This window comes from Nelumbo lutea, chromosome 5 (genome assembly GCF_056320005.1).
Source record: "Nelumbo lutea isolate HS-2025 chromosome 5, American lotus-T2T, whole genome shotgun sequence".
Taxonomy (NCBI): Eukaryota; Viridiplantae; Streptophyta; class Magnoliopsida; order Proteales; family Nelumbonaceae; genus Nelumbo; species Nelumbo lutea.
The window spans coordinates 77,458,450-77,602,628 of NC_142688.1; the positions used below are offsets into that span (position 1 = coordinate 77,458,450).

General features: G+C 35.7%; 3 protein-coding genes and 1 long non-coding RNA gene across 8 annotated transcripts; all 4 read left to right on the forward strand.

The window, feature by feature from the left end:
- Nucleotides 1-33,613: 33,613 nt before the first annotated feature.
- LOC148852995 (Peroxidase superfamily protein) lies at nt 33,614-37,702 on the forward strand. Of its 2 annotated transcripts, XM_088945056.1 has the most exons (5): nt 33,614-33,817; nt 33,972-34,147; nt 34,273-34,461; nt 34,598-34,760; nt 37,147-37,702. In XM_088945056.1, exons 1-5 carry the CDS (start codon nt 33,784-33,786, stop codon nt 37,542-37,544), a joined length of 960 nt encoding a protein of 319 aa, XP_088801182.1. In that variant the 5' UTR covers nt 33,614-33,783; the 3' UTR covers nt 37,545-37,702. The 2 variants fall into 2 exon arrangements, with proteins under 2 accessions (XP_088801182.1, XP_088801181.1); XM_088945055.1 differs by lacking the exon at nt 33,614-33,817 and having other exon boundaries at nt 33,865-34,147.
- A 12,323-nt stretch (nt 37,703-50,025) lies between these two features.
- On the forward strand, nt 50,026-65,542 carry LOC148852996 (uncharacterized). 2 transcript variants are annotated; one of them, XR_016099313.1, is made up of 4 exons: nt 50,026-50,406; nt 50,516-50,704; nt 51,676-51,838; nt 64,535-65,542. It is a non-coding gene; the product is annotated as an uncharacterized LOC148852996 (long non-coding RNA). The 2 variants fall into 2 exon arrangements; XR_016099312.1 differs by lacking the exon at nt 64,535-65,542 and adding an exon at nt 61,993-62,447.
- Nucleotides 65,543-66,416: 874 nt separating this feature from the next.
- LOC148852997 (Got1/Sft2-like vescicle transport protein family) lies at nt 66,417-97,936 on the forward strand. Of its 2 annotated transcripts, XM_088945057.1 has the most exons (6): nt 66,417-67,308; nt 70,070-70,123; nt 81,931-82,004; nt 82,806-82,923; nt 83,019-83,077; nt 97,503-97,936. In XM_088945057.1, the coding sequence occupies exons 1-6, from the start codon at nt 67,174-67,176 to the stop codon at nt 97,579-97,581; spliced, it is 519 nt and encodes a 172-aa protein (XP_088801183.1). In that variant the 5' UTR covers nt 66,417-67,173; the 3' UTR covers nt 97,582-97,936. The 2 variants fall into 2 exon arrangements, with proteins under 2 accessions (XP_088801183.1, XP_088801184.1); XM_088945058.1 differs by lacking the exon at nt 70,070-70,123 and having other exon boundaries at nt 66,990-67,308.
- A 10,646-nt stretch (nt 97,937-108,582) lies between these two features.
- Nucleotides 108,583-132,247, forward strand: LOC148852998 (P-loop containing nucleoside triphosphate hydrolases superfamily protein). 2 transcript variants are annotated; one of them, XM_088947515.1, is made up of 10 exons: nt 108,583-109,326; nt 112,236-112,298; nt 112,454-112,531; nt 112,760-112,980; nt 124,454-124,526; nt 124,619-124,903; nt 126,104-126,154; nt 126,848-126,991; nt 129,142-129,192; nt 132,047-132,247. In XM_088947515.1, exons 1-10 carry the CDS (start codon nt 109,126-109,128, stop codon nt 132,116-132,118), a joined length of 1,239 nt encoding a protein of 412 aa, XP_088803641.1. In that variant the 5' UTR covers nt 108,583-109,125; the 3' UTR covers nt 132,119-132,247. The 2 variants fall into 2 exon arrangements, with proteins under 2 accessions (XP_088803641.1, XP_088803642.1); XM_088947516.1 differs by lacking the exon at nt 126,104-126,154.
- Nucleotides 132,248-144,179: the final 11,932 nt, after the last annotated feature.

Consider the following 144,179-nt stretch of genomic DNA (forward strand, 5'->3'; position numbering starts at 1 on the left):
TTAGTGTATATATGTATAATAATTACTTTATAATTTTTATTTTTATTATTTTTTGGAAAAACTAAATATTAAATCATTTGTTTTAGTTGTCATAATTATAATTTTCAATCTTTATTGATTTTGTTAGAAAGTTTTATTTATTTAGTATTTTTATATAAAAAGTAACTTATATTTTTATTCAAATAACAATTGTGTTTTCAGTTTTAACGTATAATTTATATGTAAAATAAAACATATAAATTATTTAAGGTAAATAAAATCAATTATTTTTATAGTTTTCAATTTTAAATCTTAAATGTCATATTTGAATTTTTATTATTATAACTTTATTTTAGTTTTTACAATTACAATTTTTTACTTTTAATAAAGTTCAAAAATAGTCCAAAAGTGGTCAATATACAAATTTGTCAAACCAAGTACCAATACGCTTCCATATTAGTACATATCAAACTGTAACCACCAATACGACACAATATGATCCAATATGAAGGCATATCATGCTATACACACGACTTGTGGGATGCAAACGGGTCGGATTGGATTCAAATAAGAGTATATTTGAATCTAACCCGAGACACTATAGATCCAATCTAACTCATAAATATTGTTTCGAATTTGAATCCAGTCAGAATGTCAAATATCTAAATCTGATTCGATCTGATCTCATTTTTAAAAATAATAAATTATTAAAAGGAAAAGAAAATATAACAGTTTAAGTAAAGAAAAACAAAAAGTACAAGTATTTTTTCAACTATTTTCATCATATATATACATGTTTTTATAAAAAATAAATAATATAAAAATTTACAAAAATGCAATATAAATAAATAACGCTATATATATATATATATATATATATATATATATATATATATATATATATATATATTTGTAGGGGGTGATAGGGGTGATATATATTCGGATATGATAGGGGTGATCCGAATATGATTTTCTAACTGAATCTGATTATGTAATTAATCCAACCCAAAATTCCAAAATGGGGGGATCTTTGAATTTAACAAAATAGAATAAGACTTTGGATTGGATCAGATCATGATATGATCCATTTGCACCCATAATGGATACAAATACCATATGCCTTGTATCAGGTGTAGGTAGGGTAAGGCTTGGTTGGGGAATGGTCTCTTTGAAAGATAGAGAGAGCCTAGTTAGTGTTAGGGATGGGGAATCTGGAAGTGAGGTGTGCTTGAGTACTGGGTGTTGGGTATCAAATGCCGAATGCTGAGTGAATCCTAATACAAGGAGGATCTCTATTTATGGAGGAATACCTGAGATCCTAAAAGGTAGGAGATAAAGGTACTTATGTTGTATCAAGAAAGGAAATGTTGGATTTGTTGTCAATCATTAAGGGTGCAACTTGCGTTTTGCCACGTGTCTCATGAGGATTTTCCCGAGGATCGACCTTCCTTCTCCTCAAGATCTCTCATTACTCACGTGTGCTACTACCTCTTGCGCAGTTTATTTTAATTGGCGTGGCGTTTAATGATGTCACCGCTTCGTGGGTGGTGTCTTGTTAACCCTACGTGGCGTTTTGCCACATCTTTTGATGGTGTAGGTTCCACATGGCTTTGGGCACGCACGGGCCTTGCCATGGGCTCAGCCCAGGCTTCTCTCGGTTTGGGTCGCAAGGGGGCTCATAAGCCGTGGGTTTACCACATGATTTAGCGGTCGTGAATTTATCGCACACTCGAATAGGTGTGGAGCCATTTGATGGGTTTAGTCATGATTTCATTTGGTTTGGGCACAAAGTGGGCTCGGTGGACCACTGGTTTATCGTGGTTTTGCGATACGCGTTGTGAGTTCATCGCAAAACTTGTGATGTATTGCATTTTACCGCAGCAGGAAGGTTGACTGTGGGTTGCTCACATGTAACCTTGTGATGTTAGTTTCGGTGTTTGGTGTTCTCTGAGGGTCTGAGCGATCACTGTATAACTACATCAGGTGTATCATATCAATACTTTAATCATTGTATTTACCAAAAAAGATTAATGATATGTACTAATAACCTGCTCATGGGCTAGGCCAAGCTAGGCTTAAGCCAGATTTTGCTCTTTATTAACATAACACGTCTAGGCCCAAGCTTGAGCTTAACCCAACCATCGAGACTAGATCTTGAGCCCAAGCCTAGCCCACATATAATGTCTAAAACCTAGGCCAAGCTAGAGCCCGACCTAGAAATTGGTCAAATTTTTATATTTTACTTAAAAATAAAATTGATTCATTTATAATAAACTACCTCAAAATCCAAAAATACTTAAAGATGTCACTATGGCTTGAGAAAAGAGAAGAACAAATAAAAATATAAAATATATTTTTTTGTTATATAAAATATTATGGCGCCAAGCTTTTTTTAGAAAGTCCAAGTCTGGCCCCAAAAAGGTTGGGCCTAAGGTGCCTAGGGCCTAAAATTCATGTCCAAGAAAAAAAAATGGCTAGGTTGGGCCAACCCATCAAGCTACTTGGCCCATAAATAGGTTTATATACCAAGGTTCAAAGTATCGAAACACAAGATGAATGAATAAGGCAATTTTAAGAGACATATTGGATATGTAAAAAAATCAAGATATGCATGGATGCACTAGTAAAATCAAATAAATTATATATATATATATATATATATATATATATATGTATATATACATTAACAACAAAAGATATAAGTTTTATATAATTATAAATGAGTACTTAAACATAAAATACCATACTTAAAGGGTTTGTATAAATTGTGAGATATCATGATGCAATTGACAACCATTGAAGAATAATGGAAGAACTAAAATTTATATTTGTATATCTTAATTTTCATAAATCAATATAATTTGTGTTAATATTTATTAGTATATAATTTTTAATAATCAATCTTAATATATATTGCCAATAAAATCCTTAATAATAAAAATGCATGTGCCTATGACAAGCAAGCATAGCATGGCTTAATGGTGCATTTGTGGTTGTTACACACTAATAACTAGGGAATGCTCTTATCTGTGCCTTTTATAGCTAGTATAAAGCTTTAAGCAAGGCTTAAAATTTTGACATGGTACGTAGGGTGTATTACATCGTATCTTTAAAGGTTTGATATGGGGTGCAGTGTGAAATAGGTGGTATATAACATTTTTCCACCATATTGTACCTGTATCACTGGTGTATCGAGTGTATGATGGTGTATTGGGAGCATATTGGTCATATTGATAGCATATCAATCAATACAATATGAAAGATAGAAGCATAAAAAAAGGCCTTCTTTCACCCCAAACAACTTTAAAATTCCAAACTACATTCCTAGGGTGCTAGATGTGTTGAAAAGAAAAAACATAAGAAACAAGTGCAAATCATTAAGGATTTTGAAGATTTTTCAAGTTTTGGAAAATATTGCAAAAACTGACAAGGTTTTCATTTTTTTCTCATAATATCTTATGATTTCTCTTCTTCTTCTTCTTCTTCTCCTTCTTTTTTCTTTTTTTGCTTGAATGCTTGAAAATGTTTAAATCTATGATGTTCTACATTTCTTGTATTGAAAACCACAAGTTTGTGTGTGTATATGTGTTTTGAGCAAGCTCTCTGGAAATTTTATGAAGAATTTTGAGAAAAAAATTGAAAATGTGTTTTTTTATCTACGTATAAAGACCTAATATGTTTTAGATCTATAGATGGTCTATAAATCAATAGAGAAATTGGAATTTCTTGTATAATATTTTTTGGGAAAATTCTAGAATAGTACCTCATACTTTAGGGGTTGTCGCAAGTTAGTACTTGAACTTCAAAGCGTGCCACTGCAGTACCTAAACTCCTGAAAACTATCACATGCGATTGATAAAATTCTATAATTCCAAAATTACCCATTTGAAGAATTCATTGTTCATTGTCTTCTTCCTTGTGACAAAATCAGAACAACAATGAACAGTCCCAAATCTAGTGAAAAATACTTGGAACAAACCATTCATTCATCCCACTCCCCTTGCTTGCTAGCTATTGTTACTAATCTCTACTGTCTCCAATTTCAGACACATTGGCTTTTGTGTTACTCAACGATTGCAAGTGGCACCACTTTGTACATGCCAATAAGTTATTTACTTGTAAATTTGCATGTTAGATTTGGAAATATTTTTGAAAATATCCTCAATCATTTAGGTCCCCCTCCTGGGCAATGAAGAAATGGCGAAAGAAATTGTCCAAACTGAAACAGTTGGTAAAGGTCAAAAACTCCTTTAAGACCTCTCCAATCAAAAAGGAAAGTCCTTTTCCTTTGAAATCAAATAAAAGTAGGAGAGCAATATAGAGGGGAAAAATGGAGCAGAGAGGACAAAAAGGAAGAATTAAGAGGGTGGAAACAATGAAGATGAGGGTGTCAAAGAAGCCATTGATTCCCAAGACCTTAATGCCAAAGACGGGGAAGAATCCGATGAAATTGGTGAAGACGAAGAGGCTAAGTTAGGTTAAGACTCCTGATGGTTGAAAGAAGGTCTCGATGCCTAGGACAAAGGCTTCCATCTCCACATCTAGTAAGTCTTCGAGGCCTGCTCCCAAGAAAGCTTGGAAATCCTAAAGTTGTATATCCTTTATTTTGATTCCTTTGTTGTAAATGGTTTAAGTGGTGGAATTGAAATTCATATTTTATTAGGAAATGGTGATATGGTTGGTTATTCAACCAATGCAACTTCTTTTTGAAAGTGATAATGCATTTTCTGAACCAAATATTAAGAAGGAGGTTGTTCTTGTAGTTCACTTTTTGAATCATGGTATACTCTAATATGAAGTTCAAATAAACCCAAAAAATAGGGTCCCTTTAAAACAGATACACATGCAAAAATGAGAAACCAATACTTGTAAATTTGACTATTAGATTTGTAATCAGATGCTAGAAGAACCTGTTCCACCCGAATTTCAAAAGCAATATACATCTCACTCTCTTCTCTTGATTTTTGTAGTGAGTTTTGGGTCATAAAACTTTCTGCATCTTTTCTTCTTTTTCATTTTTCATGAATTTCAAGAGGGTGTTGTAAAGAAAATTAGATGACATTTAAAGTGTGTGTGTGTCATTTCACATGCCACTTACCGTTTGTTAACGATTTTTGACTAAATTGGCAGTTTTCGGGAGTTTAGATATTGCAGTGGCATGTTTTGAAGTTCGAGTACTAACTTGTGACAACCCCTAAAGTACAAAGTACTAATATAGAATTTTCCATTTTAATATTTTGTTTTTGTAATTTTTGGAATTAAATAATAAATTTTAATAATTTATATTTTCTTAGTAATTTTCCCATAAAGATATATGAATGATCTTTGACATCCATAGAACAATTGAAATTTCTTCTTCAATAATTATCTTTTTTGAATATATTGTATAATGTTTATTTAATTTTTGATTTTTTATATTTTTGGAATTAAAAAATAGATAATAATTATTTAAGTAAGAAATCATTCTTAATTATATTTTCACTTAAAAGTTGTGCTAATGAACTTTTTATGATTGGATAGGATAGTTGGACTTTTCCATCCCTTAAAACTTAACAGTTATAATATATAAATTTTAGTTAAGTATAGGGATTTTTAATGGAGTTATAATTGACTATGATTTATTTCTTTGTAAAACCCATTAAAATATATAAATTTAATGTATGCCTTAAATTTAGTACTATTGATGTATATATGATTTATTGAAGTATGTGTTTTCATGCATATCTTAACTTTTCTCCAATGTACATGCATATCCAAAGTGTATCCTAATATGTGTCTTAAAATTGCCTTTCCATTACACTTGGTATTTGTCAATACTTTGAGCCTTTGTGATGGGTTGTCGAAGCCCTCAAAATTAATTCTAGTCCCACCTTACTATAAACTTGTAGTAATAGTGGTAGCAGGTCGAATCCCATAGGGAGCCAATAATTAATTTCTCAGTTGAATGCGCAATATAAAGAGTGAGAAATTTGAATAATTAAAATTCTAAAATAACAAAAGAGCAATTAACAACTAACAAGGAAAATTCAGTCTTACCAAATTCTGATCCAAGGGTTCGGATTGAGTCAATTGGTCATCGATCATAGGTAAACTTCAGCAGTCTTGCAATTCAAGTATTTAACCTTAGGATTTATTAGGATAGCCATAATAAACCTCGTGCTTTATTATTAACCGACTGGGTACGATAGCGTTCCATTTCAATTAATGATAGCAATAACCTTTGTGAAAACAGTTAAACCAAAATAACAATAATTGAGATAGATGTAATTATCGAATCTTGTTCCGTTGATTCCCCTTAGGTTAAAACATACTCATACAATGGTCAAAGGCTATCACGAACAATTGACCCATGTAGGATAATAACCTAATTGCTACTTGTACCACTATTCGTGACAATTACAGATCATCGAATCATAGATAGCAGTAGAAAGAGTAATACTAATTAATTTGTCAGACCAATCAATATTAACTTCCATAAAAACAATATGCACAAGAATCAACAAATACTTGAATTAAAAGCAAGAACTAAAATTAAACACATAACCTCACGATGACACAATTGAATCAGAAATCCCCCTTGAATCAGAAAAGAAAAGCTCAACCGCTCATGGTCACCATCACCTTCTTGCTTGGCTTCCCAGATGGATGGACTGATCTTCTGAATTGATTTCTTGATTTCTTCTGAATTGATTGAGTGTTGGAAGCTAGTCCCCCCCCCCTCCCCTCCCCTCCCTTTATATAGCTTTGTTTTTCAACTCCCATTAGGAGATTATCCTCAAAATTAGAAAGTCCTAATTAGATCTAATCCTATCCTATCCTATCTAGTAATCTTAATCTCTTATCTTCCTAGGATTACAATTGGAATTTAAATCTGATAGGACTCTTCATTCTTGAATTCGAGTTGGGCTTCTTTAATAACTTGGGCCGCTACAAGGCTTTCTTGTGAAATGGGCTTCAGCTGCGAACTGGGCTTTATTGCGAATTTGCTCCGATTTCAGGCCCAATTTTGACATTGATGCAGACCGAATCTATCTAAACCCAAAATATGAGAGTTGTGGAGTTCTCCCTTCTCTTTTCAATACATCTTGAATCATCTGAATCAGAATCCGGAGTAGAGAGTTATGCCCCGATTGCTGAACAGTGCCGAAACTATGCAAAATCATCCGATTAGCCTTGTTTTCCTCCAGTTGCCTTCTTGCTTCCCCTGAATCGAAATACAAGAGTAATGAGTCCAATTAAGTGCTGATTTACTGTAAAAGAAAGAATAACTAGGGATAAAAATATGATATTTTTTTTATTCACATCACTTTGCTTTAAGGTGTATTTAATGGTATTCTTTAAATCCGAATTTGAATTTTAATATTAGTTAAATATATTAAATGTAGCATTAAATATAAGAGTTATTGAAAGAGTGAAAGTAATTATTAGTAGGGATGTCAATGGTATTTGAAAATCTGATTTCGAATTTGAGATTCGATATAATCGAATCAAATTCAGATAATTCAAATATTTAATCGGTCAAATATGCATAATCTATTCATATCGAATAGCTTATTGGATTAGAATTCGAATATGACATGATTCGATTCGATAAATATCTGAATTTAACCAATTATTTAAATCATATATATAATATATAAAATATTTAAATGTTTTATATAATTTATATATAATAATTAAGTTATAAAAAAATATTTATTTTATATATTTATTAATTACCTTGGTCTAATTCAAATAAAATTGAATATTCAAATATTTAATCGAATTCAAATATTGGATTTTTTTAATTAGATTCAAATTTGGATATTGCATGGTCATAATCCAATTCGATCCCTTTACACCGCATATATATGTAGGTGCTCTCTATGTGAAGGAAATGGAATGTACTCCCAGAGCAACCATTTCCTATTAATAGATGGATAAATCTATTAAACTAGCCTTACTGTTTAGCATAATGACACGCAGTACCCCTACATTTTCTGACAATTGTCAGTGCTGCTAACTGCTAACGCAAGGAAATGAAATATCAAATTTGCCATCTTCTTTCTCTTCCCCAGAAGCTTGCACCGGTGATGCCTTCTTTTCCGGAGGCTTCCAGTTTCACTGTCAGGCGAGGCAATCGAAGGGTAGCAAGGCCAGCAGGTCTGTTTCATTTTCACTGAGACCGGTGTCGGTACCGGCAGCAGCAGCGGCAACTTAGAAGATTTTTTTTTTTCAAGTTGCAGATCTGAAGAACAAATTCTATAGTTGCAGAGAGGAAGAGATTTTTTATTTATTTATTTATTTATTTTTTCGAGTAGAAAACTTAGAAGCTCTTTTTGATTTCATTTTTTTTACTTTCAAAATTAAAACCAACTGATGAAGAAACCCTGATTTCTGTTGGTTTTGCCGCTGGAATCTCTCAAGAAATGTCTATAACCGCTGCGGAGGTTCATAAAATGGCAGCGGCACTATTTCTGGAGAAAGCCGAAACGTGGGTGAAACCAACGTTTGGCCTTTACTGTCTGCCACGAAAATCACCTGTATCACCATCGGTCGGAGCACCTCCTCCCCGCAATGCAGAGTGTTCATACAACTTGGTGAACCTAGGTTTGGACAAGAACATGAGCGTCACTACTGCCCACTCTGAGACAGGTTGGCCGTCAAAAGGGGACGAAGTGAGTTTGGTAACTAGAAAGCCAAAGGACGCAAGTTCTTCTTTTTTCTGGGTTTTGACTTTCTCCCCTCGCTGCTGCAACTTGCAACAGTGGCAGTGGCAAGGTGTCTGTGTTGAAATCTCCTGTTATCGGATCTGAAATGGGGTTGCAGCAGCTGCAGTGGCAGCGGCAAGGGTGGCTGTGGTGACATCTCCGGTTGTTGGATCTGAAACAGGGGTTGCAGCAGCGGCAGTGCAATCTCCGGTTGTCGAATCTGAAACAGGGAATGAGGAGGAGAGAGAGAGAGAGAAGGGGACGAAGAGAGAAAGAGAGGCAGTGCAATCACATTCCATTCGATGGTGGTGTCGAGCAGCCCATGGCAGCGCCGAATCCAGCTCAGGAGAACATTGCGGGAGAGGTCTCCCTTGACCTCTGGAGTTTCGATGATGTTCCGGCCGCTTCTGCCGCCATGGTCTCAACAGCTATGTAATGCTGTGCCTCCTCGTACCTACATCAAAACGGCGGATGGCTACTGGAACTCAGATCTGAGTATTTCTCAGATTTCGGATCTGGGTTTCTTCTGGGATCTGGGCTTGCCAAATCTGAGAGATACTCAGATCTGGGTTCCTTCCGGGATAGAGACGATGATAGTGGTGGCCATGGTGGCGGAGAAACAGGGAGTGGAACGGTTCCAGAGTGGTTCACTGTAGCTGCCGCCGGGGAGAGGGATGGTGAAGAAGAAGGGAGAGGGACAAAGGGCAAAATTGGGTATATAATTATATAAATATTGTTAGATATATGTAATTATTAGATAATTAGGTATATATAGTTATCTAATTATATAAATATAATAGTTATAATAAATATTGTTAATAACTAGATATCGAACCGTTCGAACTTTTTTACTGTTTTTTAAATTTTTATTAATTTTTTATTTTTGTTAAATATATATAATTATATAAATATTATTAGATAGTTAGATATATAATTATCTAATTATATAAATATATAATAGTTATTGTAAATATTATTAATAACTAGATATCGAATCGTTCGAACGGTTTTGACTATTTCTTATTTTTTTATTTTTTTAAATTTTTTATTTTTTTGTCAGAACGGGCCGACCGTTTGACCTAGTAACCGGACCCCTGACTGGTTTGGTCTTCGGGCCAATTTTAAAAACCATGATGTTATGTTCAATCGTCTAGTTCTAATAGATGGCCCATTCTAACAACAAAAATTAAAAAAAATAAATAAATGGCCAAAAGCCATTGAACGGGTCAACGTGTTGACGGTTCGACCACTTGGGTCAATGGGTCATTGACCGATTCAAGGGTTTTTGGCAGGAACCGGGATTAGGGTAAAATGAAACTGGTTGTCTGGTCGATTCCCAATTAAAAAAATAAAAAAATGGATGACCTGTTTTGATAACAAAAATTACAAGGAAAAAAATGAGTGTGTGACTCATATGACCTGAAAACGGAAATGTTATGGCCACCGGTTTTTGGGTCACGGTTCGACTGTTTGGTTCAAATGGATGGCCCATTCTAACAATAAAAATTAAAAAAATAAAAAAATGACCAAAAACCATTGAACATGTAAATGGTTTGACTGCTTGGGTCAATGTATCGTTGACCGATTCAACAATTTTTAACCAGGAACCGAGATTTGGATAAAATGGAACCGATTGCCTGAATGGTTCCCAATTAAAAAAAAAAAATAGCCAAAAACCATTAAATAGATCAATGGATTGATGGTTCGATCACTCGAGTCAATGAATCATTAACTGATTCAATGATTTTAGGCCAAGAACGAGATCAATGGATTAATGGGTCCATGGTTCCATTCCAACCCCTTTCCTAAGGGCCCTCCGCTAGCTATTAGAATTATTAAAGAATGAAGCAACTATAGAGGTTATAGGGAGTAATTATAGGAGTTATTAGAGAAATAAGGAATGATATTAAATAATATTAAATATTTGAATGTATTGGTCAATACATACATAGTATTGATCTATATTGGGCATGTATCAATCGATACAAACCCGAAACGACCCAAAATGGGCTCGTGTCGGTCTGATACAAATGAAAAGAAACGAAACCAAAGGTTTCATAGCTTTCCATGTGTTGAACCTTCATTGGAATGATATGTTATGGAATTTAAAACCTTGCTATATACTAAAAAACACATATATCATGCACGCTATCTTTTTTATCTACTGAAATGTAATTTGTTGATATGTTGAAAGGAATCTACCCTTTTAGTTTAAAAAATATTTTTTAATTATTGTAACGTTTAGTTTATCCATTGAAAAGGACAAATTGCTTAACGTGTTTTGCACATTGCAAAATACACCCTAGGGGTTAGGGGTGAAGGGTGGCTCAACCCAAGCCTGGACTAATCTAGCCAACAATTTTACATGGGCTAGGCTTAGGCCCAAGACTTTGGTCTTTTTTTACTTTTTGAGCTATGCTTGAACCTAGTCCTTAGGTAACCCAAATTCAATTTGACTTTATCCCAGCCCGAGCCTAGCCAATTATACATATGTATACATACATATATAGATATATATTTCAATACATATATACATACATATTTGCATACTACAAAATGTATGTCAAATTTTAGAGGGAGCTCATTAACCAAACTAAGCTCAGCCTAGACCCAAGCCCAAGCCGAATACATTAAATTTCAATGAAGTCTAGCCCCGAATTAGAAAGAACAACCTTGACCTTTAACTTAGTTTTGCCTTAAGCCCAATTCTTAGGGATGGGCTTGGGCTTACCAAAACCTAGCCCAACTCACCTGACTTGCACCCTTACCTAAATTTCAAGCCATAATGGCATTTACACCCCTTCCATTAGGTTGACATTTGAAACTTAATAAAATATGATGATCTCATGCTCTTCAAAATTTTAAAATATCTACTTTGCCCCCAAATGACAAGGTTATATTATTTAATGACCAAAATACCCCATAAAAGGATTAGTTTCCATCCATTTAGAAATTTGGCTTTGTAAATAGAGGGAGACATTATGTAGTTGATTGAGGGCTCAAATTAACCATCCTTGCAACGATTTTTACTTTGAACTCCCAAGCAAATTGCATTATTAGCTTTACATTCTAGATTCCAAAGGCAAGAGGAGTTTTACATTCTAGCGGCTTTACGAATCCCATCCTCTTTGCAAAATATGTTGAAGCAAAGTTCAAAATATCGATAGCGTATTGGACGATATCAGTACTGTTTTTTTTTTCATTTTTTTTTTACTTTTTTCAAAACCGGTTCAGGGGGGCCAGTTTAACGCTTACACCCACTATAAGGGCGTGTCGGATAAGTCCTAAAATGATACATATCGGCCGATACGTGTCGATACTTTGAACCTTGGTTGAAACAATCATCCTCTATTTATAATGGATGTTCCTACATTAGGTACAAAAAATAAACGATGCTATTATGGTAAGAAAGTTACAATAAAAGGTTCTGAATCAAGTGAAAACCTTGAAGGATTGTATTTCTTTTGTTTAGAAAAACAAGTGCATTCAAGAATCGGTTTTATGTTCTTCTTACATTTTACTCTTACATTTTATTCAATTATTTTGTAGGAAAATATTCTTGTAATTAATCCCATCATAGCTTAATTTAATTTTGGTTCTTTTTGTGTTTTCTTGGTTTATTTGTCTTCATTTAGTGTTGATTCTTAATTTCTATGCATATTTACTTCATGATTCAAGTTTTATATATATCATAGATCTTTACATTAATAAAGGCATTACTAAATAGGACCCCCAAAAGATAGTGTCTTTGCAAATTGAAAAGTAACATGAATGATCATTAACTTGAATATATGGGCAATTAACAATGACAATACAATATAATGCTACCTTAGGAGCAAGGATTAAAGTATAGAGATGATGCACTCAATATGGGGCATATTGTATCTATATCCATGTTTGTTGGCACAGGATACGCTAAAACTCTATGCATGCCAGTCGTGTGTATTAACACGATACATCACTGTATTGGTGGGTATAGCTTGATACTTATCGATAAGGAAGCGTATTGAACCCTAATTTGACAACATATTCAAACTTGTATTTAAAATTTAATTTTCCCCCAAAATTTAATAACAACTAAAAATTATAAAGTTAATTAATTTATTTATCTTGAATGATTTATATGTTTTATTTTACATATAAATTATATGTTAAAAACGAAAACATTTTTATTACTTGAAAAACTAGAGTTATTATTTATATATAAATACTAAATAAAAAAAATTTCCCAAAAAATTTAATAAAAATTGTAAATTATAGTTATAAAAAGTGAACTAAATAATTTAAGAGTTAATTTTCCCCAAATTAAAAAAAACTAAAATTTATAAAAATAATTTATTTTATCTACCTTAAATGATTTATATGTTTTATTTTAAAATTATATGCAAAATAAACAATTATACATTAAGAATAAAAATATATTTCTTATTTAAAAATATAGGTTATTTATATGAAATACTAAATAAACAAATTTCCCAAAAAGTTATAAAAATTGAAAATTATAATTATAAAAACTGAAATAGATTGGTAATTATTGTATGATATGTACATCTTCCAAAGTCTCTGATATTGTTGATTGTAATGTTTCTCTTTATATAATCTATTAAAATGTGCAATTCTCATGTATTTATACCTCATTCATAGTTAACTAACCTTTAGATTTAGTGTTATTAACATATTTATGTGATTTGTGTAGGAACATGTTGATCACCACAACCATAATAAAGCTGAAGGTGCTAAACCAATACCACTTACACCCGTAATGAGTTCACAACTTGGCACAAACTTGCGATGAGCTTCGATCCTACACAGACTTGTGATGAGTTCAAAGCCTATATGAGCTTGCGATAAGCTCAAGATCACCACGAACCTACAACAGACCCAAAATTGCAACACTGTTTTGAAGTCATCAAGGATCTGTGATGAAATCAGAGTCATCGCGAATCTACGATGAGCTCACAGCCATCGCAGATCAACAACAAAGGAAGAAACATGATGACTGACCAATGTCACTTGTGATAGGACAACTAGTAGGGCTAAGAGAGACACGTAAGATTAGTATTGACATCACCCATGCCACGTCAGCTTTGGAGACTTGCAAAAAGAAGTAGCAATGTAGCATATGTGTATTCTGAGAATCCTCAGACGAAAGGAAACCTCATCCTAGAGAGATCTCATAAGACACGTAGTAAAACCCCAACAATGTCCTCCTGATGACTGACACCAAATCAAAGATTCAAAGTAGGAATCAAACTCTTTCAGCTCCTTCCTTTCAGGACCTTAGTATCTCTCCCTATAAAATGAGGCCTGACTCATAATGAGAACAACATTCTATCAATTAGAGCCTTTAGCCTACCCTTTGCCCTTTGCCTTCCTTCGTCTTTCTAAGAGACCCCCGTATGTAGCCTTACCACACCACCTACAATTTGTATGCCTTTCCCTAGTGTATGTAAGCATTTTCATATCTTTCGTTCATATCCATGCATTTCCAAAGTGTATCCGTATCCATATCCGAGCTGTCTGATACGATATTCAATATTGATACTTTAATCATTGCTTAGTATCCATATGAATAGATGGACAAATTGATAGGAGATTAGATGCGCCTTTTGATCCAAAAGTTGTAGTTAAATTTGAAAGAACGTTAATCTTGGAATTGTTTAGAAAATCATATAATAATAAAAGCAATTCTAATGCTTGATTAGAATACACCTTAATAGGATAACATAGAAAATGGGGGAGGCCATCACAAAAAAAAAGGAAGGAGACCATCCAAAGCAATCTTGTGGCTTAATTTAGTAGTATTTTGTGTTTTGGGCTCTTACTAAAGACAAAATTATGCACACTGGGCTGGGATACTAATTACGACTAAAACACACCACCATTTAGTACAAATGGGCTCCATAGTGGTTATGGATGTATTCATCTGTGATAGGTAACCCAGTCCGATTGTGTATGCAACCAATTTGGGCTCCAATTTGAGAAGAGTGCAAATACAAATATATACTCACTTTAAAATTTTAATTATAATAAAAGGTTAATTACTTAAATATACCCTACGATTTGGTCAAAATACTTAAATATACGTTTTATATACCACATGGTTTGCAAAATTAATTTAGATATACCTTGTAAGATGGCCCTATATACCACAAATAGTGTGAATCATGTGCCCTAAACTCAATGTTGTCATAATCTTACACTATTCATCTCTTTTTCTATATATAGTTTAGATGAATAATCTAGAAAAATCTTTGTCAAGATGGTGTATTATATAAATAATTTAAGGCATGCTTACCTCAAGTGGGGTTCTCCTCATCTCTTCAATGAGGGCCCCCCTCTTAACACTAGAATTGGGGATGGTCAGACCTATGCTACCATTGTTGGAAAACGTAAACAGAAAAGCAAATAGAGAGACAATGTATGTGTTTGGTTCCGTTTGCATTTTTTCATTCAACATTTGTACTTTATTTATTTATAAAACCGAGAAAGATAATAATTACAACCGTTTATGACAACTAGGTGCCACTAGACACCACATCAGCATAACAGTGAAAAAACGCCTAACCGTTTGGGAAAAGCTTTAAAAAATAACTTTCCCAAATGGTAGATGTGCACAGAAACCAAAGTCACCTTTTGCTATTCTCGATACATACAGAAGAGCATGAGAGGGGAATTGCACGTGGCACCGATGTGGCAACGTTTATTGAATAAACGCCCACTGTTCCAAACACCCTCAATTCTAGAAAAGAAGTTAAAAAACAGGGTAAAAGACCTAAACATCCCTTGGTTTTCCATGTAAATACTTAATCTTCCCCTCATTTTTTAAAATTGGACTATAGCAGTCCTTATTAGCTGATGTCATCAGACAAAAATCCTTTAATAACAACTGAAATCCAAGAAATAGTGATATCTGAATGGATAGGAAGATGCAATAGCTAAATATATAATAGCTATTCTCTATAGATTAAATATGAGGAAAAAAAAGGCTACTATTTTACGATTTTTGTTTCTTGTAGAATTGGTGTTGTTAGGCAGGATTCGTCAACATTTTTTATCTAGCTCATTTCAGGTACACCTTAGAAATTATATTTTGTTGGGTTCCTTGTATACATATGTTAAAGTCTAAACAAATAGATAACTGTAGTTTGTTTAGACAATTGTCAAATCGTTAAATTAGTTAAGGTCAAGTTGTTAGATTAGTTAAATAGTCAAAACTATTTAACTGTTTTGTAACTCATCACAAATGGAAGGACGTCACCTCATCGCAAGAACCCCACCTTATCGCAGCCTGTATTTTTTGTCTATATATACCTTTTGTCTCAAATCAATAAACACGTATTTTTTCTCTCATTTCGAATCTTCTTTTTCACATGGTAACAGAGCCCTAGGCGATAAAACCCTAGTTTCCCATTTCTTGACCATCAATCTTCTTTTTGTCCTCCTCTTTCTTGTTCGTAGTTAACCTACGATTTTCTCTATCTTCGTTCTCTTTCTTGGTTTTTTGATTTGTGGCCAAAATGACTACAAAATTGAACTATGACAGTGACATCAATTCTTCCATAGATCCGTCGTCACCATATTTCCTTCATCCATGAGATAACCCAGGTGCAGTACAGGTATTGTTTTTGCTAAATGGAGAAAATTATCTGACTTAGAGACGTGCATTGACCAACACTCTTAGTCCCAAAAATAAGATCGAATTCGTGGACAAAATGATAAGTAAGTTAGACCTCACCAGATTGACGAAATTGAGAGCTTGGTCAAAATGCAACTACATGGTGGTCTCGTGGTTGTTTAATGCCCTGCCATGAGAACTACACCAAAGTGTTGCCTACATTGAAACCGCACGAGAAATTTGGGTGGACCTGGAGTAGAGATTTTCTTAGGAAAATGCTCCACAAAATTTTCATTTGAAGAACAAATTGGCCATTTTGCGCCAAGAAAACCTCTCAATCGCATTATACTACACCAAGATGAAGGGGATTTGGGATGAACTCTCTGTTTATACCCCAATCTCAGTTTGCGCTAACTGTGGAGCAACGGATCTCATTGTAGAAAAGGAAAAAGAAAAGGTTTATTAGTTTTTGATGGGCCTCAGAGATCGTTTTAATATTATATGATCAAATATTCTGAGCATGGAACCATTACCAACTGTCACCAAGGTCTATGCATTGATTGCCCAAGAAGAGAACCATCAGTTTTTCTCCACTTCTTGCCCTCCAACCTCTGAAGCTATTGCTTTCTTTTCTTCTGGTTCAAAGAATTCATCCACAAGACAGAAAGAAAGGTCAAAGTTTTGCTGTGACCATTGCAAGAAACAGGGTCATAGCAAGGATCAGTGTTACCTCCAGGATGGAAAAAAGGAAAATAAAAAACAAATAGAACCAACAACGAATAGAACATCAAACACATTGCGAATTAAACATCCTTTATCTCCATTGGTAATGGCGCTTCCCTTGTTCCTAGACTGTCACTTAAACAATACCACTAGCTCATCACCTTCTTAGGTGCGAGTAAGTAGGAAACCTCAACCTCCAATTTCGCTAGTAAGTCTTTGGATCCCTACTTAATCTTGAACGTCGAACACTGGCTACTAGACAGTGGTTTCTCGGATCACATGGCTCTGACTACAAACATTTCTGATCAGAACCACTCTAGAATGATTGGAAGGGTAATTCACCTACATGATGGCACAAAATTAATCATTGAGTCACATGGCTCTATAAACATAACACCTGAGATTCAATTGAATGATGTTTTGTTCATCCCTGGCTTTAAGTGCAACTTACTATCAATCAGCAAGATTACTTCACAACTGAATTGTGTCTCAATACTTTTTTTTTAAACTTCTGTGTAATATAGGACCTGAACTTCAAGAAAGTGATCGAAATTGACAAGATGCGTGACAGTCTTTATCACTTTATACCAGTCACACAATCAACGGCCTTACACTCCTCAGGTTCAAATCCTGATGCCTCTTCCAACCTTTGGCACTCAATATTGGGACATGCGTAACGACTGGCCTTGATTCCTGCAATACAACTATTGGAACATATTGATGAACAATGTTGTGACACTTGCTTAAAGGCTAAACAACCTCATTTATAATTTCCTATTAGTACTACTAAGTTTAATAATTATTTTGAGATAATACATGTAGACATTTGGGGTAGTTATCGAATCCTTCCTTGTCAGGTTCTAGATACTTTCTCACCATTGTAGACGATCATTCTCCTGCTATTTGGGTTTATTTGATGAACTGAAAATTTGGTGCATACATGTATTTAGCTATGTTTTGCAATATTGTTCAAACACAATTCCAATCTCATGCGAAGTGTATATGGACAAACAATGGACAAGAATTCTGTTCAGGGCTTATGCAATATTTTTTTAATGAGCATGGCATTCTCCATCAAGCCAATCTCCTTATACGATTATGGGGAGAATGCATTCTTACTACCGCCTACATGATCAATTACCTCCCTACTTCAGTCTTGAAGGGTAAGACACCATATGAATTGTTGTATCACTGGGCACCTACCTATGATCACTTCCGAACATTTGGCTACATCTATTATACTAGCACACTTCAGCAGGGTAGAGACAAATTTGCTCCACATGTTCAAAAATGTGTGTTCCTTGGTTACCCTGATGGACAAAAGGGATATTGTATATATAGTTTGGAAGAAAACAAATTGCTTGTCTGGTGAGACATTCACTTCTTTGAAGATTAGTTTCCATATCGGAATTCTACCACTAATGACACACAAAGCCCGATTATACCATTGCCAGCATCTAATGATGTTACATCCAAACTGCTATAGTCCAATGATCATCCACCTATAGATAATCATGATACAAATCAGTCTACCATTGATCATCCATCTGAAATGCCAACTGGGGACAACATTTCTATTGATATTCCCTCTCGCCCTAGGAGGGAGCACCGGCCTCCAACACATTTATCTGTCTATGATTGTCCAACAATCCATGCTTTGAAGGTTCATTTAGTCACTCCTTACCCACCTAAGGTCACCAACAGCATTCCCAACCTAAAACCCACCACATATCAAGAAGCATATAACTCTGATCATTGGAGAAGAACAATGGCGGTCGAGTTAGTAGTCCTTGAAGCCAATCAAACCTGGACACTGACTAACCTACCTAGCAACAAATCAACAGTGATTTGTAAATGGGTCTTCAAAGTAAAGACCCATCTAGTTGCAAGGTGCATCTAGTTGCAAAGGGATACATGGTGGCAACAACAAGTGAGCAGGTTTGGCTTAAACAGTTGTTCTTAGATCTTGGACTTGATTATTCACAACCCATGCAACATTTTTGCGATAACAAGGCAACACTGCACATTATGGCAAATCCAGTTTTTCATGAACGGACCAAGCATATCAAAATAGATTGCCACTTTATAAGGGAACTCATTCAATCACAGTCCATTACTACAACTTATATTTCTTCTAAGGGACAACCTGCAGACATACTCACCAAAGCTCTTGGTCGCGATCAATTCCACTTCAGTTTACCCAAGTTGGGCATCCATCCACCTCCTGCTCTAACTTGAAGGGGGCGTGTTAAAGTTTAAACAAATAGACATATGTAGTTTGTTTAGACAACTGTCAAATTGTTAAATTAGTTAAGGTCAAGTTGTTAGTGTTAGACAGTGTATGCCCTTAGCTCCAATCAGAATGATGTACCTTATGACATTTAATGTAAATGAATAAAGTACATATTTGATTCATGTTATTATGTGTGTTTCTGTGTAATACCCTTAAACTGGACACATATGAGACTCGTGTTAGTTTAGAATCTTCACAACCATTGGATAGATCTGGGGAGATTTATCTTGCCAAGGCTGACACTGATGTGTCACCAAGTTGGTTGGGGTAGCTTGTCTTAGCTGCCAGGGTGAGACCTGAGGTACATGCACTGTGAGTTTTCTTGAAACCCTGAACCGGACTAGAATTCCAGTATTGCCCTGAACCTTAGAGATAGATGGGCAAAACTGGAATGTTACACCTGACCCCTAGACTCGATTATGATACTGCACTAGGTGTCAGATTGGGCTATCTTTAATATGCCAATCAGTGAGATCCTTAGAGGGGTCAAAACCTGGGTATGTTGGGACAGTCCAAGAATTCATTTGAGTGGGTGTTCATAGTGACAGGATCATTCCCTTTGTCGGACAAAGTGAATGATCGGGGATGCACTCTCGATGATGGAAACCAAAACTGTCGGCAGTTGATTTCAATCGTTCAAATTTGTTTTGTAAAATATATTTATATAGAGATATGCATATATATATATATATATTATGGTTTCAAAATATTTGCGAAATGTTTTAATTTTCGGGATCCATGTGAGTAGAGAGTGCAACATTGTACATTGCAGCCGAGGGAGAGGTCCTCTCTTGTCGGGCAATGTTTGATCATTATGGGCTGAGAGGTTAAGTGTAAGACCATTGAGGGTAATACCTGATGGGCTAATCTTGCATCTGCCCACAGCCCTTGGGTTTTTATAAGGTGGCTTGACCCAGGGACCATTTAGTGTAAATGTTGGGCCCATTAAGAGCCCATGGTGATGGACTTAGGGGTTTATTATCAACTATAGTGAATTCGACCAGGCCTTGTAACAGAGGTTGGGCTGAACCCATGTGGCTGATGTGTAGATCAATGTTTGGGTCTCACGCCATACAAGGATACCCAATTGGGTAGTAGTTTGGAGGATAAGTGAGCATATGGACTTAATGGGCCTAAAACCCAATTCAAATTGGTTTAATATGATTAATTAAAGAGAGGCAGTTCTGAGATATAGATGAGTAGATAGGATAAGGGATTGTCTCTATCCACTCAGAGAGTCTAGATCCAAATAGAATTTTGGATTAGAAAACTCCTAATTAGATTAGGAGGGTTGATCTTTATCTGCAGATAAGATAAGGGATTATCCTTATCTTTTAAAGAAAGTATAAATCCAAATACAAGATTTGGATTAGGAAACTCCTAATGGGATTAGGAGAACCTCTCTTTAAGGCTATAAATAGAGAAGGGCGAACCCCAATTCATCCTTCAAGATTACTGATTCAAGAGAGAAGACAACTGCAGTTGGACTGACACCATCTTCTGCTCTTGCCTTCTCCTATTCTTGATATCAGTTTTTGGAAGAAAAACTGATCTAAAGTCATGCCCACTCACCCTCCATTAGATTCTTGGTGAAGAATCAGGTTTTTGCTGAAGAACCACCCTATTGATTCTGCTCCACCCTACGCTGTGCCATCTTCAGTGGGAGCAATCTTTGGTGATCTCCTTGGGTGTGAACACCTTCATTGGGAGTTACTATTACTTTGTATCAGGTATATCCCTTTTCCACCTTTTGGTTTCAAATCTGGTCTGGTTTAGGGTTCAAGATTGATCATTGAAAATGCAGTTTTCTAAAATAGGGAATGTGATTCCCACATGGGAGACAAAGAAATTTTTGAAATTTCGCCCAACCTACCTACAGGGTTCGGCCATCCATATGATGGATCTCTCATCCCTTCAGTTAGATTAGTTAAATGGTCAGAACTGTTTAACTATTTTGTAATTCATTGCAAATGGAAGGATGTCACCTCATCACAAGAACCCCACCTTATCACAACCTGTATTTTTTGTCTATATATACCTTTTGTCTCAAATCAATACACACATGTATTTTTTCTCTCATTTCGAATCTCCTTTTTCACAACATACGACAATGAATTTCTAAACCAGCACTCGGTGTTTGATTAAGGCTATGTTTGATTTGAAGGAATATGGAGGGAAAGGATAGGAAAGGTAAGGAAGCCTTTACAAACCTTGTACAAGTTTTTCTATCTTTCCCTTCTTTTCCCTACTTTTTCCTTCAAACCAAACATAGCCTAATAGTTCCTCATCAATATTATATAGTAGCTATTCATCTATGCTAAGGCCATGATGATGCATAACAGAAGAAATTGGAATCCCAGGAGAGGCAACGACCTACCAAAATTTTAGATGAATTCAAAAATCTTGAAAATCCTTTAAAGTTTGGATTTATGTGAGAATATATTCTCCAAAGACCTTAAATCCATTTGGAGTGGGCCCCATTCACTATCTTGTAATGAATAATGGGTACGGTATCTCTCTATTATCTTGCTTGAATGTGTTATTCAAATGGCTGGATTCCGCTATTTTAAAAATTTAAAGATTTAGCAAGGGTAAAAGGGACTTTCTAGTGATTCCATTAGACATAATCTTGGCAGGAGGGATTTAGTCCAATTTGAAAAGAGAGGAAATGTTTCATTATTTACCTAAAATATTAGGTGAACTGGTGAGGTTTAAGTCTTTTATACTAAAAAATAACAATGATACTACTATTTGTTTTGATGAACCATCACCTAAAACAGGTTTTCTCGTCTTTAAAATATGATTTTCAAAACCGAATTGGATCAGAAAACCATGGAACTTGTTAGGTAATTAGTTCCGTTTCACCTTAACACCACCTTTTGGCAAAAAAACTGATGATTTTGGTCAATGACCTGCTGAACCAGGTGATCAAAGTGTTGATCTGGACAATAGTTTTTTGCTGTTTTTTTTGTTAGATTTGTCGATCTGGATGTTGGACCATTTGACCCAAGAATCAGTTCCTATCTGATCCGGTTTTAAAAACTTACTTTGAAATTTTAGCCACATGAACCATAGATTATAGATGAACCAATGAACAGTTCATTTGGACTTTTTCATAGAATTAGGGCCCCACTTGAAGTCTTATATATATATATATATATATAGGATAGGGGTACTGTCTCCGTACAGGAAATGGAATCTACTTGTGCGAGTAGATTCCTACATGAGAGTAACCCATTTCCTATATAATTAGAAGTAGAAATTTGCTGAATAAAAAAATATATAAAAGAAAAGAGTGTTTCTTCAAGAGAAGGAAGAGAGAAAGAGAAGAAGAGAAGAAAAGGTTTTGAGAAGTAAGAGAGCATTATTCTGGCTGCCCCCTCACTTATTATTTATAATAAAAAATATAACAGTTTGAATAGGATTCAAAAACATAATAAGATTTGGATTCACATAACTATTGTGGTTCCCACTACCTATATAAATCCTAACATAACACAACTATTCTAAAATAATCACAAAAATCATCCAAATTCCCAACTTGCATAGATCATGCTCAAGTTTGTTCTTTGCAACTCCTTTAGTGAGAACATACGAAAAATGTGACTTTGAAGAGACATAAGACAAGAAATCTTCTTTGGTGGTTACCCTCTCCCTTATGAAGTGCTTATCAACTTCAATGTGTTTTGTTCTGTCATGTTGGATTGGATTATGGGCAATGTTGATTGCAGCTTGATTATCACTGTACAACATCATAGGCTCCTCTGCTTTACCTCAATCTCACTCAATATAGATCTCACCCAAAATAGTTTTGAGACACCATGGGCATGGATCTATACTCAACCTCTGCACTTGACCTAGCCATAACCGATTGCTTCTTGTTTTTCCAAGAGATCAAGTTTTCACCCACGAAAGTGCATACTCCTAATGTAGATCTCCTGTCATCTAAACACCCTGCCCAGTCTGCATCTGTATAGGATTCTAGTTTCAAATTTTCATGGTTTGAAAAAAGAATGCCTCTACTGGGGTGCTTTTTCAGGTATGTAAGTATTCTCTCAATAGCTTCCCAGTGCTGAACCCGAGGTGCATGCATATACTGACTCACAACATTGACGGCATAGGTAATATATAGTTGTGTCATACACAAATACAATAGTCAGCCTACCATTCTTTAATATCTCCCCACATCTTTTACCAACTCTCCATCCATGACATTAATTCTATGGTTTAGATCAATAAGAGTGTCAGCTGGTTTGGTTCCTAACTTCCTAGTTTCCCATAGTAGGTCAAGAACATACTTTTTTTTCCTGAGAAATGAAAATCCCATGTTTGGATCTTGCAACCTTAATCCCCAAGAAGTATTTGAGCTCACCAAGATTTTTGATCTCAAATACTTGTTGTAATAGCCATTTGAGAGCATCGATCTCTTCTAGATCATTTTCTGTAACCACTATATCATCCACATATACAATCAGAATTGACACTAGAGTGTCTCTCCTCTTCACAAAAAAGGTGTGATTAGACTAGGTTTGTGTGTACCCAAAATGGATAAGTGCCCCTCTAAAACCATAGAATGATTTTTTGTTTGCACACATTTCCTCTACCAATATTTTCATAAAAGCCTACTGCAATGTCCATATATACCTCCTCCTACAAATCACCATTGAGGAATGCATTTTTAACATCAAGCTGAAATAGAGGCCATGAATTGATTGTTTCTAGTGATAACAGAATACGAACTAAACTCATCTTAGCTACTAGTGCAAAAGTTTTTAGATAATCAATGCCATATGTCTGAGTATACCCTTTTGCTACCAACATTGCCTTGTACCTCTCTATTTTGCTATCAACCCTATACTTCACAATGAACACCTATCTACATCCGACTGTTTCCTTGTCTAGAGGAAGATCAATTATTTTCCAAGTTTGGTTTTTAACCAAGGCTTCCATTTCTTGTTGCATGGTTGTTTTTCACTCAGGTTTGGAAAGAGCCTCAGTAACATTCCTAGGCATAGACACAAAATCCAAGGAAGAAATAAAAGCTCAATAAGAGGGTGATAAGGCACTATAAGAAAGATGGTGTGAAATGCAATGGGCTATACATTTTCTCTGCCCTGGGTTGGCTTGGAATTTTCTTACCACACTCACTGCCTGAGAAATGTCAAGATGAGTGCACAGCATGGCATATATGATGCTCCCTATGGCTAAGGCATAGGGAATGTCCTTCATGCCCTCAATCTCCTCAGGAGTCTTGGGAGACATTCCCTTGAAGAGAGTGACTTCATGTCTAAAATGAACATTTCCCTTCTTAAAGTTCTCCATGCTGTATTTCTTGACTATTTTGTCAATATAAACCGATTGAGATAATCTTATTATCCTCTTCGATCTATCTCTATAGAGTCGAAGCCCCAGTATATAGAAAGCTTCTCTAAGATCTTTCATGGAGAATTGTTGTGAAAGCCATACTTTCACTGTACTCAACATTCCTACGTCATTCCCAATGAGCAGAATGTCATCTACATATAGAACCAAGAACGTAACCTTATCCCCACTGGATTTCCTATAAACATAGGGTTCATCCGGATTCTACTCAAAGTCAAACCTTTTGATAGTAGAGTCAAACCGGATGTTCCAAACCTTGCGGTTGCTGCATATAAATATCTTCAATAAGATCTCCATTCAAGAATGCAGTTTTGATATCCATTTGCCAAATCTCATAGTCATGATATGCTGTTACAGTTAGCAGGATCCTAATGGACTTAAGTATGACCACCAGCGATGCTATACTACATTATATCATTTCAAATTCTGATGTGTCAAAAGTTTCACTCAGAAAATTTAATATTTCATTTTTTCAATTTAGAATATAAAATTTCTGATTGTCATAATTATTTTTCTACCTTCTATTCATATATTCATGTAATGTTGGCATACAGGGACCCAATAAGCACAATAAATCATGAAACTGCAACTGCGCATAGTTGGAAATAAATTAACTGAACTGAATCTGGGTAGATAGCAACTTTTGCAAAGAACAAAACGTAGCATTTATAAAATTTTAGCATAAAAAATCTGTAAGTGTGTGATCAGATACATGAAAGCCAAACAAAACTAGTAGTTTTGAACATTATTTTCAACAATGGAGAGCAAGAGACACAAGAAAACTACTGCAGCATGGTAGACAATACTCATGCACATTTATTTTAATGTGACATGAAAGCCAAGTGTTATGTGCAGGTCTAGCATTTTGACATGTAACTCACTATACTTTTTATTTTGCATGATTCACTCACATTATCCCCTGCCCTTGATTTCCCATTGTTATTAGTTTAGCTTTACTCTTGATTCTTCAATTTCAAAACTTGTACCATGATCAACAGTAGTCTTCTTGTCTTGTCTTTATCTTTCTTCAGAGCCCTAGTATAGGCTTATATAAGAGAAGTCCTAGTCTAGTGTGTCATGAGGATAGGGACAAGCTGTATATATATAAGAGGGTTTAGAGTCTCCATATCTGAGCAGAGATCTACCAGCAATTACGAAGTTTAATTCAATCATGATCGGGTTGATTCTGGATTAGAAGATCTCAGATTAGACTCATCAAATGATGGAGGGAGGCTTGAATTTAGGCCAGTTATATACACGATCAGGTACCTATGAACTGATTCAGCTGGGGTTTAGTTTAGGCTCCAGTACTGTGTCTCCTTGTATTTAATGTGTCTACTACATGAATGCATATCTTTTTTTTTTCTTTGGTAATACATGAATTAATGCATGTCTTGGTTTACCTAATTATTGAATTTAATTTGGAACAAGAGTGTTCTGCATTGTATGTGTACTGATTTGAGTTGTTGTTTTTTCTTTATTTTAACACTAGCAACAACAGTGTAGTTTTAGGGAGTACATATATTCCATATGGGGGCTCACATCAATCGATTTATGGAGAAGAAAAAGATGTAATCGTCATATTTAGAAGGGACGAGGACTTCTCTGTCAACTTCTTTTTCCTTATTTCACTGCTTTCAAGGACTACTACTAGCTCAGTGACTGAACCTCTATGTGTTATTTTTAACCGTTCCTATAGGCCAAAGGGGTCCTAAAGCTTGTGTCGGGATTGGGTTTAACTAGCTTAGATTGGGATTTGGGAGTATTGAAATTCAAAGAAAATGTAAAATGTGAAGAGGGATGGAATAGAATAAAAGGTGGGCAAGGGATAAATGGAGATAGGTATTAATCCAGTCACAAACATGTGTTATTTTTTTTGTATACTGATTAGGGTGAATCCTGAATTTATAATTTTTTTATTGTTGTTGAGAAATCTAGTAACAAAATTTGAACCTGGAAGAAGAAGTGCATCATCTTACCTTGGAAATTTCAGGATACCAAGTTATCCACTTCATTAATTGGAATATTGTTTGCAAACCTAGAGATGATGATGGATTTACTATAGGATATCTGAGGAGAAAATACCACACCCCCCAAAGAAACAGTAAAGAAAAAAGAGAATAAATTTCCCATAGAAATGACTTAAGAAACCTTTAAAATTTATGGCATTCAGTAATTTGTAGCAAGTAGGAAATGTATCCAGATGGTGAGACTCACTCTTTGCATATATCACATGATTCACATCTTTTTGCTTGGGTTATATGTAGTCTTCTCCTTGACATTGCCATTTTTTCCAGCACACCCCTGGGTCAGAGAAGGGGGAGATGCCTCAGAGCTCCCTGTGGATATATCAGTGCTATCTAATATGCAGCAGTTTGTGAAGTACAGCCCGTTGAAGCAGTTTGCACTAAGGGTAAGAAGTGATTTTCTTGGTTGGAAACTTGGAGCCCGTTGTCTCAAGGACCAAATTTCTTCACCATCGCTTCCACTTAAAGAGCTCAATTAATTCTTATGTCTGCATTTATTTCATCTTGCAGGCCTTGGCTAGCACACTTGATGAAGAGGAGCCTGCTTATCTTAAAGATCAATTTGATGCAATTGATGTGGACAAAATGGCTCTATTAGTCTTGAAGAAATGAGACAGGCATGTTTTCTTTCATATTCTAGAAACTTGATTAGCAGGAATTCAGCTCCTTTTGTTTGTCATAACGTTTTCTGTATATATGCAGGTCCTTGCAAAAGATCTTCCTTGGAGACTGAAGCAGCCACAGGAAACCTTCTCTTCTATGATTACATGAAAAATGGACATTGTATTTTTTTTTAATCTTTTTTATTTGAACAATTGGGCATTGTATTTGAACAATTTATTTTGGATATTATAATAATTAATTGTGAATAAATTTTGTTTTAAATTGCATTTTTCTACATGTTTAAGTTTTATGTATAATTGTTATGGAAATAGGACCTTACTTTCCAGGCAGCTAGCATCAACATGAAGGCGAGCTTTTCTATGTTGGGATACCTTGTCTTGGCGGCGTAGAGAACCTTGTTGGCATAATATACAAGGCACTGTACTTTATCTATCTCTATCAAAAGGATTGAACTTATCACTTCGTTACTAAGAGGTACAATTTGAGCTTGCCCCTACCTATGGCCTAATCAGTAGACGTGGCGAGCTGAGGTATTGCTTTAGTTCATCAAAGGTGAGCTGGCAATCCTTGGTCCACTCAAAGGCTTCTATTTAGACATAAACCGGTGGTCTCATGTATAGGATAGCCTGGATCTTTTCAAGGTTTGTCTCTATGCCTCGCTGACTTACGATGTAGCCCAGGAATTTGCCAGAGGTTGCACCGAAAGTGCACTTGTTTGGGTTTAACTTCAAGTTATGTTTTCGCAAAACACCAAACACAAAGTTTAAATCAGAAATCAATTCTTTTGAAAAAAACATTTCTACAACCATGTCATTGACATAACATTCGACTTTATTGTTAATCAAATAAAAAAAACACAATTCACTAAACATTGGTAGGTCACCCCAGCATTTTTTAAACCGAATGGCATGACCTTGTAGTAGTACAGGCTAGTTTCGGTGGTGCAAGTAGTCTCCTCTCGGTCTTTAGGGTCCATCAAAATTTGGTTGTAGCCTGAGTAGGCATCCATAAAACAGAGTTGTTTATATCTCGAGGTCACGTCCACCAGGCGATTTATGCTAGGCAGGGGGAAGTTGTTTTTTGGGTAGACTCTATTTAGCTCTATAAAATCTATACACATCTGCCACTTTCCGTTTGCTTTCTTTACAAGAATAGGGTTTGCCACTTAGCTCGAGTATTGGCTTTCTCTATGAAGTCCGCTGCTAACAGCTTCCCCATTTCCTCGTTCACTATGTTCCACCTTTCCGAGTCAAGGTTTCTCTTCCTCTATTGGACTAGTCTAATTGTAGGGTCCACATTAAGCTTATGAGTTATTAAATTGGGGTCTATACCAGGAATTTTAGTGGTTGACCAGGCGAAAACATCTAAATTATTTAATAGGAAGCTTACCAGTTCTAATCGCAAGGGCTCTTTCAAGTGAGATCCTATCTGGAGCTCTTTCTCGAGTTTAGGTTCAGAGACCTGTATTGCGATTGTTTCCTCGATCGGGTGGGCTCTCTCCTCTGCATTTTCTAGTGGCGGATCTAAGTCAATGTCAATTGCCTTCTTGCCTTGGGCTTTTAATGAAGCTACATAACATTTTTGAGACTCTAGTTGGTTGTCCCATAACACCCCTACTCCTGTGTCTATCGGGAATTTTAACACTCGGTGGTAAGTGGAGACCACAGCCCATAGTGTGTGTAGAATCGACCGCCCTAAAATTTCATTGTAAGGTAATGAAGTAGTAACCACTAGGAAATCATGTTCAAAACACATCATATGGGGGGGGGGGGGGGCGAGCCCGCCAGTTAACCGATGGAGAGGTTCTTTGTAATACTGGTTCGATTTCAAAAATAGGCCCACGGTTTGAAATGTGAGCACCCCTACTAAGGGAGGGGTTCTTTGTAATGTGCCCATATAATTATTGATAAGATTCGATTTGAATCCACATATAAATGAAACAAATTAACTGGAACTACCATATATCCAATTAGATTTGATCCTTTACCTTCATCTCTTTCTTCCACCTAAGATAGTAGTGACTACACTATTATGTCTATCATATATCCCACTTTCTTTCTTAAGAATCCATGGCCCTTATCTGCAATTTATAGGTTTGATATAATCCAATCAAAGTTGTATTCCAATTGAATAAACTATAATACTTTTTTTGAAAAGATGAAACACATGGAGTTTAATTATTTTTGTACATGATACACTTTCTTAATTAGTTTTCCTCTCAAAAAATAATGATATGTAGTAGAGTACTTGTTAAGATTCATATGTATAGCAGGATTGGTTTGTTAAAGTAGGTTTTTGGCATAATGCTGTTTCTTCGAAAAGTGGCACCACGTCTGAAATCCATTTTTTGGGAAACGCCTGATGTTTGGTTAGCTGTCTTTATAAAAAGTATTTTCTCGGACATCTTGAAAATCAGGAAATGTGTAGTGTAAGAAAATGCCCTTTTTGATGTTTTCTCATTTTTTCTACTGTTGCTAGCAATAGTATGCTAACACGGCACTGGAAAATGCCTATGCAACAGAAACAACAATTTTACCAAATAGAAAACTCAAAAGAAAAAAAAAAAAAACAAAACAAAACAAAATGGCAATGCTTATGCAACACTGTCTTCTGAGAAAATGCATCATCTCCGAAAATGACATTGATTCCAAACACCACCGAAGTTTATAGGGGAAGAAGCCAAAATGACATTAGTTCCAAACACCGCCAAAATTTCTCTGGCAACATCTTGAAAATCGGGAAAGGTATAGTCTAAGAAAATGCCAATATTCTTCTTATTCACACGTAGCAATATTTTTTAAGCCAGGATAGAATTAAATAGTATGGTGTGTTAGGAGTAGGATGATGACCATCTAATAATGCAATATGCATGCTTATAAATAAACCTGCCCACATTGCAGAAACAGGAGAGAGAGAGAGGCCCTACCACCATCACTTGCATTGCATACCCACTGACTTTGTTGGCTCCTTTGTCCCTGATAATGACCGGGCAGCTAGGGGTGTCAATTGGACTGGATTTGATCAAATCCGACCCAGTTCACTGTGAGTCCATTATAAATGGACCAGGTCCAATCCAATCCAATGAATGTTTTGGACCAATTTGGACCGGTCCAATTCAATGTCTGGACCATCTAGTCTGTTTAAATTCATTTTGATTTAGATTGGTTTCAACCCAAATCCGGTCTATTGACACATATATTCTTATCTTATATCAATAGACACGATATTGGCTTAATCCAACTCAATCCAATATAAATTTGTTATGGATGGATCAAGTCCAATCCAATCTAATAAGTATTTTGGACCGGATTGATTCAATCTAATATGTCTTATTCGTCCGTCCAATTCGTCTAAATTAATTTTAGACTGGACGGGCTCCAATCCAAAACCGATCCATTGACACCCTTACAGGCAACTGCAGTTATTGTGCCATATACTAAGCATGAAACTTTCAATGCAGCAGAGGGTAATTCGCCCACTCAAGCACCACCCAACATGCAGCAGGAGGGTCGCCTTTCTCCCGAGCCTTGATGTCATCAGACGAACAAAAATGGCCTTATCCAACGACCCAAGATATACTGTGATGGATAGCACTTAGCAGGATAGGACATTTGATGAGGTCGTTTTCACTAACATATATAGTGGCCCAGTCGTCAGGCCAATTGAGTAGGGCTGTTTCTATTACTCTCGTTCATGGGATGTTCCTCTCAAAAAGAAGAGAAGTCATAGGCTCATAGTGATGATCCACTTCGGTCAACTTTCAATTATTATATTAAATTGGACAAAGCTGTTCTCTGAATATTGGATAATGTAATGGAAGCCAGAGAATCTTCAAGGTGGTGAATGAAGCAAATGAGTTCATCAATCTCTCTCTCCCTCTGATAAATATGATGATACAACGATCAATTAATTAGACGCGTTGGTTGCACTTACAAAGACGTGTGATAAATTTACACGCAAAAGCAACTTTTCTTGAAGAATAAGGCTGCCCCCTCGTCCCCCACTTCACAGAAAGATAGAAATGATGATGAAATTGGGAGAGCTCGTTGGAGATGCAAATCCATTTCAGTGCCGCCCCACTTCGATCCATTTCACTCTTGCCTGGTGGAAGTCGCCTAGCTAGCCATTTTGGGTTCATAAACCCGCCGGCCGGCTGACTTTTCTCGGAGAACTAACTACAAGGCTCCATCTCATCCCGGCAACATACTAAAAAGTAAAAACCCAATTATTCCTTCCCTAGGCATTGCCTTTTTTACTTTTACTTTTCTCTTCCCACCTCGCCTTCCTCTTCTTTGGTGATGTTTCATTGTCTAAGACGCACCAAATTATTTTAATTTGGTGGGTAAAAGCTATTTTGGTTTGGAGATTGCTAGAGAGCTGTAAATGAAATTGAATTTACTGTATTTGGTTCCATTTATATTTATTGAATAAATATTTATAGTTTATATGTTTATAAAATTGAGAAACATAATAATTACAATCGTGTAAGACAACTAAGTATCAATAAGTGCCATTAAATTTTATATCAGCGTAATTGTGAAAAAATGTCTGACTGTTTGTGGAAACTTTAAAAAATAATTTTTACAAACGGTTGATATGTACAAATCTGAAGTCAACTTTTATCATTCTCGATGCGTATGAAAGAATAAGAAAGAGAAACTGATGAAGTGGCACCTATGTAACAGCATTTATTAAATAAACGCCTACAAAACCAAACACCCTGTATATATTGGTTTTGGTTTTAAACTTTGTGTCGTGATTTTAATTGGATCAAAACCAATTTTTGCTATGGATTGAATTTGTGACCATAATATGTTGCACAAAACCTAGAAGCAATTTATTCGAATGACATAAAGAAATGGAAGCGAAAACAGAGATACTAAGAAATCAGAAAAGAGAAAAAACAAAATACAAGTTTATATGGCTTGGCCTTTCATCCAACTGAAATAGAGAGTGCAAGGTTAGACACACAAAACCCTAATCTCCAAAACATCCACTTCAAGCTCATCCATTCTCACTGTTTTGTTTGCACCCGATGCAATGAGAAACATATTTTGAGAATACCTTAGGCATTACATGTTTGGACCTATAAACAAAAAACGGGCCTGGTCCATTGTCAACCCAAGCTCAAACCCACCACGGACCTCAATGAAATTTTGCTTTCTAATTCTTCCCCATAGATGACAAGTTGGGTCATGGAGTAGTCTGCAAAAAAGGATTCAAGGCACAACTCAATAGAACAGATTAATGTAATTAATAATATATAAAGATCTCTTATTTTGTGATTTATGTTTAAAATGTTAAATTTCATATATATATATATATATATATACAACATATATGATAATTTTGGTTAAAAAACTTGCTTTATCAACATATAATAAACAGCCTACTATTTACTGTCAATTTGTAAGATTATATTATCAAAAGTAAAGTTCCAAATTGTTATACTATTGGTAATTATAGATTTCAAGTATAATCCAGATAATAATATCTGGATTAGGAACATCTCCTGTTAATAATATCAGAACCAATCATATTATCATCCGGAAATATTTCTAATACACAGCAGGGATGTGCTGTGGGGCGTTGTGGGGCAGAGATGTGAACTCTCCAGTCTAATCAGGTCAGATTTGATTATCTCAATTAATAATAATTGGTTTGATTGTGGATCTATTTATAAAACTGATTAATAATTGGTTTTTGTCAATGGGCCTTCTAGACTGCAGGTAGCCAATACTCCACTCTGATCACTAACTAGTGGAGTAGATACTTAGAATCAAATGATATATCACACTAATTTGAAAAAAAAAAAAAAGAAAGTGGAAAAATAATAGTTTTTTAACCTTGAACTTTACTCTGATGGAGGGGTAGCCACAGAATACTTTATTGGAAATTCAGAAAAACCCAAAATGGGGGAGTAAATAAAATAAATAATTAAGTTAAAAAAATCTTATTCATTAAACAGAAAAGGCCTTATAAATGCCAAAACAAACATAATAAATTAATTAACTTTAATTTATTCTAATATTAATATTCCATCCTCCTTAGGGTTTGAGAGTGGTAGCCAGTTGAGCAACAAATGAAAATGAAGAAACATTCTGGGCGGCAGGTCAAACTTAAAATTGTGCTCCACTCCACATATATATTGGATGGTCTGAAATTATTAGAACACAATCCCACCAATTGGTCTGTAAAAGAATGAGGTCCTGTCGTCCATAGTGGACAGCCTCGCCACTGTAAATGGATTTCAAATAAAGAAAGAAATAAACAAAGCACATTTCAGTCAAGTACTGCTACGAGACAACATATATACATGTAAACAAAGTTGTAAACAATCGGTTAAGTGTTGATATATTGTTTAGGTGGAGAAAATGATGAACCACTAAGTGAACTTTTCATGCTTTCATGAACAATTAATTCTCTTTTCTCGCTTGCTTTGGGAGGATGGTGGAAAGAGAATTGAAGCTTCTGGACCAAGGTGGAGTCATACCCCATTTATAAATACATATGTTGCATGCCTTCTCTCCACTCTTCATTCTGTAGTTAACTCTTCCCTCTCTAGCTACTCTTCTTCCCTTCAAATTTGGCCAAAATGGTTATTCCCCAATTCATTGGCGCTTTTTTTATTGTAGAACTGATAATTACTGGAAGCATCATTGGTGTAGATGGCCTAAGTATGGACTACTATCTTATGAGTTGCCCATTTGCTGAAACCATAGTCAAGAACACAGTGAACAGAAATCTGCAATCGAATCCTGCTCTTGCTGCTGGACTTCTCCGGATGCATTTCCATGATTGCTTTATAGAGGTAATGAATCAGAATCATCCCATCTCTCTCTCTCTGTCTCTAACCTCTCCTCACGAAAGAAGAAGGGAGGAAATAAACCCATCTCTCTTATTCTGGGGCTTGTTGGGTTTTCTTGCTATTTACAGGGATGTGATGCATCAATCCTCATTGATTCTACGAAAGATAACAAAGCAGAAAAGGACTCCCCAGCGAATTTGAGCTTGCGTGGCTATGAGGTAATTGATGAAGCAAAGGAGGAAATCGAGAATCAATGCCCAGGAGTTGTTTCTTGTGCTGATATTATTGCAATGGCTGCCAGGGATGCAGTTCTCTGGGTAAGAATTAATCTCTCTTTCTCTCTCTAGATCTCTTTCTAATGGGTATCATGTATTAGAGAGATTCTAGTGATGAAATTAATATTTCTTTTGTTTTTGTAATGATCCTTAATTAATTACATGGTATACGCTTCAGGCTGGGGGTCCCCTATATGACATTCCTAAAGGAAGAAAGGATGGACGAAGGTCTAAAATAGAGGACACATTTAACCTGCCTCCACCCTTCTTCAATAGCACGCAGCTTATCAAGATGTTCGGACAACATGGTTTTAGTGTTCAAGAAATGGTGGTTTTATCTGGTATTAATGCTTCTTCCTCTTATGCATGCTTTATATCATAAATTATGGGATAAAAACTCATAATATACCCACTGTTGACTTGATCATCAACAACCTGCTAACTTGCCCGGTTGAACCGTTTGTCCCATTTGACCCGGTCAGTGGTCCATATAGGAACTTTTATTTATTATTTTCAGCCCATTTCCCTCTAACGCATACCATTTTATGGGAAAATTCCTGATTAGTACCCTGTACTTTGGGCCTAATGTCACTTTGGTCACCAGATTTTAAAATGCAACTGAACTTTCAAAGTGTGTCAATCCAATACCTATCGTTAACCGGATGTTAATCAGCTGTTAAATGCCTCTGACAAAGACACAAATGCCCTTCAAGTGTGTCCAATTTTCTTTATCAACTATTCAAACATTGACAAAAATTTAATAGTCCTAAATCTTTATCTCTTTTATTCAAGAAGGTTGGGGTCCATAATGCCCACAGAGGCGTGCCCCCAACTTTCTTGAATAAAAGAAACAAGAATTTGGGATTGTTAATTTTTTGTCAGCGTTTGAATGGTTGATAAAGAAAATTAAATAACACTCAAAGGGCATTTGTGTCTTTTTCAAATGCCACTTAATGGCTGCTTAATAGCTGGTTTAATGGTAGGTATTGGATTAACATGTTTTAAAAATTTGGGTACTGAATTATCGCATTTTAAAGCTCAGAGACTAAAGTAGCACTGGGTCCAAAGTACAAGGTACTAATCGTGAGTTTTCCCTAATTTTGTTCAATAGGATGAATGTATGGTATTATAAGCATATCCATTTTTTTCTATCTTTATATATTTATTATCTATTAATGACATCACAAGTTGACCCATTTTAACTGGATTAAAAAGCAAGGTTTTTAAAACTAATCCGGATAACAAACCATTCAGAGGTCCCGTTTTTGGGTCAAACGGTCCGATCATTCGAATCAAACGGACAACCCATTCTGACAAAAAAATGCCAAAAACCGTTGGACGGTTCGAATGCCCAGGTCAGTGGTTTGCTGATCAAATCAATAGTTTTTGGCCAAACGACAGTTCTGGGGTAAAACAGAACCGGTTAAGTGACCTGTTACTGGTTTTTTGGTCCAACCATCTAGTCCGATCTAGTTTTGAAAACCAACGTTTTAAGACTCTACCCCCAATCGGATGGTCAAAAAGTGAAAAGTAGAAACTGGTGACTTTTTTGGGTCCCGGTTAAATGACAGTTTTGGTAGGTTGGACAGACAAACCACCAGGTTAACTGGTAAAACCGGGACCCATAGAGCATTCCGGTTTTTAATCTGATATGAATCTTAAAACACTAATGTTTTGTCTCTCAGACTCAGTTTGAAAAGAGTATAATTATAAATATGTACGTATAATTGCATACAAAATCATATAAAGTAGAAGGCTTTACACTACAGATTTATATTCGTACTCCTTTCGAACTGAGCGTTAGTTAATAAGTTTTCAAAGATATTGTGTGCTCATTAATAACTGAAGCTGAAATTGTGTAAAACTCTATGCAGCATTCAATATATTATTATTGTTATTATTATTATTATTATTTAATTATTTTATCAACTAAGAAATAAATTGATGAGAAAGATGAATTGTCATGTTATCAAACGGCCCCTAATATATAACTGAAAGTTTTCTGTTGTCTTTGGTATCATTTTATTTTCTTCATGAAATGTTTTGGGGTTGATCATCAATAAAAATTGATGAGAAAGATGAATTGTCATGTTACATAAGGGAGTCACTTCAATAGGAAAAATGCATGTTGGGAGTTGGGAGTGATCATTGCTATTTAGAGTTGAAACATCAATAGAAATTTGATGATTCAACTAACAACAACAATTTATATTTATGATTGATATTGGCGGATGGGCACATATGGCAAGGCCTGGGATGGCGCAATGTGGCATCAGCTGGATGCAATCCTGGCCGCCCACTGCCAACCACCTTCAACCACTCCCAAGGTAAGGTCAAGTATAAATAGGGTGCCCTTCTCTTGGTAAATCCATCTTATTCACTCTTGCTCTCTTGTTCACTAGCTCTCAAGTGATCTCGTCTGAGCCCTCACCTCAGACCTCATCCAACCCCTCTCATATACTTGACTAACTTGACCGTTGGAGTTTTCGCCCCTGGGATAACACCTAAGGCCTCTGATATGTGATATCTTACTCTCAAATTGGACACATCGGCTTCGGCTAAGGAAGCGGCTTTACCTTATTGCCCTCGACCCCATCCTTGACAGCAACAATGGTCAACCCAAAACATTTTTAATACCAGTTTTTATTGATCAACCCCAACCGTTTGATGAAGAAACCAAACACAACTTTAATTACCAGCTAGGCTTACTGTTTGTCTTCTCTCTAGGGGGACACACGCTGGGAACAGCAAGATGTTCATCCTTCAAGAGCAGATTGAGAAAATTTGATGCAACCAATGATGTGGATCCTACTCTTGATCAGAACCTCGCAAAGGCAATGTCCCAAACATGCAATGCCGGGGATGACGCAGAATTTCCTTTTGACTCTTCCAAAAACGCATTTGATAATTTATATTTCAATGCACTGCAGAGGAAAGCAGGAGTTCTCACCTCCGACCAGACCTTGTTCACAAACCCCAAAACCAGGGGCATTGTCAACGCTTATGCCATGAACCAAGCAATGTTTTTCTTTGATTTTTCTCAAGCAATGGTTAAGATGGGTTTGCTTGATGCTAAAGAAGGTGATAAAGGAGAAGTACGAGAAAACTGTCGCAGAATCAAATGATTCTCCATGGGTGGAAAGCTCAAATTTTATATGTATTGTGCCATATACACCTTAATTAATAAGTGTATTCTTGGTCAATTGCAATCCTTCATGTGTATTAGCTCTTAATACATGTATATTTCTATCAAATAAACATACGGTTTCTTCCTTGATAGTGATATTATTTGCTTCTATTACATCTATGAGGGCGTTTTTTTTTCAGATTTTGAGAGGGGGGGAATTGGTCAATGGGAGCTCATTGACCAAGAATCCCATGTTCTTTTTTCAGATTTATGTGGGGACCGGGAAAAGTTTATTTTCTTGGTATCACTTGAATGGGACAAAAATGCTCTTTTTAATAATAGGTTTTTATGGCTAAAATGGCCATTGCCTTTTTTACATGAGAAATAAAAGAACATGGGTAAATGCACTTACTTGGGTAAGTGTTTGAAGGGATGAGAGATTCATTATATGGATAGCCGAACCCAGTAAGTAGGTTGGGCGAAATTTCAAAAATTTCTCTCTCCCATTTGGGAATCACATTCCTTGTTTTAGAAAATCTGTCTTTTTAATGATCAATCTTGAACCTAAATCGAACCAGATCTAAAACAAAAAAATAGGAGAGGGATATACCTGATATGGAGTAGCAATAACTCCTAACGAAGGTGTTCACGCCCAAGGAAAACACCAAAGACTGCTCCCACTGAATATGACACAGTGTAGGGTGAAGTAGAATCAGCAGGTGGTTTTTCCCAAGAACCGAATCCTTTAGCAAGAATTCAATGGAGGCGATGTGAGCACGACTTCAGATCAATTTTTCTTCAAAAACTGATATCAAGAACCCTTATTGATCGCTCCTACAGTGGAGAACGAACTGGCAATGGCGGCAGTAGGAGGAGGGCGCAAGAGCAGAAGATGACGCAGTTTTACTATTGTTGTCTTCTCTCTTTCTGTGATTTGAGATCAGATTTAGTTGATGTGTCTGGAGGTTCACCCCCCTCCTCCTTTTATAGCTTTAAAAAGAGTTCATAATCTCATTAGGGGTTTCCTAATCCAAATCATTATTTGGATATGGACTCTCTTTAAGAGGTAAGGATAAGCCTTTATCTTATTTGCAGATTAGATCAGCCCCCCCAATCTTATTAGGAGCTTCCAGATCCAAATCTTTATTTAGATTTGGACTCTCTAAGTGGATAGGGATAACTCCCTATCCCATCTGCTGATCTAAATCTCAGAACTGCTCATCTTTAAATAATTTAATTATACCAGTTCGAATTGGGCTTTAGGCCCATTAAATCTATGTGCTCATTCGGCCTCTAAACTGATGCCTAGTTGGGCTTCCTTATATGGCGTGGGACCCAAACATTGATCTACACATCAGCCACATGGGTTCAGCCTAGCCTCTGTTACAAGGCCTAAGCCGAATTCACTGTTATGGACAGTGGTCCCTGGGCCAAGCCACCTTATAAAAACCCAGGGGCTGTGGGCAGATGCAAGATTAGCCCATCAGGTATTATCCTCAATGGTCTTACACTTAACCTCTCAGTCCATAATGATCAAACACTGCTCGACAAGAGAGGACTTCTCCCTCGGTTGCAAGGAACAGTATTGCAGTCTCTACTCACATGGATCCCGGGAATTAAAACATTTTGCAAACATTTTGAAACCATTATATATATATATGTATGTATGTATGTATATCCGCATATAAATATATTTTGCAAAACAAATTTCAACGATTGAAATCAACTACTGGTAGTTTTGGTTTCCATCAGAAAGAGTGCGTTCCCGATCATTACCTTTGTCTGACAAAGGGGCTGATCCTGTCACTATGATCACCCACTCAGATGAATTCTTCAACTGTCCCAACATACACAGGTTTTGACCCCCTCTAAGGATCTCACTGATTGGCATATCAAAGACAGCCCAATTCGACACCTAGTGCAGTATCATAATCGAGTCTAGGGGTTAGGTGTAGCATTCTAATTTTGCCCACTAATCACCAAGGTTCAGGGCAATACTGGAATTCTGGTTCAGTTCAGGGTTTCAAGTAACCTACACTACATGTACCTCGGGTCTCACCCTGGTAGCTGAGACAGACTACCACAACCAACTTGGTGGCACATCAGTGTCAATCTTAGCAAGATAAATCTCCCCAGATCTATCCAACGACTATGAACATTCTAAAGTAACACGAGTCTCATATGTGTCTAGTTTAAGGGTATTACACAGAAACACACCACAATAACAAGAATCAAATATGTACTTTATTCATTTACATTAGCTAGATAAGTAACTTACCAAAAAGCGAACAGGGCCTATGTGTGTTCTAGTTCTAACTGGCCCAATTATCATCATTATCACCTAGGCATTGTCCAAGTTATGCCATACTTATCGATGGCTCTTGGGCATCCAATCTTTATGAGATTCATTGTACACTTACATCCTATTTTCAAGATCTCTTTTCCTCCTCTTTCCTATTGTTACAAGAGTTTGAAGGCCTAATACCCTCCATTTCAGATGTTGAGAATGAAATTATTCTATATATGTTGCCCACACTTAATTGATTGATGAAATTAGAGAGGCAGTATACAATATTGGTGCTTTTAAAATCCCTGGTCAAGATAGGGTTCAGCCAGTGGTTTACCAGTAATGCTGGCCTATTATTGGTTTTGAACCCCCATCCATCAGGTTCAACATTTGTTCCTTCATCCTTTAGATATTGTGCAGATTAGTCAAACTTATATATGTTTGATTCCTAAATCTGCATCGTCCTTTGAACCTTCGGATTTTAGACTCATTGGTTTGTGTAATGTCTTCTATAAAATCCTTGCAAAGATACAATGCAAGAAAATTGATTTTTAAATTGTTGCTAGAAGTCCCTAAACTGTCGCTATATACTTTACCGATAATTGGCAAACTGCCACTAAAAGATCTGTCGCTAGACATTCCAGCGGCAGTTTTCTCGGCTGCAGGTATGAGATTTAAATTGCTGTTTTTAGCAGCAGTCATGACTGCCATCATATAATTTAAAGTTCTAGTAAAATTATTTTTAGCGGCAGCTGTGACTGCCGTTAAAACTGAATCGGCTGCTGCATTAAAAGTTAATATTTTTCTCCAAAAATTTATTTTAATTAATTTTATCATTTTTCAATCCTAATTAATGCTACTTGTCAAGTTTAAGACCAATTTAAGCCGTACATCTCAAGATAACCCAGTATAGTTTTTCAGAATAGTGATGTTTCCTCTTGGTAGAGCCCCAAAAGCTTAACGTACTCTTTGAGGGGGGGTGGTGACTCTGGGGGCTTTGCTGCCACGATCCACTGAGATTCAACCCTCTGTCACATCGATTCGTCCCTCCCCCCACATTTCGCATCCCACAACGATTTGTCCCTCCCCCCAGTAATGAGTTTTCAAAAGAAGTCCCTCCCCCATGCATCGTGGTGTGCCAAGAACAAAGTCCCTCCCTCTCCTTTTCAACATAACACACGCTTGTGAAAGTCCAACTCATTAGAACAACCTTCCATATCCCATGGCTCCACACCCACCATATCCCCATAGAGGTTATTGATGCTACCCTCCCACTCGGTCGACTGCACAAGGCTGCCATGGTGCGAGTCGGTGTGAAAATCTAACTCATCTGAATAGCCTTACCTCCCCTCCTTTTCAACATAACACCCTTGGGGAAATCTAACTCATCAGAACAAACTTATATATATATATATATATATATATATATATATATATATATATATATATTGAAATTAATAATAATTTAATATATTACAAAATTAATAATGAAATAATATAATAAAAGTGTAAATTATGATTTTATAGATAATTAAATTCAATAAATAATTAATATTTTTATATATTATTTAAGTATTTAAATAACTAAATACTTTAAATAATAAAATATTTAATATAACTAGATTTTAAATAGTTAAAATAAAGAAATTATGTAATAAACTTTAAAAAAATAAAAAGAAGAAAAATAATTATGACATAATATTGAAACTAATAATAATTTAATATTTTTAAATAATATTGTAAATAACTATTTCACTTCTATCAAGTATTAATTCGAGAAAATAACTTTCAAAAAACTTAATATTTATTAATAATAATTTTAAACTCTTAATTTGTATTTATTATATAGTTATATATACTAAAATTAATATTTATTATATTTTAGTAATTATTTATTATTTTTTGTGATAAATGTATTTTCAATGATTATGTATAAATTTATTTTCTTTTGTTCTTTAATAGAAAACTTTCAATAATTATTGGAGATTAAAATACTATTAATTATTGAAAATTTTAAATTCAATTTATTATATTTATTGTATTTTTGTTATAACTTATTGATTAATATTTATTAGAGATTAAAATATTATTTGAGATTACACCTATTTATTGACTAAGTTAATATATTTTTAGTACTTATTGTATTTTTGTAATTATTGTAATTATTGTATTTTTTCCATTATCAATATATTTTCAATAATTTTGTGTACTTTTGCTATAAATTTTCAATAATTATTGGAGATTAAACTATTGTTATTTATCAGAGATGAGACTATTAATTTAGATGAAATTATGAGTGTTCATGAGTTGGTTCGGTTCGGTTGTAGGCTATTTGGCCAACCAATTTGACATGGTCGGGTTGGTGAGTTGGTCAACTGAAACCAATTAACCTTTTGTGAAAATGACCCACTCAAGTTGTACCAGTTTGGGTTGATTTTTTGGTTTGGTCAGTCAGTTCAAAAGATTTAAACTTAAAAATTTAATTAAATTTTAAAAATTACAATGCAATTATTAAAAATAAATTTAAAAATTAGATTTATGATATAAAACATTTTAAAATAAGAAATATGGGAAATTTCCCACTTTTGCATATTAAAAATATAAAATATTATATATATATATATATATATATATATATATATATATATATATATATATATATATAGTATACCCAGTTAGGTCATTCAATTTTGGTCGGTTTACAAATGGCCAAAGTGAAACTGATCTAATTTTGTTGAATTGGGAAATTTTTTAACCAAAGCCGACCTAAAATACTAAAAAACCAACCAACTCGGGTCAAGTTGATCGGATTAGCCGGTTTCATCAGTTTGATGATTAAACCTAACTGAAATTAATTATTGTTATTTTTTATTATAAGAAATTTATTAAAAGTAATATATAAAATATGAATAATTATTAATTATTTAAAAAGTTGAAAATATAAAACAATTGTATACTCTTATGTGTTTCTATTAGGGTCATTTACTAGAACACACCTTATAGTTTTACATATTTACTTAAACCTATTTTATAGTTTTCATTTTACTAAAACATATATATTTTACAACTTATTTACTTAATCAACCTTTCATTAAGGAGTGTTTTTTTTTTTTTGCCATTAGGCCCATGATTTTTTATTTCAGAAATACCCTTGACACTTTTTTTGTACAAAAAACAAAATTGACCAAATATAGTCAATAGAGTGGTTGTCTGTGTCTTATTAAGGGCAAAAATGGTATTTTTATTTTTATTTTCTTTTTATTAAATTTATTTAAATGAACATTAGGGTCAACACTGTCATTTTCCACTATCATCTAATGGAAGATTGATTAAATACATTGCAAATTATAAGTGGTATTTTAGTAAAGTGCTAAGTATAGGGTAAATTTTAGTAAATCCATGAAACTATAAGGGGTATTTTAGTAAATGACCCTTTTTATTGTTTAGTTTTCACTTAATATATCCCATGCATCGCACGGGTCCCTACAATTATATTATATATAAAATAGTTAATATATGTTGTTGTTGCTGAGGTGGTGCCAGTCCCACCGACTGACTTACCGAATGCAACCTTAGTTTTACCCATAAGATGTCCCACCGAATAAAAGAGGTTGAGGTGAAGACCATTTCTCACCTCTTGCATTCACAAAACCAACCAATATTTACAATGGATTGAAAAGTAGTTCCAATCCTAGCTTTCCATTTTGGCAACTGATCAAATGGTGTAAAATTTTTAAAAATACCTATTATACCCTTCGTTGCTACTATAAATAGGGGTGACCCATATTTTTGTAAAATCATCACATAAGCTCATTTCTCTATACTTCGAGTATATAGAGTGTTGGATGTTGGGGATTGTAGGGCTTGTAGTGAGGTTCTATTGTATTTTCTCATGTTTTCATACTGAAGAAGAATCTCTAAGTTGCTGCTTATGGACGTAAACAATTTGGTTGAACAATGTTAAATCTGGTTCTCTCTCACTTTTTTTCTTTTTGGTTGTTTGTTATTTCATTTTCTTTCCTTTGTGCACCTACTGATTATATTATCTACTACGCCACTCCCAATATATGTTACTATATTATATTATATAATACAGTATAGTTCTAGGTTTCAAAAAAATAATAAATAAATAAATTTCCAAGTATTCAAGTAAGAACGATCACATGCAACCCCCCCCCCCCCACCAAGACTTATGGTAAGCATCATTTATGTACTTGGGCCCCTTTATTGAGGTTCAAATGTGTAGGTGGTCTAGGGTTACAATCTATTGAGTTGAGAAATAAGGCACTTATAACAAAACTTAGCTGGAGATTTCTCATTTCACCGAATGCGCTGTGGGATAAGATATTAAAGGTGAATTATTTAAATGGTGATGATAATTTTTGGGCCCCCAATTTGAAATCTTCTCTTTTAGCTATTTGGTCTAGTACAGTGAAGCCAAACTCTTCTCTCTTATAGTGCTTAATGAATTCTCAATGATTATTGGTCGGTAGATTTTTTCTATGACCCATGATGCAGTCTAAATATCTTCTTAAATACAACCAAAAAAACGGGTTAAGCATGTTGAGATAAAAATAGGCAACCACGAGCATCGGAGAAAAATGACTTGAGAAATCTCTACAAATGACGCAAATTTAAGAAACATCAAAAAGGTCGAATAAATGCCTCTAACAGAGATGAAGCCAGCAAGTGTGTCTCCCTACCAAATGAGTTTGGATCAACTACGTAAAACCCTCAATGGGTATAGAGAAAACAGGTACCATGGCACCCAATCCATATCAATATTGAAAGCGTGAAAGTGAGAGAGGCCAAGATTGCCTCCTGTTACAAAATTCTCCTTAACGCTCTACTGTCCAAACATTCAAGGAATGGGCCCCACAAAAAGCCAAAAGTGCACAAAAGAAGTTGTAACTTATAACTGTAGGGACGTAAAATATGCAAAAAAAAAAAAAAAAAAAACATCCATCCATGTTATAGAAACCGAAACAGTTGGAGCATGAACGTCATCAGAGAGAACTTGAAGACGGCCGGAAAAATGCTTGCCAAGAACAACAACATTGTTGCAAAACAAATGGATACCCATGTAGACCCCAAAGGCACACCACACACAAATTCAACCAAGGCCCGATAGAAATAAGAAAAGAAACAGAGGGAAAATGAAGATTATAATGAATAGAACCAAAGATCCCAACTCTACTCCATAGGCTTGGATCAAATTCAACCAAGGCCCGACAGAAATAAGAAAAGGAGCAGAGGGGAAATGAAGATTAGAATGAATAGAACCAAAGATCCCAACTCTACTCCATAGGCCTGGATCAAAACCGCCGTCTCTCCAATTTGTCCAAATAACTTCTCCAACAAACACCGATATGAAGAGAAATAAATGAAAACTCACATCCATAGGTGTGAGAAAGAAACCCTCGTGCAAAGTGTGAGAGAGAAAAACCCACATCCATAAATGTGAGAGAGAAACCCTCCCGTAGAGAGAGACCCTCACGCAGAGAGAAACCCTTACCCTGAATGAGGGTAATCAAATCAAATGTGGATATGTTGGATGATAGTTTACCTACATGTATCACATCTATGGTAATCAAATCAAATTGCCAAAACGCCCAAGAGTAATTTATTGATTTAATGGATATCCTAACCTAGAATCTATCTCCCTTGGGTCATTCTACTACAACCTTTGGAATGAAATTCCTCCAATCCACTCAAGTGTCTAGTTCAACCTGCTCTTTCATATTTGATGCTCTGTTATGGATTTGAGACTATCCTTCCAATTTGTCATACAACAAAAGAAGATTTTTTACATTTATTTGTTTATGAAAGAGGCAGTTTAGGCCAAGTTTGGTTTGCTGTTCCAGGCTTCATTCTTTTAATTCTTGCTCGTTCTGGGCAAGAATGGGCAAGAATGGATAACATCAAAGTATTTGATTACAAAATTCTTATCATGAGTCTCATTCTTTTCATAATGAAAAATCAACCCACAGCACAAAAATTGAGGTATAGTAATATTTTCTCATTCTACCCATTTTTATCCATTCTTGTTCATTTTAGAGTTTCATCTTGGATAAGAATGAGAAAGAATCATAGTTAAACCAAACATAGCCTTAGTGGACTTATTATCTTTTTGGTGGCCATATATCCACAATGTCCCAAAGTTGTTATTTAAAGGGTTGTGTATATATAAGGTACATTTGGGCCAATTCTATCATAGCTTCTATTGTTTCAGCTAGCAAAGTGTGTGACTCTCCTTCTTCCTTACATTCCACTGCACTATTGTGAGTTTCTTGATACATTGGCTTCTGGTCAGGGATCAAATTGGCAATTTCATCTACGTTCATGCCTATCCACTCCCCCTCTTTGTTCTCCAACTGAAATGGAGCTCACTAGCCTTTCTTTGTGGCCTTAAATTTGCTAAGGAACTCAATCTCTCTTCTTCTATTATCTTAGGTGACACATTATGCATTGTCAAGTACTTGTTAGTAGATCACTTCACCTCCATGGCGGCTTTGCACCGTGTTAGCCAATTTAAAGATTTTACTTGCTGCCCACCTTCCTTCTTGTTAGTTTCTTATGTCCATAGGAATGCAAGTTGTGCTGCACATACTATAGCAAAGTATGGCTTATCTCGTTGTTTACATACTTGGTTAGGGGTTCCAAATTTCCCTACCCCCTATATTGTAAGGGACTCTCATTTTTCCTTATCAAAGCTGCATGGATTAATTATCCTTCAAACATTTTCTAAAAAAATAATATAATGAATTAATTGGACACAACATTGTAACAATATTGTATAGAATACTATGATCACAATGCTCATGATGGATAAGATTTTGATATATCATTAAATGCTATATGACATTGAATCCATTGACTAGTAAGGAAAAGCCAAAGAAAATAAAAATGGAATAAGCTTTGTGATTGATGATTATTCATGTTCTTAAATGCATATTTTGTATCTCTTGATTCTACAGAAATGTTTTTTTCTTCAGGTTAACTATCTATCTATTTTCTCCTTTTTTGAATATTTCTTATTTTTATTTTGTCTTAAAATATAAGAATGAATAATTGTCGATTTTGATGGGAGAAGTAGGTACACATTTAAGAGAGTGAGAAAGAGGTAATAGTACTGTAATATAATACAATCAAATATTAACAAATCAAATCTAAATAGGTTGATGTTAAACAATAAAAACATAATACAAGTTAATAAAAATATTATTCTAAAAAATTATTAATTTAAAATCCACTAATAAGCTTCCACTTAAAAATATTAACTATTAATAAAACTTAGTAAAAATTAAAACACATTTATGTTATAATAGTTAATAAAAAATAAGAAATCGGTATTCTTAAAATGTTAATTTAAAACATTTCAATTGCACTTAAAAGTTAAACTTAATAAATACTATTAAAAATTAAATATTTAAATACAATAAAAAGTATTAATTGATAGACTTAATAATATTATGACTTAAAACCCATTGGGCATAATAAACATGGGTTTGGTATACTCCACATGCCGACAAAAAAAAGATATATTGCACATAAAACATGTGTTCTAATATTGCATTTTGTTTTGTTTATTCTTTTTACTTCCATTAGATAACATTGTATTAGTGCATTTTAAATTAATTACTATTATTATTAAAATTAATACTTTTTATGAGTTGGGAGTGAACATACTACATAAGATATTTATATAAAATAGAGGGCCCATTAAAAATGATATAAAAAAAAATGGGAAGCCCAATGCATGTGGCTACTGCCAATGTGGGATCTGGGTAGGAATTAATGAATGCAACCTTACCTTGCAAATACATAGAGAATCTTTAAGGAACTATTCAACCTAAAAGCATAAGCTGTGAGGTTATTTTTTGGCATGCCCCCTTACATGAAAAGCCTATTGGGCTTGAAGTGTGAACAAGTACAAGCTCACCCATACCTTGTGCTAAAATTTAATTAATTATAATGGGGCAATAGGGATTGGACACTAGACTACTTAGTCAAACAGGCTCTAGATACCATCTCAAGGAACCAATTAACCTAAAATCTTAAGTTAATTGTTAGGTGATGTCCTAGGATAAAGTTTTGTCCTTTTGCCTTTACAGCCCAAGTGGAATGTCTTAAGAACTTGTACTAAGTATGGACACTTTGCCCAAACTCTTTCAATGACTCAAGTGGAGGCAATGTTCTGCCACAACAAAAAATGGCTAATAACCAAGATAAGGTATGTAGAGAGATTAAGATAGAGTCATGTGCTAAGTGGGCAATATGTACACAATAGCTCAAGTGTACTTCTCATTACTTTGTATTCTATTTATAGACTCTTTTATGACCATTGAGTTTGCTCTAATAGGTAGGAATTACCCAGAAATCTCTCTAATTAGTTGTGATTAGCCTCCACTAGGATGAGACACTTGTCCCTACTTGTTTAGAATTTTTTTTTTCAACAAATAATTGCTATAGTGGGCCGAATTCAAAAAGAATAAGCCAAAACAAATTTTAGTCTTGTAAGAAAACAACAACAACAATTGAAAAAGGGTATTGATAGTGTGTGCATACTAGTCCACATAGAGAAAATACTCCGTCGATCGTGTGGTTATTTCTGATTGACCTACGGATAATCCTACACATCAAGGATGAAATCGAGGACCACAGGCCACTCGACCCAACAGATTTGTAGTAGCATTTCTTTGTTTTCAACATAGTAAGCTTAATTTAGAGTTTGGAGGCATTTTTTCAATCACAATTTGGTTAAAGGTTTAGTTTGTTGTTTCAATCACATCCTTGGTTAAGCCAATACGAGTCGATACAGATTGCTACAAACGGCTGTTAATACTATTTCTAACTTTTCATTATTAACCCCTATATTTATTTCCTATCTCTCTCTAATAATTCCCATATTCATGATAACTTATCAATTTTAAATTTATCTTACTTCTAATATTTCTTATTAATTCTTAAACAACCCTTATAATTACTCCCTCTCTCAATAACTCCTATATTAAAGGCAACATTTTAAAATCATATTTTTCTTATTATTAATTAATTCCTACATTTAAGGTGACATTCAAATTTGAATCAACTTTCATAACCATTAATTACTATAGCTAATAATTTTTGGTATAAAAATTGCAATAGGAAGGTTTAAACCTTAGTCATTGGTTTGTAATGGCAACAAGGAATTAAGTACACCATTATACCATTCTCCCCCAATTGCTTGTCATAATCATATGCACATTTTATTCATAGTAATTAAACATTTAATTATTGGTGGATGTTTGTCAATATATGATAAAATTAATTATTAAAATTTATAGAATAATAGCTATTAGCACAAATTATATTGGTTTTTATTTTATTTTATTTTTGAAAGTTAAGGTATATGCATATACATTTTAATCTTCCATCATTTTCCAATGGTTACTGATTTTGTCCCTATGTATAACTTTATATAAACCATTAAAGTATGTTTTTTATTTGTATCTTGATTTTTGCCTATATCCATATATGTGTAAAATGTATCTCGATACATCTCTTAAAATTATCTATCTAATATATCTTAAATTTCCAATAATTTGAACCTTACTTAAAATTAATTAATGAAATCTCTTAACTTTTCTCTAATTCTTAAAATGTTATTTTTTCCGTACTTAAGTTTTACAATAAATCATTCCACTTAAATTGATTTAATTTCATGGACAATGAAAATATTATATGTATTGACCCTCCAACTTGGCATTTCTTTAGGGAATTCAGCTTTGGGTACTTGATTGCCCCACAAAATAGTGATGTAACCGCAGCCAATTGGGATTAAGAAGCGTTGGCACTAAGAACAAGATCTTGGGATGAGTACCAAAAGTATACTGCTCATTGGATGATCTATAGACTCTGAAAGATGAGGCACCTTCATCCATTAATGTGGTTTGTGGTTATGGGGGGATATAAATAAATAAATAAGCAAGTTAATTATATTACAGACAAATATTGATACGTGACAGCCTAGAAGTAATTAATCACAGCCATAAATCGTGTATTTGAGACTCATATTATAAACCAAATATTGTTTATGTAAAGGAAAGGATGAACCACTTTTCATTCTCTTTTCTGACATTTGCTTTCTTTCTGGGGTTGAATTGCAATCTTACTGCACTTATAAATTCAACTTGCCTTCTTCTTCTTCATTCTGTGGTAATCGTTTCTCCCCTAAACAGTAGATACTACTCTGTGCTCTTTAGGACCCAGAACTGCATCCAAGCCTTCTTTCAATTCTTCTTTCTGAACTGTTAGAAAATAATCTGGGTTTCTTTCGTTGATCACTAGAATCAATCACCTCTAAATTAAACTTTGCAAAGATGGTTTTCTCCCAATTTTTTGGTGTCTTTTTCATGATGGGGTTTATGATAAGTGGTAACAAATATGCTGTAGATGGTCTCAGAATGGATTACTACGCTAAGAGTTGCCCATTTGCCGAAACAATAGTGAGGAACACAGTGAATGGAGCTCTGCAAGAAAATCCTGCTCTTGCAGCCGGCCTTCTCAGATTACACTTCCATGTTTTGTAGAGGTAATGAATGTGCTCTCTCTCTCTCTCTCTCTCTCTGTAGATCTCTGTGTGTGTAAATACTTGGGAAAATTAAACTTTTCTATCTTGGACTTTGCTTTGGACATCATAGGGATGTGATGCATCAATCCTTATTGATTCTACGAAGAATAACAAAGCAGAAAAGGACTCCCCTATAAATTTGAGCTTGCGTGGATTTGAGATCATTGACAAAGTGAAGGAGGAAGTCGAGAATCAATGCCCAGGAGTTGTTTCATGTGCCGATATCGTAGCAATGGCTGCTAGGGATGCTGTTCTTTGGGTGAGAATTGAAAATTACTATCATAATTTAATTAATTAATTAATTATTCCTTCCTATGCGTGTTACTTTCAGATATATAAGGGGCTGTTTGGCATCGTTGTCGTTTCCTGGAGCAACGGTGTCACATCAGTGTCACACTGGAAAAAACAGTATTCCAGGAAACAAGCATTTGTTTAGAACCATTTTTCCATAAAAAACAGTGCTCCAAGCCACTCTCAGAAATTGGGAAGTCATGGCTTGGAGCAACACCAAATTTGGTATATGTTTGGCATCAATTTTGCTGATGTGTGGCTTGGAGCACCATTTTCTCAGAAAAGGGTGCCTTTTTTTTGTTTGGAATCATTGCTGCCAGGTAGGACATTTCTGGAGCAACAACAAATTTTTCTGTTGGGTACCAATGCTCCAGGAAACGTTTTCTGCACTTTTACCCATTATCTACTGCCACATCACTGCCCTGTTGGCAACAATGAGCTACAGCTCTAAGAAACGCCAAAGTTGGTGTTGCTCCAAGCCATGCCTTCCCGATTTCCAAGGCGTGGTTTGGAGCACTGTTTTCTATAGAAAAACAGTTCCAAACAGACGGTTGTTTCTTGGAGCGCTATTTTTTCGTACATGGCACTGATGTGACGCCATTTTCTGGAGCAACAACAACGGTTTCAAATAGACGCCGGTGTTTCCTGGAGCTGCAGCTCATTGCTGCCAACAGGACAGTGATGTGGCACTGGATAACGAGTATCAGTGCTGAAAATGTTTTCTGGAGCAATAGTAGCAAACAGAAAAAGTTATTGTTGCTCTAGGAAACGTTCTACCTGACAACAACGATTCTAAACAAAAATAAAGGCACACATCAGCAGCACCGTTGCAACTGCAGCATCTATGTCAAACATATACTAAATTAATCTCTCTTTTCCAAAAACACCACCTTAATTAGTGACACTTGTTTATTTTCAAATGATGGTTTGTAACTTCAGGCAGGAGGTCCTTTGTATGACACTTCCAAAGGAAGAAAAGACGGGAGAAAGTCCAAAATAGAAGAGGCAATCAACATCCCCCCAGCCGAATTCAATAGCTCCCAGCTTATCAAGACCTTTGGAGAACATGGTCTCAGTGTTAAAGAAATGGTGGCTTTATCTGGTATTGCTTTTACAAAGATTCATTAGATTTTATTATTAGCTAGAGGCTCAGTCTATTTGCAGTGCAGATTTCATTGGTGAAGGAGTAATGGGCTGAGTGCAAATCTTGGTTTAATTTTGTTTTAGTATTATTTTATTTTAAGGTTATCAATGGATCGGATCTACCTAACACAAACCAAACCAACTAATGTTGGTTCGTAGTTCTATGGTTTTGTTCCAATTAACAATTGGGTCAGGACTCTAGTTATTACTATTCCGAATCAATTATATAGCTACTAACGGGGACCCATGCAATGCATGGGTTTTGTTAGCCGAAAGCTAAACAATAGAAACACATAAGAGTATACAATTGTTTTATATTTTAATTTTTTAAATAATTAATAATTATTAATATTTTATATACTACTTTTAATAAATTTTTGCAATTTAAAAATAACAATAATTAATTTTAGGTAGAGATGTTCATAAAACAGATGAAACCGATCAACCCGATCCAACTCGACTTGACCAAGTTGGACCAGTTTTGGTTTGCCATTTGTAAATTGGCCAAAACCAAACTAACCTGACCATAGATATATATTCATATTTTTGTATTTTAAATATCTTTTTTTATATGGGAAAGTGAAAAAATTCCCATATTCCTTAGCCTAAAATATTTTATATCATAAATTTAATTTAATTTAAAATTTTAATAATACCATTATAGTTTTTCAAATTTAAATTTAATTTCTATGTCTAAATCTTATGGACCCAAACTGATACAACCTGAGTTGGGTGGTTTTCACTAATTGTCAACCAATTTCCAGTGATCAACTCCCCAACCTAACTAGGTTAATTTGGCTGCCAAACATCATACAACTGAACCGAACCAACCCGCAAACACTTCTAATTTCATCTAAGTTAATAGTCTAATCTCTAAAAAATGCCAATAAGTCAATCTCCAATAATTATTGAAAATTTATAGTGAAAATACACAACTATTAAAAATAAATTTATAATGATAAAACAATAAATATCTAATAAAAATATAATAAATAAAATAATTACAAAACTATAATAAATACTAAAAATATATTAAATTAGTCAATAAATAGTGTAATCTCAAATAACAGTTTAGTCTCTAATAAATGTTAATCAATAAATTATAACAAAAGTACATAATTACTAAAAATAAATTTGAAATAAAAATACAATAAGTATATAAATTAAATTTAGAAATTTAAATAGTCGTAGTTTAATCTCCAATAATTATTAAATTTTTTTTGTTAAATAATAAAACAAAAATAGATTTATGCATAATTATTGAAAATAAATTTATCACAAAAAACAATAATTAATTTCATAAAATACAATAAATATTAATTTTAGTATACAGAAAAATATAATAAATATTTATTATGATTTTCAAATTATTATTAATAAATATTAATTTTTTGAACGTTATTTTCTAAAATTATTAATTGATATAAGTGAAATTAGTTTACAATATCATTTAGTTATTTAAATAATATAATTATTTAAAATTTTAAAGTATTAATAATTTATTAAATTTCATAGTCCATAAAATTATAATTTATACTATTATTACATAATTTCGTTATTTTAACTATTTAAAATTTAGTTATGTTAAATATTTAAATGTTTAAATAATATTTAAATTTTTTTGTCATTTGAATTATCTTTATTTTAAAGTTATGACATAATGTTAATTATTATGTTATATGATTATTTATCTATTCTTTATATTTTTTATTTAAGATATTTAGTTATTGAAATATTTAAATAATATTTTATTTTTTATGTTAAATTTATATCATTTAAATAACATTTAAATTGAATAATCCATAAAATTATAATTTATATTATGAGTACATTATTTCGTGATGAATTTTATACAAATATAATTTATTAATAATATGAATATTATTAAATCTATTATAATTGTTTTTATGTTTTTATAATTATTTAAAATTATTATATAATTTTGTTATAATATTTAAATAATTATTAAATTTTTTAATTTGTTTTTATGTTTTTATAATTATTTAAAATTATTATATAATTTTGTTATAATATTTAAATAATTATTAAATTTTTTAATTCAAACTTTGTTTAGATAGATATAAATAAAAAGTGGGGGAGAGGATAAATAGGCATTAAAGATAATTTAGGAGATAAATAAGAATTATAGATAATTTAGGAGAAAGTGGGGGATAGTTGTGCCACTTGGCTAGATATTAGAAAAGCAAATCCCTCTTTCTTTATTTGTTGATTGTCAGAGATAAGTTAGCCTATGTTGTTTCCTTATTTGTTTAATAGGCAATTATGTGGTTAAAAAAATAAAAATTTATTCAAAAAAAGGAAATTCGTAAGGGGGTTTGGAGCTAGGAGAGGCTTGGTGTCGTGGACAACCTTGATTTATATATAGATAGATAGATTAATATATAAAGACCACTTGGTTTTGTTTCTCATTTTTGTTATATTTTATTTCCAAAAGGGGAATTTTTATAGATAATATATAAGATAATTTAGGTAAAAATATTTGTTTTATCAACACATGAATAGTTTATTATTTTACTATCATGATTATTAAAAATAAAACATTAAGTTGTTGTTATTACTATAGGGAATTATATGTATCAATTATAATTAGGTCTAATTGGGTCAAACCCACTTGTTTCGATTGAATGGTTCTAGGTCTAACATATGTAGATGACTAATAATTGGTTTAGGACTAGTATACACCTTGTCTTGAGCCAAACCCGACCCATTGATAGCTCTACTTTAATATATTTTGTGAGTTAAATTTGGAATGAGTAAAAAGTGGAAGTACTACGATATGAGAGTAAATCTATATTTCTTTTAAAAGTGTGAATGAGAGTGTAAAACTTTTGTTTAACTAAGATACCCTAATTTTTGAATTTGGGTCCCTATCTAGTTATAAAGACAAAAATGTAATTTTGAGCAAACACTTCTCTCCTCATTCAAATTTCTCTCGTTAAATTTTATATTCAAGGTATTAACTCTCATTAACAACCATGGCATCCTATTGTTGACTAGAATGCCCTTATTTTTTAATTTGATCCCTCTCTGATTATGAGAGCATAAAATGTAATTTGAACTACTACATTTCTCCTCATTCAATCTACTCTCATGAAGTCTTATATTTAGGGTACTAACTCTCATTCTTTCATTGAATCCTATATTTAAGCTATTAGTTATACAAAAATAAATAAATTTTATCAATTAGATCTACATCCAATACTATCATAATTAAATAAAAAACTTTTAAAATAGAAATAATCGGTCATATCTCTAATGTGTTATATATATATATATATATATATATATATATATATATATATATATATATATATATATATATATATACACGCACACACACTAGTAATTAAGAATGTGCATTGCACGTGAGAACATTTTCCTCATATTAATTACTTCAATTTTAGATACATTATAGTTAAGATAGAAATTGAAAATTAATAAAAATAACAATATGATTAAATTTAAGCTTAAATTCTTGTAGTAAATGTGCATGTGCATTACAGTGGAAATTTTAAATTACAATTATTATTATTATTATTATTATTATTATTATTATTATTATTATTATTATTATTATTATTATTATTATTATTATTATTATTATTATTATTATTATTGTTGTTGTTGCTGTTGTTGTTGTTGTTGTTGTTGTTGTTGTTGTTGTTGTTGTTGTTGTTGTTGTTATTATTATTATTATTATTAAATTTTGTATTCTATTTTTTCATTTTTAGTGTTCTATTTTTTAAAATATTTATTATTCAATTATGACAACATGAGTTTCATTGAAATGTTAGATCATTGACATATATATTTTATTTACATTTTGTAAATATTTTTTACTCATCACACTTAATTTTTCTTTGACATATTTAACATATAATTTTTTATATACTCTTTTAATTACTTATACTTTTTTATTTATTAAATATTTATTATTTAACTATCTTATCATCGATTAATCCATTTGACCCAAACCACTAAACCACCACCCCAAAAGGAAAATAGTTTTGGTTTCTAGGTTGACATTAAATTTTGTATTACATTTTCATCATTAATAAAATTATTTGTTAAGTATATTAATTATTTTTGTTCAATATAATAATTTATAATATTAGATATGTATCCAATATTTTATTTTTTATAAATATATAACAATAGATATGTGCCCAAAATTTTCACTTTTTTTTATTTTTTTTGATTCTTCATATTTTCTATTTTTAAAAATTTTATTATTTGACTATGACATCATTTCATTTTTAGGTTGATTTTAAATTTGGCATTCCATTTTCATAATTAATAAAAAATACTTCTTACATTTCATAATTATTTTTGTTTTGTATAATGAATATACAATATTAGAGATATGTTTTAATTTCTCTAATGAAAATAACATATAATATAATGAATATACTTATTTTTGTTTCATACAATATACTATGACATCATTTCATTTTTATATTTTTTTGCATTTTATATAATTTTGAATTTTATTATTTTAATTGCAGCAACATGGATTGGCCCATTTGACCCAAAATGATTTAATTTCTTAATACTACCTAGGTGAAAACACTATTTTTTCCAGGTAGATTTTAAAAGTACAAGTTTTTATATTATTGGAATTATTAATTTATTATGTATGGATTTGATTAATAGAGTTTAATGATGAGAAGAAACACTTAAATATATGATTCAATAAAGGTGAATGTAAGTTAATACCTTAAATGTTGGATTTAATGGGAGAAAATTGAATACATTAAATGTCTTAAAATTACCACTTTTCAATTCATTTAATATTGATAACCAATTACCCTATTTGCCCCCATTTTTTATTAATAAATTTAAATATGGAAGGTAAATTTTGTCCTTAGAAAACTCCTAAAATATTCTTGAGGCTATTTGAGCTTTTTAAAGTTGTGTGTGTAAGTGTGTGTAAGTGTGACAAAGAATAATTAATTCGATTGATAAAAGAAATGAAATACAAATTTAAAACTAATCCAAAATTGATGATTCTTTTTATTTGGTGGCAAGTCAACAATTCCACCTTTTGGGTCAAACGTGTTAACCTTGATGTCATAATTAAGTAATAATAATAATTATTATTATTATTATTTAAAAAAGATGAAAACACATGAAATTATAAAAAACACAAAAATTTGTTGAAAATATTTAATCACATCTCTAATATCATATATTCATCACATTAAACTAAAATAAGTGTGACAAATAAGATATATATATATATATATATATATATATATATATATATATATATATATATATATATATATATCATCATCATCATCATAAAGGATTGTCACATGCAACATACGTGCACAATTACTAGTGAAAGAAAAAGAATGATTGAATATTGGGAGGAGTAACAACCAAATTGATGTGATCCCCACTTTATATGAGAGAAAATGAAAGTATAATGGGGGTTGTACAAATTTTACAAAGCCATAAATGACTGCAAATGAGACAAAATGCAAATTCTCCATCAAGTAAGTGTTGTAAATCATAGTTACAAACAAATACATGGAAATCTGAACCGGTGCAATTTATCCATCAAATTCGGATTTATGCTGCTACAAATGGAGCCTTGGGTTTGTCAAGGACAAAATTGAATGTTGTAGATTCACCATTCATCTTCTTGGTTGTATAGGAGGACACACTAGGAGTGGCAGGCTATCGTACATTCAAAAAAAGGTTGAGCAACTTCAACTCTACCTGTGATGTAGATCCTACCCTTGATCCAAACCTTGCAAAAGATATGTCCAAAACATGCAGTGCTGGAGACAATGCAAAATTTCCCTTGGATTTCACCAAAAATACATTTGACAATGTGTACTACAATGCATTACAACAGAAAAAGGGGGTACTTACCTCTGACGAAACCTTGTTTACGAGCTCTAGAACCAGGGGAATCGTGAAGGGTTATGCGATAAACCAAGCAATGTTTTTCTATGATTTCTCTAAAGCAATGGTGAAAATGGGTATGCTTGATGTTAAAGAAGATAATGAAGGAGAGGTGCGAAAAAATTGTCGTAAAATCAATTGATTGGAAAGGAGTTCTTTTTACTAGTTATATCTAATTAAATATTATATTATTGGTTAAAGCTTGCATGTTGGTCATGTATGTATGGGTATACCACTATATAGGGTTGTTAATATTTGACGTGATTAAGGGTGTTCATCAAAAACCAAAAACTCTGAAAACTGAACCAAATAAAAAATTTTGGTTAACTAAACCAGTTAATATATATGTCATAAATAGATATATATGCATTATATATATAATATATTATTTATTGTTTATAATATAATATGTTATATGTGTTTCTAGTATTTATATATTTATTTATAATATTAATTATAAATATAAAAAAACCAAAAAACTTAATAACCAACCGGTCAAAAACTAAACTAATCAATTGGTTAACCAGTTGGTTTTGGTTTGATTTTAGTTCATACAGTTTGGAAAATAGGCCCATGGTTCAATTAACCAAATAGTGAGTATCAACAAACACAACACGTAAGCACAACATGAAAGTTAGTGGGTTTGAGTTTACCTTAATTTGGTTGAAATACTATTCAATAGGTTAATTGTATCAATTCCGTGTTAATTTGGGTTATACATGTTATTTAGTATAGAATTAAATAGATTGATCATGTTAATTTGGGTTAGCGGGTCATATCATGTTACAAGTATAATAAATATGTTATATTCGTGTTTGAAATTTTGACACATTAATTAATCGTGACGTTTTCATGTTTACCTATCCAAATATCCCAGCTTGACACGACATATGAACACAAATTGCTATCCTTACCTCTATGTCATAATGGTTATGTCTTATGAATATTGAGGCTCTAGATCAAGTTGTGGTGCATTTCTTTGAAGGTGTGTATGTACTTGAATACATATGCAGAGTATATATTATCTCTATTAAAATGGTGTACGTTATAACAAGGAAACAACTTGGGATGGTTCCCATGATCATAGGTTGACCTTAGCTAAAAATCCTAGGTAAGCACGGCTTTGGTTTTATCATCATCATCATCTATCATAAGATTGTCAATGCAGTACTAGCAGATCTAGGACGTTTGATCAGTAGGGCAGGCATTATCATAACAGCTTAGGTCCCATTTGGCATGCCTTTTTGTGCGGGCTATCAACTTTTTAGAATCTCGGTAGTTCGCTTTTTAGTCTTTCTCTCTGTTTGGTCGGGGGAAGATCTTTTCATTGAAAGACTGCACCCAAAAAGATGTGAGAAGCACGATTTGAGTTTATTTTGAGAAAGACACGCCTCCAACCAAACGATCTTTAGGCTACCAAGATCGTTATGTAAAAGCTCACTATGGCCCCATTTGGCACATCTTTTCACAAAGACTATCAACCTTTTAGAAGCCTAACAACCCGCGTTTTGGTCTTTTCTCGTTTAGTTGAGAAAAGATCTAGCCGCCAAAAGCCGCAACCTCGAAAAGATGCGAGAAGCCTGTTTCGGGTTTGTGAAGATCCAAGTGGAGCTTTTTGTCTTTTTTTTCAACTTGTCTTCACGTGGAAAGATGTGCCTTAACCAAATGGTCTTCAAGCAGCTAAGATCTTGATGCAAAAGCTTACATCGTCTTTTGATTGTTAGAGCTTCCAGAAGATTTTTCAAGAAAGACTTGCCAAACAACCCTATATATGTCTTTTGGCTATTAGATCTTCTAGAAGATCTTTAAAAAAAGACTTGCCAAACGGCACCTTAGTCAATAATATTTGAGTAACTAAAACAAAAAAAAATTGTGATTAAAATATTTTTAATGTAAAGAGAAACTCAAGTTTAAATTAAATGGGCCTTGGCCAAGCCCAATTCTACAAAATATTTTATCCCATTTAGGATGTTAACACATGGCACAAAAATTTTATGTGCCTACAGGCACATACCTCTTTCTTGCCACTGGATCATAACAATAATAACCCTTTTGATTTTATTCATGTCTCAAGAATATGCATTTTACTATCTTGTAATCAAATTTCGATCTAAGGGGATCAAGGATATGGACAAACAAATACAACCAAAGACAAGTAAAGGTAGAGGTGGTCATGGTTCAGGCTAGGTTTAGCACCCAAGATAAAGGCTTTAGTCTAGGCTCAAGCCTGGCCCAACCCACACCCTAGGCCTAAATTACAAACCTGGGCCTAGGCTAAGCTTTCAAGCTTTCCAAGCCTAATGAAAAGAAAATACATAGCACAAGCCTAAACTATTGAGTGTTGACTCATGTGTTTACCATTTAGTTTTGTCCAGTCCCGCAACTCAAGAATAGGAATCAAGGCATTGCCTTCATCTATAAAAGGTCTTGCTTAGGAGGACAACTCTCATACTTGAGTTGACTCATGTGTAGGCACGTGTTGACTCATTTGTTTACATGTGCCAATTCATGAATATTTATATAAAATAATAATGTTTAATATAAAATAAAATATATTTGCATATATATTAAATATATAATATTAAGTGTATAATTTATTATATATTATGCATAATATAAAATGTAATATATTTAAGAATATTTTATATTATATTATGGGTTGAGCCAGGCTTGAAGTGTTAGGCTCAAGCCCAACCTAGAACTTTCAGGCTTAATGTGGCTTAGGTTGCGTCGAGCTTTCACACAAAAATTTGGGCATGGGCCCAAAAATTTACGAGCTAGGCTAGGCCAAGAATGTTCACCCTTACGTAAAGGGCTAGTAAAGAGATCATCATTAGGGTATAGGAAATTGAAAGCAGTCTTGAAAGCCAAAACACAAGAAAGAATATAGTTTATGAGAAATATAGCAATACAAGCAACATTCCATCAAAATTGGATAGGAACATGAGAGATAAACACTATGGCACAAGAAACTTAAAGTATATGTTGGCTCTTTCTCTTTGCCACCCCATTTTGCTGAGGGATGAATCATAACTACTCTGATGAATGAATCCATGATCTAACAAATATGTAGCAATGTTACTTTATTGTATTTAGAAAATTAAGTACCATCTAATGAAATTGCTTAACAAGGATAGAAACTTCATCTTAAGAATGCACAAAATATAAGCATGAATAATGGTAGAAGTTATCAACAAAATGTAAGAAATATCTATAGCCACTTATATAAGGAATATGACAAGGCCCCGCCAATTAATATGCATGATATCAAGGGAAAAGTACTTCTTTCATTTAAAGTAAGTATTACTACAATGCTTTGGAAACTAATACCCTCCACACTAAAGACTTGACACACTAACAAACTTAAACAAATATACAAACAATACTCCTAAAGAAGAAAAAGAAACATGATGCAATCTTCATTCCAAGTTTATAGACTCAAATAACACATTACTATTATGAAACTAACTCTAATAGACTGTAGCAATAGGCTCAAATAGGTAGAATCTATCTCTCTCATGGCTACTGCCAATTATCTTCCTTGAACACTTAGGAACATAAAGAACAAAGCAAGAGTAAGCCATCTAAAATCCTAATTTCTCATTTTCTAAACACAGGAGCAAGGAACCTATTAGCAATAGCGATTTTATCCCCACTTAAAAGCAATTTATGATGGTAATGAAACAAAGTAGAGATACTAATCATATGATCAAAATCTCCCAAGTCTATGATCCATGGTATGTTAGAAATACCTATAACTAAAGCTAAGTTTGTAATAGCTCTTATACTAGAGTGGGTAGATGTGCTAGGAGGATGAGGCATAGAAGAAGTTGGTTGTATTGTTTAATTTCTGCTTTGGCTGCATTGAGTTTATCCTAAGAAGGCGGTATAGGAGTGGGAGCATCACTAGAAGTGGCAATAGTGTTTTTAGTGATCCCCATCCTCTAAGGAGTGGATGCAATTTCCAACATGTATCACATGTATGTTTAAGCTTCATGGTCACATGCCACCTCCCCTTTCTCTCGCCTACATTTCCTCCTTTTTCCTATTGACATCTATATTGCTAGTTTGGTTGGAACTTAAATGATCTATGCATTGACTTTATGTATTTTGATGATAATGAATTCAATGAGAATACTAATGGTGTGACTAAGTATGCAACTATCTTATGAAAAGGTTCTACCTAAATTGAATTAAAGCTATAAGGCTTACAAAGATGAAGAGGTGGAAGTTTTGTTGAGTTGGTTGCTTGAGCTTAATGACTTCATCACCATCAACTCTTTCCAACCGAGGAAGCTCCAGCAAATCAAGCATGATAAGGCTACCAAAAATCTCAAAGTATTGGAATTTCTTTAATTGGTCATTTGCCACAACAACTCATTAGGGAGGAAGACTACATCAAGCTATGAAAATTTGTATCAATCTATAGAAAATTGATGTAATCAATTTTTTTATGCACTCTTTTAATGCTCAAGAAGACTGAACTTGGGTTAGGCAACCTTAGAATCCAAGTGGCTAGAATAGGTTTCGTTCCTAGGCTTTCTTGGACTTAAAAAGAATTTTACAATTTTAAAAATCATTTTGAAAGCTAATGGATTCCAAACCTTTGGATTGAAATTTCCAAAGTCTCTAAGTGTTGGACTATCTGATAAGCAAAGATTGCCTAGGCTCTATAGTATAATCAACTAACTATTATATCCAAACCATGACTTGCCAAGACTATGAGACATAGTTGACTACCCCAAAAGGCATAGTCGATTACCTATGATAGTCGTGACATAATTATGCCCTATCTAAGAGTCATAGTTGACTATCTAAAAATTCATAATTGATTAACCCAGACAAATCAAGTACAAAATTGGTATTAATCAACTGACATGGGGAACCAATTGACTAGGATAGAAAAAATGATTCCTCCCTTCATGAAGTATACAACTAACAATTTTGATAGTGAACTACTTTGGAAAAAATTTAACCATTTAAAGGCTCTAACGGCTATTGTCATCTTTAGAAAGCCTTCTATCAAGATGGAGCAATTTTGAATCATTACCAAGAATAGCCATTTGATGGTACAGATTACTTAGAATGGCCACAATCTGCAAAGATGCCATTGGAGTTCATGGAAAATTGGGCTATGTCACCAATGAAGGGAAGAAACCTGAGACTAACTACTCCTAATGGGTACAAGAAAACTACATGGTGATGACTTGGTTATGCAATTTCATGTTACCCCATATAAGTAAAAACTTTCTATGGGCTAACACAATTTCATGCAATTTCATGTAACAGAAACTTATTCACAAAGTGAGAATGTTGCTAAAGCCTATCAATTGAGAAACCAGGTGATTGCTACTAGGTAGGGAGAGAAGTTTATTGAAAAATTATTTTTTAGCCCTCAAAACCTTATAGAAGGAGATAGATTATTTGAAGATTGTGGTTTAAGAAAGTATCAAATATGCAACAACTTATCAGAAACTGGTAGAGAAGAATAGGGTATTTGAGTTTCTTGTAGGACTTAATCGTAAATATGACATCATACGATAGCATATTCTTTCTCAAGACAGTAAAACTCTCTCTTAGGCATATCCCTTGACCAATATTTCCACCATATTTGCCTCATATCGCCTCTGCTTTGGCAAAAATAGAGTTTCCACAATTAATGGATCACATGTTCCCATTATTGAAAAATGGTTGGTTTGTCAAGATAACAAATACCATCTTTAGAAGGTGAACTAGTAAAGGATGTTGGAAGGTATCAAAGATTGGTGGGCCGGTTGCTATACTTATGTATGACACAATCATATATCTTTTATGCAGTGAGTGTTGTGAGTCAATACATGCATGCCCAACGAGTTTAGCATTGGGAGGCCATTGACAAGATACTTTCCTATTTGAAGGCACACCCAAGTAGAGACATACTGTTTGTTGACCATAAACATGTGAAGTTAGAAGTTGACATAGCTGTTGATTGGACAAGGTGCCTAGATGGCAGGAGTTTACATTCTTATTAGTGGTAATCTAGTTTAATGGAAGAGTAAGAAACAATCACTTATAGCAAGGTTAAGTGTAGAAGATGAAAACAAAGCCATGACATTTTAGAGCTCTTCTAGGTCCGATCCCTATTAAGGAAGATTGGAATTGAAGTCGAAGAACCTATGATGCTATACTATGACAATCAAGCAACAATTAACATTGCCCATAACCCTGTTTAGCATGATAGGACAAAGCATATAGAAGTGGATAAACACTTTATAAGGGAAAGGTGACATTCGGAGAAATGTATTTGTCATATGCTGCATTTGATTTATAGTTTGTTGATGTTCTTATAAAAGGTGTTGCAAGAACAAGCTAGAGCATGATATGTGCAAGTTGGGAATGTGTGACATCTATTCCCAACTTGAGGGGGAGTGTTGAGTTTTGGGTTGATAACATTTGTTTTTATTTACAAAGCACAATTAGAGAGTTATTAGGCCCAAGGAAGGGCATACTTGTCTTTGTATTTAGTTTTATTTATGAGTATGTAAGCTAATGAAAGGGGTGACCAAACCTAATTTTTGGCTTCTTCCCATTCTCTTCAACTTCTTGCCTCTATTCTTCTCTACAAAAACCTTCTTTTTCTTTTTTTTTGTTCTTTATCTTTTTCATAGATTTTATATTAAAATGGAATTTTTGCACTTTTTTACTATGTTTAACATCGATTCTCACAATATTCTAGTAGTTTGATCTTCGCTTTTAGGTAACTCCATCTTCAGCATCGGGGCACTTTTGGACTAATTCTTTGGGCATGCTGACCACCTAGGGAGTTGTATTTGTAGGCTTCGTAGCAGGTATATCCTAACTATTGGAAATCAATTTGGCGTAGTGTTGTAAATCGATCCTTAAGGAAAAGTGGTTTCTCATGAGAGATTTGCTCTCTCTTTTAATTTCAAGAATTTTTTAAATTCACCTTTGCCACCATCAATGTTTGACCTTTATGTCTTTCTCTTATTCTATTCTTCCGTATTCACATTGAGAATACACTCCTTGAAACATCTTCTTCTTCTAGTTACTAACAAATAAGCCCATGCAATGCATAAGATTCAATAGAAAATTAGTTAGGTTTAAAGTTGGAAAATTTGAGTTTTAATATCAATTTGGATTCTAGGTAGGGCGCATATTTAAGGTTGACACTTAACTTTCTCTAATCTATCAAATTTATACTCTTACTTTTTTAGAGAGTGCCAAAAGGGGAAAGGAGTTAAGAGAGATTTAAGAAGGGAGGATTTTAATGAGGTAGGGGAGATGCTACATAAAAATTGACTATTAAGAGAGAGAGGAGGGGGAGAATTTTAAGACTAATCTTATTGGAGAAAAGTAATGATTGATTTTATTAGTGACCATATGACCAAGCCTTTCTATTTTTACTACTTATATTTTAATAGTTTAATTTAAAAATAAATTACCACATGCCTTAGAAATGGGAGAAGAGGGAGGTGTGATTAAACTATATGGTAAGAAAGGACCCTAGGCCTCCCCTCTTTCTTCTTGCTAATATAGGTCTAGATTTGTTTGAAGCTGAAATCATAAGTTATAAAGCCAAAAGACCAAAAGACTCATTCATTTAAAGGACTAAAAGACCTAAAATCAAGTTATAAATTTCTATCAAGTTGGTGTAAATTTTATAGCCAAGAGTTTGGTGTAATGATTTTGAAACTATACCAAGTTGTGGTCACATATTCTTTTATACGGTCTAGTTAATACCATAAAAATGTGTAAGAAGTAAAAATAAAAGAACGGGAGAGAGACTGAGGTAGAAGGAGGGATTGATCGAGAAAGAGAATGAGAGAGATTGAGGGAGAACGATAGGTAGAGAAACACAAAAAGAGAATGTGAGACATTAATAGAGAGAATGTAAATATAGAAACTAAAAACCATTTTTATTTATTTTCATATGACATAGTCATTGAGCAAAGAGAGACAACTAAGAGAGAGAGAGAGAGAGAGAGAGAGAGAGGAGAGAAACTAAAAACCCTTTTTACTATTTTCAAATCACACAACATTAAAGGAAAAATTCGGTATAAGATTTTTGTTGTGCCTAACATAGATTAAGAGTCTCATGTTGGCAACAACCACATAAGCCTCTAATGATATGGCAGGGGTTTATAATTTAAGCATGTGTAATTTAACAATAGATATGACATTAATCATACAAGCGTGCAAAATAGGATTCATGTAGCCAACCCCATATAATTGGGAGAAGGCTTGGATGATGAGGATATTAATACTAATATTATAATATTATTAATTAATAATTACTAAATAATTATAAAATAAGTGAAATGTAATATTTAAAAGTAATTTAATATTTTAATATCATAATAGTATTATTAATATTAACATAAGGATTAACAATTAATACTAATAATAATAATATTATTATAAAAATATTATTAGTGAATACTATTAAAAATAGTAATATTATTATTAATTACTAACAATTATAAAATAAGTCAAACACAAAACTTAAAATTAATATGTATTAAATAATTGAAAAATTACAAATAAGGCACTTAAATTAATTAATAAAAATAATAAATTTTTATATGAGCCCTTTCCAAATGTTTTTTTTTTTTGCCTTTTGAGAAGATTTCTCAAAAATTTACATTATAGAAGGGTGAAAAAGACCATCTCTCAAAAGCTCAGCAGATCTTTCACAAAAATAAAATAAAAAAAAGAAACCGTTGAGCTTTTAAAAGATCCTTTTAGAAAGACTTGTCAAACAAAACCAAAGTAAAAATTGAAGCAAAAGTGTACCAGAATTTGCATTGTTCTTATTTACACTCTTTTGCATATATTAATACAAATGAAATTGCACTACAAACAAACAAATTAGAAATAGGAGGTTGCCTTGCGTCGGTTCATTTGTCCGCCCCACCACGGGCCGCCCCACAGTATATCCCCGCCGTGTATTAGTAATATGTCATTCATCATCGGGAGATGATCCCAATACACGGCGGGGATGTGATCTCGCCTTGGCCTTGCTACAGATCTGGACTCGCTTAAAACGTACGTTATTCATCACCAAAAAAAACAAATAAAACGTACGTTATTCGTCATCCAAGTTCCAACAACCCATCCGCGACGGAGCTAGGCCCCAATTCGTATTTAGCACTACCAGACAGGTAGACGCTAACATCTCCAATAGGAAATAACATTTGCACCACTCCGCTTGGAGAATTTTCATCTTCTTCTGTACATTGTTTTCAAGAAACTCCAGAGATTCCCGACGGACGAAGAAGCTCCATTGCGACAGATCTACTTACTATTTCCCTCTAAAAGCAAGAATTCCAATTGGGTTCTGCGTAATTGTCGTCGTGAATGGAGAAAATGAACCAAGCACTGGAGAAGGTGAAGATTCTGGTGGGAATGGAGGTGGACGAGGAAGAAGTTGCACAAACCAACTCCTCTTTATTGGACGACTTCAATCGTGAGTGCACATTATCGACTAAGCAGGTTCCTACATTTCCCCCTCTTCTTCTTCAAGTCCTTAGTTTAGCTTTACTTGATCAAATTACTGGTTTCTTGTTAAACTTCTAGGTCTCCTTCAATTTCAGTCTATTTCCTTGTATTAAGAGCTTATGATTTCCTTTTATTTTTATTTAAATTCATGAGATTGGATTTGATAATTATATAATCCTCTGTGTTTTGGTGTATATCTCATGCTGATTTGTCACATTGATATTCACTGATTTCTCGGAAAACTTTTAACTGTAGGGTATGATATCAGAGACTCAGCATAGGTATTCTTTTAGATCTGGTTTCTTATTCATTCCGCTCCTATGGAGTAACAGAGGTTGCATGTAGGCCGGGCTGGAATGTGCTTGAGACCATCCTGGAATTGATGTATCTACTTCCTAGCCTGTTATAATTTGTTTTGGGACAAAACAGAAAAAGAATAAATCCCCTTCCTTTCCAACGTCCAAGCAACTTGTGGTGGGAGGATCGGCCCTTTTAGTGAAAATATCAAAAGGTCAAAGCTTGTGCGTTTATTCACTGGGCATACAGTTGCATGTCAAGTTTTAGCCTTCTAGGCCTAATTTAACCTGAGCCTAAGGTGCTCCATGGTTCTAGAGCAAAGTTGCAATGAACTTGCACACATATTCAAGCTGTCTACTACTGTTGATAAGATGGCTGAAAGTAATAATCTTTTGTTGTCTTATTTTAAGCAACATCATTTCTGCATAAATACAAACATTACTTTAGTTGTCCACATCAAGGCACATAGAGGGTCTTGTGGCCTATTTTCATGATTTCTTCACTAAACCAGAATTATCACTAAGAAAGGTGAATAAAAAAAGGATTGAATTGTCAAACTCTGAAGAGATGGGACTCATGGGAGATTGAAAATATTATAAATAATAGGATAACATTGAACATGCTATTTACTTTGAGGATAGAACCATAGCAGTTTGTTCAAGCAAAATTCTACTTAATGGGAACAGAATTTGATGTACTATAATCCTGTTGAATGGGCCGATTTGTGTTTAGTTTATTTTCTTTTAAATTAAGAAGTTGTTGGGCCTTGGGCCCATTAGTTTTAATTTTCAAAAGAGTTGTAACTATTTAGTTTGAGTTGTTGCCCTACTAAGGGCATCTTTGTAATATCTCATATTTAAGTTAAATATAAATAGAATGAGGGGCTGGTGGCTAGGGTTCTGATACACAGTCCTAGTTGACCTTCTTCTCCTTTTCTTCCTCTTCCTCTTCCTATTGCTGAAATCTACAACTTTCCCCTCTTCCTTTCACAAGAAGCTTGACCTAATCAGCAGATAGTGGTTTCTACTAATCCTAGAGGAGAAACTTGAGTTACAAGAATTAGTAGGAGTTCATTTCCTCATTCCACCACTCTTTGATGTTATGGGTTTAACTTTGGTGTTCTCAAAACCAAAAAGGTATTCAACCTCCCCCATGGTCTCATTTTAAATCATAATGGGACAATGGTTTGAAATGGGTTTAGGGAGTGCTTATACAGGATAGGCTAGACCAGTGGTTTTCCCAATCCAAAAAGGAAGTGAATCTATCCAGCTTGAAGCAAGAAGGGGGCACTTGGATATTAGACCATGTAAATTTGGCTAGGAGCATGGGGATATCTTTTAGAGCATAATATCATTGATGACAGTGTTGAAGTCTCTGATGCTAGTAGATATGACCTGATTAAGATAGTTGGATTTACAAGATAATCTAACAATATTAACCCCAGCAGAGGCCCTACCCATAGTCGGCCCTCTAGTAGACTATTTACATTTTTATTACAATTAATACGTATTTGAGTTACTTATCTAAAAATAAATAAATAAAATCTCCTTCCTATATGGGAAATCACCTCATTCGTCATAACCCATTGAAATCCATCATCTACCCTTTCAATTTCACCAAAATTGAAAATTTTCCAATGAGTTTTTCCTTGTAGAAAATCACTTTGTTCTTCTACAAAGTGATAATTCCTCTAAAAGCATCCTATGATGGGGTCATGATCCAACTAATATTCCTAGAGGACCAAAGGATTCTAACCCACTACAGCCTTCTTACATTCCAACTGGTGATCTTCATTCTACCTTCTTAGCTAAAGCTCGGTAGTTCCCAGTTCCCACCTCTGATTACATTCTAGTTGACTTAATACTAGAAATAAGACAAAGCGTACTTGTTTTATAACTATGGCTCTTACTAAAATATCTCTTAATACAATTAGCTTGTAATCTAACTAGGAAAGCTATTAATCTCAAATAATCATATAGTAGTTACTGAAAAATCATTAAAATAACTGTACCATCCATGCTGATTAAAAAAATACCTTACTATCCATAAGTACATAAAAACTAGGAAAGTTCCACATTTGTCTCATTTCTTCTTCATTATGCCCCAATAATGTCTGAATTTGTGGAAGGGCCATTCAGTTCAATTTCTGCCCCCATTTCCTTGACCCATAGACTGGTAAAGGGTTTTCTGTCGCAAACTTAGAAATTGTTTCATCTTCACCTGTTTTGTGAAAAAACAGTTCATCTTTGTTTATAAATTATGTTAAGATTGTTTATTGAGTAAGAAGTACATTTGAACAATTATAGCAGAATGGTTTCACCTTTATTTTGGTTCCCCAGTATTTCTGGAGCAGAATTTATTAATCTGTAGGAGATGTGCTTCTTACAACTTTAGGATTTCATTGTTATAGTCTTTTGACCTGACTCCTTTTTTAATATCTCTTCATTTCATTAATCAGAGATTATATGGTTTTGTGACATGCTTGGTTGCTGGTATAGTTTGTACATTCCTGGTGAGTTCCTTACTGCATTTAACTTTCCATTGTCCTTTTCTTTCCTTCTTAATCTTCTGTTTGTTTTAGTCAATATATGCAAGAACCATTTTTTGGGTTATAAAGTAGTTAACTATTTTGAAGATGATATATACAATTTATGGTAGGTTTTAAGATACTAGCTAGCAGTTGAAGAAAAGAAGTGAAGAATGTAGGAAACAAAAGGAGAAAATTGGGGAATGTGTTCATGACCCCTATGTCACTCTCTTAATTCATTAAGTGTAAGCAGACATAAGTGCCCTTGATTCCATGCAACTTACATGGACATGGGTCCAACACAACACATCTGATAACACTCCTTAAGTTGGTTCACAGATGTCAAACATGTGGCGTTGATAAGAATATTAGAGAACTGAAACGTCCCTACAGCTTTGGTCAACATTATCGGTGAACTGATAATTTGTGATTTGTCTTCATGAATGGTAAACCAATATCTTTGGAAGCAACTTTTTCTCAAATAAAATGTCTGTGAACTTTGCCTTGATATGCTTGCGTTAGTAATGTTGCACTGATTTGTGAGAAATGCTGATTGTAGCCTTGTTATTACAATAAAGATCCATTGGACCCTGTACTAGACATCCAAGCCCTTGAATTAGTGTTCTTAGTGAAAGTGCTTGCATGTTCCATAAGCAATTCTCCTCTGTTCTGGTTCAGCATTTAATCTAGCAACTACGGACTGCTTTTTACTCCAAATAACAAAGATCCCACCTACAAAAGTGCAATACCTAAACATAGATCATTAGTCAATAATTGGTCTTGTTCAGTCATCATTTATGTAAGATTCAGTACCCATATGTGAGAAACATAATAGTGAAAGATGATTCTGAGACAATAGTGGGTTGGCTGAGAATGATAGTCAAACAACATGGCAGTACTGGAATACTTTGAGAGGAATCAAGCATGTAGCAAGTGAGAGGGTCCTGGATGGGTACCTAGATCAGTAAACCAAATGGCTGATGCACAGAAAAACAAGGAACAAGTAGGGAGCAAATGTATTTCGGGGGGGGGGTGAGGTATCTAGTCCACCCATCCCAAGACCCCAGATAGCTGGGACCAACATTTGGTAGTGGCCTTTTCTCTTTATTGATAGAATGACAGGTGAAAGTTGGCTCTAAAGAGGAAGCAATTACTTGTACGTAAATCATTGTAAATACTAAACTTTTTACTTTTTACCATTAACAAAGAAAAAATAAAAGAGGAATTCGTATGACCATTCCTACAGAATAGGTGAAGTATTAAGATAACAGTGTTTGACTCATTACGGCCAGATGTGTAGAACAAGACGAGTGAATAAACTGACTGACAGCACCAATAGCATGGAAAATATCTAGTCTTGTAAATTACAAGTAAGTCAGCCTGCTAACGAACCTTTGAGATGTATGAATATATACAATTGGCTCATGACCTTTATCATCTAACTTCAAGTATGACTCCACAAATATCGTTGCAAGTTACTTTCTTGTCTATTTGAGAAGATTTGGACTGTACTTGCATTGTAATATGAACACTTTTTCCTTTAGCTTCATAACTCTATGCCAAGAAAAGATTGGAAGAGAAGTTCTAGATGAATTGCAAGCACTTATGGTGGTAGGAGTTCTAAGCAGGATGTTGAATAGAGGGGTGGAAGCTGGCTTGAATGGACAGTTCAAGATTGAAAGGGAAGGTTTAACTATCACACATCTCCAATATGTATGTGACACTTTGATCTTCCTGGATTGTTTGGTAGATCAAGTTTTGAAGTTGAGAGCCATTCTTAAATGTTCTGAATTGCTTGCTGGGCAGAAAATAAATTTGGATAAGAGTGTGATGATTGGAGTAGGGGATATTGCTCAATCTTTTTAGAGGAATGTGCAGGTGCTCATACTTGGGACTTCCAATTGGGGCAAACACTTCCGCTCCATCAAAATGGCACCTGGTGCTAGATAGAATTGATCAAATATTGGTTGGTTGGAATGGGAAATATTTATCACTTGGAGTCAGAAATACTCTCTCAAAAGTGTTATTTATAATCTGCTGATTCATTACTTATCTTTGCTCAAAATTCAGGCTTTGGTAGCTGCAATGAACTCTGCTGGCAGTTCCTTCAGTTCGGAGAACTTTGTTAGATTGTTAAATTTTCTCATACTAATAGAGAGGCCCTGATCTAGGTTGTTTGTTTCCTTGAAAATCTAAGGACATTGAAATCCCCTCCAAGACACCAAGGCCCCTCCCACAATCCTCTAGCTGTACTCAACTCCTCCCAGAACTGCACCCTTTCTCTGTAATAGTTAGGACCATAAACATTGGTCATCACCCACTCCTTCCTATCACTAGCTCTTTTGAATTTTGTTGAGACTGAGTAGTTCCCTATGGGTTCCTCCGGGCATTCCAGATCCTCATTTTTATAGATAGTGAGAATTCCCCGTGAAGTTCCCCAGGAAGGTGCAAAAGCCCAACTTAAGCCTTTGATTCCCCAAATACTCCTAATCCACCTTCTATCTAATTCTAATGATTTGGTTTCCTGAATTAAGAAAACATCTGGCTTCTCTTTCCTTAGTACACTTCTTATTACTTTTCTTTTTTTGCACTTCCTGTTAGAATTGACAGTCCAGGGGTTCAAGTCCTTTTACATTGTTTTATTTAGAGATGTTTTGTCTATTTTATTTAAGTTTAAGTAGGGTGTCCCATACATAATGAGGGGCAAAAGAGTCTTTGTACTTAAAGTAGAAGTTCAGGACTGTTATCAGTCTTGAACCCTAATGGATTTCAGGTTCGAAAATAAGAAGGTAAAGAGAAGAGAGGAGGAAGAGGGAGGAGAAGCAGTAGAACACAGTTGAAAGGAGGAGCAGAAGCTTAATGTTCTGCTGCCGCTACTTTAATTAATATTTATAGGTTATGCTCATTACATGGAAAGGACAAATCTGCCCTTAGTCTTTACATAACAAAATAGAGCAAAATAAGACTGAAATAAATAGCAACTGAAACAACTAAATGACCAACGGCTAACCCTAGGAAGACTAGAACACCTTCTACCCTACGAACACAGTGGGACCATAGCTGTGGGGCCCACATCAGTGTTCTCTACACTCCCCCTCAAGTTGGGAATAAATGTTTATCTTTCCCAACTTGGATAGATCCGCCTCTAGCTTCTTCTGTGGTACAACTTTGGTGAGGATATCTGCCAACTACATGTTGGAGGTGATGTACGGGAGACACACTTCTTGTGATGAGACCCTCTCTCGTACAAAGTGTCGATCAACTTCAATATGTTTAGTTTTGTCATGCTGTACCGGGTTGTGTGCTATATTAATAGCCGCTTGATTATCACAATACAACATCAAGGGCTTCTCATACTCAATACCCAACTCCTCAAGTAGTGATCTCAGCCAAAGAATTTCAGCCACTCCGTTAGCCATTGACCTGTACTCAGCTTCAGCACTAGATCGGGAGACAACACTCTATTTCTTACTCCTCCAAGAGATTAGGTTACCTCCCACAATAGCACAATATCCAGAGGTAGACCTTCTGTCATCAACACTCCCGGCCCAATTGGCATCCGTATAGACCTCCACCTTCATGTGGTCATTGTTCCTGAACAGTATACCTCTACCCGGGCATCTCTTCAAGTATGCTAGTATTCTTTCTGTTGCTAGAAGGTGTGTGGTTCTAGGAGAATGCATGTATTGACTGACAACACTAATTGCATAACTGATATCTGGCCAAGTGAGGCATAGATATAGGAGCTTTCCCACTAACCGCTGGAACATAACCTTGTCTTCAAGCAGCTCCCCACTCTCTGCACTAATCCTGTGGTTCTGTTTAATGGGTGTATCCGCAGGTTTGACACCCAGCTTTCCAATTTTCGCCAACAGATCTAGAACATATTTCCTCTGACAGACAAAGATCCCCTGTTTAGATCTAGCAACCTCAATACCCAAAAAATACTGTAGTGTACCCAGATCTTTCACCTCAAAATGTTGATGAAGGAGCTGTTTGAGGGACTCAATCTCATGGCTATCATTTCCTATCACCACAATATCATCAACATATACTGCAAGTAGTGTCAGAGGGGACTCCACCCTCTTGATGAACAGTGCATGATCTGACTGGCCTGTACATAACCGAACTTCCCAAGGGCTAGTCTGAATCTGTTGAACCAAGCTCTAGGTGACTGCTTCAAACCATACAATGCCTTATTGAGCCGGCAGGCCTTCTTACCTGCCTCTGTATCATAGAATCCAGGAGGCAACTGCATGTAAATCTCTTCCTACAAGTCCCCATTCAGGAAGGCATTTTTGACATCCATTTAGTACAAAGGCCAAGTGTGGCTTGCTGCAAGAGATAATAGAACCCGAATGGTGGTCATCTTGGCTACCGGGGCAAATGTCTCCAAGTAATCTATACCATAAGTTTGAGTGAACCCTTTTGCAACTAGCCGAGCTTTGTACCTCTCAATGGAACCATCTGCATTGTGCTTCATAGTAAATACCCATCTGCATCCAACTGGTTTCTTTCCTTTGGGCAAGTCAACTAGCTCCCAGGTATTATTTTTCAACAGAGCATCCATTTCAACTTGCATTGCACCTCTCCACTCTGGGACTGATAGGGCTTCTTGCAATGTTCTTGGAATAGGGACATTAGCAACGGAAGTGAGATGGGACCTATAGGAGGGAGATAGGCGATCATAGGACAAAAACTAGGAGATGCAGTGGGCTATAGATGTGGTGCAATGCCGTTTTCTTTTACGGATGTCAATGGGAAGGTCAAGGTCATCTGCAGGGGGTGAGGTAGCAACAATGGAAGGAGTCTTTGTGGGCCCTGGGACTGTAATATCTGGACTTGGAGCCACAGAAGAGGTTGGAGCTGGCCGGGACTGCTGATGACCAGGATCAACTTGCCTACATCGCCTGTGATAGACTCTCAACTCCCGATCCCCCTGACCACCCTTTCTACTGCAGCCCTCATCACCCAATGGAATAGGTAAAGGAACAACCCCAAAAGTATTAACCCTGCCCTCACTGCACTCCCCCTGAAGAAAAGGACCCAAATCTCCACGCTCACTACTCTCCCCCTAAGGAGAGACTCGAGAATAGTAGGGTGTCTCCTCAAAGAAAGTGACATCCATGGATACAAACTTCTTCCCTGAGACAGAATCATAGCAGCAATAACCCTTTTGAGTTTGTGCATAACCAAGAAAGATGCATTTGGAGGCCTTGGGTTCGAACTTGGAGTGATGGGGAACGAGAAGCTGAACAAAACAAGTACAACCAAATGTTTTGAGGGGAAGAGTAAACAACTCCTCATTGGGGTATAGAAGTGGAAAAGGAGGTTTCATATCAAGAACCTGGGAAGGAACCCGATTAATAAGATATACCGCCGTAAGGATAGCATCACCCCAGAAGCGAATAGGGACATTGGAGGTAAACATAATATTTCTAGCCACCTCCAAGATGTGCCTATTCTTCCTTTCTACAACCCCATTCTACTGAGGTGTATGAGGGAAAGTGCCACCTCCAAGAAGGTACGATGCCAATGGCTTAACAAAGTATTCATTTGCATTATCAGATCTAAGAACTTTGATCCTGGCATCAAACTGGGTTAGGATCATTTGGTGGAAGTTTTGGGTCAAGGCAGGAACATCATCTCGTGAACGCATAAGATAAACCCAAGAAAACCAGGTGTGGTCATCAACAAATAACAAAAAAATATCTGTACCCACCCATAGAAGGAATGGGATATGGCCCCCAAACATCAGTATGCACAATATCAAAAGAACTATTACTCCTTTTATTACTCAATGAATAAGAGTTTCTACAATGTTTAGCAAACTCACAACTTTCACATTTCAACTGAGACGACTCAATAGACTCAAACAAAGTAGGAAATAGACTCTTTAAGGACCGAAAAGACAAATGATCCAATCGGTTATGCCAAAGCATAACCGGACTCACAACCTGAGAAACAAGTAACTTCTTATCCACTGACTCTTCCCGACGAGAACTCTCCTCGAGCAGATAGATCCCATTCGTCTCACGGCCAGTCCCAATCACCTTCTTTGTCTTCGAGTCCTGAAAAACACATCGGTCAGGGAAGAAAGTTACTGAGCAGTTCATATGTTTGGTAATACTACTAACGGAAAGAAGGTTAGTATCAAGTTTAGGAACATGCAAGACAGAAGACAAGGAGATAGTATCTGACAGTTTGATGTCACCCTTGCTAGAAATAGGGACAAGAGAGCCATCAGTAATAGATACTTTATCCCTACCAGAAGATAAGTGATAAGTAGTAAACAATGAGGGCAAGCTAGTCATATGTCGGATGCACCTGAATCTATTACCCAACAGGGTTCAGTAGTACCTAGAGCGGAGGCATGGTAGGCTGAGGCTCGAGTACCTGAATGTGCAAAGGCCGATGTGGCAGGGGCTGATGATGACTGCGGTGATTGAGCTAAACTGCCAACTTCCTTTTCCAACTGTATTAGAGCAGCCCGAACTGCAACTATGGTCTCTAAGGGTGTGCCTCTTGTACCAGACAAGGATGTTGAATCAGTAGTCACAACCACATGATCATTACCCTTTTTGTTTCTCAACTTTGCCAGGACCAAATGTGGATGCAGCTTCCAACATGTTTCTTTTGTGTGTTTAGGTTTCTTACAATGCTCACACACCACATCCTTTTATCTTCCTTCTTTTTGTCCCTCTCTGAATCACCCCCTATTTTGGTTTTGATAGCTACCAAGGCAGGTGTAAGCGGCTGAGGTTGCATCATGACTTTCCTCCTGGTCTCTTCACTATGCACTAAGGAGTATGCCTGAGAGAGGGTCACACTATCTCTGGTCAAAATCTGCTACCTCACAATATCATATTCTGAATTCAGTCCTGCCAGAAACTCAAACACTCTGTCTCGATGTGCTTTCTATGGGTCTGAGCATCTTTTGGACTCTCCCACTCAAGAGTCTCTAAGTGATCAATCTCATGCCACAGGGACTTCAAGGTAGAGAAGTAGACCGAAACCGGTTTCTCTCCTTGTTTAAGGGTATTCACCTCACATTTCAATTCGTATGCTCTGGCAACATTAAGGGGTTGGGAGTAAGTTTCTTTCATCACATCCCATATCTCCTTGGCTGTCTTTGCCCATAAGTAATTTCGGTTGATGTCTGCATAGAATTACACAGCCATGTCATAACCAAGTAGTTTTCTTGGACCCACTTGGTATACATAGGGTCTCCCTTGGAAGGTTCTGTCACATCTCCCAAGAGATACCCTACTTTGCCCCTTCCCCCAATAGCCATCATAGCTGATTGGGCCCATTCCAAATAGTTTGATCCATCAAATCTTACGGTTGTAATCTGAAAACCTGTCTCATAACCATCACCATAACTGCTGTTCCCAAAATTAGGGTTACTACAGTCAAAACAGCACTTGGACTATCAACCACAATCACAAAATGAGTATAGAACCAATCTGTACTCACAGTAGATGTGCCTGAAACAGGTATAAAACTGATCTGAAACCAAAAACTACACACAACAGCAACAGTCCGAACTGTTTCCACCCCCCCTTAGAAGAGTTCGAAAACCCCAAAGAAAACTGAAAAACAGTTTGAAGAACAATCTGATATGTTGAAGCCGAATTGGGGTTTTAATCAGTCCTAAAAGCAAATTCTCAGCCGTACACTCCAGACAGTACCGTATGGATAAGGCTTGTAGTAGGGTTAATATGAAACCCTAAAACTGATCAATGTTGAGGAGATAACTATTCGGGTTTGCCGCAGTATTAGATCACAAGGTTCAGTCCAGTATTAGGGTTTGCCGCAAGGTTAAGACAAAACCCTAGAGAATAGAAAGATAAAACCCTAGAGTGGTTCGGCCGCCCTTGCTAGATAGGTCCAACCTATCTTCTCTGATATTACTTCTCTCAGAAAATAAAAAACTTACAATAGGATGTTGTTCTCTGCCTTCCAAGGTTACCCGAACCCTAGCCTTCTCTGATTCTTCCTGATCACCAACACGCTGCAACTGTGGCAATTCTTCAAACAGCTGCTAAACCCTCTGGAGAGAAGTAGAACCAGTCAACGAACTCTATTTTCTCAGCTTCCAGCCTTAGATGGTTCTCATGTGGTCGGCTGGACTAGACTCACATGAGAAACCCTAGCTCTGATACCAAGTAGAAGTTCAGGACTGTTATCAGTCTTGAACCCTAATGGATTTCAGGTTCGAAAATAAGAAGAAAGGTAAAGAGAAGAGAGGAGGGAGAGGGAGGAGAAGCAATAGAACACAAGAGTTGAAAGGAGGAGCAGAAGCTTAATGTTCTGCCGCCGCCACTTTAATTAATATTTATAGGTTATGCTCATTACATGGAAAGGACAGATCTGCCCTTAGTCTTTACATTACAAAATAGAGCAAAATAAGACTGAAATAAATAGCAACTGAAACAACTAAATGACCAACGGCTAACCCTAGGAAGACTAGAACACCTTCTACCCTACGAACACAATGGGACCGTAGCTGTGGGGCCCACATCAGTGTTCTCTACACTTAAAGGATTACAAACCTATGAATATAGTTCTGGTCAGTTGAGAGAAGCAAGTGAAATCTCTCTAGCTATGGCCAGTCTTTCCCATCTCTTCTCTCTTTCCTTCTCTCCTCTTCTTCTCCCCTTCTTCTTTCTCCTTTTCTCTTTCGCTCTAGGGCAGAAATCAGATCTGGTCAAACTGATAACATGGTATTAGAGCATAGTTATCAAGGCAGTGCCTAGGCAACAAGGCACCCTTGGGGGCTCACCTTGCCTAATCGCCAAGCAGTTTTGTATAGTGATAGTGTGTAATAAAAAACTTTTATATTCATAATTTTTGAGGTTATACTTATAAAATAGACATTTTCTAAACTAAAATATTGATTTTGTGTGTTTATATTACTAATTTCTTTTTATTATTTTCTTATTGTTACGGTTTAATCAACACAAACATTGCTAAATGCTGTATTGAACCATCAAAGACTTCAAAACCTGAACCAACAAGTAAGGAATAACATAAAATGTTGTCTGATCAACACCTTTTCTTCTTCACCTTTTCTTTTCTTCTTTTCCTATAACAGAATTCTTTTTCTTCTCATGAATATATTAGAATATGTTTATTTTCTTTACTTTAACATGAAGTTTATACTTATGAAAATTATGGGTGATTATTAAGGAAATATGGTTATAGAACCTAGGGAACTACCCTAGGATACACTAAAAAAAATCCACTGCCCAGGCGACGCCTAGGCACCCTTCCAGCTAGTAGTAAATTACCACCCTTCTTTTCTCAGCATTTGACCGTTTACTGTCTCAGCTACTAAGCAATCTCCACCTAAGGTTCCTTGTGCCAGCTCATCATCTTCATCCTTCATTCCCTTCCAAAGCTCAATGTCCATTACTGACAGGATCCATGTTTTGTAGGCTAATCCATTTACCATCACTTCTATCATGCAAGCAACATTCTCCATCCTTACCCCCACCAGCCTAAGCAAAGCTACTCGAAGGTTAGAGGTATTGAGATTTGCAAGAACACCTCCACATAACTGAGCAATCTTCTGGAAAATCGATTCAGACCAGAGGTGAAAAGGTAAACCAACCATCATTACCACAGGATTTTCACCTAGATCAACTGAGTTGGACCCTGAGCTCCATCTTCATACATCCACAAAACCTTCTCTGGTCTGGACTTGAAGTGCAAATACATGTCTTAGGGGAACCTCGAGGTAAAAATTGCCAGAAGGTTTTAAAGAATCTCCTTCGATCTTCAACTTCTTTCTTAAAGCTTCAGCAATCTCCTTTCAGTTGCAAACCTTCTGCTTAGCAGGTAAGAAAAATCTTTTACTCCAAATATCTTTTGTAGCTGTTGTCCTGAGATTGGGAGCTTTAACACAACAGTACATTTGATCTTCTTGTCTTCTTCTTTGTCGTCACTCCGCATAACATTCTTGTCAGACACTAAGGCTCTAATTCCTTGCTGAGTTCTTGTTCCTTACTGTGCTCTTGTACTGGCCATAGCCTGAGCACCTTTTCTTCCCGTCTGGTAGTCCTGAATCGTCTCCAATATCAGATTTCATCCCTTTCTCTGTTTTCCCATCGGAAAGCAAACCAGCTGTTTCCTGTTTTTCCCAAAATGCTCTGTTAATGTAATATACCAGCTGTTTCCTGTTTTTCCCAAAATACTCTGTTAATGTAATATACCAGCCCGTCTGGTAGTCCTGAATCGTCTCCAATATCAGATTTCATCCCTTTCTCTGTTTTCCCATCGGAAAGCAAACCAGCTGTTTCCTGTTTTTCCCAAAATGCTCTGTTAATGTAATATGCCAGCCCTTCCCATTCTTGTTTCCAACACTTTTGATATCCTACATCCATTCCTGTAGTTTGATTGATTTACAGGCTCCCACCAACAAGCACTTAAACCAAAGTACCAAACATGACTTCCTCTGCTAGAAAAATCATGGCCTTCTTTCCTTATCGTATTTTCAGCTGCTCCAAACCCTTAGCACTGGTCTCTTTGAAAATGAAGTTCTTTGCCTCCACCTGTAGCCCCTCCCTCCATCTTTTTGCATGCCTAAATCCTTCATCAAGAAAGAATGTGGAAGTTCAGCTCCCAAAAGAGATTCATCCAACTAAAATGGAATGTCTATTGTCAGTCTACAGCATTCTTACTCAAAATTGTCTGAAGAGAAAAGGGAATCCAGACGGCTAACAGATTCTATTTGTGTGAAGTAGATGGGATAGGGAGAATGTTCTTCATATTTGTTATGGCTATTTTACGAAATTTATTTGGTGGTTCTTCATCTGACTATTTGGCTCAGAGTTTTGGAACCAAGATCCCCTGAAGAATTTTTTCTTCATGGCTGGTGTTACAAGGCAACAAAAAAGCCAAAAGTTTTTGGTCATGTGTCCTGTTTGTGGTCTGTTGAGAGGTGAGAAAAAGAAAGAAAATGAAGAATTTTTGAAGGAAACTCGAGAAGAAAAGAGGAGCTTTGTTCACCCATTAAGAAGATCTTAGATTGGATTTTGATTGTACCAGAGCTCTTGGGGGTTCGAAAGATTGTTTTGGGTGGTTTGTTGTCTTCGTTGAAATTGGAAATGGGGGGTTGTCTTTTCTTCTTCTTATTGGGTGATCTCTCATCACCCCTTGTATCTCTTTCTGAATTTTATTGAATGTTCTTTTTTATTTATTTATTTTTTTTAAAAAGCTGAAAAACTTTGAGAGAGAAGATCAGAGAAGAGCGAAAGAAAGAATAGAAGTAGGAATCACTCCTTGGATTCCTAGAATCAGTCACCACAAGTCCCACAAGCAGAAAATAAACTCCTAACATTTTTTTTTTCTCCAATATTCATTTCCCACATGTAGCAACTAGCAACTTTATGTTTGTATTTATATATATGTAGTCTAGGGTCAGCCGAACTATATAAATTAGGAAATCTCAAAAATACAATTATGCCACTTACAAACCAACTTAAGGAAAACTAAATAAGACTTAAACCAATGACTTGAAACATTTAAACATGACTAAGATATGACCAGACAAATCAAACTAACAAGTTCAACTCCACAGACACATGCTAATATTTACAAAATACCCCTACTGTAGGAAAAGAAAACAGAAATACGTAAAAAGCTAGGAAATTAAAACATCAACTCTTTTACTCCTCCATTCATGTTCGTTATAATTACAGTCAATGTAAAACTTTATGTCTTTTGCAATATGCAAGGCCTTTTAAGTGACTACTTTTGATTTTCATTATTTTATCTTTGGTTTGCAGTCTATGCTTGTTTTCTTCAACCCAGTCAAGTTTGGGATTACATTCACCTTTGGCAATCTGCTCTCACTTGGGAGGTTTGTTAATATTTCATATTTTGTATATTCTATGCAAGTAAAAGAGTTTTTCTTCTTTTTTTCTATATTGTAGTGCAAGCAAGAAATGTAATTCCTAATTGATCCTTACTTCTGAGAATCCAAACATATTTTGTTTTATATGGCTGTTTGCACTTCTGAGAACCTGTAACAGTGCAGAAACTTATCATGGTTATATTTATTGTATGGTTCTTAGTCTCCTCTCTGAACTTGGCAATGGAGTTGGTAGGAATGTGATGATTCGTTGTGTGCTCAAGGATCAAGAAGATAGTTGGGTTTCCAAACTAACTGTGGAAATGATGGTTCATTATGTGCTCAAGGATCTCACTCAAAATTTATCTATTGGAGCTTTTATTTTCTATGTTCTAGATAAATCATGAAAAATGTTTTTGTTTATATATTTATTTTTTGTGGAGGGGGTTATGGTTATGATGTTGGAGAAAAGTTTGTCCATTTTACAAATGAAAATGATAAACTATAATTCCTCTCATTTTTTTTGTTGTTTTTATCATCTGATGTTTTTTTGTCCCTCATATAGCATGTGAACTTGATTTTGGAAGCGATCTTTATGCATTTTAAAAAGGTTGATTGAAAAAAGGTTGTATTTCTTGCATTTTGAAAGAAGTGTGCTATAGATTCTTTCTGTTGCAGAATTTCTTTTCCATGGAATCACGGCTTGATGGTTACCTAATCCTGCTTCTGCTTTATATATTCTCCACTCTATAACTTTCTGCCTTTGTCCTTGTCTTTCAGATGCTAAAGTTGAAGTCTTTTGTATGGCAGCACAGCCTTCCTTATAGGCCCTAAACGGCAAGTGACAATGATGCTTGATCCTGTTCGTATCTATGCAACAGCAATATACCTTGCAAGCATTATAGTTGCCCTTTTTTGTGCTCTTTATGTAAGTCTTTAGCATCATTTTTTCTATACATGGACAAATCCATTTCTCTTGTTATTATAGTTGTCTAATAATCTTCATTCTTTACTATTAAGCAGGTCCGTAACAAGTTCTTAACACTTTTGGCAATCATTTTAGAGTTTGGTGGACTTGTTTGGTATGTCAGAAGCCTCTTGCACTCCCTTGTAACATAACGATAGATATCTGGCTTACACATTTGCATTGCCCTTGCTATGTGGTTAATCTCTCTAACTCATCCATATGTTTATGCTTGGTAATGGTAAAACCTTGGGCTGGAAAGGCCTTAGAGAGGGAAGGAGAAGAAAAGAGTAGGAGGTCAACTAGGATTATGAGAAACTTAACCCTAGCCACCAGCCCCTCGTTATATTTATATTTAACTTAAAGATGAGATATTACAAAGATGCCCTTAGTAGAGCGGCTACTAAAACTGAATAGTCACAACTTTAAAAAATAAAAAACTAATGGGCCTAAGGCCCAACAACTTCCTAATTAAATAAAAGCAAACTAAAAACAAACCGGGCCACTCAACACTCCCCCTCAAGTTGGGAGTAAATGTCATACATTCCCAACTAGCGTAGATCATGCTCCAACTTGTTCTTTGCAACACCCTTTGTGAGAACATCAGCGAGCTGCAGATCAGAAGCAATGTATGGAAGACAGACTTCCCCAGAAGTTACCCTTTCTTTGATAAAATGTCTATCCACTTCAATGTGCTTAGTTCGGTCATGCTGGACTGGGTTATGGGCAATGTTAATTGCTGCTTGGTTATCATAGTATAGCATCATGGGTTCTTCTGCTTGTGCACCGATTTCTTCTAACAGAGAACGGATCCAGTGAAGTTCTAAAACTCCATGCGCCATGGCCCTGTATTTGGCTTCAACACTTGATCTTGCCACCACTGTTTGTTTCTTACTCTTCCATGAGACTAGGTTACCCCCAATTAGGGTGCACACTCTTGAAGTTGATCTCTTGTCGTCAGGGCATCCTGCCCAATCGGCATCTATATAAGGCTCTAGTTTCAACTGTCCATGATCAGTAAACAATATGCCTCTGCCTAGGCGTCCCTTCAGATAAGCAAGGATCCTGTCAATTGCCTCCCAATGCTGGACTCGTGGGGCATGCATGTATTGACTTACTACACTCATTGCATAGGAGATGTCTGGTCTTGTCATACACAAGTATAGCAGCCGACCCACAAGTCTCTGATATCTCCCAATGTCCTTTACTGGCTCACCTTCTGTTGCATTGATTTTATGGTTCTGATCAATAGGGGTGCTAATTGCCTTTGTTCCAAGCTTCCCTGTCTCTTGAAGAAGGTACAAGACATACTTCTTTTGAGAGATAAAAATTCCATGTTTCGATTTTGCTACTTCAATGCCTAAGAAGTATCTCAGTTCTCCAAGATCCTTAATTTCAAATTCCTTATGTAGGTTCCTCTTCAGACTATCAATCTCACTCAGATCATTCCCAGTGACAACAATAACATCCACATAAACAATTAGGACTGACACCAAAGATCCCTTGCGCTTCACAAACAAAGTGTGATCAAATTGAGTTTGAGTGTAGTCAAAATCAATCAAGGCCTTTCTGAATCTGTCAAACCATGCTCTGGGAGATTGTTTCAAGCCATATAGTGACTTCTTAAGCCTGCATACCTTTCCCTTTTCAGTATCATTGTAAAAACCAGCAAGAAGATCCATATACACTTCTTCTTGCAGATCCCCATTTAGGAAAGCATTCTTCGCATCCAGTTGAAACAAGGGCCAAGAGTATGAGGCCGCAAGGGAAATGAGTATCCGAACGGAGGTCATCTTTGCAATTGGCGCAAAGGTCTCTAAATAATCATTGCCATAGGTCTGTGTGTACCCTTTTGTGACAAGTCTTGCCTTGTACCTCTCTATACTTCCATTTGCCTTATATTTTACTGTGTAAACCCATCTGCATCCAACTGTGTCCTTGCCTTCTGGTAGGTCCACAATGTCCCATGTTTGATTCTTAATTAAAGCTTCCATCTCTTCCTACATAGTTGTCTTCCTCTCAGGTTTGGAGAGAGTCTCACTAACACCCTTGGGTATAGACACTGAATCAAGAGGAGAGAAAAGCACGGTAGGAAGGAGAAAGTCCACTGTAGGATAACTAATGTGAAATACAATGAGCAGTACACTTTCTCTTCCCTTTTCTAAGAGCAATAGGGAGATCAAAGTTATCTGTAATAGAGTTAGTAGGATCAATGGGAACCGAAATAGTAGCGGGATCAAGAGGAATACCTGAATCCATATCAACCGAATCTGGAGTCTCCAAGGGATCGACAGGAAGTGGTGTGAGTTCTGCTGTAGTGGAATCAACTACCTTGTGAAGTCTCTGTTGTGAGTAATGCTGAGAAACAGACCGCAAAGGAGGTGGCAAGGTAGGTGGCACCGGGTGGTGGTCAAGCACAAGAGGTGACATAGGGACTGGAACTGGGAGAGGGATAGATTGTTGACTTACTTCCCCAAAACACTCCCCCTGAGAAGGATTCTGTGAGAAGAAGTATGTGGATTCAAAAAAGGTGACATCCATGGTAGCATATCGGTTCCCAGAGACTGGATCATAGCAGCGGTACCCTTTCTAATTCTCTGCATATCCAAGGAAGACACACTTCTTTGCCTTAGGATCAAGCTTCGAGCGGTGAGGACCAAGGATGTGTACAAAGCAGACACACCCATACACCCTGAGAGGAACATGAAACATCTCCCTCTGAGGAAAAAGAAGGCTGAATGGAGTGCTGAATCCAAGTATACGAGAAGGCACCCTGTTAATCAGATATACTGCTGTGAGAACTGCATCACCTCAAAACCGAATCGGAACTGTAGATGTGATCATCATGCTTCTTGTAGTCTCAACAATGTGTCTGTTCTTCATTTCTGTAACACCATTCTATTGTGGACTGTAGGATGCTCTGATGGACAACACCATATTCTAACAAATATGAGGCAAGATGTCTTTCAAAATATTCCCTGGCATTGTCAGATCTGAACACCTTTATTCTTGTTCCAAACTGTGTTAGTACCATCTGATGAAATTGCCTCACCAAGGATGGTACTTCATTGCGGGATTTCATCAAGTAAATCCAAGAGTATCGAGAGAAATCATCCACAAATAGGAGAAAATAGCGATAGCCTCCCATAGAAGGAACATGGTAAGGGCCCCACACATCCGAATGAATAACATCAAAAGAAGAAGAACATCTTTTATTACTAGGTTTAATAGAATGTCTACAATGCTTTCCAAGTTGACAATCTTCACACTCCAGACTTTACAGACTAACAGACTCAAAAAGTTTTGGAAACAAAGAACTCAAAGAGGAAAAAGATAAATGGCCCAAACGATTATGCCAAAGCATAATCCGACTCACAGATCCTAACTCATTGTCCCTACTAACATGATGACTTTGGTGAGGGGGAAGAACATCCAGGAAGTTGATTCCATTCACTTCACGACCACTCCCAATCGTCCTCTTTGAATCCAGATCCTGCAAAATACAACATCCAGGAGAAAAAATTACTGAGCAGTTCAGATTCTTAGTCAAACTACTAACAGATAACAAATTAGTGCTCAATCTGGGAACATGAAGGACAAAGGGTAAACAAATAGAATCATTAATCTTGACAGATCCCTTCCCAGAAATAGGAACATGGAATCCATCAGTTGTGGAGACCCCATCTCTGCCAGAACAGAGCTGGTAAGAGGAAAAAATAGTGGAGCTATTGGTCATGTGCTCTGAGGCTCCAGAATCTATAATCCAAGGAGGTCCCTCCTTACCTGAGGTGGAAACATAATTTGCAGTGACGTGTGAACTACCTGTGTGAGCAAAGGAGGTAGAGTGAGCTTCACCAGTGCCACTTGTACCTTGTTGTCCGCTTGCGGCTGAACTGGAACTAGCTGTATCCCGCTGGTTCAGAAGTAGCCCATACCTCTCAAGTTCGGCCCTTACTGCAGCAGCTGCAACAGACTCCAAAGCAGCTGTAGTAGGAGGGGCCGGAGTGTCACCGGTAATTGCCATGTGCGTATTTCCCTTCTTATTTTTCAATATAGCCGGCACAAGATGTGGGTGAAGCTTCCAGCAAGTATCTCTTGTATGTTTAGGCTTCTTAAAGTAGTTACAAACCAAGTCTCTTTTGTTTTCCTTCTTGATTTCACCGCCACTTTGTTTAGGTTTCACAGCACTTACCATGACAAACTGATAAAAAATTTGGGTTTTCATCATCACATTCCTCCTGCACTCCTCCCCTGACAAAAAAGCATATGCTTGGGAGAGAGTGACACTATCCCTGGAAAGAAGATGTTGTCGTGCAATATCATACACAGGGTTAAGGCCAGTAAGGAATTCAAACACCCTATACTTCTCTAAATGTCTCTGATAGGTAGTTGCATCCTTGGTGGTTTCCCAAGCAAAGGTCTCCAAATGGTCAATCTCCTACCACAGGGTCTTAAGGGCTGAAAAATAGGCTGCAACAAATCTATCTCCCTGCCTTGTAGCAATAATCTGATTTCTCAGTTGATAAGCCCTAGCAACATTCTCCCTTTGTGAATAGGTTTCTGCAACACCATCCCATATCTCCTTAGCAGTATTTGCCCATAAGAAATTTTTACTTATATGTGGCAACATGGAATTACACAACCAAGTCATCACCATATAATTTTCCTGCACCCACCGAGTTGCTAGTTTCGGGTTTCACCTCTTCACCAGTGATATACCCTAATTTCCCACGAGCCCCAATGGCAATCTTTGCAGATTGTGGCCATTCCAAGTAGTTTGCACCATCCAACCTAACTGTATTAATGGTTCCAGCCCCGAAGGGGTCTCCAACACCCCCTTCCACTGGTCTCATTTCACTCCCAGGCTTGTTTTCAACTTTGTGGCCCTCCATGCTTCTCAAAAAAGGTAAAGAAAATAACTTAAAATTGCAGCAAGATCAAACAAGACACCTTTTGGAACTAGCAACACTTTCTTGGTGTCCTGGGCTTTCTTTCCACAAAAGATTCCTTTTCTATGGGATGGGAGAAGAGAGAGAAAAGTCAACCACCCTCTCTAGAAGCCTCCAAACCACGTGGGACTTGAATCGCCCCTTACAAAAAATTCCAAAGAACCCTAAAAAACTAGGGCGCCTCTTCCTAGGTCAAAATTGAAGAGTCCAGCAAAAACATGACTCTTCCCCTTTCTCCAATTTTTCCTGATTCTGATGAGAAACCCTAGACCAGCTACAGGGCACACAGATCCATCAAGAAAATCCAAAAACTGGGCTTACCTAAGAGCTTCGATTAGCCTCTTAAATCACCATGCAGTCAGCCGGTCTAGGGCTGCATGAGAGAACAACTTCAAGAACCTTCAACCTGCTCTGATACCAAGTAGAGATCACTATTTGCTGATTCGGTCAAGCTTCTTGTGAAAGAAAGAGGAGGACGATGAAGATTTCAGCAGTAGAGAGGGAAGGAGAAGAAAAGAGTAGGAGGTCAACTAGGATTATGAGAAACTTAACCCTAGCCGCCAGCCCCTCATTATATTTATTTTTAACTTAAAGATGAGATATTACAAAGATGCCCTTAGTAGGGCGGCTACTAAAATTGAATAGTCACAACTTTAAAAGATAAAAAACTAATGGGTCTAAGGCCCAACAACTTCCTAATTAAATAAAAGCAAACTAAAGACAAACCGGGCCACTCAACAAAACAAACCAGGCCACTCAACAGTTAGTCTGGACTATCATTGGAAATGGTCTTTGGTGTAGCAAAATATTGGATGGTGCATTGATTTTCTTATCAATAACCATAATCAAGGAGCTTCATTGATGGTTCTAAAAAGAAAGAGAAGACAGCATAACAGCTGACTCATCTGAAAAGAAAATAGGAAAAATAAGAAACAGCCTTTTGGCTGCACTCTAGGATTTGGTACTCCCCATTCTTCAACACTCCTTTCAGATGAAGGACCTTGGGCCTTTCTTGGCATGGAGATTCAATCCTCATTTTGGATGGGGATTTTTAGAAGAGGTTATGAGGATTATGGGGTTTGGGGAGAAATGGCAAAGTTGTATATTTTCTTGTATGTCATCAGTTACCTTTACAGTGTTGGTTAATGGTTCCTCCACAGAATTCTTTCAAGCTTCCAGGGGTATAAAGCAGGGGGATTCAGAGTGATTTTATGTGGGACGGAAATGAGAAAGATAAGGATTTGCATCTAGTTAGTTGGGATAGAGATTGTAGGTCAAAGAACGTGGGGATGTTGGTTTGAGGAAGGTTAAGATGTTTAAAAGTAGCATTGTTGGGTAAATATTCCTGGAGGTTTGGGAAGGAGAGGGATGCTTGGAGGAAAGTAGTTTTAAGCAGATATGGTGCTGTGAACTTTGAGTGGGATATAATGGAGGTGTCTTTGTCATATGGGGTTAGTGTGTGGAAAGGAATTACAAGATTCCAATCTGAGTTTGCTAGTTGCTCAAAGTTTATGGTGGGGGAGGGATGTAGAGTGAGATTTTGGAAGGACGAATGGTGTCCGAATGGAAGGTTATGTGATTTGCACCCAAAGATGTATATGTTAAATTTAGAGAACATTGTTGTTTCTTAATGTTTTGAGAGAAGAGGAGATCAAGTTATTTGGTGTCCTACATTCAGGCAACCACTGCAGAGCATGGAATTTGATAAATGCTTAGATGTTTTTGCTAAGCTGGAAGAAGTAAAGTGGATGCCAACAAACCTGATGCTAGATGGTGGAAGGAGTTCAAAAATGGAAGATTTTCGTTTAAGTCATTTTATAATGCTTTGACCTGAGATAAGCTGAATCCAGGTAATTTTTCAGGTTTGTGGAATAACCCGGTTCCCCTAAGGGTAGATGCTTTTGCTTGGCTTCTTTCATTGGACTGTGAATAAATTGAAACCAAGAGGTTTTCAGATTCCAAACAGGTGTGTTATGTGCAAAGAACAGGAGGAAATTCCAAGCCATTTGTTCATTATTACATGGTAGCAGTTTTAGCGTGGTCCTTCTCTGAATTATTCAAGATTGTGGTGGCAAGTCCATCTAACTTGCTGCTTTGTGCTACATTGCTAGAGATCTTTACGAAATGGCCAAGTCAGTTCGGTGGTAAAAAAAGCTAAGGTTTGTGGCTGGAATGGGCAGAAAAGGAAGCTGTTTTTTGTCTATTATTCCTTTGGCAGTCTTATGGTTTGTGGATGGAGAGGCTTTTGAGTTTTTGAACGATTAATGCTATAATTGAGGCTATAAGGCAATGGCTATCAACCTCAGCCAATTCAAGTAAAATGATTTTTCATCATCCTTTTTGGCTGTTAACTATTTTGAAGATACATGTATACTTGTGGTTGTACAGAAGTTCATTGTACAGACACACATATGTTTTGATATAATGAATACAATATTATCTTACCTTCTTTATTGATAAAAAAAAATATTATCTTACCTTCTTCAGAAAACAAAAAGAAAAAAAAATGCATTGATGGGTTGATGGAAAATGGATAGGATGTTGGTTTATCTCCTAGAGATACACAAGCATCTCCTTAGAAAGCAATACATGGCATTCTTCTTGTCTTTCTCCATTACATCAAGTATGATATGGGGATTCACTTTTAAAAGATCATTTTCCTACCTTGTTCTCATTGTCTTCTCTTAAAGGGAAGCCTGTTTCAAGACTTATTACTCCCTTCTTCTACTTGGTTTAATTGGAATTTGGATCTTAGAAGGGGCCTTCGAGATTTGGAGCTCCCTAATGTAGTTAATCTCTTGAAATTTCTGGATGGGATTTTCTTGGATCCTCTTAAGCCTTATGGTTGTATTTGGACTCCTCTTCCCTTGGGTCTTTTCTCCTATGCTTTCTTTTTCTGGGTCTTGACTTTGCCTCTCTCTCCACTACACCCCTTTCCTTTGTAAGAGGTTTGGGATGGTCCCCACTCCAATAGGACCAGAATATAACGCAACAATTAGTCCTTCCGCATTTCTAAACACTCCCCAATACCAGAAGGCCCTGGATTGCCTAAACTACTTCCATCAAAGTTGAGTTTGATGACACCCTCTTCAGGAGGTTTCCATTCCACTGATGGTTTAAACCTCACGGTAGAGATTTTGGCAACCACTTCCTAATTTTTCCATAAATCATCAAAGGAGAAAGTAGAATAGAGTTCCAAAGCCTTCGCCTAGTTGATGGCTCTATTAAATAACCATTCCCAGACACTGACCTCATCCCTCTCCTTCTCATAAAAAAAAAATCTGGTATTTATTTCCTCCCAAACAGTCCAAACCAAAGCAACCCAAGCAATGTGCAGATATTTCTAGAGAGAGAAAACAAAGAAATTTCAATATCTGAAGATTGGAATGAAATTTCTTCAAACTGTTTTAAAGGCAACAGTGAAGCACTTGGGCTTTCTTGCGCTAGAAAAATTGATGCTATCTCGGATTGAGTCGAGGGAGAAAGTTTAGACTAAGCAGTTTTCACCAGCGAGAAAATGGACAAAAATAGTAAGAATAGAAGCTAAGGAATTGTTGGAGGAAATGATGAACCATGGTCATCCAACACTGAAGATTAGGGGAGGAAGGGTTCCATTCTATTTGTGAGAGAAGCTGCCCTTTGGTTCAAGATTTTCAGAGATGGAGCTGTACACACAGGCTAGATTGGAACTGAAACACAATGAAAAAAGCAACAAAAACCTATGTATTGGAGCTTGAATCAATGCCAAGGAAGATTTGCGAGGTTGGAGGAAACTCTCGGACCAGGCAAGGTACAGCCAATATGCATACTGGGAGGGAGAAAGTTGGAAGGTTGGAATCAACTTTTAATCTTGCAAGAATATTTGTTAACAGTGAAGGCGAAGAAGGTAGAAGAACAAGAGAAGAAAACTAAGATTGTAGAGAAGTAGAGGTTATTGAGGTCCCAAAATTTTCATGATACTAAATCCAAAAATTATGACTGCAGATGCAAAAAAATAGTTGGGAGGAGAAATTGGTTGTAACAATGAACTAAATGATTGCAAACTGGAAAGGATTGGAGAAATCTATTAAAGAAAACCTGAAAATGGGATATGATTTGAAGCTGGTAGCTGTCGGAGAAATGAAAGAAATCATACATACCCAAGAAGCATTCCCAAATTTTAATGTGATAATCATCAGGTCACTGGAGGGGCCTCTGTTGATATCAAAATGGTTTCTTGTTTCTACTATGCACAAATCACTGGAGTTGGGAGATGTAACATTGAAAAAACATTAGGTTACCACTTCACCTTTGGAAGGAGATATTTTTCAAGAAGCTAGGGGATCTTTGCGATGGTGAAATAAGGGCTGATAGTGAGACAATAGAAGGCACAAACCTCTGATATGTAGGAGTGAGGATCAATGGATTGAGACTTGAATTGATCCCTTGTATGATGAAGTGTTTACAAGAGTAGTAACCTACAGAGTTTAGATTGCCTCCTTTGTTGTAGCAGCTATCTAGGGAACTAGTCACACGGTAAATGATGACATGGTGCAAATCTTAATAGATGGCATTCCCTCAGTGGATAATCAGGAGGGTAGGTGGGCGTATACAAGAAATGAAATAACTGAGTCAAATGAATAGAGGAAGAAAAAAGAAGGCCCAAGTAAGGGTGCATGAGAGCCATTTAAGGTAAACTAAATGGCTCAATTCAAATCTTATGCAAAGTTGGTCAGATTTAAAACAGCAAGTGAATTGGGATCAATGACACATGGTGATTTGAGTTCAAAGCTGCTTGGAAGTTTAAAAATGGTTCAAAACAGGATTTAAAAGAAGTTAGGCATAGGTAAACAAGACAAAAATTGGGACCATGAACCTTGCCAATAGTGATAGTAACCAAGGTATATCATCTTCTTCACTAGCGAAGGAAGTCAATGATCAGAATCCCTTCTATATTTTGTCTAGATCATCTTGATACCTTGATCTATTGATTCTTCGATGAATAGAACCTTTGTTCCCATGTCCTCTTCCCTACACCCAACCTGTTTAGTCTCAACGCTTCCAATGCTTGACTGATTCTCCTGGCCCTCTTTGTTGTTATTAGATACCTCAATCCAATCATCAAAATCTTCTTCTTGTTTCTTCCAATTGTATCATGAGTAGGAGCTGATCTAGGATGATGGATTTTCTTGGTGAGTGGGAATGGAGCCAGTGTGCTGATAGGAGATTCAAGTCTATCCATGGGAGAATAAGATGCAAAAAAAAAAAAAGTCTTCCACGAAAGAAGGGTGTACAGACGATGGGGGAAGGACTTCACTTTGAGCGGAAAAAGGGAATGGTGCAGGGAAAAACTTCTTTGATCCTCGTGCTAGCTCTTCTTGGCTTCTTTACTTTCTTGCTAGGCCCAATCCTGAAAAGATCTTTTAACCTGGGAAAAACTTTAGAGACTTTGATAGTTAAATAATCTTTTGGTTTTCTGAATTATAATATACTAGAGAATCCATTGGACTCAATTATTGCTGAAACATCTACTATCACAGGTTTCAGCAACAAGATTCACCACTATCTCCAACTTTCAACATCAAGAATCACAAGGTATTCACCTCTTACACATACCTGCTGGTCGGCCATCTAAATAGGTCTAGATTCCACTGCATCAGTTGATTAAACCAACAAATCACCACACAAGAAAATAGATGTAACCAATCTGTCCACTAAATGTCCCTCTTTGAGTCATCGAGTAGAGGGTTTCTAGTAACCCACTGAAACAACACCACCAACAACCACTGGAAGCATGAATACCTCCTACACAGAAAAACAATAGGTCCTTTGTAGCCTCTCCCTGATTCTCCAAGTAACTGATGTGTTCTCTTCAAAAACGGTATGCTGTAAGCAATAAAAAGATTTCTGGGCTGACTACCAAGGCTCTGATACCATGTTAATAGTTCAGTTAACACTGGTTGCAGTTCTAGGTTAAAAGAGAAAAGGAGAAGAGGAATGAATGGAGAAAATTATAGTCTTGGCTAGAGAGTATTCAATATGTCTCTCAGTCTACCAGAGCTTTATTTATAGGTTTGTGAAGCATGTACAAAGACACTTATGTCCCTAATTAAGTATGGGGCAGATTACTTAAACTGAAACAAAATAGACAAAACATCTCTTAATAAAACAATGTATAAGGACTAGAATGCCCCTGCCTGCTGACTCTAACAAGTCTACTTCCTAAAGCTTCTCGATAGCACTTTTCTAGACCCTTCCTACATGGATAGTCAGATTTGGACAGCATCTCCTTTAGGTCTTTTCACTTGTGCCTCCATCAATGAGCTTCTACGCCCCCACACTATGGTGAATTCCTTTCCAGTGAAAGCAATTTGGAGCAGAATACCACCCTAAAGGGTCTTATAAAGTTCAACTTTGATGGCAGAAACTTTGGGAATCTAGGGCTGTCAGGGGTAGGAGGAGTATTTAGAAATGAAGAGGGTCATGTGGTTTCAATTTTCTTGACCCACCTGGAGTGGGAGATTCAACATGAGCCGAAATTAATGGTGGTTAATCAGGGACTACAGAGAGCTAATGCAATGAACTCTGGTAAACTAATCATTGAAGGTGACTCAAAGGTGAAGATTGGCTAACTGGTGAACTGTGTGAGAGCATTTTGGTCCTATAAGAATGATCCCAAAAGTTCATATGGATGACTAGGAATTTACAAGTAAAAATTCAATGGGGTATGAAGGTCAGCAAACAGTTTGGATTATATACTAGCCAAAACGAGAAATCATTTTTTTCCTTTGTTGGGATCAGTTGTAATGTAAGCTGTTTTTTTTTTGAAGAATAAAAGGAAAATTTATTAAAGAAAAAGAAAAACTACAGCATAAGGTGATAAGAAATCACCTAAAGCAAGAACCACCCACAGGAAACCCAAACAGGCCTAAGAAAACCTCACCTTACAAGCAAAAGAAAAAACCAACAAACTCCGAATAAAGATCACCCAATACAAATCTCCATTAAAACAAGAGCAACCGCCCAACTCTAACCAAAAGCAAAACCTTTCTAGCTGCCCTCATCAATCTTCATCTGTAAGCTCATCCTCTTGATTTGAAAATTCCTCGTCCCAGTCCTTGCTCCCTTTCAACTATGCTTTTTTCTTCATTTTCTCTTCTTCCTTTTTTCTTTCAAATTCTTCAAAAGCCCTCCTAGCAAATTCCTCCCCACCCCAGAAGAACAAACCCAAGCTTTTCCCAATTATGACCTCCCTATCAACTAATTTTTGGATAGCCACCTTGCCTGAATCTTCATCAATAACTTCATTCTCCTGTATTAGCCGTGTCACACCAGATTCAGATTCAGCATCAATCACCTTATTTATCTGTTGTTCCTTCAATGAAAGGAGGGTCTGTGGTTGAGCTTGCACTGATATCCCCGTGTTTAGTGCCCATTGGCTATCCCACAATTCTGATCCTCCTCTTCCATTTTGTTCCCTCGACCCAGATCTACACCCAACCTTCCAATCTCATCTCCTCATAAAGCAGGCCATCTTCATCCTGACTTTCAGCCTTTCCACCAGAAGAGTCATTATCAACTAAAGCCTTCCTCTCCTCCGACCTTACCTCCATTGTTGCCTTCATTTTCTGGCTCGTCACTGATACTAACATTCTTTTTCCAAATTGTCGTCTCCCCTCTTTTTAGTTTCTCCAATTCAGCGAACTCTAGCTCTTCCGAGCTTGGAACAACTAGACATCCCAAATCACACCTATCCTCTGAAGTTGTCATACTCATAGCCCCGGACTCAAAGGGAACATAACTCTCGCCGAATCACTTCCTGACCTGAGGGTAACTTCCGGCATCACCAGACATTGGCAAATGAGAACAGTCAATGAAAGTCTCTTCTGTACCTTCAAGGAACCTTTTCTTGCTGTATTTGTTGAACCTGCCCATCACCCAGACCCACTTCTCTTCCTCTCTTTTTTCTAATCTCAGCCAAGATATTCCTTCTTATTACTCCCTTTCTTTTCAAGTTTGAGTTTTTGGGCCTTAAAAACTTCCTCTTGTATTCTTTTCTATTCCTGGACTGAGTTTCTTTACTGCCATTTTGCATATCTTTCTCCGCATCTTGAGTGCCAGATATAGACTCCAGGCCAGATTTCTTGTCTGCCAGAGCTGCAGGATGATTTGCATCACCAATCTTATTATCGTCTTCGGGTCCTTGTGGAGATGCTTCTGCAACTGCTAACTCCGACACACCATAGATCCTACCTTGAGTTGAGGAAGGGGAGTTTCCCCTTCGTGAGCCCATCGAAGACCTCTCCATACAAGTCATGTGACTACTAGAAAAACAGAAGATAGAGAAGAGAAGGTGAAGAGAGAAGAGAAGAGAAGAGAAGAGAAGAGAGAAATTAGAGAGAAAAAAAATTGGGCTGGTGGTGCCCTCTTCTTTATTTATAACAGGGTGACAAAATAAAAGAGGTAAATTAAAGCAGTACCCCTAGCAGCACAATCTAATACAAAATAACATAAACTAACATGGGACAGCCCTCTAACAGTTCACTAACAGCACTAACATTAAAATAACAACATAAACTTTATGGGAAGGGATGGCAGGGAGTATGCTCTCAAATGGTGTATGTAAGGCTTGTACATCTTTGCTGTTTATAATTAATAAAATTTCTTGTTATCTATCAAAAAAAAGTAGACTAGAATGATTTTCAGGGACATATGATGAAGAAGCTTCATAAATGAATTGGCTACCCGGAAAAACTGTTTGTTTGGAAGGTTAAAGTAGAATGGTCAAAGTCTATATTGCCGTGTTTCATGCTAACATTTCAAGTCAAAATAATAAAACAAACATGAGAAAATTCAGAGGGGCTTCTTCTAGAAACCTGGAGACTCAATAAAGGACCTTTTGATTGCTTGGGGTAATGTCTTTATATAGAAAAGAGGATGGGTTTGTTTTAAGGAGAGAGGGGAGAAATGTGGCATTATAAGAAAATGGTTAAGGCCTCTTGGGCATGAATTTCCAAGCGTATGGTCCATGGCGTTCAATCATAAAAAACAAGTCTGGCATGGATATAAGTGTTGGTTGAAAAAGAAGTTCAAATTGCCAAAAAAGTTAGGACTTTTTTTTTAGGTGGGGAATAATGCAATAAAAGTGTTTGTTACAGTTATTCTGTTGCTGCCTTTCTGAAGTTGTGATAATTGTTGGTACTTGTGGGAGTTGGTGACCAGCACATCTGGTGCTTCCAGAGGGGTGAGACTTAAATAGTCATGGAGATCCCATTTAAGAATTTGTATGTATCCAAGTTACCATATAATATACTATACAGATCAAGAAAAGTTATCATATTGAATGTATACTACTCTAGTTCTTTTCGCTGCATTTTCACCATGACTTCAGTATATGAGTGTTAAGCCTTATTTGGGGTCTACGCTCTGTACCCTGGTTCTTGTGATTATTTCTCTTGTCCTTTTCTTTTGTTGGGAAAGCCGACACAGGACTAGCAACCTAGTAGTTGCAAATTTGGAATGCAATATATCCATCAACTAAGCAACAAGCTGCAATTCCCTTACCTTTGCATCTTTATTCCAATCTCGTTTGTTAATATTTGTTCTATTTTGCAGGTATAGCTTGAGCTACATTCCTTTTGCCAGATCCATGGTTTCAAAAGTCATGATGGCTTGCTTTGACACTGAGTTCTAGGCTTCTTTTGATGAGAAAGATGTTGTAAGCTATGAAAGGCTTGATTTTGAGAGGTGCTCTTAGTTTCAAGGGTAGACACCGTCTTTTTTTCTCATTTCTTGACTTAGCAGAGGATCTTTCCATATCTCAGTGCACATGATAGTGAGTGAACTGTAAATCTTTTTTCAGGATTAGAGATACACATTTCTTTCCTATATTGCTGTTCGTGCCTTATAAATCCTTGTAATGAAGTTGGTTTGGCCAAGTTCTGGTCAACCAATGGGCTTTTAGTACCATAGGATAAACTTCAGTGTTGTAGAAATGCCTTAGTATTTAGCATATGATATTCAACTTGAGTTTTTGAGTTTGTTTTGAATTCTTGAGTCTCTTGTGGAGGAACTATGTTTCTTTCCATTAACTTAGCCTGGTTCTGAGCCTTTGGGTTGCTAAAACTCGATTTCGTGATTCATGAGAAAGAAGCAATATTCCTTTATTCTGCACATGGGATACCCCGTGGAAGATTTGTAAGTTGGCCTAGAATCTGGGAACCGCCTTGTCTTGGCAAAGAACATGCATGCACCCAAAGATTTTAGGCAAGAGAACTTGATGTAGGATGGACTAGGACTGATTAAGACAGGGAGATATAAAGTATGATGGAATTCCAGAAGCCATATCTCTCTTCCAGAATTAAAAAAAAGGGTCATTTACTAGAACACCCCCTTATAGTTTTGCAGATTTACTTAAACATACCCTATAGTTTTTGTTTTACTAAAACATCCCTTATAGTTTGCAATCAATTTACTTTATCAACCTTCTATTAGATGAAAGTGGAAAATGACAGTTTTAACCCTAACATCCATTCAAATAAATTTACTCCAAAGAAACAAAAAACAAAAATTCCACTTTTTCCCTTAGTAAAACATAGACATTCTATTTTCCTCTATTTAGTCAATTTTATTTTCTATACAAAAATATGTTAGGGGTACTTTTGGAATAAAAAACCATGGACCATATCCTTGAACATTTTCCACTCAGCTAGGGTACCTTTTGGAATAAACAACCATGGGTCCATGCCCTTGAACATTTTCCACTTAGTTTAGGTGATGGTGTTATTATTTTAAAATAGCAAAACAAATAGTTCTTAATGAAAGGTCGATTAAGTAAGTAGGTTGCAAGATATAAGGGGTGTTTTAGTAAAATGCAAACTATAAAGTATGTTTAAGTAAATCTGTGAAAGTATAGGGGGTGTTCTAGTAACCAACCCTTAAAAAAGGAAAGTATTGAGCATCACAAAATAATGAAATGTCATAATTTTATAAATAATCTTGTCATTCTCTTTTATAAGAGTAAGCATCATGGATTTTCCAAAGACTTGTTTTCTTCATCTAAAGATTCCCAATCACTTTACAAATTGACAATTCTAAATATATTTTCTAAAAATTAACTTTAAGTTGATGCTGACAAAATTGTGAAGCTACTAAAACTCTAACTTTAATTTAAAATTTTAATTAGTCCTATATGTTCTAACTTCTAAATGAGTCAATACTCAATTCTAAATGCAATGGTTGAGACAAGTTCATTCCAAGTCAGATTCTTTTTTGAGTTAATTTTAAATTTTATATTCTATTTAGATCATTAATAAAAACAATTCTTTATTTATCAAAAAAATAAAAATAATTCTTATTAATCACACTTACTTCGTGTAATATGATAACTATATAATATTATAGATGTGCCTATTTTTTTACAAAATTCCTGTATTTTTTGTATCCTTATCTACTTTTATTTTTTTTATTATTTAATTATGACATTATGGCTTCACTCATTTGACTCGGACAACTGAACCATTAATCCTCCATCACCAAAGAAAAAACTATTTCATTTTCAAATAATTTTAAATTTTGTATTTCATTCCATCATTAATAAAAATAGTTCTATTTTAACAATAATTATTTTAATATAATGAATATATGATATTAAAAATGTATCCAATTTTTATAGATTTTTGTGTCTTTTATCTATTTTTGAAATTGTATTGTTTAATTATGATCTAATTGATTAACTCATTTGACCTAGACTATTGAAACACCAATTCACTATCAAATGGGAAAACAGTTTAGCAGAAAAAAGGAATGCCAAAAAGAGAATAAGGAATATCTAGGACGACAAACCAAACATCATTAGGGCACCCCGATTTTTGATTAAGCAGAAGAGCAACAACTGATGACTGGTTATCACATTCTATGTCAACATTTTAACAGCCCAAACATATGGGTGCTCATAAAATCTGAAAAACCAAGAAAATCTAACTGAATCGAATGAAAAAAAGCTGGTTAATTGAATTGATTGATTTGGTTTCGGTTCGATATTTTAAAAAACGAAGGATTGACTCGATTTTTTATTAACTAAAAAACAACAGTTAATTGAACAGACCTATATTATATTTTATAGTTATCTATTTATAATATATATTATAAATATAAAAAAAAAAACGAAGAGTCAAAGAACTGAACTGGTCAAAAATCAAAACCAATCAACCAGTTAACTGATTAACTCAGTTCGGTTTTGGTTCAAGGATTTTTAAAAACCGCCAGTACCAATTCAATTTCAAAAAATACCCCAAACCTAGATGTACATACAGCTTCCTTGACAGCAAAAACTTTAGCTTGCAAGGGCGAAGAAAGTTTGACATTTTCCAAATTTTGCACCAATAAAATTCCCATTCCAGTCACAAGCTACTACACCAAAAGAGGCTAAAGTTTGAATCTTTGAAACCACCATCCATATTGGTTTTAAACCTAGAATAAGAGAGGTTTGATCCATGTACCCAAAGAATTAGAAACATCTGTTTTACTACCTAAGAACACAAAAGTGCATATCTAACAGTCCGAGGTAAATGACAAAACACAATAGCATAACCAATTGGCTCTTCCTTGCACTGACAAAGCTAACAAGAACCATGGTTTTTAAAACCAATCCGGAGACCAAACCGGTCAGGGGTCCGGTTATTGGGTCAAACGGTCCAATCGTTTGAACCAAATGGTCGGTCTGTTCTGACAAAAAATAAAAAAATGGTCAAAACCGTTCGAATGGTTAACCGCCCAGGTCAGCGGTTTGTTGACCAAAATCAATGGTTTTTGAAGAAAATTCGGTTTTGGGGAAGACCGAAACTGGTCACCTGACCGGTTCCCAATTTTTCCAGTCCAACCATCTGGTCCAGTCCAGTTTTGAAAACCATGACAAGAACTATCATTTATCAGGGGACGGATTAGTTGGAGACAAAAGCATACACACCTGGCTGAATTACCTATCACGATTGAAAACGCTAGTGTTCAGTACATCTGGATCCCAAATGAGGCCCACAATGAGCACTGGTGTGTTCAACCGTGATAGGTAGTTAAGCTAGGTGTGTATAATTTTGTCTCCAACTCATCCAAACTGCATTTATCATCCCTTTTTGACAAGAAATGAATTTACAGTTACAACTTCATTACAACCTCTACTACTCTCATGGTTTAGTAAATAGACAACAACTTATTCTACTATTTAAAGAATTACTTAAATACTCATTAATTTTTATGATAATTGACATGGCCAGTAAACATTAATGAAAAATAGCAAATGTTGAATTTGCCCTCGATTTATCTTAAAATTTTTAAAATAAAGCCCAATTGAATTCAATGGAGAATAGGTCTCCCCAATTGAATTCAAATAAAACCCAATTATTGAATTTAATGAAGAATCAGATTCAGTTCATTGTTCTCCAAGAACTTACCTTTCAAGCTCAGTCGTTGAAGGGTTTTGTATGGAAGTTGATGCTTGGAATCGGTAGCATATGCTCATGACAGTTTTTTTATGAAAACAGAAATACAGATAGCTTTTTCAGTGCAAGAAGAGAAGAGGAGGTACTATAACGCCAAAAAGGAGGAGAAGGAGATTCAAATGGAGGCTGAGAAGGTGATGAAATGGGTTAAGCAAGCATCATCAAGGATGAATGTTTCTTTAACTGAAAAAGTGATAGATGAACCTAGGTGATGAGTTGAGATGCATTATGAGTTGAGTTCAAATCAGCCCCCCACAACGCACATCCCCATCGTGTATTGGGAACATTTCCCGATGATACTGCCCCCCACAACGTCCCACAGCCCATCCCCGCCGTGTATTGGGAATATCCATCGTGAGATGTTCCCAATACACAGCGGGGATGTGCTGTGGGGGGCTGATTTGGTCTTGAGTTGAGTTCGTGATTCACATGGGGATTAGAAGTCTAACATCAACCCAAAAATCTCCACAGTAAGTTTTGTTCATTAAGTTGTGTTTGGTTGCAATGCAAATAAATTTGTACTGATGCGAAATTATGATAGCGCAAACGATTTGAGTGTAAATTTTAATATATTTTTATTTGAATTTTAGTTTTTTTGTTTGATTGCAGTACAAATGTAGTAAATTAAGACATAAAAAAGAATAAAGTAAAACCCAAAACAAAATTAAATGAGAATTTACATTTTTTTCATTTGCACTCCCATGCATTTGTATTAAAGCAAACAGCCTTATGATTCTTGAATGAGGATTGATAGGAAAGCTAGGGAGATGCCCTGAAAACATAAATGTCACTCAATCTGTATGGGGCAATGTTTTCGAATCATCATTGACTCAGATGGTCGGACCGTTCAACCCAATAATCATTTAGGCAATCGGTTCTGTTTTACCCCAAACCTGCTCCTTGGCCAAAAACCATTGAATTGGATAACGATTCATTGGCCCGTGTGGTCGAACTGTCAATCCATTCAACAGTTTTTGGTCATTTTTATTTTTAATTATTTTTTTTAATTTTTTGTCAGAATGGGTCATAAATTTAAACTGGATGGTTGAACAGTCGACCCGAATACCATTGGCCAGAACGATTCCCATTCTGAATCGATTTTTGAAACATTGGCATGGAAAAGTGGTTGGGGTTTCATGGGTCTTGTCCTATTTGCAGGTTTAGGATTCCTTCCTGTTGACAAAGAGGAGTTTAGAAAGAGAAGTTGTGATGGAAAAGAGAGAGAAAGGAGGGTTGAGGGGGGATTTGGGTCAGTTTCTCCTTCACTAACAACAACACTAGCACCGACAACAGCAAAGGAGGGTTGAAACTATTATTTTGATGCCTTTTCTAATCCAAGGTCTGACGATGCCTACGAGAGTTAATGACAAATTTGTATAGAATTTAAATAATGCAAAGTTATTTTCTATTCAACAAATTGTTATTTTTCTTGATAAAGATAAAAGTTTAGGGTCAGTTTGGTTTATAGTTGAAATCGAAATCAAAATTGAAATGATTTATCTCATAATCTGTTTGAAAATTGAAATCAGTTGAAACAAGATTTTATTTCTAAGGGAAGGAAAAAGAATGACCATTCTTCAAATGAAAAATGTCATCACTCAACCAAACAATTGGAATTGGAATGACTCCTATACCTACAAAATCATTGGTCCAATTGCCTTCAATTCAGGTTAGAAGAGTAAGCAGTAAATGTCAATCTCAAAATTCAGCAATCTATCAATTTGGATCATTCGAATAAATCATGATTGAGCCTTGGTTTGGTGAAACCCCAAGGTCATGAACAGCCTCTCTCAAGCGCATGTTCATCCTATGCATGAGTGACGGTTCTTCTATCTCTAGCAAGAATCTAATCCCCATGCATGCATTTCTTCAAACACTTCTAAGGCATCAATTCAAATCTGAATTGATCACCAACTGAATTGTGCAAGTTATCTCTAACCTTGCACTCAATTCAGTTCTTGAATAGTAGATCTGAATTCCTAGAGTCTCTCTCAAGCACTCTAGGAATTTCAAGCTATAGATTAATTCGCCCAATCTGAAAATTGCAGATCTGAATTCTCTTTCAAGCAATTCAGATCTTGCAATCTCAGATCTGAGAATTCAGATCTGAGTTTTGAAGGTTAGTTGGCCGAATTAATCTACAATCACACCCTTATTCAAGAAACTTCAAATACAATGCATGACCATTTGAATGAATCAAAAAGAATTAGATTGCTGAACTGAAATTTTACAAGCTGAAATACATCAAGGAAGAATGGAAACAAGGAGAAAGAAGAAAGAACATATAACTAAGAAACTGAATTCAAATCAAAAGAGAATGAAACTACAAATGATTTATTACAGAAGATCTTTGAATCACAAACTCTCAATTCGAACTCACCTTCTTCTTCTAGCTTGCTTGTCTTGAACTTCCTTCAGCCCTTCTTCTTCTTCTTCCTTGCGCCTAGCCTTCTTCTCTTCTCTTCTCTCAAGGTGGCCGAACCTCTAAGAGTGGGAGAGCCTTCCTCTCAAGCAATTGAACACTTTCTCCCCTCCTAGAGGCCTCCTTATATAGTTTTTCAAGGGGGCTCTTGCCCCTTCTTGAAGCCTCTAGAATGGGGTGTATTACACCCCTCATGAACCTTCTAGAGTGCTCCCTCATTCTCTTCAAGAAACTCCTAGAAGTTGCCGCCCCTAGCTCCCTTTGGGCTGCTATTTGGGCTACAACTTAGCTTGCTTTTGAACTCATGTGGGCTACACTCTAGGCTGTTATTTGGGCTAAAAATGGGCCTTCCTTGCTGGGCCGAATTCTCCTCATAGCTAGGCTTTATTTTCTTGGGTTTTCTCAAGGAATTCACTTGCTCTTTTTGGGCCGAAGTGCTCTCTCTTGCTTCCACGACCGGGCTGGACTGAAATTGGTCTTTTTGAACATTCTTTTCTTGCCTTTTTCCTTCCTTTTCTTGGATTGATTATCCCTGAACCTATTCTTAGCATTAAGCTAAATTAAGGCAAAAATTAATAAAACCGGCATAAAAATCCATGCTAAAGTCCTCAAAAATTATAGATAAATTGTAAGTTCATCAATGGGTTGAGAGATTAAGTGTAAGGCCATTTAGGATAATACCTGATGGGCTAATCTTGCATCTGCCCACAGTCTCTGGGTTTTTATAAGATGGCTTGGCCCAGGGACCATTTAGTGTAAGTGTTGGGCCCATGGGGTCCATGTGATGGGCTTAGGTTCATTGGGCTTTCCAGTGAATTCGGCTAGGCCTTGTAACAGAGGTTGGGCCGAATTCATGTGGTTGGTGCGTAGATCAATGCTTGGGTCCCATGCCATACAAAGAAGTCCATTTCGATATGGGCTGGTTTGATTAGTCACTTAAGGGGGCGAATCTGATATTAGGTTAAACCCAAAAGCTGATCTAATCTGCAGATGAGATTAAGAAGAGTCCTAATCCAAATACAGATTTGGATAAGGGCAACTCTTGATATGATTAGGAGGTATTCTTAATCATTAAGAAAGATGAGGAAAACCCTAATTCGAATTAGTTGAATTCAAACCCTAGGTGTTTTCAGCAGAAAACTCTGCATTCTTGAGATAGGATCTCAGATAACCCTAGAGAAGAAAATACCAGTTCGCCATCTTCTTCTCTAGCATTCTCCTCCAGCAGTCGCCGCCACCCTTTTTCTGTCAGTTCGAGAAGATCAAGAAAGGTTCTTGATTGTTCGTGTGGTGCTCACAGCTTCCATCGAGTTCTTCAGAAGAACCTGGTTCGTGGGACGAACACTACTGGTTTGGCTCCATCATCACTGTGTCATCTTCAGTGGGAATTGATCTTGGGATCTTCTTTGGGCGTGAACACCAACTTTGGGAGATACTGCTTCTCTGGATCAGGTATAATCCCTCCCTTCTTTTTTGTTCAAATTTGGTCTGGTTTGGTTCAAGTAGGATCCTTGAATGTTGATTCTAAAATCAGGGAATACGATTCCCAGTTGGAAGGAAGATAGGAAATTTTTGAAATTCGCCCACCCATTCCGCAACAGTTTTTGTGTCCATATGATGGATCCTACCATTCCTTTCATAATTAAGTCTTGGTTGGCCATATCTTGGACCCACCCAAGTGGATCATAGACAAACAATTCAGACTTTTTTAGACCTTTTCTAGCTAGCATATGTGCGTCACTATTGCAAGATCTATTTACATGATTAAAAGAGATAGCTAAGTCATCAGTCAGTAATTTGATATCCATGAACAGAAAGTTTGTGCCCAAACCATATCAAAGTATCCTGTCTTCAAAGCTTGCACCAGAGTTTGGCAACTAGATCCAATTGATATATCTTCTTTCTTGTACATACCCAAAACTTCTAAGCTGTTGAGAATCCTTATCGCTTCAGCTTGAATGGGAGATAAAGCTGTTGATTTGCCAAAAACTGCTGCTATCACTATTCCATCAGCATTCCTTAGTAGTGCACCAAAACCTGAATTCCCAGGACACAAAACCTTCCATCTACATTCATCTTAAGTTTCCTTGCTTCTAGTGCTTTCCAAAAAGTAATATGCTAATTTCTAAGGCTTGGATGTTGAAGAAAAGAATCTCGCAATTCTGCTTGGGAAATCATCACTTTCTCTCTCTCTCTCTCTCTCTCTCTCTCTCTCTCTCCACATTCTACTTGGCAAAAGATAAAAAATCCATTGGTATAGGCCATATTGGATTTTGATCGTCAATAAAAATATTCGTCAATATATATACTTTTTTTTTTTTTGTAGTGCTAGTACTAGATCTAGATGGAGAAGGTTTTGTTTTCCACTTGTCCTTCTAGCCCAGGTCCTACTAGTATGTGCATATTTGTAGTACTTACATGTTTGTGGGTGACCGAGTGTGGGCTTAAATTAATGTATATATAGCAAGAGGGTTCATGATTCCATGTCATCTTGCTTTTTCTTGCTTCATTACCCCAATCCTGCATTTTCCTTGACTCTCTCTCCTCTCCCCCTTTCCACCACTCCCAATTTACCATCTCAGCACCCTCTTTCTTCATTCATGTCCCTTCCCATTGGGTTTTCTCACTCCCCCAACTCACATTTCTCACTTTTTATAACAATTTAGCTTCTCTCCTTAATTAACTCAATATATGTTTTATCCTCTCCTTTACTTCCATCTCTAATTACCCTCTATTCTCTTCACTTTCCCATAAAAAATAGGTCCATGATTTATTAAGATTTGGTTTTTCAAATCAAACAATATTTATATCTATAGACCAATTTCAAGCAAAGAGAGGGGGGAATAAGGGGAATTCAATGTTTCCTATATATATATATATATATATATATATATATATATATATATATATTCATGGTATCTTCCATTATTATTAAATAATTAATTCTTAAATAATAACCTATTGTTAAATAATCCATTAGTTGTGAAAATTATTGAAAATTTCTGGAAAATATTCTACCAAAAAGTATGAAATAATTATTTTAGAAATAATTCATTATTTAACAAAAAGTAATAAACAATCCATTATTTAATATTTTGTTGTTATTAATAAATGTTCAAAATTTCAACGTTTAGCATAATTTACATTAACCATTGTAATTTGATAATTTCTCATTAAATTTTTACAATAATAATTATTGATAAAAGATATTACTAATTAGCATAATTTACTAATGTCTATAAAATCAATAATTATAGTTAACAATTTTCAAGTAATTTAAGGAAACTCTTTAACTAATAATCCATAATTGTTTTTTAAATAAGTAATTAAAAAACTAAGAAATTAATCTATGAAAAAAATATTCTCCAAAACTATTTAAATAATAATCCATTATTATTCAACTAAATTAATTATTAAAAAGTTTAGGAAAAATAAATTAGGAAATTAATCTATCAAAAAATGTTTCATAATTATTTAAATAACAACCCATTATTATTATTTCAATAAATAATTTATAAAGAATTTAGGAAAATTATTAAGTCTATCCACACCGATCTAGACCACTTGGTTAACTTCGATCATACCTGGTTTTACATTAATTAACAACAAATTGTTTACTTTTAATTAAAAATAATGTAATTTATCATAATTACATTAATTTACTATAATTACATTTACTTTGATTAATAGTAAATAATTTACATTAATTTACTATTAGTTAATTAGTTATAGAAAATTATTAGAATTGTAGGGATGGCATTTTTCCCTATTAAACTGGGGCCCTACCCTGCCCCACCTCGAACGAGGCAAATTTTCTCAAATCTTAAACGGGATAGGGCAAAGACAGGATGGGGACATGCAAAATAATTTTGCACCAAATTAGGGATGGGGTTTACATATAATTCCCCAAACCCGATGGTAAATTAGTAAAATATTTGTAAATTAATATTGATTTTTAAAATATCTCTAAGTTTTCTTCATATTCTTATAACCCTAGGATTTCATAATTTCATTTATAAAATACCCCCAAATTGTCATAATCCAATTCCTAAAATACCCCCAAATTCCCATAATCTTATTTGTAAAATGTCCATAAATTAGATTCTTTTAGGTGGTTGCCTTAGGGGAATATTTAGGGATTCCCCATCCTCAATGGGGAATGTGTGCTTTACCCCAAACCCGCCCCACCACTAGGGTTGGGGCGAGGATGGAATAGAATGCTTTGACTTACGGGGGTGAGGAACAAGGAGGGTGCCCCATCCCACACATTGCACGCCCCCCCGCTAGTTAATGTACATATAGTAAATCTATTCAAAATTAAGGGTGGATTAGAGTTGAGCCAAGCCAATTATTTGGTTATTTGAGCTTGGCTCACCAAAAATCTATGAGGCTCAAGCTCGATTTGAGCTAAAGACTTGAATTCGAATTTGGCTTGGCTCAAAAGCTCATATGTTCAAATTTGGTTGGCTTGAGCTTGAACGTGAGCCAAGTTTCCCATAAAAGTAAAAATTATACATATAAAAAATTATATATTTTTTATTTTATATACAAACATTTAAGAATTATAAAAACTATCATATATATAATAAAAATTATTTATGAATATATATATTTATATATTTATATATTAGGCTTATACTCGACTTAAAGCTCGATTTAGACTTAGCTGAATCAAGCTTTTCTTACTTTCGTTTCCACCCCTACTCAAAATATATATAATAATGCAAATACATAATATCTATCTTTACTATAAGATGAGTACTTTGCCTTGATTTTCATGCAAATTATAAATTTAAAGCCCTTTCTCCCGTTTTGTTAAATCCTAACCTAGTTTCCAGGCCCAAGCCAATCTAAATCCAAGCCCAACCTTTTGGCAAGCTCCCGTTGGGACCCCATAAGTTGCATATCTAATCGAGACAGGATATTTCGAGTTCGGATCTGCTCCTCACTAGCGCGTCTCACACCGACTTCACGGCACGTTTCGGCCGTGGGCACCTGAAACATCTCGGACTTGTAAATATCTAATACATGGAAAGATGTTTCAGATGCACAGATGAAACGTTCTGTGAGGTCGGTGTGCGGCGCGATTTGTTAGGAGGAGATCCGAGCTCGGATATTTCAGTCTGGTGATAGTGCTAGCGATTGATACGCTTTAAGCAACGGATAATTCGTTGTTTTCAATTAAATTTGAAAATACAACTGCGATCATGTGGGTTTCTCTTTGCTGTAGTAAATACAAAAAATATTGAAATCTTTTATGAAATAATTTCTTCTTTGTTGTTGTTCTTCTTTTGGGGGACTTCACGGAAGAGAGGAAGATATGTCTGTAATTGCAGTATCATCTTACGCAGTGTCCATCAAATCATCCTCTATCTTCCATTCCAAGCCTTTCAAATGGAGCTTATTCCTTCAGCAGAGCAATTCTGCTCTCCATTTTAGGCGAAATCCAAGTTTCTCATCTTTAAAAGCATCAGATAACGGATTTGTAGTTGTGGAAGACGATCTGCATGCCTTGTTGGAGGTAATTTCATGATCTGAAGTCTTAAGTGAATGTTTTAAAATGATGGATTCGTTTTGTTCTCAACAGAATTCTCTGCTTATCAACCACGTGTCCTATATTTTGAGCTTCTGAATGCTTTACTGTAACGGGTTTGTTCATATTGTCATTTTTACTCGTCATTCTGCATGCCTTGTTGGAGGTAATTTCATGATCTGAAGTCTTAAGTGAATGCTTTACTGTATGCTCATTGTAGTTGTTCTTCTTATTGTTGTTATTTTGCATTTTAGATTAAATAAAATCTTTCACTGTTTCTCAACCCTGATGAACTATTATCTCTTTATGTGCTGGATGATGAAGCATTTGACGGCCATAAGCAATTGAAAGAAGAACAAGATGGGTGTGGGGTGTGGTCTTTAGCCTTTTGAATTATCTCTATTCTTCTATATTTGAATAAAAGCTAAGAAAGGAAAAAATTATGAATCCCAAGGATTTTTATTAGAAATTTATGTCTAATCCTGGAAAATTCTTATACTATTGTTTGATTATTATGTTAATGATTTTGGAAACACAGTCTCTTAATTTTATTGAGTCCTTGATTAAATATTTCATCATTAATTTATTTACTCTTGGTGCCATCTCTCTATTCAGTGGCAGCTTGTATTATTTCCTCTATTCTGTTAATATTATGAAAATAAATTGCCTATGTCATATTATTATTTTACAAACATAACCTTAGTCTTATTTTTGTTCTAATTATTGTTATCCCTTATTTTTTATTCATTTGTTAAAATTTCCCTGTGAACTATCTTATGTTATTGTTTATAGAACCACTGGGCATTTCTCTTAGTAGTTTATATTTATGGATCAGAGCAAATTATCCAAACATTGCAGTGAAATATATTGGTGCTCAACTGTTCCCCTGCTGTATCTATAGCACTACTTTACATTTTCTTCACAGTTTGATGTTTGTGTATCGACTAGCCATAAAGACATTGTAGTGAAACATGTTGGTGCTCTACTATGCCTCAAACCAATCTTGCTTCAATTATTACCAGTTAAACATGCCCCTAGTTGCAGAATAATAGGTTGACCATTCTACCACAAATTGTTTTATCTCACTAAACATTTAAACCATTTTACAGTTACATATGGATGATAAGATCAAGAGTGTGCTGGTATGTACAGAATCCGTAACTACATGGCTGCTTTCAGAACATTCCCATTGTCAGATGCTAATTGGCCTTTGGGATAATCTAACTAATAACTAAAGAATGCTTCTAAGTATGCAGGAGAGAACTGAGGGATTATTTTAGCAACTCATGGTTCTTGACCTTCTTAAAGTCTGTGGTTAGTGGTGCATTTAAACATGGCCTAGTTACTATTACTTTGTCATAGTTTTCAAGGCATCTAGACGATTCTGGGTGACACTGGGGCGCCTAGTCGCCTAGTTGCCTAGGTGGTAAAATTTTATAATATAAAAAATCTAACTTTTGGCTAGTTCCCTAGTTTTATATACCATTCAGCATGCATATATTAATTGAAAAAACAGCAATTCTCTTTATTAAGAACATTGAATTTCCTCTAAAAATGTGGCAAATCATCACACCTAAAAGATAAAAATCTTTTACATATATTAATTTCATTATTTTAAAAAATAATACTGCTATAAGAAGGATTTAATAGAGAAATTTCATATCAATTAGCAGCTAAAGAAGGTTAACTTTATATGATAAATATTCAAGATGGAAAGTAAAATAGAAAAAACAAGGATGAAGTTTCTTTTTTTATTTAATTAGAAAGAGAGAATAGAGAAAAACAGAACCTCTTTATAATTCTACTATTTCTTTCTTTCTTTCTTTCTTTCTTTCTTTTTCTCTCCTCAAAACCCTTTGATCTTTTAAATTTCAATAGTAAAACATTAAAACAAATTATATTGATATATATAGCATATAATAAAATGTAGGGAAAATTCCCGGTTAGTACCCTATACTTTGTGCCTAGTGCCACTTTGGTCCCTAAACTTTAAAATGCGACAATTCAGTACCCGAACTTTTAAAATGTGACAACCCAGTACCTGCCATTAATCAGAAGTTAACCTGCCGTTAAGTGACATTTGAAAAGGACACAAATGTCCTTCAAGTGTCATTTAATTTTCTTTATCAACCATCTAAACGTTGACAAAAAATTAACAGTCCCAAATCCTTGCTTCTTCCATTCAAGAAAGTTGGGGTTACGTTTGAGTGGGCATTCTAGTGACCCCAACTTTCTTGAATAGAAGAGGCAAGGATTTGGGACTATTAATTTTTTTGATAAAGAAAAATAGATGACACTTGAAGGGCATTTGTGTCTTTTTAAAATGTCACTTAACAGCTGATTAACAGCTAGTTAACGGCAGGTACTGGATTATCTCATTTTGAAAGTTCGGGTATTGAATTGTCACATTTTAAAGTTCGGAGACCAAAGTGACACTAGACCCAAAGTACAGGGTACTAATTGGGAATTTTCCCTAAAATGTATAAACACATACATTAATAAGATACAACAATATAAATGATATTATAAAAGGTGTCCGCCTTGTCATTTTTGTCACCTAGGTAGGCACTTAGTCACCTAGGTGGGCGCCTAGTCATCTAGAAGGGTGCCTAGTTGCTAAAAGTCAAGGGGTTTGGGCAAGGCACCCAGCCAAGGGCGCCTGGTTGCTTAGGTGACACCTTGACAACTATGCTATTCATGGTTTGCAGTATGCCACTGTTTACTTCAGTTTTTTGTTCTTAATTTTCAAGTATCTTACCATGAAACATGGTTTTTGTTTTTATTTTTCTGCTTGTCACTTGAGAAGTAGCATTGATTATATATCCTTTTCAGTTTTCACTAATTCATGTTTACATTATACTAAATCAACTAAGGCATCCATCTTGTCCATTTTGCAGATTCTGCCACAAGATTTACATGAGAATCTTTGCAATGAACCCAAACGATCTCAACTTTTAGAGGTGATTCTACAGGGAAATTCTCATCACTTAGTTTTCTGTAAAATCCCTGCAGTGCTGCATCACTATAGAGTTTAATGTCCTCTAACATCATCTATGCCACTCAGAAAAATGACGAGTTGTTTACTACACATAAGTAACCTTCTGCTTATCAATAGGTTATATTGGATTTGGGTCGCTTGCCAGAAGCACGTTACTTGGGTGAATGTGGTGGGCAATATTTAAGGAGTACAGAGGTAAAGGTCTGAACTCACGTGGCAAATACATTTATTTGTTTCTCCTTTTTATTGTTAAACCTTTATAAATAAGTCAGGAACTCTAAGTCATTCATTTCTCCCTCAATTGAATCTACCATTATGTTTTTTATTTTTTTCTTTATTTCCTTTTATGTACCCTCATGTCAACTTCTGAATTATTTTCGTTCCACAGATCTTATTACTTAACCATAATATCTTTTAGCTTAGGTATCAATGCAAGAATTAGAAGAAGCTCAAAATGCTGTTGGAGAATTTGGAGGGGACAACAGAGCTGGCATTGAGGGTACCCTGCACAGGATCTCTGCAATTAGAAGCCGGAAAGGGTTGATTGTAGGTTTGACATGCAGAGTCGGACGGGCAGTTAGTGGTCATATCAACATGGTTCGCGATCTTCTTCAATATAGGGAAAGCATCTTATTTCTTGGGCGGTGAGTATTCTTATATTCACACTGAACAAAAGTCTCATAATAGAAAAAAGTGCCATGATTAAAATGTTTTTGCAGAAAATACCAATGCTACTAAGAAATAAACTCATCTAACTCCCTAATGTGTTAATTTCATTTTTGTTCCATATATGCACTGTTCTTTCTTTATCTTTTTTTTCCTCCATCTTTGTCCACTTGATCCTTTTCTTATTTTGTTTTGTTTTGTTTTTTTTTTTCATTTTTGATTTGGGTGTGGGGGTGTAATCACAGGTTGTTCCTGATCCCTACCTAGAAGAGAAACTTGAGACTTATGTAAGAAACATACCAACACCTTCAGATGCCTCATGTCAAGAACATGTTTTCATGCATTAACTGGACTAGGGATCTCATCACAAGACTGAGTCAAAAACCAAATTTAACGTCTATTTGAAGTTTTATTTGCATTGAGAAGCTTCTAACAGTTAGAAAATTTATTGAGGGTATCCTGGTGCATAAGGCTCCTGCAAATGCAGGGCCTTGGGAGAGACAGATGATACAGCTTTACCCCTGTAGATACACTGAAAGGCTGTTTCCAAGATTTGAGCCTTGGTCACATTGGAGTAACCCAACCTTTGCGCCAAGGCCCACCTTCTCTTAGAAGATTTATGAGGGTTAACTATTTTTTTCTAAAGCACTTAATGCTTTGTAACCTTTGTTTTCTATCATCAATAACTGAAAACTTTATTGATTGAAGTAAAGAATGATATTAATTGATTAAAATAAAACTTTGTAGCCTTTGTTTATATGATGATTAATTCATAGATGCATGCTACTTATGTAAAGTTATAGTTCTTTTGTGCATGGTTCTATACTTTATCTCATCCTAGTTCATGCTTTTTCTTGGAAGAACGAGATCTCATTTGGGTTAAGCCTGATACCTCAAGGCTTAGACCTTGTGCACTGAAAGATCCTAGTGCCTTGCCTCATTCCTCAATGTATTTTGAAGAGAAAATCTGATGTCAGATTTAATGGAGAAAAAAACAAACTCACTATCCTTAATACTTAGGGGCCATTTTATAACAATTGAAGTGTCTGAACTAAAAGGCTTACTGCTTTGTCTTTCGGTGGACAGAGTAGTTATATAATAAAAGATATGTGAAGTTGTTTTAATTGATAAAACTATTGAAGGCTTAAATGTGAAATTAAGTTAATGGACAAATACCTTAGAAACAAGAGGTTTTAAAATAAGTATGATTAAAACAGTATATATGCTATAAAAGTTTAATGATAATAGGAGTGCAAATCAGGGTACACTTAGGATTGAAGTCCAAGAGCTAACTCAATGTGACCTACCTTGGTTTGATAATTCATAACAAGGGAGAGATTGAGGAGGATGTCTTCCATAGAATTAGAGCAGGATGGGCAAAATGGAGTGGTGCATCTAGAGTCTTATGTATTGGTGAATACCACTTAGATTGAAAGGAAAATTCAATAAAACAATTGTAAAACCAGCTATGCTGTATGGAGCAAAGTGTTGAGCAGTCAAAATACAACATGTCCAAAAAATGGGTGTGGTAGAAATGCGTATGTTGAGATGGATGAGTGGAAAGATTAGAAAGGATAGAACCAGAAGAAGTCATTTGAAGGAACTGGAAGTAGCTCCAATAATGAGAGAAAGTAGACTAAGATGGCTTTATCATGGGAGAGCACCTACAGCACCCGTAAGAAGCAATATGTTACAAGTGTAGAGACAAAGAAGCAATATGTCACCTTGACAACTATGGTTAGGATACAGCTTAGATGATGATGATGATTATGATGATAGGTATAGTAATCAAATAAACATTACATTCAATCATTGCAGAGCTGAGTACCCACTTATGGCTTGTCCACTAAAATCAATGCATTAAGTCATTCAGTTCACCCACTTCAGCTATTATCTAATGGCCCCTTATACATTGACTGGAATCCTTTAATTCTTTTAAGACACAATCAGACAATATGTGTCCATGAGCCATCTTATTTGTAGCTTTGAGTGTTAGAGTATAGTTATAACATTAGCATCATATAAAATGCTTCCAATTTATTCTACTCTCATGTATCTTTTTCCTATATTTTACTTTTCTAATTAATAGGGTTTTGTCCAGTCTTTCATTTATAAGTTCAGTAAGGGTGAGAAGCTGAAGGATTTCTATTTATCTATAACTCATGATGTCTTTGTATTAGAAGACAAGATTGAATATTCATCTTCATTTATGAATATTCTCCAATATCTTCTCTACAGTTTTTCTTTTCTTTTCATTTTTTCATTGGATGAATTGCTTTCACTTTCATTGCTGTGGTTCCAGAAATCAACATTAGTCTTCTTAATCTTAATGGTATCATCCATCTGATATCCATGTAGTAAGAACACAATAATTGCTGTCCTTTATTCCAACTTACCTATTAATATCCCTTGTATAGTTTTTTAAAATTAATAATTATTTTTTCTAAATTTTTATAAAACTTGTATATATACATATTTTTTTTTCACCTCCTGTTTATGTACCGGTCTTTGCATGTGCCCTAGATGTATATGGCCTAACTAGTAATCTATGAGAAAACTAAATATTGTCCATGCCTAATTTTTCTTTAGTTTTAGTAGGTTAGTGTTACATCTGAATCTCTAATTTTGTGCAGTGCAAAATTTTTTGTAGGATTCCCCCTCATTTTCTTATTTCGCTGTCCTTTTATTACAGGACACCATTCATCAATTTAGTTAAGTGTCAACTCTCAAGTTTCATTTTCATATGTTCAATAGATAGGGAATTCTTGGTGTTTTCCATCCCGAAGTTGTTCACTTACAAATTATTCTTTTGTCTTACTTTTGGACTAAATGGAGTTTTTGAAGTTCTTAATTTTTACAGTCTCAATATTAGATGACCTGTTTGATAAAATTTCCCAGCTAGTCCTGCATCATTGACACCTCATATTGATCCTAGGCACAAAATCCTGCCCTAATTGGAGAATTCTTTATGTGCATTACCAATAATGAGGGGCCTTAGAGGTGGAGGAATTATTCTGATGATGATATGGAAAATCAATGAAAGAGTGCAACATAGGCATGAATTCTAAGATCATTGTTTAGGTAATAGAAGTAAAAGTGCTTCAAGGTGCTTTAATATCTATAATACCCGGATACCTGTAGAAGGGTGCCATACTATGTTGGATACTTCAATCTTTAGTGTAAATTTCATGTCCAATACCTTTGTAGAGAGATTGGGCCAAATGGGCCCTAGTATCTGTTTTATGTTTAAGCCTAGTTACTATTTGTTTTGTATGTTAATGTGCCTGTTAATCTCTTTTATAAATTCTTTAAGTTCTTGCTTAGCTGGCCTCCCACTTAAGGGTAGACTTGTAATTAGCCTAGTTAATGAAGATTAATAAAAGATTAGTGAAGGGAGAGAGGAGGTTATCGAAATCTCTTCTCCTTCTTCTTCTTCTTGTTCTCCATCTTCTTCTTTTGTTTTGCTGTATTCCTCTTTTCTCTCTCATTCTTTTCTGTTTTAATCAAATTCTTTATATCAGATTTGAAGGTCAGATTTGCATCTTGGTATCAGAGAAGGTTTTCCACTTTTCTTTTTCCCTTCTTTCTTTTTTCTCATACACCTTTCGATTAGAAGACCAGAAGAGCGTATGGAGAGATAAGTTCTTGATAAATCAGAGTACCATTTTCCTAGTTGGTAGAGGGTTTGAAGAGTTAGAATCTGGTCAAAATTTGCCAAGAAGTGAAGCTGTAATTTTTCTGCCCAAAGCCCTAGCTGACTAGAGAGTTTTCTAGTTATAGGTCAAGGAGAAGGATTGGGTGTGGTGCTCAGGGCTTGGGAGGTATATTTTGACCCTTAGAAGTGTGTGGTTGAGATTTGAAGGAGGTTGGGAAGCTCTGGTAGGAGTGGCTACCTCTTCTCTCTTCCTCCTCGACAACTAGATGCAATGAAACCCTAGTTTTCAAGTCTCTGAGTACTGTACTGACCTCAGTTAGTGAAGGGATGGGAGATCCATCATATGGATGGCCGAACCCTATAGGAAGGTTGGGTGAAATTTCAAAAATTTCTTTACTCCCATCTGGGAATCCTATTCCCAATTTAGAAAATTGCATTTTCAAGGTTCGTTCTTGTAACCAAACCGGACCAAATCTAAAACCAAAATAAGGGAGGGATATACCTGATACGGAATCTGCGCAAGAATGCTCCTCCCAACATAGGTGTTCACTCCCAAAGAGAGTACCAAATCCTCCCTCCACTGAAGATGACACAACTTAGGGTGAGGCAGGATCAACAGGTAGTTCTTCACCAAGAACTAGTGATTCTTCAGCAAGAATCGAATGGGACAATATGCACATCTTCTAAGTTGTTTCTTCTGGCAAGAAACAATATCAAGATCAAATCTTGATCCAATCCAAGAACTGGAGATCGAACAGGGTGGGGCGGCAAGAGCAAGAAGAAAAAGAGCAGAAGGCAAGAGCGGTCTAACTGTGTTGTCTTCTCTCTGTATTCAGTGAATGTGTCTTTGGAGGTTCGCCCTGCTCTCTTATTTATAGCCTTAAAGAGAAAATTTCCTAATACCATTAGGAGTTTCCTAATCCAAATCTTTTATTTGGATCTGGATTCTTTAAGTGATAAGGATAATCCCTTATCTTATCTGTAGATAAAGATCAGCTTTCCTAATCAAATTAGGAGTTCCTTTGATCCAAATCTTTATTTGGATCTGAACTCTTTAAGTGGATAAGGATAATCCCTTATCTTATCTGCTGATCCAAATCCCAGATCCGCTCCTATTTAATTAATCTAATTAACCCAGTTCGAAATGGGATTTTAGGCCCATTAAGCTTTCAGGCTCACTTCCACTTTAATGCTGGCTATCTTGGCACTCTTTATATGGTGTGGGACCCTATCATTGATCTACACATCAGCCACATGGGTTCATCCTAGCCTCTGTTACAAGGCCTGACCGAATTCACTGCTGAATACAGTGAACCCCTGAGTCCATCACTATGGGCTCTTAATAGGCCCAACATTTACACTAAATGGTCCTTGGGTCCAACCATCTTATGAAGGCCCAAGGACTGTGGGCAGATGCAAGATCAGCCCATCAGGTATAACCCTCAATGGTCTTACACTTCACCTCTCAACCCATAACTATCAAACACTGCCCAACAAGAGAGGACATCTCCCTCGGCTGCAAGGTGCAGTGCTGCACTCTCTACTCACATGGATCCTAGGAATTAAAACCTTTTGCAAACATTTTGAAACCATAATCTATATATGTATATCTCTATATAAATATATTTTGCAAAATAAATTTCAATTGTTGAAATCAATTGACGGTAGTTTAGGTTTCCATCAGAGAGAGTGCATCACCGACCATTCACTTTGTCCGACAAAGGGGTTGATCCTGTCACTATGATCACCCACTCAGATGAATTCTCAGACTGTTCCAACATACCCGGGTTTTGACCCCCTCTAAGGATCTTAGTGATTGGCATATCAAAGACAGCCCAATCCGACACCTAGTGAAGTATCATAATCGAGTCTAGGGGTCAAGTGTAACATTCCAGTTTTGCCCATCTATCTCCAAGGTCCAGGGCAATATTGGAATTTTGGTCCGGTTCAGGGTTTCAAGAAAACCCACACTGCATGTACCTCAGGTCTCACCCTAGCAACTGAGACAAGCCACCCTAACCAACTTGGCGGTACATCAGTGTCAGCCTTGGCAGGATAAATCTCCCTAAATCTATCCAACGACTGTGAAGATTCTAAACTAACACGAGTCTCATATGTGTCTAGTTTAAGGGTATTACACAGAAACACACCATAATATCATGAATCAAATATGTACTTTATTCATTTACAATAAATGTCATAATGTACATCATGTTGATTGGAGCTAAGGGCATACATTGTCTAATAGTTAGGTCTATAAAGACTGAAAAACTAGTTTTTTTTTTTAAATTTTTGTTTGATCAATGGAGCAATACGGAAGTGAAATGAAGCAGATGTCGGTATGCAGGGTTAGTTCGATAGATTCCCTTTTGACTGGAGTGACCACAATTAAACTAGATGGAACCAATTATCTAGCTTGGGCACAGTCTATAAGGATTTATGTTTGCAGTAGAGGTAAACTAGGGTATCTCACAAGTAGTAAGGTGAAACCTACAGAGGCGGACCTTACATTTGAGAAATGGATGCATGAGAACTACACAGTGATTGGATGGTTGGTTAACTCTATGCAGCCCCATGTAAGTCAGCATTACCTCTGGATGACTTCAACCAAGGAGATTTTGGACAATGTTACAAAAACATATTCACAGAAGTTAAATGTTGTTATAGCCTATAAGTTGAAGAGTGATGTAAACAATCTGAGATTGGGGGGAGAAAAGTGTAGCTGTTTACTACTCCATGTTGAAGTCACTATGGTAGGAAATTGATGTTATGGAGACGGTGGTATGGGAGAGTACTAAGGATGCAGAGACCTTTAGAAAACTGGTGGAACGAAACAAGGTATTTGAGTTTCTTACAGGACTCAACCTTGGGTTCGACATTACTAGGCAAAACATTCTGGCCAAAGGTGAGGTCACCCTTGCTCAAGCATATGTTATGGTAAGTAGTGAAGAGAGTAGGCGGCAAGTACAGTTATAGGGACCACCTACAGAACACTTTGCACATGCTGGAATAAAGCTGAAGGGCCAATTGAAAAGAAAGAAGTGATATATGAATACTGCAAGAAACTGAGGCATACTAAGGATACATGTTGGAAACTTCATCCAGATCTTCTCCTGGATAGGTTTTGGAACAACAACAATAACAACAATTTTAAGAAGAATGGTCAGACTAAGAAGCCTAAGAATGCTAATGTTGTCATAGTCTCAACAATAAAGGAAGGGTTTGAAGAGTATGGGAGATTACTTAGCCACTTGGAGACCACTGTCTCAACATCCAACCCCTTAGGCAACATCTCACCATCCACATTTGCTCACTCAGGTACTCGTGCTTTTGCAAATCATACTACTGTTTCAGGTAATCATAAAATCCCTTGGATTATTGATTCTAGTGCATCAGACCATATGACCACTGGACCAGTTTATCTAACCTCTTTTGTTCATATCAGCTCCTCTCCAGTAGAGAGAAGATATCCCTTGCTAATGGGTCTCTTGCTCCCATCTCTGGAAATGGGGATATCAAGGCCCTTGACACTCGTCTTATCTTCTATTCTTCATGTCCCCAAGCTTAATACCAATCTTTTATCTATAAGTAGCTTGACTAAATCCATGAACTATAGCATAACCTTTTTTCCTATTCATTGTGTTTTTCAGGACTTGAAATCTCAGAGGATGATTGGGAGTGGCCATGAGGCGAATGGGATATACTTGCTAGACACACCTGATAGGAGTCTTGGACCACCTAATGGAGTAGACTTGGAATCTCTTTTGTCAGAGTCTATTGATAGTCATGTTATGTCATTTATGGTTTGGTCATTTACCTTTTTCTACTTTGAGTCACTTGTTTCTTGATATGTTTAAGGGAATGTCTTTATCGAGTCTTCATTGTAAGTCATGTGAACTTGCAAAGCATCGTAGATTTCGAGGAGGCATCTTCAATATCACCTTGACTTTAATGGAGCCAATCTCAATTCTTCGGTGTCGAACAAGGAATCAGAGAAATTTTCTTGATGTTACCCCAAATGCACATTTCAAGGGATTCATTTTGAGTTGATGTTTTCGAAGTATTTCGGAGATTCTTCTTAGATTGCCTATATGATGGCTTCTTTTTCTGGTTTTCACAACCATATCATCAACGATCACTCTATAGTGTTATGCAACATGTCATTAAATATGACTGTCATGGCTTGTTGGTAGATTGCCCCTGCATTTTTTAAATCGAAGGGAATTACTGTGTAATAGTATATCCCTTTTGGGGTACAAAAAGCAATCAGCTCTTCATCCTCCGGGGCCATTTTAATTTGATTATAACCCAAAAAGCCATCCATGAAGGATAATGCTTGTTGTAGCATCAACTAATAATTCCGTGATAGGTAGTGGAAATTCATATTTAAGACAAGCTTCATTAAGATCCCTACAATCTATACATATGCATATTTGTCCATTTTTTTTAACAGGAACAATATTAGCCAACTAAATTATATTTAACTTCCTTAATAAAGCCAACATTTATTAATTTATCAACCTCAACCTCAATTTGCATTATAAGCTCAGGCCTAAAGCAGTGTTGAGCTTGTTTTATAGGACATTTATCCTTAGATATTGCTAACCTATGTACAACTATTTTAGGATCAAGTCCTAACATATCCTGATACCCCCAAGCGAACACATCCTTGTATTCTCAGAGTTATACTTCATATGCCTTAAATTCTTCTTCAGTAACTGAAGCACTATCAAAGATGGGCTTGGGGCCTTCAACAGTACCGAGGTTGATTTCACAAAGATTATCTTAAATTTCTTGACCCCCATCTTCAAGCTTTAGTGGAGCTAGCTGAATGTCTCTGATTTCTTTAGCTGCTTGATCCACATCAAGAAGATCAGTTAACTGAGGAGCTTCTTCAAGAGGCTCTACCTGTTCAAAATTTGTAAAATTAAGGTGCATATTTTGATTTTGTGATTCTGTATATCCAGAAGATTCTGGAATAACACTCATGCCTTGACCTTGAAGATCTATATTCTGATTTCCTTAAATGGAGATGTGGTTAACTTCAACCTTGAACTCTCCATCCTTGTCAAGTTTTTAATGATGATTTCTGGTCGCTTTTCTTTTTTTATGATTTTTTTGGGATGGAAATGTGGGTCTGTTGAATACAAAAACTCGCTTCTTTAGCTCATCATCCTTCAAGCCTTTGAGTCGTTTGAGCACAGAAACTCATGGCTTTAATTCACTTAGGCTAAGTATAGCCTTTTCTCAATCTCTAAAGATCGGTGTCTCTGAAGTTGATGTCTCATCACTACATGTAAGATTGTCAATGCCTTTATTTGCAAAAGATAATGGCTTAAATTTGCAAAAGACAATCCTTTTATTCCTTCTATTCCTGTCTTGAAATGAAGTTGACACAATCAATTGAGTTTGAGGAATAGATTGGTCAATCCTCCTCAATGGGAAAGTGTAACTTGTTGTAAGCGTTGACATCACGCTTTGTAATGATGTAAGTCTTTTCCCCCAGCCTTCTTTGATTCTTTGGAATATACCTAAAGATGGCTTTAGGTTTTGAATCAATTTGACAACCTTGTTTCTTTTTTACTTCACTTTGAGGAAGCCTAGTAATCTTGACTTTTGGGGTCACCGACAAAGCCTTATCTATTGCTGACTTTAATTGTGCATTTATTTTGTCTCTCATGGCTTCAGGTGTAGATATATTAGGAGCTTTGTAGAACTTAGCATTTGCATAGTGAACCTCCTTTCCTTAGAATGGGTCAACAACTTTCTTTACCTCTCCATCCCTGCTGAATTTAAAACATTGGTGAAGCGTAGATGGAACTACTCCATATGCATGCATCCAAGAGCATCCTAGAAGGACATTGCATGAGGTACTTGCATCAATGACATGGAATAGAACATCTGAATATAATTCTCCAATCTTAACTTTTAAAGCAATGGTTCCCATTGCTTTTTGCCCTTCTTGATTGAACCCTTGAATAGTGAGATATGAAGGAGATAGTTGGCAGGGTGTCATACCCATAATTAACAAAGTTTTCAAGGGTAGGAGATTTACTGCGAATCCACAATCAAGTAACACTCAGTTAATGGATGTATCCCCTGCTATGCCTGACACATATAATAGACAATTGTGATATTCCATCCCAAGTTGAAGATCTTCATCATCAAAAGAAATGCATGCCATACTTGAGGCACATACATTAGGGGAATTGGGTTGTATTTCAACTTGACTAACTTCATTCCTGAATTGTTTAGGATTTTGTAATGCTTGAATGGGGAAAGATGAAGGGCATCATAAACACTTAAAAATGCAGGGATACATTTTAAGTGAGCCAGAATATCATACTTAATAAGTAATCGGGATTCCCGCACTGCCTTTCGAACATGAGGCTGAAATCTTATTGGTATATCTGTTTTAGGGTCTCTTGCCTTACTTTGTCCATCTACTTTTAATTCCTCCTCATTCTCTTTGGATCCTTCCTCTTCAATTTCCGTTTGCTCATTTGGATCATTGTCATCTTCATTTGCCTTCTTGTTTGAAGATGATTTTTGTGGAGGAACATGACGTCAGCTGTATTGTAGGGTGATTTGGTCTACTTCATTTTCATTCGCATGTATCTCTTCTTATTTGTAAGACACCATATAGCATGGCGTTATTGGGGCTATTTCCACTTTTTCTAAGCCTTCATTGAGTATTTCTTTTGGCATATACTCTTTTAGAGTAATAGGAAATCTCAAGGGCTGCTCATATTCATTCTCTGAAACCATTAGAGTTTTCTTCTTGGATTTTCTTCTTCTTGGAATTTTTTGACCCCTGAACTTAATGCCTGGAGATGGAGAGATTTCTATTTTTAAGGGTTCAATTATCCCTTTCGGCTTTTTGTTGACCACTGTCTTCCAACTTTCTTCCTCTTTTGATGTGGAGAAATCATTGAAACACAAAATGCTTGGCTCATTCATCAATTCATACAATGAGGGACTATTTGAATTTTCTTCTTCTACAAAGGATATATTGTTTGCAGCTACAGTAGTTTCTTTTGTAAGAGATTCTGCTATTTCAATTTCCCCTTTATCTATCATTTTTTGAATGATATCTCTAAGGACAAAACGCTCTTTTAATGGATGACTGACCATTCTATGATAGGGACAATATTTTGGATCTCTTGTCTTATTGACATCACCTGGCCGTTTTGGTTCTAGCAATTTAATAGCTTTTTTGAAAAAGGTCTTCAAAAATCCCTTCTACATCCTCATTGTTGAATGAGTATTTCTTTTCCCTCCTTAAGTGATTTATGGATGGTTCTTCACTTGAGTCAAGAATTGGGTAGTTTCCTAATTCTAATAAAAAGACCAATTACCCAATGTTGTCTTGGGAGGGGTGCACTGGATACAGACCTGACCTTTGGCATCTTTCACATAAAGTGGCTGTGCTCTTAGATTAGAAATAAGGTTGTTCTAAGTAATCAGCGTGCTTGTTTTACAAATATGGATGTTTTTCGTAGAGAAATATTATTATTCAATGTTCACTTCAATTTCCATGCTCTATGATTGTGAATGATCTTTAGCAGATTGCTATTGTAAAGAAGTTTATAATTTTCTTCTTTAATCATTGTTTATCAATTGCTACTTATAACTTTCTGCTCTTTTATTTTTCTATTTGACAATCTCTACTTCCATTACTTGTACGAACTTTAAAATACAAAACATGTACCTGTTATTGTGCACTAAACTGCTTTTGCCTACCACTCAAAAACCTTTTTCCGCAATTTCTTTACTTCTGAATTTGACTGTAATAGGCCTGGGGTAGGCAAGACTACTGTCATGCGGGAAATTGCACGTGCATTAGCAGATGAGCTTCACAAACGAGTGGTGTGTTAAGCATTGGATTATGAATAATCTCCTTTCTTAACTGTTATAAATTTACCAAACACATCATCGAATTGTACGGATGGTTTGGACAGGTAATTGTTGACACTAGCAATGAAATAGGAGGGGATGGTGATGTTCCACATGCTGCAATTGGTGGTGCACGAAGAATGCAGGTTCCAGAACCATCCATGCAACACAAAGTCATGATTGAAGCAGTAGAGAATCACATGCCAGAGGTAATAATTGTTGATGAGATTGGCACTGAGGCAGAGGCACTTGCTTGTCGTTCAATTGCAGAAAGAGGAGTCATGCTCATTGGTACAGCCCATGGGGAGCGACTTGAGAACATAATAAAGAACCATACACTTTGTGATCTGGTTTGTTTATTTTTTCGTTTCTGTCTTCTTTATTTTTTACATTGTTCTCTAAACAATATTTTCTACTCTTTTCTTGCCATGTTTATATTTTATGTTTTTACCTTTTATTTTGGATTCATATACAACATCTGGGCATCATAAAATGAGAGTTCTCCAAGCCCAATTATGAATTTTATTTAGAGATGCTGGTTGACAATATCTCAATGAACCAATTTCCTTTTTTTATCAGCAACAGAAAATTTCATTGATTTAAAAAATTATTTTGTTAAAATACAAAGTGTGCGAAGCACCCTTCTTTTGTCATAGGCTAGGACTAGTTACCTTATCCACAATCAATGAACCAATTGTCTTTCCTGTGAATCTTTATTCACTAATGTTAGGACATAGTAGTTCTGCCCCTGGTTTCAGTGAGCCATGTTGAAAAGTTACTGAATATTTTTCCCATGTCTTTTTGTCCAAAATTTCAGAATTAGTTATGTAAGAATATTTTGGAATAATTAACATAAATTTTGAAACGTTTCAAAATAACCAAAATTTCCATTAACAAGTTTTGGTTTTCAGTTGGTCTTAATGGTCATTCAAGGTATTTATTTTGGATTTTCAACTATCGCATTTGTCCAAGGGGCCAAAATAGCAAAATTTTCGTTCTTTAAAAACCTTAACAAAGGATTAACTTTCATGTATTTGATGTGATAAATATGGATTCCAGTAAGTAGTAACTTAGCCTCAAAAGATAAGGCTAGAAAAGACTGTCCATGTCAACAGTCCTAACTCAGGCATATTTTTAATTACGGGAATTTGTGGACTGTAAATAGTGATCAACCATCATAGTTAAAGCTTGACTGTGTAGGCCCCACATATTGAGTTGCCCAAGTGTCTAGTATTTTTGGTTCATGTCTCATTTATTTTGGTTTAAGCACGACTTATTTATAGTTGTGTCTTTGATTTACAGAAAGAGGGCCAATTTTACCTTTTTGGTTTACTATTTCAATGTAAGGGTATTTTAGGGGACAAAATTAGTAGATTTTAATGTCGCTAATTAGTCTCACTTAAGAAAGGGAGTTACCTTAGAAGTTTTGTAGGCTTTATGGGAAACTATATTCTCCTAAAGTTAGTGTCCAGACTGTTTGTCTTACAAATGTTGTTCTATTATCTGTTTTATTCAATAAAGCTCTGAAGTTATTCTAATTTTCTCTATAGGTGACTGCTATAGGGAGGGTTATCTATCTTAACTTCTGCGTTCTTTTTTTGGTAAATAACTTTTGTGTTCTTAGATTGATTTCTAGTAAGTAGTTCTTTTATAAGTTTTCTGTTTTAGTGAATTTTTTGTTGTTGAGAAGACTTCATGATTCTGCAAACTTATTAACACATAATAATTCACCATTCATTAACATCACTTATATGAAAATACATTATCATGTTATGTGCTCAATTTCAATCTCTGTACCTTATTGTCATGATGTCTCAAACGGACAAATGTGGGTTTCTCGGACTAGTTACATAGACTAATCTGAAATACTAGGTGATTATAAACATCACTGCTATTTCTAGTTCAGTTGAAAAGCCTTCTTATGTGCTTATTTTTTTCTCTACCATGCTTCATGGACCCTTCTAGTGTTTGGGTTCTTTTTCTATTCCAACTATGCATCTGTATTTCTTTCTAGACATGTGCTTCTAGGTGTGAAATTAATATACAGAAATCTAGTCACTGGTCGAAAGCTTCTTGCTTGGATCAGATCTCAGTCCTTTTACTCTGAATAAAGCTTGAATAATGTTTTATCATAAAAGAAAAAATCAAGTTGATTTGGTTCTTATTCTTAACTTTGCTTGCTATAGACTGAGGTGGATTTTCATTGACTTGATAAGACAATTAGATGCTGAATTTAACCTGTTAATTTGGATAACATATAAATTTTGATATTGTTCCTCGTGCAAAATATCCAGATAGGTGGAGTAGAAACTGTTACTCTAGGAGATGAGGAAGCCCGAGCAAGACGTTGCCAGAAAAGCATACTCGAGAGGAAAGCTCCTCCAACATTTCCTTTTCTGATTGAGATGAGGGAAAGGCATTACTGGGTTACTCATCGTGTATGTTGTACAGACTGTTCTTTTCTTTGTTGTTCTCATTTTTTTCCTATCACAAGTCAGAAACTTATGTAAAAACCCATGGAAGCATTCCATGTGACATAACTTCAGCAAAAGAATCAGTTGTCTAAAAGAAACATGTCATCCTCTGAGTCCAACCTGTGTCTATGGCAGACATACTGGAGTTGTTGAAAGGAGCTCTTTTGGGGATGATTTGACCCAATTAGGTTTATGTAATTTACCCATACTTATATGCACCAGTTGATTTGCTTATGTTTAGGTATAGATTGGTTTGTTTGGATCTGATTGGGTTGATTTTGGACTTCAAGATCATTGATATGAACTGAAGCATGATGTTGTCTAACATATATCTGCACCAGTTCCTGTTCCCATCCTAATGTCTACATTCAGAATGATCTATTGCAGTTTCAATAAGCTATTCTTGTGCCTTATTCTTAAGGTTGTGTTTGGTTTGAAAGAAAAGGTAGGAAAAGGAAGGGAAAGGTAGGGAAACCTGTACAAGTTTTATATAGGTTTCCCTACCTTTTCTTTCAAACCAAACACAGCATAAAGGAAAGTTTTCAAATGAAAAAAAGAAAATTAATCAGTTAACTCAAAACATGCATATAAGGGTTCAATAGGCCAAGAGGAGTGCCATAGAGACACTTGGCTAAACAGGGGGTGGGAAGGGCAAATTTCTTTTGGGCTCTTTTGTTATCTGCTTTTTCAGTTTTAACAGGGAGGGTTAAGACTTTTTACCCCTCCATTCTGGTTGTAACTTTCCATCTTATTTCTTAATAAAAGTTACTGTTATTGATAAAAAAAATAAAGGAAAGTTTTCAGTTGTTTACTTCTTCCTTATTCTTGATTAAATTGATTTGATTCTTTCCATGTAATAGACATAGATATAGCAAATAGAATGTACACTATCATGGGATAATGTCACACCTACTGTACATTCTTCAATCACCTAGAAGGGTAATAAATTGATATGTTAATTATATACCATCTTTTAGGGATTTACTACTCAAATCCTGCTTTCTTTTCACTCTGGAAGACCATATTATTTGTTAAAACTTTACTCGTATGCCATCCAGTCTTTGCTTGAAGCTTCAACATATGTCCTTAGTAGTTCCCCTTTGCCTCTGAGAACCATCAACTGGGTCCAAATAAGTTTTTTTAAGCATTAGTGCAGTCCTGGATCATCAATGACTATGACTAGTCTTTGTTAGTCAACTTTCCTCCTTCGTTCACTTATCGAAGTTACCCACCCTTTGGTTGCAAATATATCAATATTGACATGTCATTTTTGAGGTACAACAATCAACCAAAAACAATTTTAATAAATGAAAGTGGCTAATGTACCTTTGAACATTATTTATAATAGTTTTTTTTAGAATGTTCTCTAGCAAATGACATGATCCTTCATTATAGAGATTTTGTTGCATCCACCCCAATTAACCGATACATGGGGAAATTAGAGATCTCGATCTCTGTGGTTTGAGAGCTTTTTCTTGCTGGAATGGATGAAAAGATGTAAATTCAAACGTGTACAGAAAGTAACCTATTAGAGGTTATAGGGATTTGGAGATCCAGAAGTTTCAGTAAAATCCGTTATCAATAGCTGTTTTTCCAAAAAGTCTTTCTGGGACCAGCCACATTGGTGGTTTCAACATAAAGGCCTCCTTGGAACTTGGGTCTGGGAGTACTGAGCAAGACCTATGGTTAAGTTTCACCATAGCAGATGAAAACCCCTGTCAGAAAAAAAAAGGTAAAAGAAACATCAATTTTGAAGTTCACAAGCTACATTAGATAATTGGAATATTACTTTTATCCTCTACTTCTCTTTTACATTCTAACTGTCATTCCTTTTGAAATATAGGCAACAATTCTAGAAATTTGAAATGTATGTAATGTTAAAATAATTGGATAATGTAAAACTACTAAAGGAGTAATTATAAATGCAAAGGTCTACAAATATATAAAATGTTATTTTTGTTCAGTAATTTCTAAACAAGTTAAAAGTGCAGGTTCAGATTCCCTGATAGAGTCTTGATCTTCAATCTGATGTAGAAATATGCTAAAGATGGAGTGCCCTCGATGTGTTAACACTATCTAAATTCATCTAAAATTTTCATTTTATTCTTTTGCAGACAGAAAGAAGTGTGGATATGTTGCTTCATGGTAAAAGACCACTGGTTGAGGTAACTGCACTGGTCGTCAATTTGTCTTTTCAGTGTTTTAAACAGTTTTGTGTTAGCAGCCTTGTTGATTTACCATGCATTTTGATTGAAGGTAGATTCCATTTGTCTTCAATATTTTTTCCAACCATGTCCATGTTCTGTCTTTGAGACCTTTTTGCTATATAATAATAATTGGGTTAGAAACCAATACCTGCTATATATTTCTAATCAAAGGGGTCTATGATTTAACTATTTTTAAAGTGTCTTCAGGTCTTTAGTTCTTTGGTCTCTCATATGTAGGGGTGCTCACGGTTCGGTTTTGTGAACCGAACCGATCTGATCGGTTTTTTGAGTATTCGAACCGAAACCGAACCGATGCAACTGGTTAACCGCAGTTTGGTTTTTCGGTTTTTTATGCACCCAAAATAAAAATAAAAAAAGAGAGGTCGTCGGTCGATCTGGGATTTTTTCCCATTGGGTAAGAAGAAAGATGAGAGATGAGAAACTGAACTCGGAGGCCGTCACTCGGAGCCCGGAGGTCGTCGATCGGAGACTCAGAGGCCGTCGGTTGGTCTGGGGAAGAAGAAAACCAGAGAGATGAGAGGTGGATAACTGAAAGTGAGAGAGAAAGGGAAAGGTTGACTCGAAGAGAGGAAGAATGGAAGATTGGAAAAGGTTTGCAAATACTAGAAGACTAGCTAGCTGTAGCCACTGTAGCTAGCTGTAGGCCTGTAAGCTATAGCTGAGTAGCTATCTATAGCTACTGGCTGAGTAGTAACTAGTCACCAAAAAGGTGAAAACAACAGAAAGTCAGATTTAAAAGAGAAAAAACAAAGAGAAGCGAGAATGCTGAAAAGCCTATTCGGTTTTCAAAAATATAAAAATAAAATATATATTAATATACATATACCGGTCGGTTCGGTTAACCGCCGGTTTTTTAAAGGTTAACCGAAACCGAACCAAAATTGTCGGGTTTTTAAGAATATCAAACCGAAACCAAACTGACCAGTTTGGTTAACCGAGTTTTCGGTTCGGTTTCGGTCGGTTCGGTTCGGTTTTTCGGTTTATTTTGCTCACCCCTACTCATATACCATTTATGTATATCAGCTAAAACAAAAGCAGTCAAAAGAAAAGGTCTAGACAAGAACTTCTCATGTAATTAAAAGAAATAAGAATAAATTATAGACAACTATATTTGGACCAATACAAAATTGGAAGAAAAGTAAAAGGTTAATATTTCCAATAATATTGATTCAATAAATGTAGTAAACATACCAATACTTATAAGTGCAACTTTGGGTGGTTAACTAGTTGACAAATAATAAGACTTATGAAAAATCAAATTGTAGAGGTTTTTCTTATCCTAAACTTTACTCCCGGTGGAGGGGTGCCACCAAAATTTTAATTAATCTGCACCTGGATTGTGGACTTTGGGTGGGGACATTTGTTTACTAGTTAAGGTGAAAAGATGGGCCACAACCAGGAAAGGATTCGCAGAGAAGATAGGGGCTTTTGGGTGAGACAAATAAGGCTCAAGACTGATTCCAGCAATAATGAACAGACTAAAGTGGTAATAATAGCGCTGCCATGTTCCAAAATGCTTTCCTAGGAAAGCATTGCTACCATAACATTTGTCCCGGCAGTGTTGCTTGGACTTTAAACTGTACTATGAATGAAATTTGATGGAGATCCAACATTTGGGTTTCAAATGGAACACTGGTTAGGCATGCTTGAGTTTCATGATGATTAGAAGTCCCAGGTATTTTCTTGGCAGTAGTTCCTTTTTCCTCAAGGATTTAGTGCTGAGTATTCTTTGTTTTTGAATTTGATGCTATTTACTCTTGAATAAAAAAAGTAATTTCTATTGCACATGAATTTCTAAGTATCCTCTCCATTTTTCTTTTGTATTTATCTTTATTACTCTGCAGTGTATACAATCACAGTATAAAAATTTATTTTCCAATATGCTTAGTCAAGTAAACCTAACTACTTGATGCAATTACCATTCAAGTTTAAATTTGTAAAATGCAGTGCTGAAACTTGGATGGGACCAACTTGAACCCCAACCTATTTATTTAACCTTGAGCTTTTCCAAGGGTTGAGCTGGTATTATTTTTGCTGCAAGTTGGCCCTAAACCTGAAAGTTCATTACTGATACTAGGTTAAGTTGGGATTGGGTAGCCTAATCCAACCCAAGCTTGGTCCAACCCTTACCTGCTTGGTGTTAGAAAAGATCTACTGTTTATGTATTTGTAATTCATGTGGAATGTCCAAACACAAACCTGTTGTGACGCAACACATCTGGTCCAGGTTGTGTCCACTCCAGGTTGGGATGGTCTTAGGCTTTTCCATGGTTTCCTAATTGGGTTGTTTAAGAAATAAGCTGTGATCAGACCTAGAATAAGGTCTTAAAAACCTGGTAAACAACCAGAAATCAACCTGGACTAATGCAGAAATAAAGGAGAATAAGAGAAGAAGATGAGAGGAATAGAGTAGAAACTAAGGCTGAAGAGCAGAAGAGATCATACAAACTGATCACGACTACCGCCCTCTTTTATTAGTTTGCAATAGAATGTTAAAATTACAACTTTGACCCTGTTTAAGTAGTAAAACAAAAAAGAAAGAAAAATTCCAATATAACCCTACCGACTAAATACACAAGAATAAAATTTCTAAAAAAGCCTAGTCAAAGTACATGGGTTACATATGTCCATCCTTTAATGGAGAAAATTTCAGCGTGGAAACATTACCATGTGTTTTGGGGCATTTTTGTTGTTAACAAGATTTAGGGTGTAACCACATATAACAGCTATTAATTATGTTATACTCAGGTTCCAGCTTTTGCTAGAATTATAATCAATTTTGCTCTTTGCAGGTTAGGAAGAGGGATGATCAATTCAAGGTTGTAATTGAAAGATGGAAGGCATATGATGGGGACGGAATTTAATGTATAGGGGCTCCAAAGTGGTTAATATCCTCTGTGCTCAAAGCTTGTATACTCCTTGAACAAAAGTAAAAGCAAGAAGAAAATGGAGAGAATTCCAGTATATTCTCTACACCCGAAAAGGTTACAAAAGCAGTGTTTGTATACAAGAATAATCCCTAACTAACTAACAAACTTGACAGAAAAGAAAACTAAAGGAATATTGTCAGCTCAATCACATAATGCCAGCTCAGATAGTAAAGGATAAAAGAGAATAAAGGAAAATAATGAATAAAAGAACGAATAAAGATAATAACTCTACACCCCCCCCCCCCTCAAGTTGGAGTTTGGTGGATATCAAGCAAATCCTACTTGGACATGAAGTTGCTGAATTGAGGACCAGAAAGTGGCTTTGTAAAAACATCAGCTACTTGGTGATGAGTAGAAATATGCTGAGGATTGATGAAGCATTGCTTGAACTGCTCTCTAACTAAATGGCAATCGATGTCCATGTGTTTTGTTCTTTCATGAAACATCGGATTGGCAGTGATGTGTAGAGCAGCTTGATTGTCACACCAAAGAGAAATTGGAAGTTTTAATTGAATGCCAAAATCCTTGAGAACATAGGAGATCCATTGAAGTTCACAAACCGTTGCTGCTAAATTCCTATATTCTGCTTCTGCTGATGATCTTGAGACTGTTGTTTGTTTCTTTGTTTTCCAAGAAATGAGAGCTGACACCAAAGAAATGCAAAAACTTGTTAAGGATTTTCTGGTTTCAGAACAGGAGGCCCAGTCTGCATCACTGAAAGCTTCCAATTGATGAGAATTGTCTGTTGGATAAAAAAGACCTTTAGAATGACAACTTTTAGATATCTAAGCAAGTGCATTGCAGTTTCCCAATGTGACTAACATGGAGAGTTCACGAACTGATTTAGTTGCTATATAGAGTAGCTAATGTCTAGCCTGCTAATATTTAAATACAACAAACGCCCAACAAGCCTTCTATATCTTTCTGGTTCAGCTAGTGGAGGTCCTTTATTTGTGCAAAGCTTTTGACCCTTAGGAAAAGGTATTTTAGCTGGTTTAGCACCTAGGAGTCCAGTATCTGTTAGAATGTCAAAAATGTATTTCCTTTGGTTAAGAACAGTACCTGAAGAACTCCTAGCAGCCTTCAAACCCAGAAAATACTTGGCATAGCCAAGATCTTTGATAGTGAATAGCTTATCCAAGTACTGTTTGACTGAAATGATATCTGCTTCTGAAGTACCTGTTAGAAGTACATCATCTACATACACTAACAGTGCAATGAAGGAGTTAGATGTGTGCTTAACAAATAAACAATGATCATGAGCTAATTGATGGAAACCAAAAGCTTTAATTTTATCACTAAATTCAGCATTACATTGTCTTGAGGCTTGTTTAAGCCCATAGAGTGATCTCTTCAGTTTGTAGACATGACCCTTAGCAGCCTTAAAATACCCTTCTAGAGGTTGCATGTAAACGTCCTCATCCAAATATCCATGCAAGAATGCATTATTGATATCCAATTGATGGAAAAGTCATGATTTAGATGTTGCAATTGCAAGAAAAATTCTTACGATTACTATTTTGGCCACAGGAGAGAAACTATCAAAATAGTCAATCCCTTCCACCTAGTGAAAGCCTTTGGCTACAAGCCTGGCTTTGTATCTATCCACACTACCATCCGGATTCAACTTCACTTTATACACCCACTTAGAACCAATAGCCATTTTTCCTTCTGGTAAATCGGTGAGTTCCCAAGTTTCATTTTTCTCTAAAGCTTCTAATTCCTTATTCATTGCTTTAATCCATTCAGCATTAGTACTGGCTTGATTATAAGAAGTTGGTTCTTGAATATTTGACACATTAGCTAAAAAGGATAAATATGATACAGAAAGTGAAGGTGATTGAATAAATGGATATGTTGGAGGTGTGTGAAGTGTTGATGCATGAACCTGTGATTGATTGAGGATTCTGCCAGTAGTTTTAACATTGCTGCAAGCCAAATTAGTAACATAGTCTGTAAGTCATGCTGGTTTCTTTTTAATTCTAGTACTATGTTTGATAGGGGGTAAGTTGTCTATATTAACTGGGACTGTAGTTTCTGATTCTGTAATTTTAGGAAGTAAATCATAAGTTGGATCAATGGTTTCTACTATTGGTTCAGAGGTTGGTGAATTCAAAATATCAGGTGTTTCATTGGGCTGATCTACTGTTGGTATAGGTGATGATACATCTGATGTAGAGGTTGGTAAAAGATCTGAAATATTATCTGGAGAGAGTAGTGGTAAAACAATTTATGGATTTTTGTCAACAGAAACTGAATTGGTTTTGAAAAGGAAAATTTGCTCATAAAATTTTATGTCTCTTGACACAAACTTTATGATTTTCCAAATCATAGGCTTTATAAGCCTTTTTGCCAGGACTATACTCAATGAATATACACTTAAATGCTCTATGATCAAATTTGTTTTTATGAGGTAATGTATTTGTCACATAGCATAAGCAACCAAAGCATCTTAAATTAGTATAATCTGGTGGTTTATGAAATAGGATTTCAAATGGAGATTTCTAAGCTAACAATGAAGAGGGTAGTCTATTTATAATATGAGTAGCCATAAGGATGGAATGTCCCCATAATTTTTTAGGCAAATTAGATTGAAACATAAGAGCTCTTGCCACTTGCAAGAGATGCTTATGTTTCCTTTCAATAATTCCATTCTGTTGAGGTGTATAAGGGCACAATTTTTTATGTAACACCCCTTTGCTACAAAGAAAAAATTGGAAGTCATGGTTTGTAAACTCTATTCGATTGTCAGACCTTATGGTTTTGATAGCTTTATCAAATTGGGCCTTTACTATGTTGAAAAATTGAGTGAAAATGGCAAGTGTGTGACATCAGAAAGGTCCAAGTTGCTCTGGAATGGTCATCCACAATTGTTAAAATATATGTGGCTCCATTAATTGAAGGTTCTTTATATGGCCCCCAAGTATCCAAATGGATTAATTCAAAGGATTGTTGGGTAGTGATGCTGCTGGTTGGAAAAGGTAGCCTTTGTTGCTTAGACAAGTGATAAATTTCACACTCAACCTCATTTTGTAAATTCAAGCATTTAAGAAAATCAATATGTTTTAAAACATTCATTGAAGCATGTCCCAAACGGTCGTGCCAAAGAGAAATTTTTTAAGTAGTCATATTTTCATTGCTAGAAACAGCAACATTACAAGGTAATAAAGTATCATTGAAATTCAAAAACAACTTGTCACTGTTTGGCTTTTTATTACATCTGAATTTCCTAAGATAAGAGTTGTCTAAGATGTATAAGCTTCCTAATAGACAATGGCTTGGTAAGAATGTGAATTTTATTTGGGTAGACTTAGCAAGTTTATTTACTGATAAGATGTTGAATTTAAAACTAGGAATGTGCAAGGCATCTTTCAAACAAATATCAATTGACAAATGAATATTTCCAATGCTATGAACAAATTTAATGGATCTATCTAGTAAGCAAAGAGGTAATGGATGTTTAGTGGGTTTAGGCTTATCAAAAAGGGATTTATTTCCACACATGTGGTTTCAAGCCCCTGTGTCAATTATCCAAGTACCAGGCTTCAATAAGTCAATAGTACTCAATGCAAAACTTAAAGCACATTCAGTATTGAAGGAATTACCTGCATAGTTGTTTAGGTTGGCAAAATTGACAGGGTTGCCTTCCATAGTCATCTTTCCTTTCATCAGCTTTAGAACTTCTTATTGCACCATATTAGCCAAATCCACTTTCTTAGCAGTTTTCCCATTAAGCTTTTCTTTAGTTCCAAAATCAAAAGAAGTTTCCACCATATTGGCCATTGTTTTGTTTCCTGATTTTTTCTACTACTCCTAAAGCTCCTTATACCATTCTGGGTATCCATGGAGCTTGAAGCAAGTCTCCTTTACATGTCCCTTCACATTGCAATGATCACAATACTTGCTATCCCTATCCTTCCTACCCATGTCTATCTTCTTAGCATTTCCCTTATTAGTTCCATCCCTTTTGTATGGTTGATTGGTGTTTTGGGTTTTAGCAAATAACCCAATAGGGTCTATGTTCTCATTAAAAGTTATGTGTACTTCTCTCTGTTTCTCAACTCTGAGAACCAAGGAATAAACACGGTTCACAGAGGGTAAGGGTTCCATTACAAGGATTTGACTCCTTATATTATCATAATAGTTATTTAAATCCATTAGAAATTGCATTAATCTATTAAATGAATGTAAATCGGCAACTGCCTTAGCAGAACCACAGGTACAAGGTGGAATAGGCATTAAACAAGTCAATTCGTCCCACAACCCTTTAAGTATAGTATAATACTTAGCTACTGATTCATTCCCTTGAGATATTGAACTTATATATCTTTGGATTTGATACAGTAAATGCCCATTACTTTCACCAAACCTTTCAGCAATTTCATCCCAAAGTTCCTTAGCTGTAATAGAATATAGAAAGCATCTACTATTTCTTTTGAGATTGAGTTAAGGATCCAGGAAGTTACCGTGTAGTTCACCCTTGTCCATAGCTCAAACTTTGTTGTTCCTTCATCTGGTTGAGCAATCCTTCCATCTACGAAACCCAGCTTCAGCTTTGCACCCAGAGCTATCTTCATAGATCTGCTCCAGGTGAGGTAGTTGTTTCCACTTAATGGTGTTGTAACTAGCATCATTCCAGGATGATCCAAATTGTGCAAGAAGAAAGGATCTCCGTTTGAGTTATAGGCTAACTCTTTCGTAATCTCTACAACAGCTCCAGGGCCAGTCGTATTTCGACCATTTCGAGTAACTGAGGTATCCACCTCTTCTTCCATAGCGTTAATAAGAAATTTCTTTAATCAATCAAAAAACTCAGGCACCGGATCTTGATGCTCTGATACCATGAACAAAAGTAAAAGCAAGAAGAAAATGGAGAGAATTCTAGTATATTCTCTACACCCGAAAAGGTTACAAAAGCAGTGTTTATATAGAAGAATAATCCCTAACTAACTAACAAACTTGATAGAAAAGAAAACTAAAGGAATATTGCCAGTTCAACTAGTAAAGGATAAAAGAGAATAAAGGAAAATAATGAATAAAGATAATAACTCTACACTTCTATGGGGTCCATGGAGTCCATATTATTGATAATTTATTATGTGCAAATTGCTACATGAAATGTTTTTCCATCTATCATGATGCCTTTGAAGCTTCCAAGCAAAGTTCAAAATCTTGATACAATATCGGGCATATAGCATTATATGACAAATACCCGACACAAGAAATACAAACTTACAAAGCTTTTGGGGTTTTGTCTATTTTCATGGGGTAGGCAGATCCAAGACTGAAAACCCGATCAATGTTGAAAAAAAAAATTAAAAAGTTTTGTAGCTTGGAAACATCCAATATGCATGTCCATGTGTATCGGGTGTATTGATACTTTGAACCTTGCTTGTAGGCTTCCATGGATTCCATAGGTTAGTGGCCATTTTGTCATGTATTTTTCCATGTACATCTTTATTTGTATATTTATTTTAAAATATGTTGATTATGAAAAAAAAAACATGCCATGCAGCTGCTGCTTATGTAATTTACTTCAGTATCTTATTTGTGTAAACTCCTAAACCAATATTCAGTAATTTCTATTAAAACTTCAGCTTGATCAGGCCCTGTTAATCAATAAAATGAAATATGGGGATTATGAAGACGAAATGGTTAGAACAGAGTGTTGGAACTTGGAAGAAAGACTGTAGGAAATAATTATTTTTGTTTCCATAGTTACAACAAAATTAAAAAAAAAAATCTTTACATAAATTGTTGATGAATCAATGGATGATATATCATTCATAGATCCATCCTATGGTTCTCCTATACCATCAAAATCATTTAAAATATATTTCTTTATAAATTTTGGATTTCTAATTTCTATATTTTTTGGGGAAAATCCGTAGATCTACCAATACAAGCAAAAACATTAAGATCCAACAATAATTGAATATATCCTTGCATATTTTTTGTAGTCAATATATCCTTACATTTCAAACACTGAATTATGTAGATTTGTTGAATATTGAAGGATTAAATCAAGAAAAGGCAGTCTTTTTCCTTAATTATTGCTCACCCATTACTTTGAATGAAAAGGGTAGAAGACTTAAACCTCGTTTGAGTTTTTTCTCCTAAATACTAAACATCCTCTCTCTTTTTAAATTGGACTAAGACTTCCCCCTGCAATTATTATCTCTAATTAGCAAGGACTAGAGCAATGCAAAGGATTTGTCAAGAGAAAATGAAAGGACAGAAACTGATAAGTATTATAAGGAATGCAATGTTGTTTAAAATAATTAATCATTATTTTAGTAATTTATTACAAAAACAATTTAATAATTTGGATTAATTATATTAATAATTTTTAATAAAAATAAATTGTTAATTACTTAAAAAATAATTATTTTTCCATATTATCTATTAGTGTTCTATTTTACTTATTTTAATTTATTAATGATTAAATGCTACAATTTTTTTGTAAATATTACTTAAATATTAGTAAACTTTTAAAATTAGTTTGTAATCATGATTAAATTAATCTATAAATTAATTTTTTAGTCATAATTAAATTAATCTAAGACTTTGGGTTCGGCTTGGGTTGATCCTCAACTTGACCCAACCCATCCAAGTTGCACCCCTAAGAGCAATGTGATATTCGTAACTGGACTAAACCAAATCGAGTACGACTCGTGCATGCATTATTTTTGGATTTTTAACTATTTTTAGATAATATTAAAGTTGAAGAAGCTATGGGGGGTGGGCTATCCCCATTTGTGTAGCCCAATGAACCAAAAATAAATAAATAAATAAATAAAAGATCTTAAGCCATATTTTGGTAGTGTATTAACAGTTTTTAAGGTTGTTTGGCCCAGTTCAACCCACACCTCAAGCGTAATAATGTTTGTCTAGGCCTATGACAAGGACGGGCTTTCTTGTGTTAATTATACAATTACAATTTTTTTACAAATTAAAATTTTTATTTAATTTTAGTCTATTATAAAAATATATAAATATATATATATATATATATATATTAATATAAAATTTGTTATCTAAATATTATATAATAATATTTACCATATACGTATATAACTTAGAGGTTATTTTAGGGGTTGCTTAGCTTGTGCCCTTCCACTAGGGCTATCATTGGACTCCAAAAGTTTGATATGCAATTAGACTCTAAATTCAATAATCCAAATTTAGATGTTAGAACTAGCATCCGATTAATAATCGGGTTGGATGCGAATTTAATCCATATATACTTTGTATATTTTTTTTATATATTTTATATTCATATACATTTGTTATACATATATACTTTAAAAATAGGATAATTAACCTATTTTTTGCTTTATTGCCTAAACTAACCTAATTAAAAATAATTAGTTTTTTTTAACTGTTTTATTTTTTTGGTCATTTCAAACACAATAGTGTTTAGGGATGTCATAATCAGATGCAGATGCAGATACAAATATAGCTGGATCTGATCTAAATCTAATCCATTTAAAGCCCTACTACATGCATTGTGTGTGGCTTAGTGCAAATCCGAGTTAGACTTAGCTTAGAAGAAAATAATTATTTGAGCTTGCAAATTTATAGGTCTAGTCGTATTGGGATAAGTTTAAATGGTCATGCCTAAGTAGGAGTCTTATGATATTTCTAGTTAGGTTATTATTAATTTTTAATTATCATATAAATATTAATTATTTTTAAATAGAATTCAATTGTATTTTAATTTTTAATGTATAAACTACTAATTTTTGTTAATTTATTAATTTTTAATAGTTGCTAGATAAAACTTTCTATGTCTTATTATTTCTATCAACCTTAGTAGTTTTTTATTAATTTAAGTTATTAGGTTTCAAGTTATTATTTTATGATAATTAACCAATTAAAAAGAATTTGAGTATGAAATAAAAATTTGGATGAGTACAATTCTCTCTTTTGAATACAATAGACTAATAATGGAAGAGGCCTAAAGAAATATGTGAAAATAGGTTAATGATGAAAGGAGTGGGAACTGTCTTAGAATTCTCTCTCTCTCTCTCTCTCTCTCTCTCTCTCTCTCTCTCTCATTAAAATTTTGTGGGCCTGATGGGGCCAAGGCCCGAGCTAGACAAAAATGATTATCCTTAAGCTAATTGCTTTTGGTTTATTTGATTAATGAAGAGAGGAAAGAAAATAAAAGAAAAGGGGAAAAAGAAAAAGCAGAATTCAATGAAGTAATTGAGAGGAGAGAGAATTAGTAGAATGAGTTCTTGAAGGAGAGAGTTAATGGAATGATTAATGAGGAGAGGAAAATTAAAGGAGTTAATAAGAAAGAGAAGATGGAGTTAATGAGGAGAAACAAAGTCTTGAAGACTTAACGTTGATCGGTTACTTGAGTTATTTTATTCAATTTTAAAAATAAAAATTTAAAAAAGACCACAAAATAGACAAATGGTAGGGAGGAAAGAGAGGCATGGTATGTATGTATATGGAGTGAACAAGACTAATATGCCTTAAATCTCATATTAAATATATGGATTTATAATCAAATTAAAAAAAAAACATCTCATTTTAAATTGGACTAAGACTTCCCCTACAAGTCTTATCTCTGATGGAGTGAAAAAGACTAATATGTCCTTAAGGCTAAATTTCGGATTATATGGTTTCTACTCAAATTACACAAAAAAAACTTGTCTAAATCGCCTTCAACCTTTGAATGTAGGAACCTCGGTAGTTTCACATCATCACTCAAACTAAGGTGCTTCCAATGGTGCTCTAGTCACCTCTTACCATTACAAGGTGTGTTTTCGTTCACTCTCAAAACTAAAACTTGTTATCAAGAAATTACAAAATAATAATAATCACTATTGAATAATAACCTTCATAAGCATTAACCATCTCTATAGCCTGTGCGCCATTTGTTGGTGATGAGGGGTGATTCGGCCCTCTAGTGACAATACGACACGTGGCTTCACAAATTTGGCGGACGATAACTCAACTCCATGTAAGTAGATTCTGGGAGCATGACAGACACATCACATCTGCTGCGGACTCCTGGCCCCACCACGGCAAGTCGGACTACAGATAGACCGGCCAATGTCAGGTCGGCATAATAGGCAACTTGCCTCTGCTGACCTAGTAGACCCTCGGCCCTACCTCGATAGGTTGGATTGCAGATAGACCGGCTGATGTCAAGTTGGCGTAAGAGCGACCTGCCTCTATTGACCTAGTAGAGATTTAGCTAGCGGCCTACGTGACATGACGAGCGACCTCCTCGAGCGAGTTGTTGCCTCTGATTTCCCCGTGATCACATTGCCATGTTGACGGAGCTAACTACCGCCCCACCCATTTCAGGCGCAATCGAATAAGCACTAACCGCTTACGCGGAGCCCATCTCTGAGTGTGAAACCACCTCTGAACCAGATGGGCCAGAGATCCCGGACGCACTTCATGGAGCTCATGACTGTTAGCCTACATAAAGGTGTCCCCTTCATCAGAAAAGGTACGTGCGACTTAGCACTAACAACTCTCTTGCTCTTAAGCTTTTTGATTTACAACTCATCACTAACTTAAGCATCGGAGTGCCCACCCTGGGAAAAGCAACCCGGATACTCTGATCTCTTCTTTGCAACTCAACTAGGAGACCTACTCAATTCGGCATCCGAGCTGTTTGCCAGGAGGGAGCACTAGGTCACGTATAATCAATTGGCATCGTATGTGGGAATTTGCTATGCAAAAGCCCAGTTCTCATGTCTCTAGAGTCCTAAACTCAATGGCACCTTCAAGCAATAACCCCGTCAACAACGCATGTGTTGACAACGTAGACACAAGGGGTGGGACTAGCCTACAATGCACACTGAGGCCCCCTCTATTACTATCAGGCAATTCACCATGCCCTTGACCTTATCTGGTGTCCCCGTTGCATAGGACATAAATGTTCCTCTGCCCACCATAAACGTGCCTCTCCTAGTGGTCAATCCCTCTACGGTTCCTATTAGGGTTGATGGCTGCCAATTTTACAAGCTAGTGCAGTTCATCCACGGGATAGACCTATAGATGAGAACATGGGAGGGCCGTTTCGCAGCAATAGCTGGGGCGCAACAACAATACCAGCACCAGGCCGCCAGCCAGAACCAGAACCAAAACCAAGAACTGGATCCACCTAGCCATCATGACGAGCCAAGTTGGTCCAGGTTGAGGAGCTAAGCCAAGCTACAGTGTTGGTTGGGACTGAAGTAACCAACTCTATTGAGGGATCTAGAAGAGGCATTGCAGACGTACACACCATAACGTAGGGAGGAGCCACCTTGCCCCGAATGATATCGAGGAGGTGAAGAAGGAAGAGGAGAAAAAAGAGGCGAGTTAGATCGCCACCTCGTCAGCACAACCGGTGAACCGTAGTTTGCCACTGGCCATTGAAATCCTTATGGCCCCACGGCCTAAGGATTTCAAGGCCCTCAGCCTAGTCCTACGACAAAACAACTAACCCGGTCAACCACCTCGATAGATTTCAGGCCTTAATGCAGCTTCACGGGGCCAATGATGCAAGCCTTTGCATGGCCTTTCTGACCACCTTCCGAGGCACAGCTCGGATGTAGTTCTCAGGATTGGCCATGGGCTCAATTAAGAGTTGTAGCTAGTTCACTGGCCTCTTCACCACCCACTTTGTGATGAGCAAGTGATGTCCAAAGTCAGTGACCTGACTCTTGAACATTATCCAGCGACCCGATGAGAAGCTCTGGGATTACATCAAGTGGTTCAACCTGAAGCGGCTACATATCCAAAACCTCGACTTGGTCGTCCAACTCATCGTGGCAGTTAACAGCGCCGAACATCTTGACTTGCACTAGGAGGTCGAACCAGGCCACCAAGTTCACGAAGGCTGAGGAAGCACTTGGATCCCAGTTAAAGCTAAGCAGAAAGCCGAAGAGGCTGAAAGATGAATAGGGGAACACAAAATAGAGGAAGAAGAGTAGATCGTCGAGGCTAGACTTGTTCATGGGTTGGGCTTGGGCTTGGATTTTTCCAAAATTTCAATGGGTTCAGCCCAAAGCCTAAACCCGACATAGTGTAAAGCCAGGCCCGAAGCTTGGCCCATGAACAGGTCTAGTCGAGGCACAACAGGTTCCCCCGTAACTGGCAAGGAAGGTTACCTCACTAAAGAAGCAAGTCCCCATATAGAAGCAGCAAATCTTCAGGTCGTTGCTCTCGCTCCCCTCCCGTTTAGAACTAGAACTACACCAAATTGAATGTGAAGAGAGGGCAAATCCTAATGCAGATCAAGACAGTTGAGTATGTCAAATGGCCACCTTGGATGAGAGGGGACCCCGCCAACAAGAACCCAAAAAAATACTGCCACTTCCACTGGGACATCAGCACGATACTGTCAACTGTTGTAACCTCAAGGACGAATCGAGGAGCTAATCCGCTAAGGTTACCTGAAGAAATTCATCTAGCAGGAAGACCGAAGCCAACCTATCGACCAGCCAAGAGAAGTGCCATAGTCGAGCAGGGACCAAAATAGGGACCCGTCCTCACAAGACCCACCACCAGCAAAGCGGCCCATCCATGTTATAATCAACATGATCACGGGCGGGTCCATCATAGCAAGTTGTAGCACGTCAGTGGGGAAGAATTCAGTCTGAGAGCTCATACACGAGGACGAGAACCCGATGAAGCACCCTTGAGTGGAGGAGGTGATCTACTTGACCAAGGATGATGCTCAGAAGATCTAATATCCGCATGATGACTCACTCATGGTCAAATTAGTGATAAACGACTTCGAGATAAAGTGAATTCTGGTCGACTCCAACAATTCAATATACATCATTTTCCTGGTGGCATTCAAGCGGATGGAGCTAGAGAGGAAGGACTTGATCCCAGCCAATGTCCCCCTAGTCGGCTTCAGTAGAGAGACAATATAGTCTTTAGGCCGAATTAAGGTTATAGTGACAGCAGGTTCTCCACCAAACCAGGTACACTTTGACCATGACTTCTTAGTAGTAGCAACTTCCTCACCCTA

What these genes read in the sequence shown, in the direction of transcription:
- LOC148852995 (XM_088945055.1), top strand. Translation starts at nt 33,932, where the DNA reads ATGGTTATTCCCCAATTCATTGGCGCTTTTTTTATTGTAGAACTGATA. An exon ending in TCCATGATTGCTTTATAGAG is followed by an intron (nt 34,148 to 34,272) that starts GTAATGAATCAG and finishes TGCTATTTACAG; the next exon opens with GGATGTGATGCATCAATCCT. An exon ending in AGAAATGGTGGTTTTATCTG is followed by an intron (nt 34,761 to 37,146) that starts GTATTAATGCTT and finishes TCTTCTCTCTAG; the next exon opens with GGGGACACACGCTGGGAACA.
- LOC148852997 (XM_088945057.1), top strand. Translation starts at nt 67,174, where the DNA reads ATGGAGAAAATGAACCAAGCACTGGAGAAGGTGAAGATTCTGGTGGGA. An exon ending in AATCTGCTCTCACTTGGGAG is followed by an intron (nt 82,005 to 82,805) that starts GTTTGTTAATAT and finishes TTTGTATGGCAG; the next exon opens with CACAGCCTTCCTTATAGGCC. An exon ending in CCCTTTTTTGTGCTCTTTAT is followed by an intron (nt 82,924 to 83,018) that starts GTAAGTCTTTAG and finishes ACTATTAAGCAG; the next exon opens with GTCCGTAACAAGTTCTTAAC.
- LOC148852998 (XM_088947515.1), top strand. Translation starts at nt 109,126, where the DNA reads ATGTCTGTAATTGCAGTATCATCTTACGCAGTGTCCATCAAATCATCC. An exon ending in ATCTGCATGCCTTGTTGGAG is followed by an intron (nt 109,327 to 112,235) that starts GTAATTTCATGA and finishes TCCATTTTGCAG; the next exon opens with ATTCTGCCACAAGATTTACA. An exon ending in ATGAGCTTCACAAACGAGTG is followed by an intron (nt 124,527 to 124,618) that starts GTGTGTTAAGCA and finishes TGGTTTGGACAG; the next exon opens with GTAATTGTTGACACTAGCAA.